This window comes from Centropristis striata, chromosome 17 (genome assembly GCF_030273125.1).
Source record: "Centropristis striata isolate RG_2023a ecotype Rhode Island chromosome 17, C.striata_1.0, whole genome shotgun sequence".
Taxonomy (NCBI): Eukaryota; Metazoa; Chordata; class Actinopteri; order Perciformes; family Serranidae; genus Centropristis; species Centropristis striata.
The window spans coordinates 1,363,277-1,500,517 of record NC_081533.1 but is presented as its reverse complement, the minus strand read 5'-3'; the positions used below and the strand labels follow the sequence as shown (position 1 = coordinate 1,500,517).

Here is a 137,241-nt window from a genome sequence, read left to right as displayed (position 1 = left end):
ATCTATTGTATTATTAGCATTATTTGCCTCACATCAAGAGGGTTGCAGGTTCGACTCCCTCCTGCAGCTCTTCTGTGTGGAGTTTGCATGTTCTCCCCGTGTCAGCGTGGGTTCTCACCGTCCAAAAACATGTTTCCATAAAACACAAGAGACTACACTCACTGTATTCTTTCTGAGTCTTCACCAATATCTCCAGTTCATCAGCCTTATTGGGCAAAGAGTTGACTGAGGCTAAAATAACAATAATGCCTATATTTCAGATATGAAATGTTATATTTGTAAAGCTGGTGTGTGGGGTTCCCCTCTTGTGTCTGAAGACAGAGAAGAGGTAGAGGGAGTCAGAGAAGGAGGAGAGGAACTGTCAGGGAGAACAAAGTGGACAATCAAGTGGACAAGAGGGATTAAACATTGTTTTCTGAATGCTTCATAGATTTATTTCAATGTTGCTTTCATGTGATGACACAACAGAGAAGTCAGATTTAGAATCTCATTATTTGGTACATGCAGTAAATCACAGTGTATCCAATAAGGAGTCAGACAGCAGCTGAAGGATCCTCACAGTGTGAAGAGGAGGGAGCCACTGAAGGTGTTGTGGTTGTTTGTATCGTCATAGAGAGAAGCGCTTGTTGGGAGAACCAGGTGGATTTCATCTCCTGCCATCAGCTCCAAGACAACAGAGTTAGTCACATATTCAACACCTGCCTCTTCCTTATACTCTACATTCCACATGATCCTCTGGTTGTTCTTGTACACCTTTACACCCATGGTACCTGTTTGTTGACCACTCAGAGTGAACTGGAAGTAGTAGACCCCTCTGACTGGAGCTGTGAAGAAACCTACAGAGCAGAAAATGAAAAACTGTAACAAATGTAGATTAACATGAGTAAACATGTTGATGTGAGCTGCAGTAAATTACCTGTAGATGGACTGTAAGCATCGCCGATGTTGGTGAAGACTTTGCTGTATTTCAGTGTGATGTCTGTGTTGAACGGTCCAACAGTTCCTGAATCAGTCAGAGCTGTGTAAAAGGCCACCTTCCTCTCTGAGAACAGAACAAAGTCAGTGTCAGTCATTAAACTTCACCTGGACTATATATATATATATATATATATATATATATATATATATATATATATATATATATATATATATATATAGTGTGTGTGTGTATGTGTGTGTGTGTGTGTGTGTGTGAGTGTGTACAACCATCACCTGTATTTTCTCTCTCCAGCGTGTCGATCCTGGACTTGCTGATGAGAATTTCATCCTCGCTGCTGCTCAGTCTGGTCTGCAGCTCTGGAGTTGATGCAATGACAGTGAATTACAGAGCAGCACGCTGTTAACATGCACAACACATTATTTACAGCAGTTTGACCCTCATTTTACCTCAGAAACACACTGAAAACTGCTGTAAATATCCATGACACAACAAAAGTTGTGGCATTGTCTAAAATAAAACAGAGCGATCATTTACTGATCCTTTGTGAAATATATTCAATAAAGAAAAAAAGACAGAAAATGTTCAAACTGATAAACTTTTGTTTCTCTAAATTTCTTTCTGTTTTTTTTCTTTTCTACAGCGTCCCAACTTTAATGTATATGAAACCTTTAACAGCTTTAAATATTGTAGTTAAAACAACAACAAAAAAACATGATGTTTGTCAGTGAAATACCTGCGTTCTCTGTTTCTAGGTGACTTGTTTTACTCTCGGTGGCAGTCAGTCGAGTTTCCAGAGACTTCAGGTCTGCAGCTTGGACTGAAAAAGAGAAGTTTGATTTTGTTTGTGAATTATTACATGACAACAGTGTAACATAGATATATCCATGTCCATCTTCATATAGATTTCAGTGCACTGACACACTTCATCACCTGTATTTTCTCTCTCCAGAGTCTCGATCCTGGACTCACTGCTGCTCAGTCTGGTCTGCAGCTCTGGAGTTGATGCAATGACAGTGAATTACAGAGCAGCACGCTGTTAACATGCACAATACATTATTTACACTAGTTTGACCCTCATTTTATCTAAACTAAACAAATAATTACACTGAAAACGGTTGTAAATATCCATGACAACTTAACCCTTTGATGCACATATTGACCCCCCTTCTAATACACAACGTGCGTTGTGTAACGTGCAAAAATGACCCACATTCATTCATTATAATACTTAGCCAGGAAGTTAGCTAAGTAGTTAGCTTAGCAAGCTACTTTTCTAACCACTCAGCCAAGAAGTTAGCTAAATAGTTAGCTTAGCAAGCTACTTTGCTAACTACTCAGCCAAGAAGTTAGCTAAGTAGTTAGCTTAGCAAGCTACTTTTCTAACTACTCAGCCAAGAAGTTAGCCTATTAGTTAGCTTAGCAAGCTACTTTGCTAACTCCTCAGCCAAGAAGTTAGCTAAATAGTTAGCTTAGCAAGCTACTTTGCTAACTACTCAGCCAAGAAGTTAGCTAAGTAGTTAGCTTAGCAAGCTACTTGGCTAAAAGAATGGATATGGGTAATTTTGACCCATGTTGTGCATTAGAAGAGTAGTGACACAAAAAGGGATTTTATTAAAAAATGAAGAAAGGAAAACATAAAATTAGGATGTATGACGATCAAAACAAACTAATTGAGGAAAACCTGGAATAGTGAATGATGAAAATAATTTATTGCAAAGATATGGAACATAAAAACTCTGTGGGTCACTGTAGACCATGTTGTGCCTCAGAGGGTTAAAGACAACATGGAGAGTAATCAGTGTGTACCTGAGTTCTCTCTCTGCAGCAGCTCCACGTACACGTTGGTGACCATCAGCTCAGCTTTCAGTTCCTCCACCTGGCTCTCACTGTCCGTCACTGCGGCCTGAACGTTCCTCAGCTCCACCTTGAGCTCCACCACCATGTCTCTCAGAGCCCTCACCTCCGCCCAGATGTCAGGTGTGGTTGTCTTTGTGGTCTCCGTCTCCTTAAGCTCTCCCTGAGCTCCTGACCCACACAGAGCCAGCAGCAGCAGCAGCAAACCAACAGCCCTCATTGTTCAGTTCACACGTCTTCACAAAGGTGCAGAGGTCCAGTCAGCCCGCCTTATATCCTCTCCAGACTCCAAGGATCCTGTTTGGGATGACGTGTTCTAGTTTGGCCTCAGATGAGCCGATATGATCTGTGTGCAGGTGAGAAGATACCAGCTGCTGCAGGCTGCTGGAACACTTTGACCATGAACGCCTCTCATGCAGTCCCAGCTGAGCATACAGCGTGTTGATTAACACACACACAGACACACACTTGTCCTCATTATGTCCAGAAATGACAGAAAGTTGTCTCATGGTATTGAAATAATTCATATATATCTCTGTTTTGTTTTTGGTCCTCATTTAACAATAAAAACACAATAGTTGACACATGTACTACATGTAAACACACACAGTGGTTTATTATGATACACATCAATATATGACAGTAATAATAATATAATAATAATAATAATAATAATCAAATATTTTCAGTTTGAGTCACTGTCATTAATTTATCATTTATAACTTCTGAAAATAAAAGATTGTTCTCATATTGCAGTTTTTATTTTTGATAGAAACCAAATAATGTCTGAGGACTAAAAACAAACCAGAGATTAATATTAATTTTTTTAATACGGACCATGAGACGACTTTCTGTCATTCATGGACACATTATGATCTAATATGTATCATGAACCGGCTCATCGATCACAACAAAACAAGGGAGACCACACATGTATTTAAGTTATGAGGAAATAATGTTTATTAGATTAATTTAAACAACACAAAGAAACTTAATGATGTGAGTCAGTAAATCAGTGGTGAGGTGTGAGCAGGCATGCAATTCAATTATACTGGAAAAAAATAAAAATAAAAGTTTAAAACTGCCATTTTCTGTTAATATTTGTCATTAAATGTAATTTACTTTTTTTTAAATAATGGCATATGCACAAAAACACGAAAACCCTGTAAAATAATACAGTAAATTTCTGGAAAGACTTTTTTTCCCCCTTTTTTAAGTATAATAGAGATATTATTACTTTTACTTTATTCTATGACTTAATGTGAATTATGTTCCTTTCTTCTCCCACAGGCTGCACTGTTTGAAGCTGTAAAATATCCTGCCATATTTGAGGGTTCATTGCCAAAAAGGTCAAATTTTAAATATATCGATATGGGAATTCTTTCTCTCCTTAATATCGTCATCGGACCCAAAAATCCAGAATCGTATTTCTAAAGATATACAATCACTTTTGCATTATTAATTTGCAAGTTTTTTAAAAACACAAATGACAAATACACATTGGAAATAAAATCAGAGGCAGCAAACTACATCAGTAACTTGCTTTTACATTCTAATGGTCAAGTATTTACACATAAAAGCTGATCAATACAAAAAACACTCTGCTCACACACTGTAAACATGTTAAAATGTTCAAAGATGATGACCAGATTTCAGTAAATTGGACAAGTGTGATCCTATAACTAATCTGAATATGTAATCTACAAAAATACAGACTGTATGATAACCTGTGTTGTGTTTTTTCTTTCCACAACAAAAGATTTTTTATCATAATTATGGGGAAAATGCTTTGGAAAGCTGTTTTAGCAGGAAAACAACAGCCATGGTGAATAAATGTTCACGTTGAATCAACAGGGGGCGCTGTGGTTGTTACTCCCAGTTGCAAACTACTCACGAGGCTTATAATGGTGTCTGGAGGCAGCCCTCGTCTCACCAGTTCTTCTTTAAACTGGTGAAGAAAAAACAAGAGTAGTGGTGAGACTTTCAGATAGCAAACCTGCAGCAGGTGCAGTTGTCTGATGCTTTGATATGTGATTAGAAAAGAAGAGGCTTACCTGTGCTACGACCGTACTCCTGATGTAGTCGTCAGACAGTCGAGTGGAAGAGGAAAGCTTCATTCTCACAGCTAAAACAACTAGAAGCAGAGAGTCAACATGTCAATTCAGGCCACAATCAGGATCAAACTGACTCACTACAACATTTCCTCTGGGGAAATAGTGAAAGGGCCACTACTGCCGGTGTGTGTACACTATGATGAGATTCTTCAGAGATTTATAACAATTAATACTAGTAATGTTATGATACTATATAATATACAAGGAGCACACCTACAACAGGTATTCCTTTACAAGTATTTATTTATACAGCAACCTATGACCTTTAACCTCAAAATGTGTGTGTGAAACATGTGTATCTGGAGGAGTGTGTGGAATCTTCCACCACAGTGACAGCAGCCAGAGGTGGACAGACTGGAATTTCTGGCCTCGAACAGAAATCATTTTTGGCAAAACCATAATACCTATCATTGATCCGACTTCACTGTGAGCGTCCTGAGGTCTTCCTGAACGTCTACATATGTTTTTTGTGAAGAAAAATGAAGAAATAGCTTTGTAAGAGTGATCTGAAAAACTGTTAAATATGATTTTCTACAGAAATCTTCTTGTGTTTTTAATATGGGAGCCAATGAGGCCGTTGGTGCGTGTTAGTGGATCATCTGTGTGTCCTACGCCCAAACTATAACTCTGACAGCTTTACCAGAGGATTGTGAGGGAGAAGACTAATTTTCCTACATTGCTATGTATAAATTATTTCTGTAGAGTGGAATTTGCGGCCTGGAGCGCAGTTTTCAAATGTATTTTTTGACAATTTTTTCTCTCCCTCTACACTCTGGCGATGATGTCACACACTCTGACACGAACATTCCGTGCAATACACACCCATTATAATCTCAGAATTTCTCCAAAAATGATCATGGTCATTGAACAGGGATTGATAAAAAACTATATGACCTATCCAAACGTGGATTAATACACCGATACACAAGACTTGTGTCTACTGTTTAAAGTTTAAATGGAGTCTCTAGGTGAAATTATGCCGGAGAAGTAGACGTTTAAAAATCTCCAATTATTTGCTTTGAATGTTTGTTGTGGTTGGTATAACGATGGTTGTAGAAGCTATGGGTGCAGTTGTTGGTGTAGTTGTGGTCTCTGTTGCAACTAAAAACAGAAATTAATATTAAAGATAGATTTAAAGTCAGCTTTATCCCTGAAAGAAAATTAAAAATTTAAGAACAGGGAAGCGAAAGGTTCCACTCACCGTTTCCAACAGTCACAATGACACACCGTAGCTCAGAGTGATACTTGACTGAACTGTAGAGATAAATCAATATGGTAGCTTATTCACAACGTATTGTCACAAGTTATTTTTAGATATTTCAAGTGAGAAATTCTTTCTTTCCATGCACACACTCACAAACACACACACATACAGGCACACAGAGCCATAGACACACACACACACACACACACACACACACACACACATACAGGTTTAGGTTTATAGTGATTGACCTTACCTGTAAATGTTTGATATATTGAGAATATGTTTTTCTGTATATTCTGTGTTGTTCCTGTGGACCCCAGGAAGACTAGCTGGTTACTAAGGTACCAGCTAATGGGGATCCTTAATAAATAAACAAATACACAGGTACACAATGATCAGCACCCTCTCCATCACACAGTAGAAAGAGGGACAGATACAAAAAATCTTTCCTTCCACATGCCATCACACTGTGCAAAAATAAATAATAGTCTGGTTCATTACATACTGTCACTATGCACTTTGTTTTTTATGCACACTGTCCATTGCACCTTATTTGTTTCATAGCACCAACATTTTTATACTGTATATTCATATTTATTCTGCACTGGAATTCTATTCTACTCCTTAATACATACTCCTTCTTTAGACACTTTATTTTTTATTGTATTTTTATATTTTATTGCTTGAAGTATGCCTAGGTTGTTCTTTTTATTGAATTGTGTTGTCATTGTCTCTGTGTGTAATGCTGCTGCTACACTGTAATTTCCCAGCTTGGGATAAATAAAGTCTATCTATCTATCTATCTATCTATCTATCTATCTATCTATCTATCTATCTATCTATCTAAACACACACTCACAGGTACATATATTCTCACAAGGACGCACAAGCACACACATACAGGCACACAAAGTCATAGACACAGACACACACACACACACTCACAGGTACATATCTTCTCACAAGGACGCACAAACACACACTCCATCCATCCATTCTTGTCCGCTTATCCGGGGCCGGGTCGCGGGGGCAGCAGGCTAAGCAGGGCATTCCAGACGTCCCTCTCCCCAGCCACAACGTCCAGCTCCTCCTGGACCCCGAGGCGTTCCCAGGCCAGGAGAGAGATATAATCCCTCCACCGTGTTCTGGGTCTTCCCCGGGGCCTCCTACCAGTTGGACCTGGAACTCCTCTAACAGGAGGCGCCCGGGAGGATCCTTACCAGATGCCCAAACCTCCTCAGCTGGCTCCTTTAGAGGAGAAGGAGCAGCGGCTCTACTCTGAGCTCCCTCCGGATGTCTGAGCTCCTCCCCCTATCTCTAAGGCTGAGCCCAGCCACCCTACAGAGGAAGCTCATTTCAGCCGCTTGTATCCACGATGTTGTTCTTTCGGTCACTACCCAAAGTTCATGACCATAGGTGAGGGTTGGAACGTAGATGGAGCGGTAAATCGAGAGCTTTGCCTTCAGGCTCAGCTCCTTCTTCACCACGACGGTCCGGTACAACGCCCGCATCACTGCTGACGCCGCACCAAACCGCCTGTCCATCTCACGCTCCGTTCTACCCTCACTGCTGAACAAGACCCCCAGATACTGGAACTCCTTCTCTTGAGGCAGTACCTCTCTCCACCCAGAGGGGGCAGTACCTGTCTCCACCCAGAGGGGGCAGTACCTGTCTCCACCCAGAGGGGGCAGTACCTGTCTCCACCCAGAGGGGGCAGTACCTCTCTCCACCCAGAGGGGGCAGTACCTCTCTCCACCCAGAGGAGGAAGTACCTCTCTCCACCCAGAGGGGCAGTACCTCTCTCCACCCAGAGGGGACAGTACCTGTCTCCACCCAGAGGGGGCAGTCCACCGTTTTCACCCAGAGAACCATGGCCTCAGACTTGGAGGTGCTGCCTCAAAGGTGGTTCCCCTTCCAGGACACCACTCAGAGACTCCAAGAAGGCCGTGTACTCAGAACTGCATAAGAACAGACAACAGTCAGAGACCTTCTCCTCGCGACTTGCAGCCGCAAGGAGGCGACCCTCTCGTTTCTCGGGGAGAACTCCAACACAGCGGCGCTGTCGGCAGGTCAACGTGAATTCTTCGGGCTGAGCCCAGCCAAGCCCCGTGGACGAAGGCCCGGCCACCAGACGCTCGCCTGCGTGGTCCCCTCCCGGGTCTTGATCCAGGAGGGGGCCTCGGTTGACCCGTGCCGGGCGAGGTACTCTGATGTTCGTGGTCCCGCTTCATAAGGGTCTTTGAATGTCTCTTAGTGTGGCCCCTCCCCTGGGACCACTTTTCCTTGGGAGACCAGGAGCTGCTGCTCCCGACAACACAGCTCCCAGGGTCACTGGAGCACACAAACCCTCCACCATGATAAGGTGGAGATTCTTGGAGGAGGATTGTTTTCTATATATACTAAATATATTATTAAATGATTTGTATTGATTCATTGTTTATCTACTCAATATACCGTTATGAGGTTTAATTTGAATTGATCATGATTTTTATGTTAAATCTTGACCTGAAAAGTAACTAAAAATGAATGTAGTGGAGTAAAATGTGCAATATTTGCCTCAAAATGTAGTGAAGTAGAAGTATAAAGTTACATAAAATGGAAACTCTCAAAAAATTCATCAAAATTGTACTTAAGTACAGTACTTGAGCAAATGTACTTTACATTACTTTATTTTTGTATGAATTGAATAAAAGACTCTTCATTAGTGTGACTAAAACTCTCATGAACAATTTTTTTTGATTTTACTGTGAATTTTGGATTCCGATATTAATCATTTTTCTTCTCATGAGTTGAATAGATTTTCTCAGATGTTGATGTCATCTTTCTTTTCAAAGTCACACAACAATATAAATATTGATTGACTGACACATTTGGTCTCACAAAATAACGGGCCCTTTGAGAAACAAAATACAAAAGATTATAAAGATAACAAACTTAATGACAACTTGTGGGGAAGTATAGTATTAGATACATACACATACATACATACTTCGTTGAGACAGTAAAATATATGAGAACCATTAATTTGATTTCTCTGCAAGAATGAATTACCATATTTTCCAAATGTGAAACAACCTATTAAAGGTTCTTTATCTGAGACCACAAAGAATAAATGTCAAGAGTGAGTATTTAAAAAAGGAAAAACTGAAGTAAATGTTTTAGGACTATGTTTTATAGTATACTACACCATTGCCATATGAGAGTTCTCCATATATATGTTGCTTTGCCATAATCTTCACAAGAAAAGTGACTGAACGACAGGATGGATTGGGTGGCTCTCTCCATCTTCGTCCACAGATGGCGTCCATGTCAGGGTGTCATTTCCTGCACTGTCTGTCTGGTTTATGACAGCAGCTCAGAATCCCTTGAACAAACAGCAACAGAACATGTTTGGCAACCCGACCACAAATGAAGGAAAGTTTGTTTTGATTATTGTTTTGAGTCACATTCGTGGTCTAACCAGTTTGGCCTTTCAAGCTGTAATTCAGGAAAACCAATGGGGCGTACACATTATGTACTTGAACACTTTCTTTTGACCTTAAATGCATTTCAGCACATCACTACACAGTTGGTTGGTTACTTGTTGCCAAACCTGTCTTGTGTGTCAGTGTTGGAGTCAGACACAACAGATCAGAAACCTTATGCAACCATTTGTATATGTGACTAATGTCTTAAGGTGGATGAGTATCTCACCAGAGAACTTTCTGCACATGCACATTGTTTAAATTTGTTTGACTTTCTTGGAGATATTTGCTCTCTGTTTAGGTTCTAAATAGAGGCTGTAAAAATGCAAATCGTTCAAATTGTATACCATATGGAGACCCAATTTATTATATTATATTAATGACACTTGTGGGCACTTGGAAAACTGTTATACTGTTAAACTATATTTAAATTCCATTGAAATACATTCATCCAACTTGTGTTTTTTATTTATTTTTTAATGATGTTTAACATTATAACTGTGTTATTATGCTCAAAAGACATTTTTTAGTTGTTACCACTTCCTACCATGCTTGTGATGATTCCATAGCAGGATTATATAGATTTTATATATATTATATATTGTATTATTAGCACTCTTGCCTCACAGCAAGAGGGTTGCCGGTTTGACTCCCACCTGCGGTTCTTCTGTGTGGAGTTTGCATGTTCTCCCCATGTCAGCGTGGGTTCTCATTGTCCAAAAACAAGAGACTACACTCACGGTATTCTTTCTGAGTCTTCAATATCTCCAGTTCATCAGCCTTGTTGGGCAAAGAGTTGACTGAGGCTAAAATAACAATAATGCCTATATTTCAGATATGAGATGTGATATTTCTAAAGCTGGTGTGTAGAGTTCCCCTCTGGTGTCTGAACACAGAGAAGAGGTAGAGGGAGTCAGAGAAGGAGGAGAGGAACCGTCAGGGAGAACAAAGTGGATCATCTTCATAGATTTATTTCAATGTTGCTTTCATGTGATGACACAGCAGGGAAGTCAGATGCAGAATCTCATTATTTGGTACATGCAGTAAATCACAGTGTAGCCAATAAGGAGTCAGACAGCAGCTGAAGGATCCTCACAGTGTGAAGAGGAGGGAGCCACTGAAGGTGTTCTGCTTGTTTGTATCGTCATAGAGAGAATAGCCTGATGGGAGAACCAGGTGGATTTCATCTCCTGCCATCAGCTCCAAGACAACAGAGTTAGTCACATATTCAAGACCTGCCTCTTCCTTATACTCCCCGTTCCACATGATCATCAGGTTGTTCTTGTACACCTGTACACCCATGGTACCTGTTTGGTGGCCACTCAGAGTGAACTGGAAGTAGTAGACCCCTCTGACTGGAGCTGTGAAGAAACCTACAGAGCAGAAAATGAAAAACTGTAACAAATGTAGATTAACATGAGTAAACATGTTGATGTGAGCTGCAGTAAATTACCTGTAGATGGATTGTAAGCATCGCCGATGTTGGTGAAGACTCTGCTGTATTTCAGTGTGATGGCTGTGTTGAACGGTCCAACATGTCCTGAATCAGTCAGAGCTGTGTAAAAGGCCACCTTCCTCTCTGAGAACAGAACAAAGTCAGTGTAAGTCATTAAACTTCACCTGGACTATATATATATGTATATATATATATATATATATATATATATAGATAGTGTGTGTGTGTGTGTGTGTGTGTACAACCATCACCTGTATTTTCTCTCTCCAGCGTCTCGATCCTGGACTCGCTGCTGCTCAGTCTGGTCTGCAGCTCTGGAGTTGATGCAAAGACAGTGAATTACAGAGCAGCACACTGTTAACATGGACAACACATTATTTACACTAGTTTGACCCTCATTTTACTTTAGAAATACACTGAAAACTGTTGTAAATATCCATGACGCCACAAAAGTTGTCTAAAATAAAACAGAGCGATCATTTACTGACAAAGACAGAAAATGTTCAAATTTCTTTCTGTTTTTTTTCCTTTTCTACACCATCCCAACTTTATTGTATATGAAACCTTTAACAGCGTTAAATATTGTGGTTAAAACAACAACAAAAAAGCTTGATGACTCGATGTCATTACATTACATTACAATACATATCATTTAGCAGACGCTTTTGTCCAAAGCGACTTACAATAAGTGCATTCAACCTGATGGTACTAGACATAGACCATAGGAATTGAGTAAGTACAGAACTTTAAGAGCTAACTGTCATTGCTAAGGAGTGCTATATGTTAAAGAAGGAAAGAAGAGAAAAGAATATGAAGTTTTTTTTTTTTTTTTTTTTTTTTTATATATCTGTTAGGTGACCATGATTTAACCGAGGTATTGTTGGAAGAGATAGGTCTTCAGCCTGTGGCGGAAGATGTCCAGGCTGTCTGAGGTCCTGATGTCGGTGGGGAGCTCGTTCCACCATTTGGGAGCCAAGACAGAGAAAAGTCTGGAAGTGGTTTTGAGGCGAGTTGACCCACGCAGGGTGGGAGTCGCCAGCTGTTTGGCTGATGCAGAGCGGAGAGGGCGGGCAGGGGTGTAGAGTTTGACAAGGTCCTGGATGTAAGTAGGACCTGAACCGTTAGCAGCAGAGTACGCCAGAGCTAGAGTCTAGAAGCGTATCCGCGCAGCCACCGGTAGCCAGTGGAGGGAGCGGAGGATGTCAGTGAAATACCTGCGTTCTCTGTTTCTAGGTGACTTGTTTTGCTCTCGGTGGCAGTCAGTCGAGTTTCCAAAGACATCAGGTCTGCAGCTTGGACTGAAAAACAGAAGAAGTTTGATTTATTGTTCATAATTATTGTAAGTTCATCAGAGCACTGAAACACTTCATCACCTGCATTTTCTCTCTCCAGCGTCTTGATCCTGGACTCACTGCTGCTCAGTTTGGTCTGCAGCTCTGGAGTTGATGCAAAGACAGTGAATTACACAGCAGCACACTGTTAACATGGACAACACATTATTTACACTAGTTTGACCCTCATTTTACTTTAGAAATACACTGAAAACTGTTGTAAATATCCATGACGTCACAAAAGTTGTCTAAAATAAAACAGAGCGATCATTTACTGACAAAGACAGAAAATGTTCAAATTTCTTTCTGTTTTTTTTTCTTTTCTACACCATCCCAACTTTATTGTATATGAAACCTTTAACAGCGTTAAATATTGTGGTTAAAACAACAACAAAAAAGCTTGATGACTCGATGTCAGTGAAATACCTGCGTTCTCTGTTTCTAGGTGACTTGTTTTGCTCTCGGTGGCAGTCAGTCGAGTTTCCAAAGACATCAGGTCTGCACTTTGGACTGAAAAACAGAAGAAGTTTGATTTATTGTTCATAATTATTGTAAGTTCATCAGAGCACTGAAACACTTCATCACCTGCATTTTCTCTCTCCAGCGTGTCGATCCTGGACTCACTGCTGCTCAGTCTGGTCTGCAGCTCTGGAGTTGATGCAATGACAGTGAATTAAAGAGCAGCATGCTGTTAACATGCACAACACATTATTTACACTAGTTTGACCCTCATTTTACCTCAGAAACACACTGACGACTGCTGTAAATATCCATGACACCACAAAAGTTGTGGCATTGTCTAAAATAAAACAGAGCGATCATTTACTTATCCTTTGTGAAATATATTCAAAAAGGAAAACTTTACAAAGACAGAAAATGTTCAAACTGATAAACTTTTATTTCTCTAAATTTCTTTCTGTTTTTTTTCTTTTCTACAGCGTCCCAACTTTAATGTATATGAAACCTTTAACAGCTTTAAATATTTTAGTTAAAACAACAACAAAAAAACATGATGTTTGTCAGTGAAAAACCTGCGTTCTCTGTTTCTAGGTGACTTGTTTTGCTCTCAGTGGCAGTCAGTCGTGTTTCCAGAGACTTCAGGTCTGCAGCTTGGACTGAAAAACAGAAGAAGTTTGATTTTGTTTGTGAATTATTACATGACAACAGTGTAACATAGATATATCCATGTCCATCTTTATATAGATTTCAGTGCACTGACACACTTCATCACCTGTATTTTCTCTCTCCAGAGTCTCGATCCTGGACTTGCTGATGAGAATTTCATCCTCGCTGCTGCTCAGTCTGGTCTGCAGCTCTGGAGTTGATGCAATGACAGTGAATTACATAGCAGCACGCTCTTAACATGCACAACACATTATTTACAGCAGGTTGACCTGCTCATTTTATCCAAAAAAAAAAAAAAAAATACACTAAAAACTGTTGTAAATATCCATGACAACTTAACCCTTTGATGCACAACATATTGACCCCCCCTTCTAATACACAACATGCATTGTGTAATGTGCAAAAATTACCCACATTCATTCATTAACTAAGTATTTAGCTAAGTAGCTAACTTAGCAAGCTACTTTGCAAAATACTTAGCCAAGAAGTTAGCTAAGTAGTTAGCTTAGCAAGCTACTTTGCTAACTACTTAGCCAAGAAGTTAGCTGAGTAGTTAGCTTAGCAAGCTACTTTGCTAACTACTCAGCCAAGAAGTTAGCTAAGTAGTTAGCTTAGCAAGCTACTTAGCTAACTACTTAGCCAAGAAGTTAGCTAAGTAGTTAGCTTAGCAAGCTACTAAGCTAAAAAATGGATATGGGTCATTTTTGACCCATGTTGTGCATTAGAAGAGTAGTGACACAAAAAGGGATTTTATTAAAAGCTGAATAAAGAAAAACATAAAATTAGGATGTATGATGATCAAAACAAACTAATTGAGGAAAACCTGGAATACTGAATGATGAAAATAATTTATTGCAAAGATATAGAACATAAAAACTCTGTGGGTCACTGTAGACCATGTTGTGCCTCAGAGGGTTAAAGACAACATGGAGAGTAATCAGTGTGTACCTGAGTTCTCTCTCTGCAGCAGCTCCACGTACACGTTGGTGACCATCAGCTCAGCTTTCAGTTCCTCCACCTGGCTCTCACTGTCCGTCACTGCGGCCTGAACGTTCCTCAGCTCCACCTTGAGCTCCACCACCATGTCTCTCAGAGCCCTCACCTCCGCCCAGATGTCAGGTGTGGTTGTCTTTGTGGTCTCCGTCTCCTGAAGCTCCCCCTGAGCTCCTGACCCACACAGAGCCAGCAGCAGCAGCAGCAAACCAACAGCCCTCATTGTTCAGTTCACACGTCTTCACAAAGGTGCAGAGGTCCAGTCGGCCCGCCTTATATCCTCTCCAGACTCCAAGGATCCTGTTTGGGATGACGTGTTCTAGTTTGGCCTCAGATGAGCCGATATGATCTGTGTGCAGGTGAGAAGATACCAGCTGCTGCAGGCTGCTGGAACACTTTGACCATGAACGCCTCTCATGCAGTCCCAGCTGAGCATACAGCGTGTTGATTAACACACACACAGACACACACTTGTCCTCATTACGTCCAGAAATGACAGAAAGTTGTCTCATGGTATTGAAATAATTCATATAAATCTGTTTTGTTTTTGGTCCTCATTTAACAATAAAAACACAATAGTTGACACATGTACTACATGTAAACACACACACAGTGGTTTATTATGATACACATCAATATATGACAGTAATAATAATATAATAATAATAAAATATTTTCAGTTTGAGTCACTGTCATTAATTTATCATTTATAACTTCTGATAATAAAAGATTGTTCTCATATTGCAGTTTTTATTTTTGATAGAAACCAAATAATGTCTGAGGACTAAAAACAAACCAGAGATTAATATTAATTTTTTTAATACGGACCATGAGACAACTGTCTGTCATTCATGGACACATTATGATCTAACATGTATCATGAACTGGCTCATAGATCAAAACAAAACAAGGGAGACCACACATGTATTTAAGTTATGAGGAAATAATGTTTATTAGATTAATTTAAACAACACAAAGAAACTTAATGATGTGAGTCAGTAAATCAGTGGTGAGGTGTGAGCAGGCATGCAATTCAATTATACTGGAAAAAAATAAAAATAAAAGTTTAAAACTGCCATTTTCTGTTAATATTTGTCATTAAATGTAATTTACTTTTTTTTAAATAATGGCATATGCACAAAAACACGAAAACCCTGTAAAATAATACAGTAAATTTCTGGAAAGACTTTTTTTCCCCTTTTTTAAAGTATAATAGAGATATTATTACTTTTACTTTATTCTATGACTTAATGTGAATTATTTTCCTTTCTTCTCCCACAGGCTGCACTGTTTGAAGCTGTAAAATATCCTGCCATATTTGAGGGTTCATTGCCAAAAAGGTCAAATTTTAAATATATCGATATGGGAATTATTTTTCTCTTTAATATCGTCATTGGACCCAAAAATCCAGAATCGTATTTCTAAAGATATACAATCACTTTTGCATTTTTAATTTGCAAGCTTTTTAAAAACACAAATAACAAATACACATTGGAAATAAAATCAGAGGCAGCAAACTACATCAGTAACTTGCTTTTACATTCTAATGGTCAAGTATTTACACATAAAAGCTGATCAATACAAAAAACACTCTGCTCACACACTGTAAACATGTTAAAATGTTCAAAGATGATGACCAGATTTCAGTAAGTTGGACAAGTGTGATCCTATAACTAATCTGAATATGTAATCTACAAAAATACAGACTGTATGATAACCTGTGTTGTGTTTTTTCTTTCCACAACAAAAGATTTTTTATCATAATTATGGGGAAAATGCTTTGGAAAGCTGTTTTAGCAGGAAAACAACAGCCATGGTGAATAAATGTTCACGTTGAATCAACAGGGGGCGCTGTGGTTGTTACTCCCAGTTGCAAACTACTCACGAGGCTTATAATGGTGTCTGGAGGCAGCCCTCGTCTCACCAGTTCTTCTTTAATCTGGAGAAGAAAAAACAAGAGTAGTGGTGAGACTTTCGGATAGCAAACCTGCAGCAGGTGCAGTTATCTGATGCTTTGATATGTGATTAGAAAAGAAGAGGCTTACCTGTGCTACGACCGTACTCCTGATGTAGTCGTCAGACAGTCGAGTGGAAGAGGAAAGCTTCATTCTCACAGCTAAAACAACTAGAAGCAGAGAGTCAACATGTCAATTCAGGCCACAATCAGGATCAAACTGACTCACTACAACATTTCCTCTGGGGAAATAGTGAAAGGGCCACTACTGCCGGTGTGTGGACACTATGATGAGATTCTTCAGAGATTTATAACTATTAATACTAGTAATGTTATGATACTATATAATATACAAGGAGCACACCTACAACAAGCATTCATTTACAAGTATTTATTTATACAGCAACCTATGACCTTTAACCTCAAAATGTGTGTGTGTGAAACATGTGTATTTGGAGGAGTGTGTGGAATCTTCCACCACAGTGACAGCAGCCAGAGGTGGACAGACTGGAATTTCTGGCCTCGAACAGAAAGCATTTTTGGCAAAACCATAATACCTATCATTGATCCGACTTCACTTTGAGCGTCCTGAGTTCTTCCTGAACGTCTACATATGTTTTTTGTGAAGAAAAATGAAGAAATAGCTTTGTAAGAGCGATCTGAAAAACTGTTAAATATGATTTTCTACAGAAATCTTCTTGTGTTTTTAATATGGGAGCCAATGAGGCAGTTGGTGGTGTTGGTGGATCATCTGTGCGTCCTACGCCCAAACTATAACTCTGACAGCTTTACCAGAGGATTGTGAGGGAGAAGACTAATTTTCCTACATTGCTATGTATAAATTATTTCTGTAGAGTGGAATTTGCGGCCTGGAGCGCAGTTTTCAAATGTATTTTTTGACAATTTTTTCTCTCCCTCTACACTCTGGCGATGATGTCACACACTCTGACACGAACGTTCCGTGCAATACACACCCATTATAATCTCAGAATTTCTCCAAAAATGATCATGGTCATTGAACAGGGATTGATAAAAAACTATATGACCTATCGAAACGTGGATTAATACACCGATACACAAGACTTGTGTCTACTGTTTAAAGTTTAAATGGAGTCTCTAGGTGAAATTATGCCGGAGAAGTAGACGTTTAAAAATCTCCAATTATTTGCTTTGAATGTTTGTTGTGGTTGGTATAACGATGGTTGTAGAAGCTATGGGTGCAGTTGTTGGTGGTCTCTGTTGCAACTAAAAACAGAAATTAATATTAAAGATGAATTTTTAATTTTCTTTCAGGGATAAAGCTGACTTTAAATCTAAGAACAGGGAAGCGAAAGGTTCCACTCACCGTTTCCAACAGTCACAATGACACACCGTAGCTCAGAGTGATACTTGACTGAACTGTAGAGATAAATCAATATGGTAGCTTATTCACAACGTATTGTCACAAGTTATTTTTAGATATTTCAAGTGAGAAATTCTTTCTTTCCATGCACACACTCACAAACACACACACATACAGGTTTAGGTTTATAGTGATTGACCTTACCTGTAAATGTTTGATATATTGAGAATATGTTTTTCTGTATATTCTGTGTTGTTCCTGTGGACCCCAGGAAGACTAGCTGGTTACTAAGGTACCAGCTAATGGGGATCCTTAATAAATAAACAAATACACAGGTACACAATGATCAGCACCCTCTCCATCACACAGTAGAAAGAGGGACAGATACAAAAAATCTTTCCTTCCACATGCCATCACACTGTGCAATAATAAATAATAGTCTGGTTCATTACATACTGTCACTATGCACTTTGTTTTTTATGCACACTGTCCATTGCACCTTATTTGTTTCATAGCACCAACATTTTTATACTGTATATTCATATTTATTCTGCACTGGAATTCTATTCAACTCCTTAATACATACTCCTTCTTTAGACACTTTATTTTTTATTGTATTTTTATATTTTATTGCTTGAAGTATGCCTAGGTTGTTCTTTTTATTGAATTGTGTTGTCATTGTCTCTGTGTGTAATGCTGCTGCTACACTGTAATTTCCCAGCTTGGGATAAATAAAGTCTATCTATCTATCTATCTATCTATCTATCTATCTATCTATCTATCTACACAGAGTCATAGACACACACACACGCACACACTCAGAAAAAGACACACTCACAGGTACATATATTCTCACAAGGACGCACAAGCACACACATACAGGCACACAAAGTCATAGACACACACGCACACACACACACACACACACACACACACACACACACTCACAGGTACATATCTTCTCACAAGGACGCACAAACACACACTCCATCCATCCATTTTCCTCCGCTTATCCGGGGCCGGGTCGCGGGGGCAGCAGGCTAAGCAGGGCCTTCCAGGCGTCCCTCTCCCCAGCCACAACGTCCAGCTCCTCCTGGACCCCGAGGCGTTCCCAGGCCAGGAGAGAGATATAATCCCTCCACCGTGTTCTGGGTCTTCCCCGGGGCCTCCTACCAGTTGGACCTGGAACTCCTCTAACAGGAGGTGCCTGGGAGGATCCTTACCAGATGCCCAAACCACCTCAGCTGGCTCCTTTAGAGGAGAAGGAGCAGCGGCTCTACTCCGAGCTCCCTCCGGATGTCTGAGCTCCTCCCCCTATCTCTAAGGCTGAGCCCAGCCACCCTACGGAGGAAACTCATTTCAGCCGCTTGTATCCACGATCTTGTTCTTTCGGTCACTACCCAAAGTTCGTGACCATAGGTGAGGGTTGGAAAGTAGATGGACCGGTAAATCGAGAGCTTTGCCTTCCGGCTCAGCTCCTTCTTCACCACGACGGTCCGGTACAACGACCACATCACTGCTGACGCCGCACCAAACCGCCTGTCCATCTCACGCTCCGTTCTACCCTCACTGCTGAACAAGACCCCCAGATACTGGAACTCCTTCTCTTGAGGCAGTACCTGTCTCCACCCAGAGGGGGCAGTACCTCTCTCCACCCAGAGGGGGCAATTACCTCTCTTGCCTGCGTTGTCCCCTCCCGGGTCTGGCTCCAGGAGGGGGCCCCGGTTGACCCGTGCCGGGCGAGGTACTCTGATGTTCCTGGTCCCGCTTCATAAGGGTCTCTGAATGTCTCTTAGTCTGGCCCCTCCCATGGGACCACTTTACCTTGGGAGACCAGGAGCTACTGCTCCCAACAACACAGCTCCCAGGGTCACTGGAGCACACAAGCCCTCCACCATGATAAGGTGGAGATTCTTGGAGGAGGATTGTTTTCTATATATACTAAATATATTATACAATTATTTGTATTGATTCATTGTTTAACTACTTAACATACCGTTTACCGAGGTTTAATTTAAATTGATCATGTTTTTTATGTTAAATCTTGACCTGAAAGTAACTAAAAATTAATGTAGTGGAGTAAAAAGTGCAATATTTGCCTCAAAAGTATAAAGTTACATTAAATGGAAATTTTCAAGTAAAGTACATCAAAATTGTACTTAAGTACAGTACTTGAGTAAATGTACTTTACATTAGTTTATTTTTGTATGAACTGAATAAAAGACTCTTCATTAGTGTGACTAAAACTCTCATGAACAAATTTTTTTGATTTTACTGAAAATTTTGGATTCCGATATTAATCATTTTTCTTCTCATGAGTTGAATAGATTTTCTCAGATGTTGGTGTCATCTTTCTTTTCAATGTCACACAACAATTTAAATATTGATTGACTGACACATTTGGTCTCACAAAATAGCTCTCTCTTTAAACTCTTTTAAAAACAAGATACAAAAGATTATAAAGATAACACTGCAGATGCACTGCTTGTCTGGTTTATGATGTTTTGCGGTCTGCTGAACAGCAGCTCAGAATCCCTTGAACAAACAGCAACAGAACAGGTTTGGCAACCCGACCACAAATGAAGGAAAGTTTGTTTTGATTATTGTTTTGAGTCACATTCGTGGTCTAACCAGTTTGGCCTTTCAAGCTGTAATTCAGGAAACCTAATGGGGCATACCATATGGAGACCCAATTTGTTTTATTATATTCATCCAACTTGCGTTTTTTATTTTTTTTAATGATGTTTAACATTATAACTGTGTTATTCTGCTAAAAAGAATTTTTTAGTTGTTACCACTTCCTACCATGCTTGGGATGATTCCATAGAGCTGCAGGATTATATAGATTTTATATATATTATCTATTGTATTATTAGCATTATTTGCCTCACATCAAGAGGGTTGCAGGTTCGACTCCCTCCTGCAGCTCTTCTGTGTGGAGTTTGCATGTTCTCCCCGTGTCAGCGTGGGTTCTCACCGTCCAAAAACATGTTTCCATAAAACACAAGAGACTACACTCACTGTATTATTTCTGAGTCTTCACCAATATCTCCAGTTCATCAGCCTTATTGGGCAAAGAGTTGACTGAGGCTAAAATAACAATAATGCCTATATTTCAGATATGAAATGTTATATTTGTAAAGCTGGTGTGTGGGGTTCCCCTCTTGTGTCTGAAGACAGAGAAGAGGTAGAGGGAGACAGAGAAGGAGGAGAGGAACTGTCAGGGAGAACAAAGTGGACAATCAAGTGGACAAGAGGGAGTAAACATTGTTTTCTGAATGCTTTACAGATTTATTTCAATGTTGCTTTCATGTGATGACACAACAGAGAAGTCAGATGCAGAATCTCATTATTTGGTACATGCAGTAAATCACAGTGTATCCAATAAGGAGTCAGACAGCAGCAGAAGGATCCTCACAGTGTGAAGAGGAGGGAGCCACTGAAGGTGTTGTGGTTGTTTGTATCGTCATAGAGAGAAGCGCTTGTTGGGAGAACGAGGTGGATTTCATCTCCTGCCATCAGCTCCAAGACAACAGAGTTAGTCACATATTCAACACCTGCCTCTTCCTTATACTCCCCGTTCCACATGATCCTCTGGTTGTTCTTGTACACCTTTACACCCATGGTACCTGTTTGTTGACCACTCAGAGTGAACTGGAAGTAGTAGACCCCTCTGACTGGAGCTGTGAAGAAACCTACAGAGCAGAAAATGAAAAACTGTAACAAATGTAGATTAACATGAGTAAACATGTTGATGGTAGCTGCAGTAAATTACCTGTAGATGGACTGTAAGCATCGCCGATGTTGGTGAAGACTTTGCTGTATTTCAGTGTGATGTCTGTGTTGAACGGTCCAACAGTTCCTGAATCAGTCAGAGCTGTGTAAAAGGCCACCTTCCTCTCTGAGAACAGAACAAAGTCAGTGTCAGTCATTAAACTTCACCTGGACTATATATATATATATATATATATATATATATATATATATATAGTGTGTGTGTGTATGTGTGTGTGTGTGTGTGTGTGTGTGTGAGTGTGTACAACCATCACCTGTATTTTCTCTCTCCAGCGTGTCGATCCTGGACTTGCTGATGAGAATTTCATCCTCGCTGCTGCTCAGTCTGGTCTGCAGCTCTGGAGTTGATGCAATGACAGTGAATTACAGAGCAGCACGCTGTTAACATGCACAACACATTATTTACAGCAGTTTGACCCTCATTTTACCTCAGAAACACACTGAAAACTGCTGTAAATATCCATGACACAACAAAAGTTGTGGCATTGTCTAAAATAAAACAGAGCGATCATTTACTGATCCTTTGTGAAATATATTCAATAAGGAAAACTTTTCAAAGACAGAAAATGTTCAAACTGATAAACTTTTGTTTCTCTAAATTTCTTTCTGTTTTTTTTCTTTTCTACAGCGTCCCAACTTTAATGTATATGAAACCTTTAACAGCTTTAAATATTGTAGTTAAAACAACAACAAAAAAACATGATGTTTGTCAGCAACCCGTTCTCATTCCCAAAGCGTAATATACCGACGATTTGTCACACCCCTAGACGTATCATACTGGCGCAAAGGGTACCCTTCCACGTCTGTGTGAAACGCTCTGGGTTCTCAATTGACTCCAATATAAACCCGCTCGCGGCGCTGAGAAGCGCTTAGAGCAGAGGCTTACAGCCGTCTATTCACTCCAATAATATCCCGACCACGGCCCTCCATTCCGCTGCCAGTGACAATCTGAATGGAGAACCGAGGACCCTGTGCACGGAAGTATTTTTCTCCCTATTTTAAGGATTTCTTTTAATGACATCGTCAACATTTCTCAACACAAACACATCAAAGTGTCACTGATGATTCAACAATAAAATAGCTTCATGTTGTGGCTCTCAGTATCATTTTTTTCTCCTTCGATTCTGAGAAATAAACTTTTATTCGTTTGTTTTACGGCATTCCACTGGCGGACATTTCTCTCATTTTTAGTGAAAAAAAAAAATATTTTGACTTTGTTTCTGCATAAAAATGGATTTTGATTACATTTCTAGCGAGAAATATATGTTTTATGTTCTTAATATTCACTCAGTGAATGTACATAATCACTTTGTGGCGAAGATCTTGCCAGAAAAAGACGATCCGCTGTGTTTTATTTTGAAATCTGTTTTATTTTGTAATCTACCGCGATCATAGCGGATGTGGTCCTATCCTCGCGGATGTGCTGTGCGATCTCATTGAATCGCGCTTCACTGTAAATGGCCCCGACTCTGCTCTCCTGTTTTAGTTAAAATATCTTCATTAAACAAACATTGTTGTCTTTTTTTTAGCATAGATAATATACATACAGTGTAATTATTTATTAGACAGTGTGTGATATTCGATATATTGGGTAGAAATAGGTTTTCATAGCCCTAATAGGGAAGAACTACAAAACGAGAGGTCTAGGGAGTTGTAGTTTTTTTAATAAAACAGGTTTTTACCTAAAATTGGAAGTTGGAAATACTTAATTAGTGGCTTTCCAGGGGTTTGAGGGGATGTCAATCACATTTTTGGCATCAGAATTTAAATATTGTCTTGTTCAATGGGGGATTTGTTGTTTTTTCAGCATATCCTAAAGCCCCCCTACTCCCACCCCTTAGTGACTATGCTCACATTATAGTCCATGTCAACACCTTTCTATAACAGTAGGTCTCATGTCTGTAACCCTTTTTGTCTCTTAGTTATAATCATTTAAATATGCCCCAGGGTTAAGGTTCAAAGGTCAATATCTCAAAGCAAGAATATTATAGAACCTTGAAATTGATATATGTTACTCTCCAGGCCAAGACCTTTCCGGTGATGTATTTGGTTTAGCTCTATGACAAAGTTTTATTTTTTTCAAACCTTGGAAATCTGCCCTAACAGACTTAGATTCCCACAGCCCTTTGAGTGCTCTGAGTGCGAGATGTGAAAAAATAAAACTTTGTCATATTATTTTTTTCACTAAAAATGAGAGAAATGTCCGCCAGTGGAATGCCGTAAAACAAACGAGTAAAAGTTTATTTCTCAGAATCGAAGGAGAAAAAAATGATACTGAGAGCCACAACATGAAGCTATTTTATTGTTGAATTATCAGTGAGACTTTGATGTGTTTGTGTTGAGAAATGTTGACGATGTCATTAAAAGAAATCCTTAAAATAGGGAGAAAAATACTTCCGTGCACAGGGTCCTCGGTTCTCCATTCAGATTGTCGCTGGCAGCGGAATGGAGGGCCGTGGTCGGGATATTATTGGAGTGAATAGACGGCTGTAAGCCTCTGCTCTAAGCGCTTCTCAGCGCCGCGAGCGGGTTTATATTGGAGTCAATTGAGAACCCAGAGCGTTTCACACAGACGTGGAAGGGTACCCTTTGCGCCAGTATGATACGTCTAGGGGTGTGACAAATCGTCGGTATATTACGCTTTGGGAATGAGAACGGGTTGTTGTCAGTGAAATACCTGCGTTCTCTGTTTCTAGGTGACTTGTTTTGCTCTCGGTGGCAGTCAATCGAGTTTCCAGAGACTTCAGGTCTGCAGCTTGGACTGTAAAACAGAAGAAGTTTGATTTTGTTTGTGAATTATTACATGACAACAGTGTAACATAGATATAGCCATGTCCATCTTTATATAGATTTCAGTGCACTGACACACTTCATCACCTGTATTTTCTCTCTCCAGCGTCTCGATCCTGCACTTGCTGATGAGAATTTCATCCTCGCTGCTGCTCAGTCTGGTCTGCAGCTCTGGAGTTGATGCAATGACAGTGAATTGCAGAGCAGCATGCTGTTAACATGTACAACGCATTATTTACAGCAGGTTGACCCTCATTTTATCTAAAAAAAAAAAATGACACTGAAAACTGTTGTAAATATCCATGACAACTTAACCCTTTGATGCACAACATATTGACCCCCCTTCTAATACACAACATGCGTTGTGTAACGTGCAAAAATTACCCACATTCATTCATTAACTAAATATTTAGCTAAGTAGCTAGCTTAGCAAGCTACTTAGCAAAATACTTAGCCAAGAAGTTAGCTGAGTAGTTAGCTTAGCAAGCTACTTTGCTAACTGCTCAGCCAAGAAGTTAGCTAAGTAGTTAGCTTAGCAAGCTACTTTGCTAACTACTCAGCCAAGGAGTTAGCTAAGTAGTTAGCTTAGCAAGCTACTAAGCTAAAAAATGGATATGGGTCATTTTGACCCATGTTGTGCATTAGAAGAGTAGTGACACAAAAAGGGACTTTATTAAAAAATGAATAAAGGAAAACACAAAATTAGGATGTATGATGATCAAAAACAAACTAATTGAGGAAAACCTGGAATAGTGAATGATGAAAATAATTTATTGCAAAGATATGGAACATAAAAACTCTGTGGGTCACTGTAGACCATGTTGTGCCTCAGAGGGTTAAAGACAACATGGAGAGTAATCAGTGTGTACCTGAGTTCTCTCTCTGCAGCAGCTCCACGTACACGTTGGTCACCATCAGCTCAGCTTTCAGTTCCTCCACCTGGCTCTCACTGTCCGTCACTGCGGCCTGAACGTTCCTCAGCTCCACCTTGAGCTCCACCACCATGTCTCTCAGAGCCCTCACCTCCGCCCAGATGTCAGGTGTGGTTGTCTTTGTGGTCTCCGTCTCCTGAAGCTCCCCCTGAGCTCCTGACCCACACAGAGCCAGCAGCAGCAGCAGCAAACCAACAGCCCTCATTGTTCAGTTCACACGTCTTCACAAAGGTGCAGAGGTCCAGTCGGCCCGCCTTATATCCTCTCCAGACTCCAAGGATCCTGTTTGGGATCACGTGTTCTAGTTTGGCCTCAGATGAGCCGATATGATCTGTGTGCAGGTGAGAAGATACCAGCTGCTGCAGGCTGCTGGAACACTTTGACCATGAACGCCTCTCATGCAGTCCCAGCTGAGCATACAGCGTGTTGATTAACACACACACAGACACACACTTGTCCTCATTACGTCCAGAAATGACAGAAAGTTGTCTCATGGTATTGAAATAATTCATATATATCTCTGTTTTGTTTTTGGTCCTCATTTAACAATAAAAACACAATAGTTGGCACATGTACTACATGTAAACACACACAGTGGTTTATTATGATACACATCAATATATGACAGTAATAATAATATAATAATAATAATAATAATAATCAAATATTTTCAGTTTGAGTCACTGTCATTAATTTATCATTTATAACTTCTGATAATAAAAGATTGTTCTCACATTGCAGTTTTTATTTTTGATAGAAACTAAATAATGTCTGAGGACTAAAAACAAAACCAGAGATTAATATTAATTTTTTTAATACGGACCATGAGACGACTTTCTGTCATTCATGGACACATTATGATCTAATATGTATCATGAACTGGCTCATAGATCAAAACAAAACAAGGGAGACCACACATGTATTTAAGTTATGAGGAAATAATGTTTATTAGATTAATTTAAACAACACAAAGAAACTTAATGATGTGAGTCAGTAAATCAGTGGTGAGGTGTGAGCAGGCATGCAATTCAATTATACTGGAAAAAAAATAAAAAACATTTTTTTAACAATTTACTTTTTAAAATAATGGCATATGCACAAAAACACGAAAACCCTGTAAAATAATACAGTAAATTTCTGGAAAGACTTTTTTTTTCTTTTTTAAAGTATAATAGAGATATTATTACTTTTACTTTATTCTATGACTTAATGTGAATTATGTTCCTTTCTTCTCCCACAGGCTGCACTGTTTGAAGCTGTAAAATATCCTGCCATATTTGAGGGTTCATTGCCAAAAAGGTCAAATTTTAAATATATTGATATGGGAATTATTTTTCTCCTTATTTTTCATCATCGGACCCAAAAATCCAGAATCGTATTTCTAAAGATATACAATCACTTTTGCATTTTTAATTTGCAAGTTTTTTAAAAACACAAATAACAAATACACATTGGAAATAAAATCAGAGGCAGCAAACTACATCAGTAACTTGCTTTTACATTCTAATGGTCAAGTAATTACACATAAAAGCTGATCAATACAAAAAGCACTCACACACTGTAAACATGTTAAAATGTTCAAAGATGATGACCAGATTTCAATCAGTTAGACAAGTGTGATCCTAAAACTAATCCGTAATATGTAATCTACAAAAATACAGACTGTATGATAACCTGTGTTGTGGTTTTTCTTTCCACAACAAAAGATTTTTTATCATAATTATGGGGAAAATGCTTTGGAAAGCTGTTTTATCAGTAAAACAACAGCCATGGTGAATAAATGTTCACGTTGAACCAACAGGGGGCGCTGTGGTTGTTACTCCCAGTTGCAAACTACTCACGAGGCTTATAATGGTGTCTGGAGGCAGCCCTCGTCTCACCAGTTCTTCTTTAATCTAGTGAAGAAAAAACAACAGTAGTGGTGGTTATCTGATGCTTTGGTATGTGATTAGAAAAGAAGAGGCTTACCTGTGCTACGACCGTACTCCTGATGTAGTCGTCAGACAGTCGAGTGGAAGAGGAAAGCTTCATTCTCACAGCTAAAACAACTAGAAGCACAGAGAGTCAACATGTCAATTCAGGCCACAATCAGGATCAAACTGACTAACTAGAACATTTCCTATGGGGAAATAGTGAAAGGGCCACTACTGCCGTTGTGTGTACACTATGATGAGATTCTTCAGAGATTTATAACAATTAATACTAGTAATGTTATGATACTATATAATATACAAGGAGCACACCTACAACAGGTATTCCTTTACAAGTATTTATTTATACAGCAACCTATGACCTTTAACCTCAAAATGTGTGTGTGAAACATGTGTATCTGGAGGAGTGTGTGGAATCTTCCACCACAGTGACAGCAGCCAGAGGTGGACAGACTGGAATTTCTGGCCTCGAACAGAAAGCATTTTTGGCAAAACCATAATACCTATCATTGATCCGACTTCACTTTGAGCGTCCTGAGTTCTTCCTGAACGTCTACATGTGTTTTTTGTGAAGAAAAATGAAGAAATAGCTTTGTAAGAGCGATCTGAAAAACTGTTAAATATGATTTTTTACAGAAATCTTCTTGTGTTTTTAATATGGGAGCCAATGAGGCTGTTGGTGCGTGTTAGTGGATCATCTGTGCGTCCTACGCCCAAACTATAACTCTGACAGCTTTACCAGAGGATTGTGAGGGAGAAGACTAATTTTCACACTCTGACATGAACATTTCGTGCAATACACACCCATTATAATCTCAGAATTTCTCCAAAAATGATCATGGTCATTGAACAGGGATTGATAAAAAACTATATGACCTATCTTATATATGACCTAAACTTAATATACCGATACACAAGACTTGTGTCTACTGTTTAAAGTTTAAATGGAGTCTCTAGGTGAAATTATGCCGGAGAAGTAGACGTTTAAAAATCTCCAATTATTTGCTTTGAATGTTTGTTGTGGTTGGTATAACGATGGTTGTAGAAGCTATGGGTGTAGTTGTTGGTATAGTCGTGGTCTCTGTTGCAACTAAAAACAGAAATTAATATTAAAGATAGATTTAAAGTCAGATTTGTGCCTGAAAGAAAATTAAAAATTGAAGAACAGGAAAGCGAAAGGTTCCACTCACCGCTCAGAGTGATACTTGACTGAACTGTAGAGATAAATCAATATGGTAGCTTATTCACAACGTATTGTCACAAGTTATTTTTAGATATTTCAAGTGAGAAATTCTTTCTTTCCATGCACACACTCACAAACACACACACATACAGGTTTAGGTTTATAGTGATTGACCTTACCTGTAAATGTTTGATATATTGAGAATATGTTTTTCTGTATATTCTGTGTTGTTCCTGTGGACCCCAGGAAGACTAGCTGGTTACTAAGGTACCAGCTAATGGGGATCCTTAATAAATAAACACATACACAGGTACACAATGATCAGCACCCTCTCCATCACACAGTAGAAAGAGGGACAGATACAAAAAATCTTTCCTTCCACATGCCATCACACTGTGCAATAATAAATAATAGTCTGGTTCATTACATACTGTCGCTATGCACTTTGTTTTTTATGCACACTGTCCATTGCACCTTATTTGTTTCATAGCACCAACATTTTTATACTGTATATTCATATTTATTCTGCACTGGAATTCTATTCTACTCCTTGATACATACTCCTTCTTTAGACACTTTATTTTTTATTGTATTTTTATATTTTATTGCTTGAAGTATGCCTAGGTTGTTCTTTTTATTTAATTTTGTTGTCATTGTCTCTGTGTGTAATGCTGCTGCTACACTGTAATTTCCCAGCTTGGGATAAATAAAGTCTATCTATCTATCTATCTATCTATCTATCTATCTATCTATCTATCTATCTATCTATCTATCTATCTACACAGAGTCATAGACACACACACACGCACACACTCAGAAAAACACACACTCACAGGTACATATATTCTCACAAGGACGCACAAGCACACACATACAGGCACACAAAGTCATAGACACACACACACACACACACACACACTCACAGGTACATATCTTCTCACAAGGATGCACAAACACACACTCCATCCATCCATTCTTGTCCGCTTATCCGGGGCCGGGGCGCGGGGGCAGCAGGCTAAGCCGGGCCTTCCAGACGTCCCTCTCCCCAGCCACAACGTCCAGCTCCTCCTGGACCCCGAGGCGTTCCCAGGCCAGGAGAGAGATATAATCCCTCCACCGTGTTCTGGGTCTTCCCCGGGGCCTCCTACCAGTTGGACCTGGAACTCCTCTAACAGGAGGCGCCCGGGAGGATCCTTACCAGATGCCCAAACCTCCTCAGCTGGCTCCTTTAGAGGAGAAGGAGCAGCGGCTCTACTCTGAGCTCCCTCCGGATGTCTGAGCTCCTTCCCCCTATCTGTAAGGCTGAGCCCAGCCATTTCCTACGGAGGAAACTCATTTCAGCCACTTGAATCCACAATCTTGTTCTTTCGGTCACTACCCAAAGTTCATGACCATAGGTGAGGGTTGGAACGTAGATGGAGCGGTAAATCGAGAGCTTTGCCTTCAGGCTCAGCTCCTTCTTCACCACGACGGTCCGGTACAACGCCCGCATCACTGCTGACGCCGCACCAAACCGCCTGTCCATCTCACGCTCCGTTCTACCCTCACTGCTGAACAAGACCCCCAGATACTGGAACTCCTTCTCTTGAGGCAGTACCTCTCTCCACCCAGAGGGGGCAGTACCTGTCTCCACCCAGAGGGGGCAGTACCTGTCTCCACCCAGAGGGGGCAGTACCTGTCTCCACCCAGAGGGGACAGTACCTGTCTCCACCCAGAGGGGGCAGTCCACCGTTTTCACCCAGAGAACCATGGCCTCAGACTTGGAGGTGCTGCCTCAAAGGTGGTCCCCCTTCCCGGACACCACCCAGAGACTCCAAGAAGGCCGGGTACTCCGAACTGCATAAGAACAGACAACAGTCAGAGACCTTCTCCTCGCGACTTGCAGCCGCAAGGAGGCGACCCTCTCGTTTCTCGGGGAGAACTCCAACACAGCGGCGCTGTCGGCAGGTCAACGTGAATTCTTCGGGCTGAGCCCAGCCGAGCCCCGTGGACGAGGGCCCGGCCACCAGACGCTCGCCCACGGGCCCCGGTTGACCCGTGCCGGGCGAGGTACTCTGATGTTCCTGGTCCCGCTTCATAAGGCTCTCTGAATGTCTCTTAGTCTGGCCCCTCCCATGGGACCACTTTACCTTGGGAGACCCTACCAGGAGCTACTGCTCCCAACAACACAGCTCCGAGGGTCACTGGAGCACACAAACCCTCCACCATGATAAGGTGGAGATTCTTGGAGGAGGATTGTTTTCTATATATACTAAATATATTGTTATATGATTTGTATTGATTCATTGTTTAACTACTCAATATACCGTTATGAGGTTTAATTTGAATTGATCATGATTTTTATGTTAAATCTTGACCTGAAAAGTAACTAAAAATGAATGTAGTGGAGTAAAAAGTGCAATATTTGCCTCAAAATGTAGTGAAGTAGAAGTATAAAGTTACATAAAATGGAAACTCTCAAAAAATTCATCAAAATTGTACTTAAGTACAGCACTTGAGTAAATGTACTTTACATTACTTTATTTTTGTATGAATTGAATAAAAGACTCTTCATTAGTGTGACTAAAACTCACATGAACAAATTTTTTTGATTTTACTGTGAATTTTGGATTCCGATATTAATAATTTTTCTTCTCATGAGTTGAATAGATTTTCTCAGATGTTGATGTCATCTTTCTTTTCAATGTCACACAACAATATAAATATTGATTGACTGACACATTTGGTCTCACAAAATAACGGGCCCTTTGAGAAACAAAATACAAAAGATTATAAAGATAACAAACTTAATGACAACTTGTGGGGAAGTATAGTATTAGATACATACACATACATACATACTTCGTTGAGACAGTAAAATATATGAGAACCATTTATTTGATTTCTCTGCAAGAATGAATTACCATATTTTCCAAATGTGAAACAACCTATTAAAGGTTCTTTATCTGAGACCACAAAGAATAAATGTCAAGTGAGTATTTAAAAAAGGAAAAACTGAAGTAAATGTTTTAGGACTATGTTTTATAGTATACTACACCATTGCCATATGAGAGTTCTCCATATATATGTTGCTTTGCCATAATCTTCACAAGAAAAGTGACTGAACGACAGGATGGACTGGGTGGCTCTCTCCATCTTCGTCCACAGATGGCGTCCATGTCAGGGTGTCATTTCCTGCACTGTCTGTCTGGTTTATGACAGCAGCTCAGAATCCCTTGAACAAACAGCAACAGAACATGTTTGGCAACCCGACCACAAATGAAGGAAAGTTTGTTTTGATTGTTGTTTTGAGTCACATTCGTGGTCTAACCAGTTTGGCCTTTCAAGCTCTAATTCAGGAAAACCAATGGGGCGTACACATTATGTACTTGAACACTTTCTTTTGACCTTAAATGCATTTCAGCACGACATCACTACACAGTTGGTTGGTCACTTGTTGCCAAACCTGTCTTGTGTGTCAGTGTTGGAGTCAGACACAACAGATCAGAAACCTTATGCAACCATTTGTATATGTGACTAATGTCTTAAGGTGGATGAGTATCTCACCAGAGAACTTTCTGCACATGCACATTGTTTAAATTTGTTTGACTTTCTAGGAGATATTTGCTCTCTGTTTAGGTTCTAAATAGAGGCTGTAAAAATGCAAATCGTTCAATTTGTATACCATATGGAGACCCAATTTGTTTTATTATATTCATCCAACTTGCGTTTTTTATTTATTTTTTAATGATGTTTAACATTATAACTGTGTTATTCTGCTCAAAAGACATTTTTTAGTTGTTACCACTTCCTACCATGCTTGTGATGATTCCATAGCAGGACTATATAGATTTTATATATATTATATATTGTATTATTAGCACTCTTGCCTCACAGCAAGAGGGTTGCCGGTTCGACTCCCGCCTGCGGCTCTTCTGTGTGGAGTTTGCATGTTCTCCCCGTGTCAGCGTGGGTTCTCATTGTCCAAAAACAAGAGACTACACTCACGGTATTCTTTCTGAGTCTTCAATATCTCCAGTTCATCAGCCTTGTTGGGCAAAGAGTTGACTGAGGCTAAAATAACAATAATGCCTATATTTCAGATTTGAGATGTGATATTTCTAAAGCTGGTGTGTAGAGTAGAGGAACCGTCAGGGAGAACAAAGTGGACAATCACAGGGATTAAACATTGTTTTCTGAATGCTTCACAGATTTATTTCAATGTTTCTTTCATGTGATGACACAGCAGAGAAGTCAGATGCAGAATCTCATTATTTGGTACATGCAGTAAATCACAGTGTAGCCAATAAGGAGTCAGACAGCAGCTGAAGGATCCTCACAGTGTGAAGAGGAGGGAGCCACTGAAGGTGTTCTGCTTGTTTGTATTATCATAGAGAGAATGGCTTGATGGGAGAACCAGGTGGATTTCATCTCCTGCCATCAGCTCCAAGACAACAGAGTTAGTCACATATTCAAGACCTGCCTCTTCCTTATACTCCCCGTTCCACATGATCATCAGGTTGTTCTTGTACACCTTTACACCCATGGAACCTGTTTGGTTACCACTCAGAGTGAACTGGAAGTAGTAGACCCCTCTGACTGGAGCTGTGAAGAAACCTACAGAGCAGAAAATGAAAAACTGTAACAAATGTAGATTAACATGAGTAAACATGTTGATGTGAGCTGCAGTAAATTACCTGTAGATGGATTGTAAGCATCGCCGATGTTGGTGAAGACTCTGCTGTATTTCAGTGTGATGTCTGTGTTGAACGGTCCAACATGTCCTGAATCAGTCAGAGCTGTGTAAAAGGCCACCTTCCTCTCTGAGAACAGAACAAAGTCAGTGTAAGTCATTAAACTTCACCTGGACTATATATATATGTATATATATATAGATAGATAGATAGTGTGTGTGTGTGTGTGTGTGTGTGTGTGTACAACCATCACCTGTATTTTCTCTCTCCAGCGTCTCGATCCTGGACTCGCTGCTGCTCAGTCTGGTCTGCAGCTCTGGAGTTGATGCAATGACAGTGAATTACAGAGCAGCACGCTGTTAACATGGACAACACATTATTTACACTAGTTTGACCCTCATTTAACTTTAGAAATACACTGAAAACTGTTGTAAATATCCATGACGCCACAAAAGTTGTCTAAAATAAAACAGAGCGATCATTTACTGACAAAGACAGAAAATGTTCAAATTTCTTTCTGTTTTTTTTTCTTTTCTACACCATCCCAACTTTATTGTATATGAAACCTTTAACAGCGTTAAATATTGTGGTTAAAACAACAACAAAAAAGCTTGATGACTCGATGTCATTACATTACATTACATTACATGTCATTTAGCAGACGCTTTTGTCCAAAGCGACTTACAATAAGTGCATTCAACCTGATGGTACTAGACATAGACCATAGGAATCGAGTAAGTACATAACTTTAAGAGCTAACTGGCATTGCTAAGGAGTGCTATATGTTAAAGAAGAAAAGAAGAGAAAAGAATAAGAGTTTTTTTTTTTTATTTTATTTTTTTTTATATATCTGTTAGGTGACCATGATTTAACCGAGGTATTGTTGGAAGAGATAGGTCTTGAGCCTGCGGCGGAAGATGTCCAGGCTGTCTGAGGTCCTGATGTCGGTGGGGAGCTCGTTCCACCATTTGGGATCCAGGACAGAGAAAAGTCTGGAAGTGGTATTGAGGCGAGTTGACCCATGCAGGGTGGGAGTCGCCAGCTGTTTGGCTGATGCAGAGCGGAGAGGGCGGGCAGGGGTGTAGAGTTTGACAAGGTCCTGGATGTAAGTAGGACCTGAACCGTTAGCAGCAGAGTACGCCAGAGCTAGAGTCTTGAAGCGTATCCGCGCAGCCACTGGTAGCCAGTGGAGGGAGCGGAGGATGTCAGTGAAATACCTGCGTTCTCTGTTTCTAGGTGACTTGTTTTGCTCTCGGTGGCAGTCAGTCGAGTTTCCAAAGACATCAGGTCTGCAGCTTGGACTGAAAAACAGAAGAAGTTTGATTTATTGTTCATAATTATTGTAAGTTCATCAGAGCACTGAAACACTTCATCACCTGCATTTTCTCTCTCCAGCGTCTCGATCCTGGACTCACTGCTGCTCAGTTTGGTCTGCAGCTCTGGAGTTGATGCAAAGACAGTGAATTACAGAGCAGCACACTGTTAAGATGGACAACACATTATTTACACTAGTTTGACCCTCATTTTACTTTAGAAATACACTGAAAACTGTTGTAAATATCCATGACGCCACAAAAGTTATCTAAAATAAAACAGAGCGATCATTTACTGACAAAGACAGAAAATGTTCAAATTTCTTTCTGTTTTTTTTTTCTTTTCTACACCATCCCAACTTTATTGTATATGAAACCTTTAACAGCGTTAAATATTGTGGTTAAAACAGCAACAAAAAAGCTTGATGACTCGATGTCAGTGAAATACCTGCGTTCTCTGTTTCTAGGTGACTTGTTTTGCTCTCGGTGGCAGTCAGTCGAGTTTCCAAAGACATCAGGTCTGCACTTTGGACTGAAAAACAGAAGAAGTTTGATTTATTGTTCATAATTATTGTAAGTTCATCAGAGCACTGAAACACTTCATCACCTGCATTTTCTCTCTCCAGCGTGTCGATCCTGAACTCACTGCTGCTCAGTCTGGTCTGCAGCTCTGGAGTTGATGCAATGACAGTGAATTACAGAGCAGCACGCTGTTAACATGCACAACACATTATTTACACTAGTTTGACCCTCATTTTACCTCAGAAACACCACAAAAGTTGTGGCGATGTCTAAAATAAAACAGAGCGATCATTTACTGATCCTTTGTGAAATATATTCAAAAAGGAAAACTTTACAAAGACAGAAAATGTTCAAACTGATAAACTTTTGTTTCTCTAAATTTCTTTCTGTTTTTTTTCTTTTCTACAGCATCCCAACTTTAATGTATATGAAACCTTTAACAGCTTTAAATATTTTAGTTAAAACAACAACAAAAAAACATGATGTTTGTCAGTGAAATACCTGCGTTCTCTGTTTCCAGGTGACTTGTTTTGCTCTCAGTGGCAGTCAGTCCTGTTTCCAGAGACTTCAGGTCTGCAGCTTGGACTGAAAAACGGAAGAAGTTTGATTTTGTTTGTGAATTATTACATGACAACAGTGTAACATAGATATATCCATGTCCATCTTCATATAGATTTCAGTGCACTGACACACTTCATCACCTGTATTTTCTCTCTCCAGCGTCTCGATCCTGGACTTGCTGATGAGAATTTCATCCTCGCTGCTGCTCAGTCTGGTCTGCAGCTCTGGAGTTGATGCAATGACAGTGAATTACAGAGCAGCACGCTGTTAACATGCACAACACATTATTTACAGCAGGTTGACCTGCTCATTTTATCTAAAAAAAAAAAAAAAAATACACTAAAAACTGTTGTAAATATCCATGACAACTTAACCCTTTGATGCACAACATATTGACCCCCCTTCTAATACACAACGTGCATTGTCTAATGTGCAAAAATTACCCACATTCATTCATTAACTAAGTATTTAGCTAAGTAGCTAACTTAGCAAGCTACTTTGCAAAATACTTAGCCAAGAAGTTAGCTGAGTAGTTAGCTTAGCAAGCTACTTTGCTAACTACTTAGCCAAGAAGTTAGCTGAGTAGTTAGCTTAGCAAGCTACTTTGCTAACTACTCAGCCAAGAAGTTAGCTAAGTAGTTAGCTTAGCAAGCTACTTAGCTAACTACTTAGTCAAGAAGTTAGCTAAGTAGTTAGCTTAGCAAGCTACTAAGCTAAAAAATGGATATGGGTAATTTTTGACCCATGTTGTGCATTAGAAGAGTAGTGACACAAAAAGGGATTTTATTAAAAGCTGAATAAAGGAAAACATAAAATTAGGATGTATGACGATCAAAAACAAACTAATTGAGGAAAACCTGGAATAGTGAATGATGAAAATAATTTATTGCAAAGATATAGAACATAAAAACTCTGTGGGTCACTGTAGACCATGTTGTGCCTCAGAGGGTTAAAGACAACATGGAGAGTAATCAGTGTGTACCTGAGTTGTCTCTCTGCAGCAGCTCCACGTACACGTTGGTGACCATCAGCTCAGCTTTCAGTTCCTCCACCTGGCTCTCACTGTCCGTCACTGCGGCCTGAACGTTCCTCAGCTCCACCTTGAGCTCCACCACCATGTCTCTCAGAGCCCTCACCTCCGCCCAGATGTCAGGTGTGGTTGTCTTTGTGGTCTCCGTCTCCTGAAGCTCCCCCTGAGCTCCTGACCCACACAGAGCCAGCAGCAGCAGCAGCAAACCAACAGCCCTCATTGTTCAGTTCACACGTCTTCACAAAGGTGCAGAGGTCCAGTCGGCCCGCCTTATATCCTCTCCAGACTCCAAGGATCCTGTTTGGGATCACGTGTTCTAGTTTGGCCTCAGATGAGCCGATATGATCTGTGTGCAGGTGAGAAGATACCAGCTGCTGCAGGCTGCTGGAACACGTTGACCATTAAAGCCAAGTGTTGATTAACACACCCACAGACAGACACACACTTGTCGTCACGCTGAGGCCTTTTAGCTTGACTGATGCTTATCAGCTTCTCTTCACTCGTCACAACATTGGGACAGTCTTTGACATCAGATAGTATCATTTCTGAATCATTCATAAATAAATTAAGGTAGAAATGAGTGAAGGTTTGTTTCCACTGCTGATTCTATCAAACAATCATTGACAGTATTCTGGAGGACGTCCAGCTGTAAAACCTTCAGCAGCGTGTTTCCTGCTGACACACACTTTGTGTTTGATGAAGATAGAACAAGTCAAAGCTGAGATAAACTCAAATATATTTAGAATGAGACATAAAACTAGATCTTCTCCTCATTTCACCTCTTCATGTTAGATTTGGAGAAAACATTTATAACTCTTCACTGAAGTAAAATAGCATCATTTATCAACAGAAATGTTTCCATTATAGTCTGTTGATACATATTAGATCATAATGTGTCCATAAATGACAGAAAGTCGTCTCATGCTCCGTATTAAAATAATTACTACAAATCTCTGGTTTGTTTTTGGTCCTCAGACATTATTTAAGTTATAAATGATAAAATAATGACAGTGAGTCAAACTGAATATATTTTATTATTATATTATTATTATATTATTATTACTGTCATATATTGATGTGTATCATAATAAACCACTGTGTGTGTTTACATGTAGTACATGTGTCAACTATTGTGTTTTTATTGTTAAAAGATAGAAGAGATTAAATAAAAATGTGTGACTATAAAGAATATGTCTCTCCTCCTCCTCCTGCACCTCCTCCTCCATTCTGTCAATGATTGTTTCATAGAATCAGCAGTGGAAACAAACCTTCACTCATTTCTACCTTTAATCTCACCTGCACCTGTGTGTGTGTGTGTGTGTGTGTGTGTGCTTGTATTCCTATACTGGTGGGGACATTCATCTGTTTACACAGTCACGCCGTGGGGACCTGAGACACCATGGGGACCAAAATAGAGGTCCCCATGAGGGTTTTTATTTTAAATCAATGCTGGAGTCATTCTAAAGGTGCCTATGTGATTTTTAGCTTTGGCCCATTATTCACCATTTTCCATCTTGACACACACACACAGATTGCTCAGTATCGCCAACTACAGGTCCCGAGCTGGTACTGCACGTACTGATTCTCACACACACCACTACCATATATGGTCAGTACCGCCCCTTTTTGGTCCCCATAAAGCAGGTATTCAAAAACAAATAACTTTTATCAGTGTAAATCAATAATTAGGCTATTGGAGGCATTTATTTGCAGCAGATGTCAACTACAGTGCTAAGGACTTGTGCAGGGAAGCAAAGTCAAACAAAAATAAAAAGAATAAAGAATAAAATATAAAATATAAAAATAGAAATATAATAACAAGTAGACAACCAGTAAATATATTTCCTCTGATTAGTTGACAGGATAAATAGTAAACTTTGACTGACTACAGAGACCTAGTGGGTAAGAGAGCTAGTTAGCCCCCACTACTGAACTAGTTAGCTCCCCACTGACAAGTTCACCTTATTTAAAATGTCTAAAAATATAATGGGAAGGACTATATATTATATATATAGCATGCTTTATCACCATAGGCAGATTACTTTGGCTGAGAATTTTCTTAATGTGTGTGTGGGGATTTGTACTGCAGCCTGATTGCTGGGCCTCTACAGCATGACCACCCTACATCCCCCTGGATGTCCTCAATGTGAAACTGTTGAAAAGATTGCAAAGTCAAACCTCCAGACAGGGTGGGGCTCTGTGCTGACCTCTGAGTCTGCCTCAGGACTGCCGCTGGAGGATGGAGGAGTGAGGATGGAGGACAGAGGATGGAAGATGGGGGGGTGGATGGAGGAGGGAGGATGAGGATAGGGGAGGATGGAGAAGGGATATCGGAGGAGCTATGCACAGGATTCAGGAGAGCATCCTTTGTGGAAGTCTTTTACCGGTGACCCTGCCCCCTGACTGGATATCCGTTATTGAAGAGACGCTGCAGCTGATCGGACTGATTTTATACATCATAACATCACTGGGACCCAGCATTGAAAATGATTTTCTTAAGGAGTATGTCAAGTCAGTCGGGTGAAATCCAGCGAAAGGAAAGAACCCATAGCTTGCAGGATATCAGCACCCCTGGTGTAGAGGTAAGTCCTAGCACTGAGGAGGGTAGAGAGGCCAGCCAGCCAAAGAGAGAGAAGATTAGAGCACAGAAACCTAGAGTTAAGTGGCCACGGGTGGCCAAAACTAAGAAGTGGGAAGATATCAGCAGTGACTTGGTTAGAGTGTTAGATAAGCTTAAAGGAACTGCGGAGAGGAAGTTAGACAAGATGGGAGATGTCATCTATGATCATAGTGCAGAGAGGTTTGACGCTTTTGAGAAAAGAAAGAAGCATGAGGTTGAAGTAGTTTAAATCCAGGCGCCAACAAGAGATGGATAGACTTATTCGGGAGAGGAGACAGCTTAAGAAGCAGTGGAGGAAGGGCAGAGAGGATGAGAAGGAGGGAATAAATTGGTTTACAGGCAGATGTCAAAGATTGGTTGAGAGATTCAGGTTTGTGAAGATGTTGTTTAATAAGGAGAACGGTAGCCTTGCATCTAAGTAGGAGCTTGAAGGTTATTTGGAGGGAGTGCACAAAGATAAGGAAAGGTTTAGAGAGCTACCACTGCCCCCTGATATGCCACCTATTGGTGAGATAGACAGCCAGTGTGATGTTAGCCCACCAAGACGGAAAGACGTTCAGGAGATAGTAAGGCGTGGAAGGGCCTCTTCAGCCCCTGGGCCGAATGGAGTCCCCTACCGGTCTGTGCCAGATGTGTTGTTGTATTTGTGGAAGCTGATGAAGATAGTGTGGAAGAAGCAGGTTATACCTAAGGCATGGTGTAGAGAAGGGGGAATCTTCATTCCTAAAGAAAGGGAGTCTGAAGAGATAAGTCAATTTAGACCTATTAGCCTACTTAATGTTGAGGGGAAGATTTTCTATAGTGATGTAGCACAGAGGTTGTCTAGCTACCTAGAAAAGAATAGGCTGATTGACACTTCGGTGCAAAAGGCTGGAATCCCAGGATCCTCCAGGTGCTTAGAGCACACCAGCATGGCACCAGATCCAGTCAGCCAGGCATGAGAAGAGAGACCTGTATGTGGTTTTCCTGGACCTGGCAAATGCTTTCGGGTCAGTGCCACATAGTCTGATATGGTAGGTCTTTGATTTCTTTAAAGTACCATATAGTATAAAGAGTTTAGTTAGAGCTTACTTTGTAGATTTGCAACTCTGTTTTTACGACAGCAGAGTACACTACTGCTTGGCAACAGTTGAAGATAGGCATTATGGACAATTTCCCCACGAGCCTTTACTATGGCAATGGAGGTTATTACTAGAGCCTCAAGGTGGGTAGTGGGTGGAGAAAAGCTGCAGGGAGGGCTGCGCCTCCTACCAATTAGGGCCTATATGGATGATATGACGACTATCACAACAACAGCTCCATGTACCAGTAGATTGTTGGATAAGTTAAATAGTAATTTACAGTGGGCCAGAATGAAGGTGAAACCAAGTAAGTCTAGGAATATCTCAGTTGTTAAAGGGAAGATTGTTGACAAGAAGTTTGTCATAAACGGGGAGGTAATACCAACAGTGACAGAAAAAACGATTAAAAGTTTAGGAAGGTGGTATTATGCAAGACTCAGCGATAAGGGCCAATATGAGGAGTTGAGACAGGAAATGATTCAAGGCATTTCAGGCATAGATAAGTCAGGGCTCCCAGGAAAGTTAAAGTTGTGGTGTTTGCAGTTTGGGTTGTTGCCAAGGCTGATGTGGCCACTGACAGTGTGTGAGGTTCCTATTTCAAAGAAAAGTTGGAGAGGATCATCAACTAATTTATTAGAAATGGCTCAGAGTCCCACGCTGTCTAAGCAGTGTAGCCTTGTATGGGGAAGGTATATTGGAGTTGCCAATATCTAGCCTGTCAGAGGAGTACAAGTGTGCTAATGTTTGCCTGGAAATGATCCAGTGGTTAGAGGTGTAGGGCCTACGGTTAAAACGGGGAAGAAATGGAACCCAAAAGATGCAGTGCAGCAGGGTCAGGCAGCCCTTAGGCACAGAGACATTGTGGGTCAGGTGCAGCATGGCCGTGGGGGCCTAGGACTGTGTGCTGGGAAAACTGGGTGGGCTAAGGCAAGAGCAAAAGAAAAGAGAGGTATGGTGGTAGAAGACATACATCATCAGGAGGTAGTAAGATGTACTAAGGCAGTGTCTCAGGCAAAGCAGGGACAGTGGGTGAACTGGGAAAGCGTAGAAAAGAGAATTTTGAAGTGGAGAGAGTTGTGTAGCATGGAGGCAAGCAGAATTTGATTTATTTTCGGGGCCACTTATGATGTTCTGCCATCTCTGCAAAACCTAAATCAGTGGTTGGGTGAGGATCCTGCCTGCCCACTGTGTTCCAGTGTGTCTACACTCAGGCATATACTGTCAGGGTGTAAGGTTAGTCTCTCTCAAGGGTGTTATACCTGGCGTCACAACCAGGCATTGAAACGTTTGGCAGCTGCACTCGAGGAAAAATAGATAGAAGTAAATTCTTCAGTTGCTGGTAAGGAGGTTAGACAAATTGAATTTGTACGTGAGGGAGGGAAAATTAACTCAATTAAGTAGCAGATAGGACAGCTAAGAGGACTGGAATTTGAAGGCTGACTCAACCGAGCAGCTAACCATTCCGTATCATATTGCTAGCTCCCAGCTACAACCAGATTCATTATTGTGGTCTGATACACAGAAGGTTGTGTACTTTATTGAGCTCACTGTACCCTTGGAAGACAGAGTTGAGGAAGCCAACGAGTGCAAGAAAAATAGGTATTCTGAGCTAGCGGCAGATTCAGAGCAGAGGGCTTGGAGGGCTTGTGTACCACCGGTAGAAGTCGGCTTTCGTGGTTTTGTTGCAAAGTCTGTGTTTGCTCTGCTAAGCGACTTGGGTATTCGTGGACGGAGCTTGAAACTGGCAGCTAAAAACATGTCGCAGGCAGCAGAGCAAGGAAGTGAGTGGATGTGGATGAGAAGGAAGCATGTTAGCTGGGGAGTTCATTGAGGGACTTGTTATGTTTTAGCTAGGAATGCCATGCGGAACCAACAGCACTGAGTGCGCAAGTGATTGTAATATCACTTGGTTGGTTACTGGTTGTTAATCTGAATTGGACTACTAAATGTGTTTCTACCTAGGATTATGGCACAAGAGATAGTAATATCTTGTCCTGTGTATTAATGTATGCTGTAGTTTCATAACAGAGTGAAGACAAAGAACAGATTATTCATGTTGAGTGTGTCACTCACAAGTTTTATATTTATCTTATGATATGCCTTGTAGTTATAATTTGTTTTATTGTGGGTCTCAACAACAAAAAGACCACAAACATCTTTCTACATTTATAATAACTGTAAATAAAGATCATTCTAGAATTTTTTTTCCCTTTCACTATCTGTTATTTCCCCCATTTAGATTTATTATGGATACTTTTCAAGTTTAAAAAAAGAAAATAAAGAGTATGGGAGTCTGTCAGCAAGAAACACTTTTCATTCACATTCCTGAGTGCAGGTTTGATCTGAGTTTACATTTATATTTTCCCTTAATCATCTCACCTAATAAAACACAACACAATCACGTTCTGGGATATTATATTATGAATTTATCACCACGGTAGTCTATACAGATGCAAATAACAACGAATAAATCATATAAAGGCATTCCTGTGTCCCTGAGCAGGACACAGTTCACAGTATAAATACAGAATGCAGGTTATTATTCATGTGCAGGTGATTGTTAAACAGAGAAAACACTTATTATTATTATTATTATTATGACTATGATTATTATTATTATTATTATTATTATTATTAGTGCATGTCTACAGCTGTTAAAGCCAACTGACAGCTGATCCAGCTGTGACCCGCTGCCGCCATCATTAAAACTTTTCCTCTCCTCGCCTGGTTTCCTTGCGCCCCATGCGTCCCCGGTGGGCGAGGCAAGGCAAGAGCCTCCCACACCCGGTTCACATCAGGGGGAGTCAGACACCTGACACTGCGCTGAGATGTAAGTTTTAAAAAAAACCTTTTGGGAAGTAAGAGCTGTTAGTTTTACTTATTGTATTGCTTGATCTCATTAGTAAAATCAATAAAACGTGGCTTCTAATTAGTGAATTTGTATTTATGGATATAGTATTTTGCCATTAAAATAAGAAGATTAATCATATATTCCAGATTGGTTTTCTGTATATTATTTTCTAATAATGCTAGTAAGGGACTTGTGACTTCCGGCCGTACGCTTTTATTGTGAAATCAGAGAGGAAGTCAACTGCACGTTCACGTTCAATCTCAAATTAGTAAAAGTACTGCAGCTTTCAACTCCATGACACGTCGAAGAGATGATTCAATGTTAAGGAATACCTGGAGCAAGTGGCGTGTTCAGTAAGTATTCAGAGGATTTCTTGAAATACCGTGTAATACATGACAGTGTTATGTATCATGTAGCCATTTATTAATGTTTTAAAACTGTCTACTTGTTGACGGATGCTAGCCAAAGCACATGTAGCATTAGCTAGTTAGCATTAGTGTTTATTACAGACTGTTTCTTTATCATTTTGAGGGGAATCTATTATGCATCAGGTCTGCCAAACAGTTTTCTGTAATGCATGTAGGTGGCTAATGATTAAGGGATATTTAGGACACATCTGAACCTTGATGATTAATTTTCCTGGGGCAAAATGTCACTGTAGTCTGGGGAATTTACGACGTCCCCACAATGCACCTTTTATGGTTTTGTTTCAGTTAAACACAGTTAAGTATCTGATTAGAGAATATGCACAGGTGTGTGAAATGTCCCCATGAATCACGGTCGATTCAAGATGTGTGAAATGTCCCCACAAAGCACAGTGTATTCAAGATGTGTAAAGGCAGACAGAGGTTGACAAAGCAGGAGAAAATAGTAGAATTCTTACTCATTAGTCTGTTGTGTTGGCATGTATTTGACCCAAGAGACATGTCCTTTAGAAAATGTATTAAAATCATAAAATATTATGCAATGTTTACATGAAATTAACTGATTGGTTTACATATTTCAATTCCTTTTTGTATCAAATCATTGCAGATGACTACATGTGAAACTGGTATGCCTGTGCTGGTGTCAGAGCCCCAGATGGATAAAACTGCCAGTTCAGAGGACGCTAGTCAACAGGTAATTAATGTCCATCTCTTAAAATTCAGCTCTAGAGTCTTCACATCACTTTTGATGTCTGCTGTTGTTTTCTTTATGCAGACATATGAAAAGAATATGATCATTAAGAGGGGAATCTATTATGCATCAGGTCTGCCAACAGTTTTCTGTAATGCTTGGAGGTGGCTAATGATTAAGGGATATTTAGGACACATCTGAACCTTGATGATTAATTTTCCTGGGGCAAAATGTCACTGTAGTCTGGGGAATTTACGACGTCCCCACAATGCACCTTTTATGGTTTTGTTTCAGTTAAACACAGTTAAGTATCTGATTCGAGAGAATGCACAGGTGTGTGAAATGTCCCCATGAATCACGGTCGATTCAAGATGTGTGAAATGTCCCCACAAAGCACAGTGTATTCAAGATGTGTAAAGGCAGACAGAGGTTGACAAAGCTGGAGAAAATAGTAGAATTCTTACTTGTTAGTCTGTTGTGTTGGCATGTATTTGACCCAAGAGACATGTCCTTTAGAAAATGTATTAAAATCATAAAATATTATGCAATGTTCACATGAAATGAACTGATTGGTTTACATATTTCAATTATTTTTTGTATCAAATCATTGCAGATGACTAAATGTGAAACTGGTATGCCTGTGCTGGTGTCAGAGCCCCAGATGGATAAAACTGCCAGTTCAGAGGACACTAGTCAACAGGTAATTAATGTCCATCACTTAAATTTACCTATAGTGTCTTCGAGTCACTTTTGATGTCTGCTGTTGTTTTCTTTATGCAGATAAATGAAAAGAATATGATCATTAAGAGGGGAATCTATTATGCATCAGGTCTGCCAAACAGTTTTCTGTAATGCTTGGAGGTGGCTAATGATTAAGGGATATTTAGGACACATCTGAACCTTGTTGAGTCATTATCCTGGGGCAAAATGTCACTGGAGTCTGGGGAATTTACGACGTCCCCACAATGCACCTTTTATGGTTTTGTTTCAGTTAAACACAGTTAAGTATCTGATAAGAGAATATGCACAGGTATGTGAAATGTCCTCATGAATCATGGTCTATTCAAGATGTGTGAAATGTCCCCACAAAGCACAGTGTATTCAAGATGTGTAAAGGCAGACAGAGGTTGACAAAGCTGGAGAAAATAGTAGAATTCTTAGTCATTAGTCTGTTGTGTTGGCATGTATTTGACCCAAGAGACATGTCCTTTAGATAATGTATTAAAATCATAAAATATTATGCAATGTTTACATGAAATTAACTGATTGGTTTACATATTTCAATTATTTTTTGTATCAAACCATTGCAGATGACTACATGTGAAACTGGTATGCCTGTGCTGGTGTCAGAGCCCCAGATGGATAAAACTGCCAGTTCAGAGGACGCTAGTCAACAGGTAATTAATGTCCATCACTTAAATTTACCTATAGTGTCTTCGAGTCACTTTTGACATCTGCTGTTGTTTTCTTTATGCACATAAATGAAAAGAATATGATCATTATGAGGGGAATCTATTATGCATCAGGTCTGCCAAAAAGTTTTTCTGTAATGCTTGTAGGTGGCTAATGATTAAGGGATATTTAGGACACATCTGAACCTTGTTGAGTCATTATCCTGGGGCAAAATGTCACTGGAGTCTGGAAATTTACGACGTCCCCACAAAGCACCTTTTATGGTTTTGTTTCAGTTAAACACAGTTAAGTATCTGATTTGAGAGAATGCACAGGTATGTGAAATGTCCCCACAAAGCACAGTGTATTCAAGATTTGTAAAGGCAGACAGAGGTTGACAAAGCAGGAGAAAATAGTAGAATTCTTACTTTTTAGTATGTTGTGTTAGCATGCATTTAACTCAAGAGACATGTCCTTTAGAAAATGTATTAAAATCATAAAATATTATGCAATGTTCACATGAAATGAACTGATTGGTTTACATATTTCAATTATTTTTTGTATCAAATCATTGCAGATGACTAAATGTGAAACTGGTATGCCTGTGCTGGTGTCAGAGCCCCAGATGGATAAAACTGCCAGTTCAGAGGACACTAGTCAACAGGTAATTAATGTCCATCACTTAAATTTACCTATAGTGTCTTCGAGTCACTTTTGACGTCTGCTGTTGTTTTCTTTATGCAGATAAATGAAAAGAATATGATCATTAAGAGGGGAATCTATTATGCATCAGGTCTGCCAACAGTTTTCTGTAATGCTTGGAGGTGGCTAATGATTAAGGGATATGTATGACACATCTGAACCTTGATGATTAATTTTCCTGGGGCAAAATGTCACTGGAGTCTGGGGAATTTACGACGTCCCCACAATGCACCTTTTATGGTTTTGTTTCAGTTAAACACAGTTAAGTATCTGATTAGAGAATATGCACAGGTATGTGAAATGTCCCCATGAATCATGGTCTATTCAAGATGTGTGAAATGTCCCCACAAAGCACAGTCTATTCAAGATGTGTAAAGGCAGACAGAGGTTGACAAAGCTGGAGAAAATAGTAGAATTCTTACTTGCTAGTCTGTTGTGTTGGCATGTATTTGACCCAAGAGACATGTCCTTTAGAAAATGTATTAAAGTCATAAAATATTATGCAATGTTCACATGAAATGAACTGATTGGTTTACATATTTCAATTATTTTTTGTATCAAATCATTGCAGATGACTAAATGTGAAACTGGTATGCCTGTGCTGGTGTCAGAGCCCCAGATGGATAAAACTGCCAGTTCAGAGGACACTAGTCAACAGGTAATTAATGTCCATCACTTAAATTTACCTATAGTGTCTTCGAGTCACTTTTGACGTCTGCTGTTGTTTTCTTTATGCAGATAAATGAAAAGAATATGATCATTAAGAGGGGAATCTATTATGCATCAGGTCTGCCAAACAGTTTTCTGTAATGCTTGGAGGTGGCTAATGATTAAGGGATATTTAGGACACATCTGAACCTTGATGATTAATTTTCCTGGGGCAAAATGTCACTGGAGTCTGGGGAATTTACGACGTCCCCACAATGCACCTTTTATGGTTTTGTTTCAGTTAAACACAGTTAAGTATCTGATAAGAGAATATGCACAGGTATGTGAAATGTCCCCATGAATCATGGTCTATTCAAGATGTGTGAAATGTCCCCACAAAGCACAGTGTATTCAAGATGTGTAAAGGCAGACAGAGGTTGACAAAGCAGGAGAAAATAGTAGAATTCTTACTTTTTAGTCTGTTGTGTCAGCATGCATTTAACTCAAGAGACATGTCCTTTAGAAAATGTATTAAAATCATAAAATATTATGCAATGTTTACACGAAATTAACTGATTGGTTTACATATTTCAATTATTTTTTGTATCAAATCATTGCAGATGACTACATGTGAAACTGGTATGCCTGTGCTAGTGTCAGAGCCCCAGATGGATAAAACTGCCAGTTCAGAGGACACTAGTCAACAGGTAATTAATGTCCATCACTTAAATTTACCTATAGTGTCTTCGAGTCACTTTTGACATCTGCTGTTGTTTTCTTTATGCAGATAAATGAAAAGAATATGATCATTTTGAGGGGAATCTATTATGCATCAGGTCTGCCAAACACTTTTCTGTAATGCTTGTAGGTGGCTAATGATTAAGGGATATTTAGGAAACATCTGAACCTCATTGAGTCATTGTACTGGGGCAAAATGTCACTGTAGTCTGGAAATTTACGACGTCCCCACAAAGCACCTTTTATGGTTTTGTTTCAGTTAAACACAGTTAAGTCTCTGATAAGAGAGAATGCACAGGTATGTGAAATGTCCCCATGAATCATGGTCTATTCAAGATGTGTGAAATGTCCCCACAAAGCACAGTGTATTCAAGATTTGTAAAGGCAGACAGAGGTTGACAAAGCAGGAGAAAATAGTAGAACTCTTACTTTTTAGTATGTTGTGTCAGCATGCATTTAACTCAAGAGACATGTCCTTTAGAAAATGTATTAAAATCATAAAATATTATGCAATGTTCACATGAAATGAACTGATTGGTTTACATATTTCAATTATTTTTTGTATCAAATCATTGCAGATGACTAAATGTGAAACTGGTATGCCTGTGCTGGTGTCAGAGCCCCAGATGGATAAAACTGCCAGTTCAGAGGACACTAGTCAACAGGTAATTAATGTCCATCACTTAAATTTACCTATAGTGTCTTCGAGTCACTTTTGACGTCTGCTGTTGTTTTCTTTATGCAGATAAATGAAAAGAATATGATCATTAAGAGGGGAATCTATTATGCATCAGGTCTGCCAACAGTTTTCTGTAATGCTTGGAGGTGGCTAATGATTAAGGGATATGTATGACACATCTGAACCTTGATGATTAATTTTCCTGGGGCAAAATGTCACTGGAGTCTGGGGAATTTACGACGTCCCCACAATGCACCTTTTATGGTTTTGTTTCAGTTAAACACAGTTAAGTATCTGATTAGAGAATATGCACAGGTATGTGAAATGTCCCCATGAATCATGGTCTATTCAAGATGTGTGAAATGTCCCCACAAAGCACAGTCTATTCAAGATGTGTAAAGGCAGACAGAGGTTGACAAAGCTGGAGAAAATAGTAGAATTCTTACTTGCTAGTCTGTTGTGTTGGCATGTATTTGACCCAAGAGACATGTCCTTTAGAAAATGTATTAAAGTCATAAAATATTATGCAATGTTCACATGAAATGAACTGATTGGTTTACATATTTCAATTATTTTTTGTATCAAATCATTGCAGATGACTAAATGTGAAACTGGTATGCCTGTGCTGGTGTCAGAGCCCCAGATGGATAAAACTGCCAGTTCAGAGGACACTAGTCAACAGGTAATTAATGTCCATCACTTAAATTTACCTATAGTGTCTTCGAGTCACTTTTGACGTCTGCTGTTGTTTTCTTTATGCAGATAAATGAAAAGAATATGATCATTAAGAGGGGAATCTATTATGCATCAGGTCTGCCAAACAGTTTTCTGTAATGCTTGGAGGTGGCTAATGATTAAGGGATATTAAGGACACATCTGAACCTTGATGATTAATTTTCCTGGGGCAAAATGTCACTGGAGTCTGGGGAATTTACGACGTCCCCACAATGCACCTTTTATGTTTTTTTTTCAGTTAAACACAGTTAAGTATCTGATTAGAGAGAATGCACAGTTATGTGAAATGTCCCCATGATGCACAATCTATTCAAGATGTGTGAAATGTCCCCACAAAGCACAGTCTATTCAAGATGTGTAAAGGCAGACAGAGGTTGACAAAGCTGGAGAAAATAGTAGAATTTTTACTTGTTAGTCTGTTGTGTTGGCATGTATTTGACCCAAGAGACATGTCCTTTAGAAAATGTATTAAAGTCATAAAATATTATGCAATGTTCACATGAAATTAACTGATTGGTTTACATATTTCAATTATTTTTTGTATCAAATCATTGCAGATGACTACATGTGAAACTGGTATGCCTGTGCTGGTGTCAGAGCCCCAGATGGATAAAACTGCCAGTTCAGAGGACACTAGTCAACAGGTAATTAATGTCCATCACTTAAATTTACCTATAGTGTCTTCGAGTCACTTTTGACGTCTGCTGTTGTTTTCTTTATGCAGATAAATGAAAAGAATATGATCATTAAGAGGGGAATCTATTATGCATCAGGTCTGCCAACAGTTTTCTGTAATGCTTGGAGGTGGCTAATGATTAAGGGATATGTATGACACATCTGAACCTTGATGATTAATTTTCCTGGGGCAAAATGTCACTGGAGTCTGGGGAATTTACGACGTCCCCACAATGCACCTTTTATGGTTTTGTTTCAGTTAAACACAGTTAAGTATCTGATTAGAGAATATGCACAGGTATGTGAAATGTCCCCATGAATCATGGTCTATTCAAGATGTGTGAAATGTCCCCACAAAGCACAGTCTATTCAAGATGTGTAAAGGCAGACAGAGGTTGACAAAGCTGGAGAAAATAGTAGAATTCTTACTTGCTAGTCTGTTGTGTTGGCATGTATTTGACCCAAGAGACATGTCCTTTAGAAAATGTATTAAAGTCATAAAATATTATGCAATGTTCACATGAAATGAACTGATTGGTTTACATATTTCAATTATTTTTTGTATCAAATCATTGCAGATGACTAAATGTGAAACTGGTATGCCTGTGCTGGTGTCAGAGCCCCAGATGGATAAAACTGCCAGTTCAGAGGACACTAGTCAACAGGTAATTAATGTCCATCACTTAAATTTACCTATAGTGTCTTCGAGTCACTTTTGACGTCTGCTGTTGTTTTCTTTATGCAGATAAATGAAAAGAATATGATCATTAAGAGGGGAATCTATTATGCATCAGGTCTGCCAAACAGTTTTCTGTAATGCTTGGAGGTGGCTAATGATTAAGGGATATTAAGGACACATCTGAACCTTGATGATTAATTTTCCTGGGGCAAAATGTCACTGGAGTCTGGGGAATTTACGACGTCCCCACAATGCACCTTTTATGTTTTTTTTTCAGTTAAACACAGTTAAGTATCTGATTAGAGAGAATGCACAGTTATGTGAAATGTCCCCATGATGCACAATCTATTCAAGATGTGTGAAATGTCCCCACAAAGCACAGTCTATTCAAGATGTGTAAAGGCAGACAGAGGTTGACAAAGCTGGAGAAAATAGTAGAATTTTTACTTGTTAGTCTGTTGTGTTGGCATGTATTTGACCCAAGAGACATGTCCTTTAGAAAATGTATTAAAGTCATAAAATATTATGCAATGTTCACATGAAATTAACTGATTGGTTTACATATTTCAATTATTTTTTGTATCAAATCATTGCAGATGACTACATGTGAAACTGGTATGCCTGTGCTGGTGTCAGAGCCCCAGATGGATAAAACTGCCAGTTCAGAGGACACTAGTCAACAGGTAATTAATGTCCATCACTTAAATTTACCTATAGTGTCTTCGAGTCACTTTTGACGTCTGCTGTTGTTTTCTTTATGCAGATAAATGAAAAGAATATGATCATTAAGAGGGGAATCTATTATGCATCAGGTCTGCCAAACAGTTTTCTGTAATGCTTGGAGGTGGCTAATGATTAAGGGATATTTAGGACACATCTGAACCTTGATGATTAATTTTCCTGGGGCAAAATGTCACTGGAGTCTGGGGAATTTACGACGTCCCCACAATGCACCTTTTATGGTTTTGTTTCAGTTAAACACAGTTAAGTATCTGATAAGAGAATATGCACAGGTATGTGAAATGTCCCCATGAATCATGGTCTATTCAAGATGTGTGAAATGTCCCCACAAAGCACAGTGTATTCAAGATGTGTAAAGGCAGACAGAGGTTGACAAAGCAGGAGAAAATAGTAGAATTCTTACTTTTTAGTCTGTTGTGTCAGCATGCATTTAACTCAAGAGACATGTCCTTTAGAAAATGTATTAAAATCATAAAATATTATGCAATGTTTACACGAAATTAACTGATTGGTTTACATATTTCAATTATTTTTTGTATCAAATCATTGCAGATGACTACATGTGAAACTGGTATGCCTGTGCTAGTGTCAGAGCCCCAGATGGATAAAACTGCCAGTTCAGAGGACACTAGTCAACAGGTAATTAATGTCCATCACTTAAATTTACCTATAGTGTCTTCGAGTCACTTTTGACATCTGCTGTTGTTTTCTTTATGCAGATAAATGAAAAGAATATGATCATTTTGAGGGGAATCTATTATGCATCAGGTCTGCCAAACACTTTTCTGTAATGCTTGTAGGTGGCTAATGATTAAGGGATATTTAGGAAACATCTGAACCTCATTGAGTCATTGTACTGGGGCAAAATGTCACTGTAGTCTGGAAATTTACGACGTCCCCACAAAGCACCTTTTATGGTTTTGTTTCAGTTAAACACAGTTAAGTCTCTGATAAGAGAGAATGCACAGGTATGTGAAATGTCCCCATGGAGAACAGTCTATTCAAGATGTGTGAAAGCAGACAGAGGTTGACAAAGCACGATAAAATAATAGAAGTCTTACTCATTAGTCTGGTGTTGGCATGTATTTGACCAAAGAGACATGTCCTTTAAAAAATGTATTAAAATCATAAAATATTATGCAGTGTTTACATAAAATTGACTGATTTGTTTACATATTTTGAATTCCTTTTTGTATCAAGTCATTGCAGATGAAAACTGGTATGCCCTGTGTGAGCTCCCAGCCTGTGCTGGTGTCAGAGCCCCAGATGGATGAAGCTCCCAGTTCAGAGGACACTGGTCAACAGGTAATTAATGTCCTCTAGTTAAATTACCTCTAGTGTCTTCAAGTCACTTTTGACGTCTGCTGTTGTTTTCTTCATGCAGATAAATTTAAATAATACGATTATTATGAGGGGAATCTTTTATGTATCAGGTCTGCCAAACAGGCTCATGATTATGGGATATTTAGGTTTTCCTGATTCAAAAGGTAGTTTGACTAAGTTGACACAAAATGTAGAACTGATTAAGGTTCCTCAAACGGATGTGTGTCTAATTGTTTGAATTTAAATGTATTAAAGCATTTTTGCAGCATTGTTTTTTTTTTTTTTTGGGGTGTTTTGCTTTGGTCTACATTGTCATACCCCATTAGATGTATCTTATTTAAACAATTCTATACACAGGAAACTTCGACAGACACTGAGGGGAATAAAATCCCACCAAAACAGAAGAGACGCAAACTGCCACCAGCAGAAGATGGAGCATCATCTGGAGTCAGTGCTGTAAAGCATTCTTCAAAAGGTGATATTTTTTATAGCGGGTCTAACAGGATGTAAATATCTCAGACAAAAAGATTATGATAAAAGAAAATTAAAATGTGAAAAAAGAAAAAGAAAGTTGCCATAATAATATGCTAATACACAGGACAAGACATTACTATCCCTTGTGTGATAATCCTAGGTAGAAACACATTAAGTAGTCCAATTCAGATTAACAACCAAGTGATGTTACAATCATCAGATATTTCCTTATACTTTTATGAAAACATCTGTTTTTCTACTCTTTACAGGTAAGGCCTCACATTAAAGCACACCATGGCAGCCAGCAGAGGTAAAGGCGGTCGAGAGGCACATGAGTGCATTACTCTGCACTTGCACTGTGCCATCAAAAAGAGATTTCGAGAAGTGTTTAAGAGCAGAGCCTGAAGTTTTTTGTTATCAACCGTACTACTGCTTACAAATGGAAAGTTTTGTTAAAGTTAAAGTTGTTTCTTTCTGGTGTTATTAACAATGTAATTGGCTGACTGATGTTTAGTTCTAATGTATGCTGCCAAGTCTTTTATTTTATTTTTTTAATTTAATGAGCAGTTTGTTTTGTTCCTTATTAGTGGAACAATAACTTAATTTGTTGCAGCAATTTATTTAAACTTCATTTTTACTTTGCTAGAATTAAAAACTTCAGCTATACAATTCAAGTGGGTTTGACTTCTTATTTGATCTATTGAAATTTATATTAAGGAGAAACTAAATCTTACTCATTTTGTCAGCTAAGCCTCGCTCTCACTGAGCAACTGGGTTGTGTGTGCAGACCATAAATGGCATCAGAGTTATAGCAATATTGTTTTGAAGTGCATATTATCTGAGTTTTAGTTGAAGTGGCTTCATGGGCGTCTTCTGGTTGAGTGTGCAGCATGTATGGACTAATACGTATTTTGTGTAACTTTTTATGTTGGGTCCTGTTGGAGGGCGTGGCCGCCACTGGTACCAGGTGCTCTTGAGCTTAAAAGGTTGAATGTAAAACTGCTTTTTCCCTCAGGTTCTACTTTGAATTTGCATAATACCACCATTTTCATGGTTAATAGAAGTACATCTCCAACCAAATCTGTTGGAACTGCATTCCCCCCATTAATGTAACTTGGCTGAGAGGTTTCCTGGTTCCTCAGTGAGAGCATGCAATTGGCTTTTGGGAGAAAAGGCCAGAATATGTTATTAAAATGCCATGTGGCACTACACCTTTTATATTCAAAATTAAAATGTGTGTCTCTCTACAATGTCTCAGGTAGTTGTCAAAATATACAGTGGTCCCTTTGTAATTGACTGTAGGGATTCACTATTGCATTATTTCCTTTTTGATACCAATTTCAATATCTGAACTTGTGCATCTGCAGCGTGCTGTTCCACTATTAGGGCTTGAAAATAATATACATGTATTAACAGTTGTCTGCTACTAACCCTGTACGTATGTGATATCATATGCCTTCATTGTTGTGTGGACTGACTTACCTTGGTTGACAGTCAGAACTGAGAAGGAAGCTAATATTAACAAATTTACATTTTCTGACATGTTCTTGAAGTTACACAAGTTGCTTGTTATTTATAGACATTAGCTAATTGTGAACTGAAAAATCTGTTGTGTTGCAACAGATGCACAGATTTTTCATTTCCAGGCTAATAAATTTGTTGTATTGTCTTAGAGCATAGGTTTACATACTTACAATACTGGATCCACTATTTCATGTAGCATTAAATGTAGTAGAACAACACTAGTTGACTGAGGTTAGAAACAAGAAAAGACAAGCAGTGTGAAGAACAACTCTTATTGTGGAAAGACTTTTCTGAACAATAATTCACTTCACAGTTCTTCACATTCAAGTTGGGCCGACAATATTTTCAAACAATATGCATTTAGTATAATGGTCAAAAATGCAGTGTAATATATGAACATTAAAGTTCAACATAATTTGAACTGTCTCTATCTACTCAAAATGATTTTAGTCCTTGCAAATGCCATAATTGTAGAATAAGCTTCTTAGAAAAGGATCTAAATTTAATTGTTTTTTGCAAAAGTAGGTCCCCATTAGTCACCATATAATCTGTGTGAAATATGCAAATTCATGTAAATGATGTACCCTGATAGCATGTTTACTGGTTTTTCCGGATGTCCCCGTAAAGCCTTATTTAAACATGTCTAGAACCTTACTTCATCATTTCAGAGGTTTGAAGGCGTGTATAGGTTAACTAAGCTATGGCAAGCTAACTCAATTTTTTTCAGCTCTCTACAACCTCTAGAAAGGGTGGTCCCCACCGGTGAGGAATAAAACTGGAGTCCTTATGATCTATGAAAACCAGACTGTGTGTGTGTGTGTGTGTGTGTGTGTGTACAGGGTCCTGAACTAGGCCAACCTGCAGCCCCGCCCGACCTGAGCCGATAGCAGACCACACACACAGAGATAGAGGAGTTTTTCCCTGTTAAAAGGGTTTTTGAGGAGTTTTCCCTTTGAGGCAAATCTGTGATTTGTGATTTTGGGCATTATAAATTAAATTGACTTGACTTAAATCTACAGTTTATTTTTCCATATGTGAAAATGTTTTTTGGGGGACGCTGAACAAGACGAACTGCATGGTGCGGCACAGCTCCACGTCATGTGACTCACTAGTTTTAGTGTGGTTGGTACCTGATCAAACAGATTTCATGGCAGTCCCTTTAATACTTGAGATATTTCAGTGTGGTCTCACAGGAAGGAGGACTGGCTGAAAATGAACAGAGAGTGAGAAGAGAGTCCAAGAAAACCTGATGGTTGCTTTTAACAAGCAGGAAATAAAGTCATTTAGATGTTCACACTGCTCTCACACACAAACATTCAAATCATCTGTGTTTGCATAAACATGAAGCCAAAACCTGCTACTTCCTCTTTTTACACTCATACAGAGAACAATGTCTCTCTGTGCCCCTTTAACCCTTTCTCTGTCCAATAAAGCAGAAAAAGGCCTCATAAAAAATAAATCACAAATACTACACAGGTCTGTGGAGATGGTTTACTTCATACAGAAACATGAGTAACATATAGAAACAGGAATCAAGGTATAAAGGAAAATATTACAGAAATAAGAATTATAATAATGCTACTATTATAATAATGGACTAAAGTAAAAGGGGTGAGTGGAACGCTGCCTGTATTCATGGTGCCTGTCTGTTCTCATCTGTAATCCATCCATCCATCCAACTATCCATCGATCCATCGACCCATCCATCCATCCATCCATCCAACCAACTATCCATCCATCCATCTATCAACCAACTATCCATCCATCCATCCATTCAACTATCCATCCATCCATCCATCCATCCAATTATCCATCCATCTATCCAACCAACTATCCATCCATCCATCTATCCATCCAACCAACTATCCATCCATCCAACTATCCATCCATCCATCTATCCAACTATCCATCCATCCATCTATCCAACTATCCATCCATCCATCTATCCAACTAACTATCCATCCAACTATCTATCCATCCATCCAACTATCCATCCATCCATCTATCCAACTATCCATCCATCCATCTATCCAACTAACTATCCAACCAACTATCCATCCATCCATCTATCCATCCATCCAACTAACTATCCATCCAACTATCTATCCATCCATCCATCCAACTAACTATCCATCCAACTATCTATCCATCCATCCAACCAACTATCCATCCATCCAACTATCTATCCATCCATCCAACTATCCATCTATCCATCCATTATCCTCCACTTATCTGGGGCCGGGTCGTGGGGGCAGACTGATAAATGCCGAGCCTTGTAGAAATGATCGCTCCCCCACTTTACTCTCATTTGTATATTTAAAACAAAAACAGACATCTGTCAGGATTTACTAGATAAACATTTTAATGAGCTATAAAAGTGGCATTGTACAACAAAAACATAACGGAACTTTATGATTTGAATTGAACTTGATAGTAAATTCACACGAAAAAATCTCATCAAAAGTAGAAACAATATGAAACTGTTACCTTATTATAGTCATAGAGGAGCTCTTGTACGGGTCAGAATTTTAAACGTGGATCATACTTTTATACATCATGTGCAAATTAAATTTGAGGCTCCTATTATAAACCGTTAAAAAGATAATCTCTAAGCTTACAGCACATCCAACATGTTGCATTAAAAAATGTGAAAATGTTATTAAATTTAGATTTATTATCAGATTTTGTCTTCATGACCTAAATAAAACTAGGGTGGTAATGATTTATTTTACTTCTACGTGCAACAGGAAACAAATTTAGTGCAACATTTTATAACAAATCAGTAACAGAAAAGGCAAATCAATACTGTATATACAATAAATACTGTAGTAATTATTTATTGATGAGAAAAAAGAGGTGATGTAGCCTCTTTTTAAGCTCCAAAACATCAAATATGTAACCGTTTTCCACAACAGAAAACTAAAAGCAGAGCAAGGCACCAGAACTGGAGAGTTGGGGGGGATTATGGATCCCAATGAGGCAAAACATGCTTCAGTATTTATTCAGTATTATGGTAAATATATTTAATTCACACATTTATATATATACACATATAAAAGGCCAGACAGCAGTTTGTTTTGTCCAGCGAGGGTCATTATACACACTGACCTGTCAGCCAAACCAAACTGGAAACATTGCATTGGTCTAGTTTTAGCTTCTCTTTTTAAACATGATTGACAAAAAGATAAAAATGTGGTTAACAGAAGATCAATCAGTCTGAAGAACTCTGTGACGGTTTCTGTTGGAGATCCTGGTAATGTTTCTAAAAGCAGAAAAACAAGAAGACAAACAATGTGAAGCCAAGTGTGTTTTTAGAGTGTTTATTTTAGTGTGTGTGTGTGTGTTCTTGTACTTCCTACATAGTGAGGACCAGAACACGTTTTTAACCAACAGAGTGAGGACATTTTTGCAAAGTGAGGACATTTCGGCCGGTCCTCACTTCTTTAAAGGCTTTTTTTTAGATTTCAGACTTTGTTTTAAGGGTTAAAGGTTACATGATAATGATAATTAACTGAAACTATATTGTGTGGTTACAAAACTAACTAAAATTATAGTGAAAATGTCCTTCGTTTTCATCTTTGTCAACATTTTTCATACATAATGAAGATGGATCAGACAAAGGAAATAAAGGCAAAATTTACTGTGACCTCTTTTAATCTCCCACCCAACAAATACCCCATTACAAAAAACTACAACTAATAAAAACTAAACTAAAACCACCAAACTCACTCTAAAAACTCATTAAAACTAACTGAATTTGAAAACAAAAAATCACAACAAAATTCAAACTAAAACTGATGAAAAATCCAAAACTATTATAACCTTGCAAGGGAATTCACTGTTACAATGAGGGTCCTCACAAAGATAGAAGTACAGGAATGTGTGTGTGTGTGTGTGTTTAAGTGTGTGTGTGTTTTAGTGTGCGTGTGTGTACCTGCAGGTTGTGGTAGTGTCTCTGGCTGCAGCAGTGCAGCTCTCTGGCGCTGCTCTCGTTCAGGTAGAAAACACAGCAGAGTTTGCAGAAATAACCTGATGTGGGGACGACAAACTCCTGACCTGAAGACACAAACACTGAGGGTTAGAAACATCTGGAGGTGTGTGTGTGTGTGTGTGTGTGTGTGTGTGTGTGTGTGTGTGTGTGTGTGTGTCTCACCGAGGGGGTTGTTGGGTCTGAATGGTGTCAGTCTGACGTCAGAACGAGATCTCTTGGCTTCAGGTCCAACAGGGTCCCTCCTCTGCTTACTCACAGCTGAAGGAAAGTAAACAATCTATAAATCATTTAAGCCTCGACAATAATCACTTCACTGTTTCAAGTCATATCTTAGGCAAACATGCCCAAATTGTACACATTTGTCCGGGTCAAATGTGAGAACTTGTTCCTTTTCTTAGTTTTCCATGACAGGGAAGTCCACTAGTGGGCAGTACAGGATCACCTGAATCCATCAGAATATGATGGGAAAGTCCATTTCAGTAGTTCAAGTCAAACAGCCCCCACCAAGTACTATATATATATATATATATATATATATATATAGTCCTATAGATGACAGACTTTAACCAACATTTACATATTAAACACACTTTTTAAAATCTGTCTTTTGTTATCTTCAAAATCGATTTTGGCGTCTCATACGACTTCTGTCCTTACTGAGAAAATCTGATAACTGACGGGAATGTGAGCTCCTCCTCACCACTGGGTGGAGATATGAGTCGTTTCAGCGGGTTAATATGGCGCCTTTCTGTTGACCTCAGTTAGACACTTTGTCGGCTCATGTGACCGGCTAATGTGACCGGCTAATGTGCAACCGGCTAATGTGCAACCGTGTAATGTGCGACCGTCTAATGTGACCGGCTAATACGACCGTCTAATGTGCGACCGGCTAATGTGCGATCGTCTAATGTGCGATCGTCTAATGTGCGACCAGCTAATGTGCAACCGGCTAATGTGCAACCGGCTAATGTGACCGGCTAATGTGCAACCAGCTAATGTGACCGTCTACTGTGTGACAGGCTAATGTGACCGTCTAATGTGACCGGCTAATGTGCAACCGGCTAATGTGACCGGCTAATGTGACCGTCTAATGTGTGACCGGCTAATGTGACCGTCTAATGTGCAACTGGCTATTGTGCAACTGGCTATTGTGCAACCGGCTAATGTGACCGTCTAATGCGATCGGCAAATGTGACCAGCTAATGTGCGACCGGCTAATTTGACCGTCTAATGCGACCGTGTAATGTGCAACCGGCTAATGTGCGACCGGCTAATGTGACCGGCTAATGTGTGACTGGCTAATGTGACCGGCTAATGTGTGACCAGCTAATGTGCGACCGGCAAATGTGACCGGCTAATGTGCGACCGGCTAATGTGCAACCGTCTAATGTGACCGTCTAATGTGCAACCGTCTAATGTGGAGCATGTGTTGTCTTGTCATACATGCCGGTTTAAATCCTTTTCCAATCTCATTATCTGGTCGTCTTAATCAGAGTTGGAGAACACTGACATCAGTCGGACTAACACGTTTAGATGCTCTTCCAGTTCTAGTCAGATTAAGGCAATAATTCGTTTTTTTCTAAGTGTCATGTAAACGTAGTGAGTGTGTGAAAGGCCTTAGTCCATCATTCCTTCATCTCTCTACCTTTACTGTTGGCTCTGCTCCATCCTTCCTTCTCCTCCTCTCCTTCCTCCACACACTCCTCCAGCTCCTGGTTCTCTCCTGGTTCTGGCTGTGGTTCAGCATCCAGGTCAGCCTGGTTCTCTGTTTCCTCCTCCCTCTCTGTCTTCTGGATCTCCGGTTGGCTAACAGACAGATCTTTGTCCAGTGGAGCGGGAGGCAGCACATCAGAGCACGCTGGTTCCTTTTCTTCTTCTTCTTTCTCGTCTTTTGTGGTCACGTTTTTCCCTCTGGTAGATCTTCTCACTGTGGTAAAAGACAATGAATTGGTTGATAAAACTTTTAATCAACTGAGAGTTGAGGGTTACACTGGACTAGTGTGTTACCAGGAGTCTGTCTGGTTCTCTTCCTGGCTTGTCCTCTTGTCCTGGTTTCTACTGGTTCCTTTTCCTCCTCCTCCCCCACCTCGTCTACCGTCACAAAGTTCATACTTTCCTCTGGATTTAAGAACAAAAACAGAGTATTATTAGAGTAAATCATTGTCTTACAACATTGACTTCACTAAGATTTGATAACTTTTTCTATAAACTGCCCAACACGTCAAAGTGAAAACAGATCTCTACAAAGCAAAAAATATATTAACAAATAAAGCTCACACCTACAGGATCATCTCAATACATTAGAATATGATGGAAAAGTCGATATTAAACAGACTTTTAAAAATTGGTCTTTTGTAATATTCCAATTTTTTGAGACACTGAATTTTAGGTCTGTAAGCCATAATCATTATAATTAGAATAAATAAAATAAATTAAGACATAAAATGTTTCATTCTGTGTGTAATGGACCTATATAATGTGTTATTTACACTTTTTGAATTGAATTACTGACATAAATAAACATTTCTAAGATATTCTAATTCATTGAGATGCACCTGTAGATCAACAATTGTGCAAAATTAGATCCTTTTCTGTCATGTCTCAATTTTTATTTTTTATTTTTGTTAAAATTATTTCTCTTCCAATGATATACCTACTACTATGCCCTCACCAAAGCACTGTTTTTGTTTTGTTTTATCAAAGTTCATCAGTGCAATAAACATTTTGTGAAAAGAATCGTGATCTCAATTCTAAGCAATAAAATTGTGAGTCACATTTTTTCCAGAATGGTGCAGCCCTCCTCTAGAGAAACAACAACACATACCTGTGTCTTCATCATGTTTACGTTTGGCAGATCCTGTTTGCTCTTCCTCCTCCGGTTGCTCTTCCTCATCATCACCAGCTTCATCCAAAGTCACCAAAGTCTAAAAAGAGACACAGGAAGTCTTCTATATGTGCATTTTACACTAAACATACCAAGGTTATAATAGTTTTGGATTTTTCATTAGTTTTAGTTTTAATTTCGTTGTGATTTTTTGTTTTCAAATTCAGTTAGTTTGAATGAGTTTGAAATGTGAGTTTGCTAGTTTTAGTTAGTTGGGTTTTTTTTTTTTAAATGCTCAGTTTTAGTTTAGTTTTTATTATTTGTAGTTTAGTTTTTATTATTTGTAGTTTAGTTTTTATTAGTTGTAGTTTAGTTTTTATTAGTTGTAGTTGTGTTGTAATGGGGTATTTGTTGGGTCCAGATTCAATAAGGTCACAATAAATGTTTCCTTTATTTCCTTTGTCTGATCCATCTCAGCCCCAATAAGTTTATTAAGTCATAAAACCAGATAGATGAAATAGATTTCATATCAACCAAAAAGGTTTACGGATGAAAAAAGTTGACAAAGACGAAAACTAAGGACATTTTCACTATAATTTTAGTTAGTTTTATAACCACAAAATACAGTTTCAGTTAGTTATCGTTTTTTTTTTTAAAAACTCTCGTTTTTATTTTTATTTCAGTTAACGAAAATGTTTTTTCAATTCTAGTTTTCGTAATTTCGTTAGTTTTCGTTAACTATAATAACCTTGCTGTTTAGCCCCTAATTTTTCCATGCGAGAAATAGTGTTGCAGAAATTGCCCTTTACCTCTGGGTTTAGGAGGTCCACAAGTTCGTCCTCCTGCCCTGGCTGGGGGGTCTCTGGTCTGCTCTGCTTGGCCTCCTCCTCCTCCTCCTCCTCTTCCTCTTCTATGAACTCATCCAGTGTGACGAGTGCCAACAGCTCTCCCTCAGCGATCTCGCCGTCCCATCCTCTGCTGTCCAGCGCTGTTTCCTCTCCAGCCTCATCTGCTCCCACCTCATCCAGAGTCACCAGCTCCTTGGCGTCTACCTCCCTTTCCCTCCCCCTGTCTTTTGCCCTCCTCGTCCCGACCCCAGGGCCGCCTCCTCCTCTTCCTCCTCCTCTGCTGCGGCTCCTTCGCTCCCTCTCCTCCCTCTCCTTAGTCCTTGTCTCCTCCCTCTCTCTGGACCTTGTCTCCTCCCTCTCCTTAGTCCTTGTCTCCTCCCTCTCCCTGGACCTCGTCTCCTCCCTCTCCCTGGTCCTCCTCGCTTCCCGTTCCTTGGCTATCTGCTTCTCTTTTGTGGCTGCCTGTCTCCTCCTCTGCTCTTCCTCCTCTTCCTCGTCGTCAGGGTAGTCCTCCTCCTCCTCGCTCACCTCGTCCAGACTCACCAGAACGCTTGTCGTGTCACAAGGCGATTTCTGATCGTTCTCCTTTTCAAGTACGGCTTTATCACTCTGAGATTGAGTTGCTGATTTATCTTCCTTCTGAGTTTTCGTTTCTGGTATACTATCCCTTCTTCCTATAGCAGATCCTTCTGCCGCAGATGGATCATCCTTTGCCTCCTTTAAGTCTTTAACTCCCTGACACCGAGTGTCCTCTTTGACAAGCAGCTTTTCAGCAGCTTCCAGAGGGGCGGTGTCCAATGCTGGCATGTCTTCTTTTTTAGGACTTTCATCTTTTGTCTTGTCCGACATGGCGGTCGGTTCTTCTTGAGCTTGATCATCTTCTACAGAGTCTACGATCTGATACATGGGCTCTTCCTCTTCATCCTCATCCTTTTTGGGTAGTCCTGATAGAGATGAACTTTTCTCAGTTTGCTGGTCATTGTTTTTAGAGTTTTCGTCCTCCACAGAATCAATGATCTGATATGTCTCCGCTTCTTCATGAGCCAGTTTTTTGGCTGCATCTATTTTCAATGTTGCGCTGTCTTTTCTGGTTGTTTTAACGTCTTTCTTTGGTCTTCCTCTTTGTCCTTTTCTTCTTGTAGCTGGACGATCATTCTTTATATCTTCATCCCCCACAGAGTCAACAACATCATATGTCGCATCCTCCTCAATTGACTCCCTGACAACATTGACATTCTTCCTTGATGGTGTTCCCTCTCTTGGATGGGTTTTCTCCTCCATGTTTGGCACGAGAGTCAGAGGGACATAACAGGGTAAAAACACCAGAGTGTTTTTTCTTCTTGTTGGCGTGTCTTCTTTTCTTGTTTTCTCATGTGAAGCATCCTTCTCAGTTCTTTCGCTTTTTCCTCTGGTGGATCTTGTTGTGACGGTCGGTTCATCATTGGCAGTTTCATCCTCCACAGAGTCTAAAATCTTATATGAAGCCTCCTCTGGCTTACCAGACGTTTCTGTCACATTTAATGTTATTTTATCCTCCTTCTTTCCTCTTGCACTCCTTCTTCTACCAGGCGTTTCTGTGGTGGCGACATCTTGTACCTGTTCTTCTTCAACAGAATCTAGTATCTCGTATTCCATATCCTCTGTGACGTCTTTGTCCTTTTTAGAAACCCGTACAGTGGTGTCCATCTTTTTTTGTGTCTCATATTTTTTAGCTGTCCTGTCCTGTTTCTTGGGCGATTGGTCCTTCTCTTCACTTTTGGATGTTCTGGTTGTGGGGCCACTCCTCCTTGGTGGTCTTTCATCTTTTCCTTTTAGGTTTCTTTTCCCCGTCTTGTCAGTCGCTGGCTGATCTTCCACAGAATCAATTACCTGAAACGTGTCTTCCTCTTCCTCCATGGGCTGAATGTCTTCTTTAGACTTCGGATCACTTGGAGCTTCAAGGTTTTGCCCGTCATCCTCTATTGCACTTTGATCATCAATTGAATCTAATATCTCAAAGGTTTCTTGTTCAGGAACTTCACTGTCAGGAGCTTTCAAAGTATCTTTGTTGTCATGGTCTTGAAGAAGCTGGTCTTCATTTGGGATTTGGCGATCAGGATTTTCCTCATCTTTGGAGATATTGCTGTACTCTGCTGGAAGCATTTTGACTTCCACCTCTATTCTCTCCTTCCCATCCCCCATGTCTCTTGGAGCTTGTGTAACTACATCTTTTGCTTCTTGATCTTTACCCACTGTACCTGCAGAATCTGCATCTTTCTCAGACAGTTGCTTTTCTGTGGAACTGTTATCTTGTACCAGAAGACTGTCTTCTGGACCTGTAGGCTCTTGCTCTTCGGTAACACTGTCTAAGACTTGGAAAGAACCGCCGCTCTGTGGGCTACCAATGATTTTATCATCAACACTGTCCAAGACCCTAAACATCTCCTCGTGCAAATTCTCGCCTATTTCTGTTCCGGTTAGCTGGGCTTCAGATCTGATGTCTCGGTCCACATTTATCTGTTCATCTATTTGATCTAATGAATCAACAATCTGGTATTTTTCATCCTTTTCCAACTCTGTATGTTTGTCAGCGTCCTCCTCTTTGCTATTCTTCTCTTGAGGCTGCCCTTGGCTCAACTCTAACTCATTTCCCTGTTGAGGTGGATGCACCTCTGATGATATTTCTATTTTTGTCTCTGGCTCAACAGTTTTTACAGTAAGGCCCTCTGCTGACACTTTGTGGTCAGACTTTGCCACTGCGCTCCCCTTGGCTTTTGTTTCTTCTTTCAGCAGCTCTGAATGATTCTCCATTGAAGCCTCAACAGTAGCTGCTGATGCCATCTTTTGGGTTTCATGTGCAGTGGAGGAGGAGCGGGTACTATGACCGGAGGAAGAGCGGGTACTACGACTGGAGGATGCGGTATTTGATGCTTTGGCGGGAGAGTTTGTCTTGCTCTGTTGCGTTTTTTGACCGGGGGAAGAAGACGTTTCAGTGGACTTTAGAGACGAAGAGGAGGAGGTTTTCCTCTCACTGGTAGAGGTCAAGGGTTTGGTAGAGGATTTGGTGGGCTCAGATGAGTACTTGGACTTTTTTGGTGACTCAGAGCTGGACTTATAAGAGCTTGAGCCGTGGGTCGACCTAGACGAGGAGGCTGAGCTCTTAGAGTCTTTCAAAGACCTTGTTGAGCTTCCTTTGCCAGTGGACGACAGACTTGAGCTATACCTCTTATTTTTTTTTTCTCTTTCTCTTTTTTCTCTTCTTGCCTTTGAGCATCTTTTAGATGAGGAGGAGCCATGACGCCTGGGAATTCTGTCTCCCGTTTCATCACCAACTTCGTCAACAGTGACAAAGTCACCCATGTCCATGTCATTTGGTTCATCAAAGAGCCAACCTCCGTCTAAAAGACTAACGTCCTCTGTAAAATCAGTCTGACCCTGGATGGAGGACAAAGAAGTAATCAGTCATTAAAACAAGTAATCAGTTGGCCTTTTAATCAGAATAAAATAGGTGATTAGATACATTGTTGACCAATTCATATAGGATTGTTTAAGAATGTAGAACTGGTGAAAAGGACTCGTTATATTGACATAATTAAATTTTGACATCAGGTTTTAAAGATCTCATCCCTTGAATAGACTAAATGTATCCATAAACCACAAAGAAGCTTGTGGCAGTTCTTGAGATGAAGTTGCTTTTGCAGGGACTCTATTTCAAATATTGCTAATCTGGCAAAACTGGCTTAAAAAATATTTTTTCTTCAAACAGGGAGATATTTATTGGGTTCAGAAGATTAACATGCAGAACTACAACCAAAATATCTCTGATATCAAAGTAAACATTTCAATAAAAATCATTGTTTAGGATCTTTTATAAAAAAGTCTCAAGACCCGAGCTTCTGTTTTATTATTTCGTCTCACTTTGCATCACTGATTGTCCAAATCAGCTCAGATTTATTTGGCAATTTCAATGCCTCAAAAAAACATTTTGACACTAACAACATATTGCATTTCCAAATGACAATGCTGAGGAAGATTTCAAGATTTCCTTACCGTTTTTTCCTCACTTTGGAACGTGCCCTCTCGGGCTATCCTGTGTTTGCGAACTGCTGCAATAAGAGCCTGGAAAGAGTCCGTGTTAATCTGAGGAAGTTCAACAGGTTTTCCTTCTGCTTTCTCTACATTTTGATTTGCCTCAGGAGCATCAGTGGAAACCATGGCGGTCTCAGTTTCCAGTATCTCACCATCCTCCATCATTGCTTCATCACTAGTGGCAGAAACACTTGGTCCTGTTGTGATGGGCTCAGAGATGGTGGATTCACCTGGTCCACTGGTTAGCAGAGAAGGTTCTGATCCACTCTCCAATAGTTCAGAAGGAGGAGGCTGGGTTTGACTTTTCACAGCTGGAGGCTCGGCTTTGACACTGATGGTGTTCGGTTCAAGGTTTATTGTGATCTCACTAGAATCTTGTAGACGCTGTTTTAGGCTCTTCAAACTAAAATCACAAACAAAAGCATTGTCAGTCCCAATTGACATCAGCATTGTCCTGCTGAATAGAGTTTTGTTATGGCTCTGTTAAAGAAATAACAAAAAAAGTTCCAAGTTCTCATGCAGTGTCCCTGAGATAATCCTTCAGTTGTGTCTGGCCTCTCACTCAGCAATCATTTTAATCTCAACAATAAACACACACACAGACTTTTAAAATGAAAACAACACCAGTGTAGCTTTTGTCTGGTTATAACTACTTTTTTTTTTCAATATCATTAATCTGCAGACCAAATCAAAGTGAAACAGCTATCCATATCCTTAGATCCTTGGACCCTTGTTGGCTGAGTCTATTTTTTTTTTGTTTAACCAACAATCAAAAATAATCAAGGTTATTTGGTTTATAATGATTGGGCCACTAAAACATGGTTTATCTCTCTCTCTTAACCTGACAAGAATCAGTTACAAAGTGATATACTCACGACTTAACTGTAGTTTTCCTGTGAGAAAAAGAAGAAGAGTTGGTCAGTTTAGGTGTGAGGATGATGAATGAAAATGTTAAAATACATCAAAACATTTCAGAAGAAACACACTTTGAGTAATTATCAGGGTTCGTACACTTTAGCAGTGGTCAAATTCAAGCATTTTTCACGGACTTTCAAGGTCCATTTTCAAGCTTTTCCAGAATCTTACACCTGTTGTAAGTTGCATGTTTTAGTTGAGTGCTTACATACTAAAAGGGAGATTTCAGCGGGCCAATTGTGGCCCTCGTGATGATATTTTGTGGCCCCCACCTTGATATGAAAGTTTAATGTGAGTTTTATATGAATGGCACTTTACCGTGTTGTGTGTCGAAGGTCCCTTTAATTACTTTTATTGGTAATTTTGTGTCTTTTTTAAAATAATTGTCTTTTTTTAAATAATTGTCTTTTTTCAATAATTTTGTGTCTTTTTTGGTAATTCTGTGTCTTTTTTTGGTAATTTTCTGTCTTTTAAAAACATTTGTATCCTTTTTGGTCATTTTGTGTCTTTATTAAATTATTTTGTGTCTTTTTTGGTAATTCTGTGTATTTTTTTGTAATTTTGTGTCTTTTTGTCATTTTGTGTCTTGTTTTAGTAATTTTGTGCCTTTTTTTGGTCATTTTGATACTGCCTATAGTCAGATTGCAAGAGAAATACAGTAATTTACAAACACTTTATCCAAAATCCTTGAAGCACTTTTTAAACCTTGAAAATACAACATTTAAATTCAAGCATTTTCAAGGATTCCATGCACCCGTACGAACCCTGACAGATGAAACTCATTTAACCCCATTCCATACCCCTAGTTTTCTTTTTTTATATAAAAAGGACACATGCATACCAAGCATCCAGCCTGTATTTCTCCAAGACCTTGGTCACATCGCTGGCGTCAGCCATCTCAAAGCAGATCTGATAAAGAGAAACAAACAATAAGAACACACTGTATGTGAAAAACAGTTAAAAGGTCAAACAAACTGAAACAATTGTATTTAATAACTACACGACCAGTCAAAAGTTTAGACACCTTCTCATTCAATGGCATTATTTATTTAATTATTATTTTCAACATTGTTGGAACACATAAGGAATTATATAGTAAAAAAAATGTGAAAAACAAACCAGAATGTTTTATATTTTAGATTCTTCAAAGTTACCTTTAACCTTTTGCTTTGATGCTCTCAAAAACATTAATAAGGCAACTAATTAACTCTAACTAACTGAAAACCATCCATGTGATCACCTCTTGAATCTGACTGAGAGAATAAGAGAAGTATACAACGCTGTTATCAAATATAAAATAGAAAACTTTCTGGTTTTTAAACTACTACATAACTACATATATTATAATACTAACAATAATACATTTTATTTGTAAAGCACTTTTCATAAAGAAATCTCAAAGTGCTACACAAACCAGAAACAAAATAAACAAAAGACTAAGAGAAAACTCAGACACATTAAAATCAGCAGCAGATAAAAAGACAAAGTTATAAAGGTAATAAAGTAGATTGAAGAAAACAGCTAAAGGAGATTAATAATAAAAAACATCTAGTGACAACCTGAAAGTACCTGCCTGAACAAAAAAGTGTTAAGCCCTTTTTTAAAAGTGTCCACAGACTGGGGTTGTGGTAACTGTTCAGGGATGTTCCAGGTGTGTGTGTGTGTGTTAACTCTCTTCAGAATTAATCCACAATGACTGAGCCCGCAAGTCCGTTGTATTCCCCGAGTATTTTATTTTCATGCGGCACTCCTTGCAAACTCCATGTGTCATTTCTATCTCATTCGTCCCTTCCCTGTTAAAAAAAAATCCAAAATAAATCCACACGCTTGACATTAACGCGGACGGGGCTCTCCTTATTTATTATCTCCGGTGCCGCCATCTTTGTTGTACCAACTTCTTCTGTCACGCTGACCGTCACCTCTACTGACCTCACCAGAATAATACTCAACAGCACCATCTAGTGGATCAAAAAAGCAACTGATTTCATTTTAAGTACCAAAGAATTCACTTCATTTTTTCCATTAATTATGACAAAAAAGTATCGATACTTGGCGGCCATGAATCGATATTATATCGCCACGCAAAATATCGCGATACTATGCTGTATCGATTTTCCCCCCCACCTCTAATGGGGACCCAGTTTATATCCGCTGAAGTTACCAAATATAGTTCTTCGCCCCATAAAGGAGTTTATATCACTGCGCCCACACAACAGGAGAACCACTAGACCACCAGTAGAGAACACTGTGCAGTACAGAACAGATCTGAGTTTGGCAGATCATCTTTTTCTATAAGAGCCACTAATTACTGGAAGTCAGAACCAAATGAGATCAGAGACATCAGCACATTCGTTGGTTTTAAATCTAAAATAAAATCAAGTCTTAAATCCACTCAATCATGCACCCACCAACTATAAACTCAAACATTAGCTCATTATTCTGCAATCTCTTTACTGTTGTATTTTAACATTGTGTTGTGTTGCTGTTGTCTTGTGTTGTGTTGTGTTTTAAGAGTGTGAAACATTGTTGTTGTTGTTTGAAAGGCTTGTTTGTTTGTGTTATATTGATGTTATTTGTTCCTGTCCAGGGACTACAGATGACATCTAGCTAGCAGCTAACTCTGGTACGGCTGAGAGCCATGCACTGTCCCTGGTAAATAAACCAATAAATAAATACATGAATAAAATAAATGCTGTACCCTGTTGGCGAGCGGCAGGAAGCTGACAAACGGTGCGATGGACGCCACCGCCTTAGTGACGGCCTTGATGACGTCCAGAGACGTGACGGAGATCTCCACACACAGCAAGCGGTCCTGCAGAGACTCTGGGTCCAGAACTCCCTGCAGATCAAGGAATCATTGGTGTTCAGCACCACAGACACGAGGAGGAAGTGCTGCTTTTACTTGACAGGAGTAAAGGATGAAGGACTTACAGCATTGCTCAGCTTCATCAGAGACGTGTACATCAGCTCCTGCAGAAAGATTACACGTCACAGCTAGTTATGGATGATGTAATGAGCCTTTTAAACATTTTGTATTGTTCGCAAACGAGTTTCTACGTTTCTGTGCACCTAGAGCCCTCCAAGAACAAATACACACTACAGGCCAAAAGTTTGGAAGCAAGATCAAATTTGTACAAAAACATCATAGTTTCATTGCTTAATGCTACAAAATAAAGGTGATTATTACATAAAGAGTCCCTTATTAGAACACATTTTGACTCTAATTATCAGCTCTTTGGGTTTTTATTGACTTTGTGTTTCCTTCTTTCCTTAATGTATAAATCTGAACTGTTGTTTCTTTACTCAGCTGCTTCAGTTTGATCCATTGAATCTGGTCTCACAGGAATCCGTGAAATAGCCACGGATTCGCTTAACTCAAAATCCGTGGAATAGCCACGGAATCACTCAAATTTCCGTGAAACTGACACGGATTTGGCTACAATGCAAGTTAATGACAGTCATATCCCGTGGCTATTCCATGGGTATTTGTTCCTATTGGTTTGTTCCAAGTCACGTGACTTTCAAGGTCCCGGCGGTCAGAACAAAAAACATGGCGGACAGTTCTCTCATTTTTAGTGAAAAAAATCAATATTTTGACTTAGTTTCTGCATAAAAATGGATTTTGATCAAATTTCTAGCGAGAAATATATGTTTTATTTTCTAAATATTCACTCAGTGAATGTACATAATCACTTTATATGTTGGAATAGCCACGGGATATGACTGTCATTAACTTGCATTGTAGCCAAATCCGTGTCAGTTTCACGGAAATTTGGGTGATTCCTTGGCTATTTCAAGGATTCTTGTGAGACCAGGTTGATCCATTTCTGTGGTAGTTTGTCAGAGATATGAACACAGTTGAGATTTATTGGGATTTTTGCACAAAAAAAAAGCCAAAGAGCTAAAGTGAATAATGCAAACTGTGATTTGTTTTTGACTGTTGAACTGAAGTTGTGACTCTTCCAAATCTCCTCCACCTTAAAACTAAGGCCTTCTTTTCTTTTGGTAAGATTTATTCACCAATGGTCTGATAACATCAATGTTTACCTAAAGGTCAATGGAGGAAAATGGTTAAATTCAATAAAAACACATCAAACAATCCAAAGAATCCAGACTGGTTCTTAAGAAAGATATTGTGAACACAACGTTTAAGTTGCTTCCAAGCTTTTGGCCTGTAGTCTTTACATCAGTTATTATTCCTTCTGAACATTTCTGTGTTCTTCTGTGTACAAGACATATCTTGTATACAGACTTGTATGTACCCATGACAGTAGACAATACATCACATACAGTATAAATATTCAACCCTGCAGCACAGAAAATCTGTACAACTCCCAAGATCACTGTCATCAATTCAGCATTTCATCAAATGTGAAATATATAAATCACAATATCCCCTTGTGTTCCTGAGTTATGGTGTTGGATAAGGATCAAAAAAATGTTTTTGCCAAACATTATGACAATGAAGCAGACAAACTTTGACCCTTTGTAAAAAAAATCTTAAACCTTAGTCTACTTAACCCTTTGATGCACAATAAACACCTTCTAATGCACAACATGGTCAAAAATGACCCTCATTCATTCCCTTCATGTTATTTAATGCTGCTGTGTGTTTCTGTGCTCTATCTTTTGATATCAACCTATTTTATGATTGAATATTCCAAGTATTCTTTAAATATCTTGATTTTGATAACAACAGATCATTATTTCCATTTTGCTTCTCATACATAGAAAAAAAGTTTTGGTATTTTTACATAGCTAACTACTTGGCTAAGTAGCTTGCTAAGCTGATTACTTAACCAAGAAGTTAGCTAAGTAGTTAGCTTAGCAAGCTACTTAGCTAAATACTTAGCCAAGAAGTTAGCTTAGCAAGCTGCTTAGCTAAATATTTAGCCAAGAAGTTAGCTAAGTATTTAGTTTAGCAAGCTACTTAGCTACATACGTAGCCAAGAAGTTAGCTAAGTAGTTAGCTTAACAAGCTACTAAAATGGATATGGGTGATTTTTGACCAATGTTGTGCATTGGAAGAGAAGTGACACAAAAAGGGATTTTATTCAAAAATGAATATAGGAAAACATAAATATTAGGATGTATGATGATCAAAAACAAACTAATTGAGGAAAACCTGGAATACTGAATGAAGTCCCATCCTGTCTTTTTTTGATTATTTTGTTTCTTTAAGTAATTTAGTTTTTTTTTCTGTCATTTTGTGTTTTTTTAAAGTAATTTAGTTTTTTTAGTTCTGTCAGGTATTCTTGGAGTTTAAAGGGAACACAGAACATACTTTACTGAATAAGTTAACATGGTAAATTTGGCACAATCAAAATTTTTGATCTCAATGACAATGTTAGAAAAACCAGTGTGTCCTACCTGGGACACACAAATATTTTTTGGGGGTATTTTTGTGTCTTTTCTTAATAATTTTGTGTCTTTTTTGGTGACACTTCCTGACACTGAAGTGTTACAGTTCTTTTTTCAGTATTTGACCCCCGGTCCATACCTCACTGGATTCAGGATTCATGTGATCCAAGACGAAGTGAACACTGAGCTTGGAGCCTTTAACAGAAACTGATCTTTTGATGTGATCTCGGACAAAATTGCAGCACGAAGTCCAATCAGAGAAAAACACAAAGGCCTGGAGGTGAAGAGAGGGAAGATAGGAGAACATTTATATTTTAAACAACACATCACAAGTACAATAATGTTTATTCCCCCTGTAGCAGTGATGAGTTGCTCCTCCTTACCCTCCTCTGCAGGGTGAGGACCACCACCTTGTAGTACAGGGAGTGAAGGTTCTGTTGGGGGAAATACTGCCACACCAGCTTGGCCACGTCCTCGTGGTGGTAGCTGCCAAATAATGGCAGACCGGTCAACATGACTGTTGGGACCATGGAGCCGCCAGCACTGGCCTTCTAGGAAACACAAGATTACAATAAGTCAGATTCATGTGACTGTGGTTGAGCTAGATGTTGTATCACACTGGAATTAGGGCTGGGCGATATGGCTCTAAAAGATTATCACCATATTTCAGGGTATTTTTGCGATAACGATATACTTGACGATATTAAAAAATACTGAAAAATATATAGAAAAATATTTTTTAGTCTGTATAAATAAATAAAAAAAAAATCAATCATAAATCTAAATGTAGTGTAAATTGCAAATCTCAACAGTTGTCAAATACAAAAAAATTACTCTTGACTCTGGGAGAAAATTTTGTACATTTTACAGTACAATGTCACCAATCTCGTCCATTCTGAGAGCTAAATGTAAGCAAACACCTCACATAACATTTTTCACAGTCAACATGTTTCCACTAGGACATGGAGCAGCCAGACTGTCTGGACTAGAGACATTTTTTTCATAAAAGCCTAAATTTGGTGCCTCTCACACATTCTAATGCCACTATTCCATCACTGATCTTAATCATTGTCTATTTTAATTAATTATTGTAAAAGAGAATAAGGGTTCTTCTATGAATTATTTACGGCATCTTATTTTGATAGTCTTCTTGTAAATTGTGTGGTGGATTCTGTGCTTTTATTTTGAAAGCTGCATTGTTTAGCGACAGGAAGTAATAGTAGCTTTTTGTGATTAAAACAACTTTAACTGTTAGCTAATGTTAGCTCGCGGCTAACGAACGGCATAATGCAGCAGTGTGTTTGGGCCGTTTGGACCTCTGACAGCTCGGACAGGTTGACAGTGTTTAGATTGATTAGACGGAACGTATTTCAACAGTCAAGGAATTTGACTTTTCTACCCAATTCTGATACTTGGTTTAAACTTTTCCTGATCATGTCTGCATGCCTAGATGCATTGAGTTGCTGTAACATGATTAGATCAAGCAGCTGGTGAGGGTTTATTACAGGATATGACAGGAAAGTTTCACTGAAATGTGCTTACCTCAATGTCGTCCTTTCCTCTGACCGTCAGGTATTCTTGGAGTTTAAAGGGAAAACAGAACATGCTTTACTGAATAAGTTAACATTGAAATTTGGCACAATTAAAATATTACATTTTAGATCCCAATGACAATGTTAGAAAAACCAGTGTGTCCTACCTGGGATGACGAATAAAGGGTATCCGGTGGGGAACACGAAGGGGTGAGCGTTCATGGTGACCCAAAATGGTGCAGTGCTGCCCTGCGGAACGCCAAATTCCCCTGATGGGATATTTGTTACCTCAACAGCGTCCTCGCTGTCCGGCAGAGCATTCCCACTGAGTCTTGGTGCTGCACAAACATAAAGAGGAACGGATTCGAAGCTTGAGAAAACAGTGATTGTATTTTAAATGAACGTTACTATTGTTTTTTTTATTTATTCTGTTGTAATCAATTCCTCAATAGCCACTGATCTCCTGGGCTCAGTGTCTCGCTCGAGGCTGTAATGAACCAATCACAAGTCTTGTTGGTCACAAACATCTGTCAAGGAATGAATCAATCATTCAATGTGTGAAATGAAAGTAGGTGGTTATTGTTGACGTTTTATTTTTTAAATGTATCACTATTTTTCTTTTTTGTGTGTTGTTTTTTTGTTCGTTTGTTGTCTCATTGTGACTACATGGGTGTATGTGTACTTATGTGTTTGTAAGTTAATAACAAGTTATGTATGTTAATAATGGTAATAATGAGTTTATAAACTACATTACTAACACAAATAAGTGTCGAGTCTTGTCGTTGTTTCATTTTGTGTTGTTGTCTTGTATTTATTGTTGTTTGTTTGTTTTTAAATGTTCATCTTTTATTTTGTGTTCAAATTAATTCTCAATCAATCAATCAATCAATCAATCCGACTCCAGTTGACGTATCTTACTCCAACGCGGTATCTTTCATATCTATTGTTCCCAAAAACAGGGACTTACGTAGTGCTGTAGGACTGGTGTTTGGACTTACGTAGTGCTGTAGGACTGGTGTTGGGACTTACGTAGTGCTGTAGGACTGGTGTTGGGACTTACGTAGTGCTGTAGGACTGGTGTTTGGACCTACGTAGTGCTGTAGGACTGGTGTTTGGACCTACGTAGTGCTGTAGGACTGGTGTTTGGACTTACGTAGTGCTGTAGGACTGGTGTTTGGACTTACGTAGTGCTGTAGGACTGGTGTTTGGACTTACGTAGTGCTGTAGGACTGGTGTTGGGACTTACGTAGTGCTGTAGGACTGGTGTTGGGACTTACATAGTGCTGTAGGACTGGTGTTTGGACTTACGTAGTGCTGTAGGACTGGTGTTTGGACTTACGTAGTGTAGGACTGGTGTTGGGACCTACGTAGTGCTGTAGGACTGGTGTTTGGACTTACGTAGTGCTGTAGGACTGGTGTTTGGACTTACGTAGTGTAGGACTGGTGTTGGGACTTACGTAGTGCTGTAGGACTGGTGTTGGGACTTACATAGTGCTGTAGGACTGGTGTTTGGACTTACATAGTGCTGTAGGACTGGTGTTTGGACTTACGTAGTGCTGTAGGACTGGTGTTTGGACCTACGTAGTGCTGTAGAACTGGTGTTTGGACTTACGTAGTGCTGTAGGACTGGTGTTTGGACTTACGTAGTGCTGTAGGACTGGTGTTTGGACTTACGTAGTGTAGGACTGGTGTTGGGACTTACGTAGTGCTGTAGGACTGGTGTTGGGACTTACATAGTGCTGTAGGACTGGTGTTTGGACTTACGTAGTGCTGTAGGACTGGTGTTTGGACTTACGTAGTGTAGGACTGGTGTTGGGACTTACGTAGTGCTGTAGGACTGGTGTTGGGACTTACGTAGTGCTGTAGGACTGGTGTTTGGACTTACGTAGTGCTGTAGGACTGGTGTTTGGACTTACGTAGTGTAGGACTGGTGTTGGGACTTACGTAGTGCTGTAGGACTGGTGTTGGGACTTACATAGTGCTGTAGGACTGGTGTTTGGACTTACATAGTGCTGTAGGACTGGTGTTTGGACTTACGTAGTGCTGTAGGACTGGTGTTTGGACCTACGTAGTGCTGTAGGACTGGTGTTTGGACTTACGTAGTGCTGTAGGACTGGTGTTTGGACTTACGTAGTGCTGTAGGACTGGTGTTTGGACTTACGTAGTGCTGTAGGACTGGTGTTTGGACTTACGTAGTGCTGTAGGACTGGTGTTTGGACTTACGTAGTGCTGTAGGACTGGTGTTTGGACTTACGTAGTGATGTAGGACTAGTGTTTGGACTTACGTAGTGCTGTAGGACTGGTGTTTGGCCTCTTCAGCCGGTGAACTTCATATCCAGGGGGTTCCCTCAGGAGACTGTGCCAAAATCCAAGCTGATCAGCGTCGCAAACGGACTCAAATTCTACAAAAACCTGGAACACATCAGCACACACATAACCGAAAAGGTGAGACAGGAGAGGGAACACGTGCACGGTTTGTTTATACTATAGACCAGGGGTCTCAAACTGGCGGCCCGCGGACCAATTGTGGCCCTCGTGACAATATTTTGTGGCCCCCACCTTGATATGAAAGTTTAATGTGAGTTTTATATGAATGCCACTTTACCGTGTTGTGTGTGGAAGGTCCCTTTAATTACTTTAATAATTCTGTGTCCTTTTTGGTCATTTGGTCTCTTTAAGTAATTTAGTTTCTTTTTCTGTCATTTTGTGTCTTTTTTAGGTAATTTTGTATTTAAAAAAAATAATTTTGTGTCTTTTTTGGCAATTCTGTGTATTTTTTTTGTCATTTTGTGTCATTTTAAAGTAATTTAGTGTTTTTTCAATCATTTTGTGTCTTTTTTTTGTCATTTTGTGTCTTTGTTTAGTAATTTTGTGGTTTTTCAGTCATTTTGTGTCTTTTTTTAGTAATTTTGTGTGGTTTTTTTTAGTAATTTAATGTTTTTTCAGTCATTTTGTGTCTTTTTTGTAATTTTGGGTCTTTTTAGGTCATTTTGGGTCTTTTTTGGTCATTTTGTGTCATTTTTTTGTAATTTAGTCTTTTTCTGTAATTTTGTGTCTTTTTAAAGTAATTTTGTGTCTTTTTTTGATACTGCCTCCAACGGCCCCCAGGTAATTTGAGTTTGAGACCCCTGCTATAGACTGTACAAAATAGACAATGAGACGCCACTGTATAAAAATCAAGCCAAAAAAAATCCCAGATAAGGGCCGCTCATGCCCCTTGGAACCGGAGTATAAGAAGTAGAGATCCAGGAGCCGCAGTATCGAATCCTACTCAAACGCATCAGTAAATCAAGACGTTACCTTCTCTTTTTACAGGATAACATAACTTATTAAAACCAAACTTATCAGGAAAATGAACACAGCTTGATTAGAACTACTGAAAAAATATATTTGTTGGCTTCACTTTTGGGGAGCTACAGTCTGCCAATCATCTTCATTTAAGGTTTATGGTTTATACCTTGTTGAGGAGAGGCAGGAAGTTCCTGACTGAACCGATTTTGTCCAAAGATTTTCTGAGCTTCTGGGTCTTGCTCCAAGAAATGTTCTTGATGAGGATTGTAGTCAATCCATCGTCGAGCACTTTCTGCATCAAGGAACAGGAAGAGAACATTCAAACCATAGACAAACACAACCTCTGCATTGTTGTAATATATTCATATTTCTCAAAGTTAAAGTCAATGGTGATAGTTTCCAGCTTTTATCACAATAAATATTATTATCAACTCAAAGCAGTTTATGAGTGTGAAGAATCTCAGTGTGTGTTTTACTTACATGGTCCACCATCTTCATCAGCTTCCTATAAAACTCCAACTAAAACAGAAACATCAGAGCAAAGATACTTATATCTAATTTGTATGCACGCTGTCCTCTATTTTCTGGGTTCTTACATATAAAAACCCATGCACATACTTACCGGTGACATCATAAAGGCTTTGCTGATAACATTGACGGAGACCATGGACCTCTTGAAAACAAATTCCTTGCTCAGTTCACCTTTTGTCATGTGGAGCACATGGTTCACTTTTGGCATCGCGATGATGGCCTGAGATGAAAACAAGAGGCAGAAATGTTTTACTACTCTGATATGTTAGTTCCAAGCTTTCTCATCTCAAGAAAACAATATTTGGTTCAGATACTTGCAAACTCCTGACTCAGATCTCTGTTGGAATATCATATGATCCAGCTGCAAATATATATGATTTTTTCCCGAATGTGCAGCCATAGCTTCAACCACCAGTAGGTAACCAAGCAAAACAATTAAATGGTTTATTTTTGGTACGTTGTTGTGTTGTAGCCACCGAAAGTTAACACTGTTAACAGTCCATTTATGAAAAGGCCTTGGTGTAAAAAACAACAACAATAAAAAAGTCAGTCGGAACACTGGTAACATCAAGCACTAATAAACTACACTAATCTTTGGTCTCAGGATCTGATCAGATGCTAAAAAAACCTACAAAATAAACATCCAATTATCCTCTCTCCGTGGAGGATATTGAAGATCTCTATCTATTCGGAACCATGATCACAGGTCTTTTGCTGACTGGATTAACCCTTTTAGGCCTAAAACCGCAGGAAAAAATGCCTGTAAAACCTCTGGCCGATTTTAAAATAACCCTCTAAAACCTGAAGTTTTTCTGTAAATTCATCAGAAGTTTCAACTCTTCCTACTAAATAACAGATTTTTCAGCCTCTGTAGCAGATAGAAATGAAATTCAACAAGTATCTGAGAGCTTGTAGCTGTTATATCTGAGCTCCCTCCGCTATAGTCGTCTTCACCATGATTTATAAGCATTGACACTCCCACATGTATTCTCATTGTGTGTCTATTTTTAGTCATTTTGTGTCTTTTTTTAGATATTCTGTCTTTTTTGGTCATTTTTTAGTCATTTTGTGTCTTTTTTTGGTCATTTTGTGTCTTTATTTAATAATTTTTTGGTCATTTTGTGTCTTTTTTAATAGAAATCGTGTGTCTTTTTGTGTCATTTTTTGTAATTTTGTGTCTTTTTTGTCATTGTGTCTTTTTTTGTCTTTTTTTACTCATTTTGTGTCTTTTTTAGATATTCTATGTCTTTTTTGGTAATTTTTTAGTCATTTTGTGTCTTTTTTGGTCATTTTGTGTCTTTTGTTGGTCATTTTGTGTCTTTTTTGGTCATTTTGTGTCTTTTTTTAAATAAAACTTTTGTGTCTTTTTGTGTCATTTTTTGTAATTTTGTGTCTTTTTTTTGTAATTTTGTGTCTTTTTTTAGTCATTTTGTGTCATGATGCATTGCGAAACTCCCACATGTATTCTGATGCATCTCATTGGCCAAGAGACCGAAAAATAGGTGGAAAAAACTACAAATACTACAAAACGACGTATCCTCTTTCCCGGCTTTAATGGTAGAATAACGCAACAGTGCCCCCCCGGTTTTAATGGTAGAAATGAGGTAATGCTTTCCCGCCTTAAATGGGTTAAGCATTGCCCTGGTTTATCAAGGAGTACAGATAACGGTGACAGCTGTCCAAAGCCCCATAAGGCTGCCTGACTTGATAGAAGCAGTGGGCGGACCTGTCGGTACTCAGACTGGGACTATAAACCACAACATGGATAACATCTTGGAGAAGCTGACGGCTTTGCAGAGGCAAATGGATCGAATCCGAGACCAGAATGGATAAGAAGGGTAGCCGTGTAAATTAAATGCGGCCACTCGCCCTAAACCCAACAATTCCAATCTTATCTGTCTTCCTGTCCTGTCCACCCCTTTGTCATATTGTATGTTTATGTATATGTTTGGACGGGTTGATGGTCATTTTGTTGTCCTAGTACTTGTAACTCTGTTCAATGACAATAAAGTTGAATCTCATCTCGTCTTATAAGCTGCCACCTACCATGCGTGCGTGAGGGATCACATAGATACTGTCTTCTGTGTGTTTAAACCCGAATAGACCCAGCAGTTCTGCGAGCTCCTCCTCTGTGTAGGAGCCTCCATTGTACTCCGGCAGGTTGTAAAGGAACAACCTCTGAATGTCTAGAACAGCCTTCAAGAAAGAGAAAGGGGTAAATAATGAGGATCAGTTAAGGTTTAGGTTAGTTTATAATTAATGATCTTCTTTCTGCAGTGTGGTTGTTTGTTCTGATTAAACACAGACTGCAAAAACAATCTTGCAGTCAAAATCATCTTGGGAAAGCTACATGTGTAAAATATTGCTTCAAATATGTGATTGAACCCTTTTGGGCCCACTCTAATTTACTACCCTTTCAGATCCTTTGGGCTGAAAATGTTCACTTCTAAAAAAACGCGATAAAAACGTTACAGATTTATATTTTTTTCTACTTTTTTACCTCTTAAACAACTTCTGCCCTGCTCAAAACTACCAAAATTTTTAAACATTTTTGGCATTTTAACCCTTTAAATGCCAGTCTGATTGATGTTTTTATAGGGGAAAAAAAAAACACAAAAATGTAGTTATTTTCCATATAATCAATGATTTTTGGCTGGTGGTTTTGATATGGACTGAAGTTGATTGAAAGATTTAACCCCCAAAAAGTTGCAAAAAATATATATCAGAGATATTTTTATAGCGTTTTTTGGAAGTGGACATGTCTGTCATCAAGTGGCCATAAAGGGGTTTTTACTTCTTAAATTTGACACAAAAACTAAAAATGCATCAAAATCAATTTTGTCCTTAATCTTTTACATATCCAAGGCTGTGATAAAAAACCAATGGCCCAGCCAAAAATTATTTATTATATGGAAAATAACTACATTTTTGTGTTTTTTCTTTGAAAAACAGTGACATCATTTAGTCAAACTGGTATTTAAAGGGTTAAAATCATCAAAATCTTTGAATGTTTGGTAGTTTTGAGCAAGACGGAAGTTGTTATGCAGAAAAAAAATAGAAAATAATATTAATCTGTTCAGTTTTTATAGCATTGTTCTTGGAAGTGGACATTTTCAGCCCGAAGGGTCTGAAAGGGTAGTAAATTTGTACACAGTGTATTATTATTATTATTATAGACCCATTAGAAAAAATGAAATTTGAATTTCAAAATACATCAAGAAAAAAAACCTTATTCTAAAAATCATGCCATTTGCAGCATCACAGCCAAAATAATTGCCAAAACAAAAGTGAAAAATTACAAATATGGCTGAAAATGTGCGGAGTGGTCCCAGAGGGTTAAGGACACCTACCCCCGGCTTCACTACCTTCGGCATGAAGCTCTCTGTGAAAGAGACACAAAGAAAATGTTAAACAAAACAGATGGTAAAGAGACAGTCAAATTATTATCACATGCAGCCATTTTCTGGGATTTCTTACTTATTTTGGACAGAAGCATGTCCCTTTTCAACATCTCGCCTTTCGTCCGATGAGGAACAGCAATGCATTTGGAGGCAGCATTCACAGGATCTTTAAGAGTTAAAATGTAATTAGGATAAATATCAGTGTTTTGGAGGACTTCTCTTTGATCTTCACATATCATCTGATATCAAAAAGTAAGCAATTAATCCATGACCCACAGACTTGTTTAGTTTTGTGCAATTTTTTTCTGCTAAATTCGTGGCTCTCACGACCGCCTGCTGGCCAAACGGTTGAGGACTGGTGGGTTAAAAGCAGTTTCACACCAGATTTAATGGAGAACCCGAAGCACAACTTTGCACGGAAATGTACAATATGTATTCGATTTGATTTCAGGAGATTACTTTTGGCGTCATTTCAGTGCCAAAATCTGCATAAAAACCATAATCAGCGCCAGGCGGCAACCTCCTGGTCTGAGCTGGGAGGCAAAACTAGGAAGTGCCTTAAGCTGCATTCTAAAAAAATTCCAGCAGGGGGCGCTAAGTTTGGCTGCAGAAAGATTTCTGTTCATTAATTTCAATGCAAAATGTATGGAAGTAAATCTGTGTCATCGGAGTTTGAAATAAAAAAAAGACGTTGAATTTCTAGCACTGAATATTTATGCATTGAAATTATGTATCTGAATGTTTTTCAACGTTAAAAATTCATGAGAAAACTTCTCACTTGATGTATTACCTCAGAAATGTTTTTTAGGACAACACTATGGTCTCAATCACTAGTAAAACATATTCTTCAAGACAATCTAATGTTAATAGTGTAAATAATGGCCCCATTTAGAAGAAAATAGAAGATAAAGAATCGTATGATTTGGGGCGGGGCTACCTTTGATTGACAGGTCACTAACAAGGCGAGCCGTCATCAGGAGAGAAGCAGAACAATGCGTATCCACGGCAACGTGTCAATAAAGTTATATATAACGTTATATAGATATAAAAAAGGACGTTTAGCGGTTTGGTCTCATAACTTTGACCCTTTCACTGTATTTTGACTTGATGACAGTTTATTTGAAGGTTTTGTTCAGTAAAATGTCTTGTTCAGTGTTTGGTTGGACTAACAGACGCTCCAAGGAGTCGCTGCTCAGTTTTCTGAGGTCAGTAACGTAGATACGTATGACGCCATGATTACTGCCTATGGAAATGTCTGTTTGACCAATGAAATTGTTTGTTCCAATTGATTTTCTACCTCTGGGTCAAAGGTTCATACCTCGCTTGCTGCCACAATGGGGTGATGTATAATCAATATGGTTTCACTCTACACAATACTAGAGTTTGGTCAACCTCCAAATTTACAGATCTCTACCAGCTTAAACCGGTTTGATTTTATCTGTCAACGTGTGTTAACCCTTTGAAAGTCAAAGTCAACCCTGGTTCAATCCCTGATGAGGCTGATCCAGGCTGGGCTAGTCAGAAAGCATGGACGAACAGGCTGAACAGAAGGAATTGGTCATTTTTGGCATTTTAACCCTTTAAATGCCAGTCTGATTGCATGGTGTCACTGATGTTTTTTATGAAAAAATAAACAACACAAAAATGTAGTTATTTTCCATATAATCAATGATTTTTGGCTGATGGTTTTGATCAGGACTGAAGTTGATTGAAAGATTTAACCCAAAAAAGTTGAAAAAAATATATATCAGTAATATTTTTGCAGCATTTTTTGGAAGTGGACATGTCTGCCATAAAGGGGCCATAAAGGGGTTTTTACATCTTAAATCTGACACGACACAAAAACTAAAAATGCACAAACAAATACCCCAGCCAAAAAATATTTATTATCTGGAAAATAACTATATTTTTGTGTTTTTTCTTTGAAAAACAGTGACATCATTTAATCAAACTGGTGTTTTAAGGGTTAAAATCATCAAAATCTTTGAATGTTTGGTAGTTTTGAGCAGGACGGAAGTTGTTATGCAGAAAAAAAATAGAAAATAATATTAATCTGTTCAGTTTTTATAGCATTGTTCTTGGAAGTGGACATTTTCAGCCCGAAGGGTCTGAAAGGGTAGTAAAATCTTTGAATGTTTGGTAGAAGGGACAAAGAGCTGGTTTTGGTCATTTTTAAGGGATTTGTTTACAATTACAAACATATAGAATATTGGCAGCATGTTCTTTAGGAACTATTTTACACTACTTTAGAAAGCATCCATTTAAAAGATCTCCAACTTACCTTTTTGGATTGTTCCTGTCTCCAACTCTCCACCCGACTGCTTTACCTCCAGAACATCTTCAGCCTCTGTCTTGGTCTCTGCTGCTTGTGCAGTGGACTCTGGTTCAGACAAAGTGCTCTGCTGGATGTGCGGTAAATCTTTGGCGGAGGTTTCTATTGGTTGGGTCTCAACTTTACTGTTTGTTGGTTGACTCTCACTGGATTTGTCTGCTGAATTTTCTGGTTCGGTCTCCGTCGTTGTCGGTTTTTGTTCTTGGTCCTCAGCACAACCTCCAAGTTCCACAGTCAGATTGGTACCATTGGCTGATGCTGCATCCGTTTCTGTCTCCATTGAACTCACAGGATCTTTAAAAGTCAAATCAAATAAATATGAAGATCACTATTTTGCAGAGTCATTGTAATCTCCTCTTTGATCTCTAAATATCTTTCTTAGGTCTATCGTGACATCACAGAGTAAGCTGTGGTTTCATGACCCACAGCCTAGTTTTGCTTTATGCCATTTTTTTCTGCTAAGGTTATGGCTCTCATGACTGGACAGCACTCACAATGGAGAGATAAGTGATGTTACATGCCACTATATTATTAACGACTGGTGGGTTAAAAGCACATTCAAATCAGGTACAGATTTAATGGATAACCAAAACCATAACTTCTTACAGAAAGTTTACAAAATATGTGTTGTGGTTTCTAACTACCGCCTGCGTGTATTAACCCTTTCAGATGCAAAGCCAACCCTGGTTTAATCCTGGTTGAACTCTCAGTTTGAAAGGAGTATAATAAACAGGCTGGGCTAGTCAGAAAAGCATGTAGGGGCAGACTAACACAGAGCTGGTTTTGGTCTTTTTATAGCATTTGTTTACAAGAACAATATTGCCAGTCCTGTCTGCAACAATTCACCATACGTCACCATCCACCCATTAAAAAGGTCTCCAACTTACCTTTTTGGATTGTTCCTGTCTCCACCTCTCCACCCGACAGCTTTGCCTCCAGAACATCATCAGCCTCTGTCTTGGTCTCTGCTGCTTGTGCAGTGGACTCTGGTTCAGACAAAGTGCTCTGCTGGATGTGCGCTAAATCTTTGACGGAGGTTTCTGTTGGCGGGGTCCCAACTGTACTGTTTGGTGGTTGACTCTCACTGGATTTCTCTGCTGAATTGTCTGGTTTAGTCTCTGTCGTTGTCGGTTTTTGTTCTTGGTCCTCAGCACAACCTCCAAGTTCCACAGTCAGATTGGTAACTGCATTGCATTTAGAGTCATCATTGGCTGATGCTGCATCCTTTTCTGTCTCCATTGCATTCACAGGATCTGTTAAAGTCAAATTAAATAAAGATGAATTTCATTTTTTTGAAGGATCATAGTTATCTCCCTTTGATCTTTAAATATCTTTCCTAGACCCATAGTGACAGAGAGTAAGCTGTGGTTTCATGACCCACAGCCTAGTTTTGCTTCATGTGATTTGTTTCTGCTGAGTTTGTGGCTTTTATGACTGGACAGCACTCACAATGGAGATAAGTGACGTTACATGCCACTATATTGTTAACGACTGGTGGGTTAAAAGCATTTTCAAATCAAGCACAGATTTAATGGATAACAGGGCCCATAAATTCTTACGGAAAATTCACAAAACATATTTTGTGGTTTCTAACAGTGCTGCTGAACATTTGTGTTGGGGAAAAATATTCAGATGGACGCCAATTTCAGGATATTACCACCTGCGGAAATCGCTGTTTGACCAATGAAATCTTCATTCAGATTAATGTCATGCCTCCAGGTCAAAGGTTCGTACCTAGCTTCCTGCCATAATGGGCTAACGTCTAATTAATATGGCTTCACAACACCCAATACTAAAGTTGGGCCGAGATCCAAATTTATGGGAGCTATTCAGTCTACCAGCTTTCTAGTCAGAAAAGCATGTTAGGGCATGTAGAACCTGATAATGTAATAAATTCCAGATAATGTAATAACCCTGATAATGTAATAAAAATCTGCACTTGAGTCCATTGAAAATGTAATAAAACCTGATAATGTAATAACTTCCAGATAATGTAATAAAGTGCATTTCCCAATAATTTAATACACTTTTTCCCAATAATGTAATAAAGTATAACACCAAGCACCTTTAGATTTCAAGAAGCTGTTGAATCATTCGTGTGTCATGGATACCTCGTTGGTGAAAAACGGATGAACGGGTCAAAAGTTACTAAACATTCAACTTTGACCTGTTGGTGGCGCTAGAGCTCTTGAGCTAGAGTTGATACACAGTATCACCACTTGAACCCAAGTAATGGGTGGTCTGCTGTTAAATTATTACAATATTGGGGAATTATTACATTATCAGGACTTGGGAAATAAAGGCTAACCTGATAATGTAATAACCTCCCATTAATGTAATACTTTATTACATTATTGGTAAAAAGTGTATTACATTATTGGGAAATGCACTTTATTACATTATCGGGATGTTATTACATTATCAGGTTCTACAGGGCAGACTAACACAGAGCTGGTTTTGGTATTTTTATAGGTTGTGTTTACAAGAAAAATATTGCCAGTCCTGTCCTTTCTGCACCAATTCACCATACGTCACCATCCACCCATTAAAAAGGTCTCCAACTTACCTTTTTGGATTGTTCCTGTCTCCACCTCTCCACCCGACAGCTTTGCCTCCAGAACATCTTCAGCCTCTGTCTTGGTCTCTGCTGCTTGTGCAGTGGACTCTGGTTCAGACAAAGTGCTCTGCTGGATGTGCAGTAAATCTTTGGCGGAGGTTTCTGTTGGTTGGGTCTCAACTGTACTGTTTGTTGGTTGACTCTCACTGGATTTCTCTGCTGAGTTTTCAGTCTCCGTCGTTGTCGGTTTTTGTTCTTGGTCCTCAGCACAACCTCCAAGTCCCATGGGTTCTGAGACTTCAACTCCCATTTCCCCAATCTCCATTGGTTCAGCATCGGCGGGTTTGTCAAGGATTGCCTTAGTTTCAACAACTGTCACATGTGTTTTTTCAACAACCTTGGCTGCGTCTTTTGGCACAACTTTTTTCACCTTGGTTTCAGATTCTTTAGGCTTGGCCTTTTTTACATCAGGCTGCTTTTCTGGAGCCTTGGACTTGGATACCGAGGATGTCTTTTGCTTGACCTTATCTTTTCTCACAGCTTCCTTTGCATACAACCTTCCTCTTTTTGCCATCTTATTTGTCTCCTTAGTTGATACATGTTTCGCTTTCGAAACCAAGACTTTTGCTTTAGTGGCAGTTGTTGGGCGTTTAACTGAGCCTTTAGCTGCAGCACTTTTCTGATTGGTAAGTTTGCTTGTTGCAGATACTGCGACTCCAAATGGTTGCCACGAAGAAAATTGAGGTGTGTAAGGCCATTGGGGTGTTGGGAGAAGAGCCTTCCGTGGGGTTTCAGTTTCATGTGTGGAGAAACTAGGCGTGACAGGTATTCTGTGAACAAAAGTAAGATGAGTAAAATGAGTTACAAAAAGTCAGTTATTGACTTTCCTTTGCACATACAAATGTATGCTCATTCTGTCACTAGGTAATCTATTAAAAGAGTCACATTTTTTCCCCCACTAGGGACATAAATCTAGGCAGCAGCTGAATTTTTATAATAAAATATTGACAAAAACAAGAAGTCTCCCAAAAGCATCTCTTACTTCATTAGAGGCTTAATTTTCTCCGTGGAAACAGTCTCCTGTACACAAACAATTCAACATTTGTGTTATTTTAAGGCAATGTAATCATTTTCAGTGTGGCAGTAGAAACATGGGTACATTTTCAAGGGAGAGAATAAAAAAAAGACAAAAACTGTAATACCTGTTCAACGGCAATGATTGTGCTTTTCAATCTGTCTTTCATTATGTTTGCATCTTGCCCTTCCTCCTCCCCCTCAGAAATAACAATTACCTACATAAGCACACACACAAACACACAACAGTAAATCTACGCGTTGCTCCAGCAGTCAGGACCATCTATCCACTACACCTGTTTCCAAGACTGTCATTTATTAGAATTGTAGGATTTATTCCCTTTTAAGTTGTATTTCTAAGGTGAAGACCTGACAATAGATATGCTATATTTTGCATGTCATGAAAAAGCAAAAATTGGCAAATAAAGGCCTGGGTAACAAAAAAACACCTCTCTATACATTCCTCCAGTTTGGACGGAAAGACTACGACTGTTACATGTATTTTGATCCTCAGGTAAATTACAAATACACAACAACATTAGCCTTCGTGGAAGAACTTACGTCGTTCTCCTGCAGGCTGGGCTTTGCTTTAAGTGGCTTTTTAGTAGACTTCTTCTTTGCTGCAGAGGAGGAGGAAGAAGCAGCAGAAGACGAGGACGATGATTTCATCTTTACTAGCTGGGCCAGTACAGGAGTCAGAGTTTTAATTACAGCCTCCAGGTCCGGCTGGTCTGACAGAGACTGGATCGCTAGATGGACGGAGAGAAAGAGAGCGTTGGACAAAAATGCAGCATTTTGGTGTCTTTCTTTTGTTTTTCTCTGTGAAATGTTTTCAACTTGGCTTTGATTATCATACATAAAACCACAAGAAACCACAGTTTGACTTGTTGCATAAACTTGTACAACTTTAAGGGTAGAGTTCATCAACAAGCCAAGTCTTAAGTTCTGAAAATGTTTGCAATTTCTCAAACCTGGAGTTTCCAGTAGTCTCTTAGCCAAGCTCTCGGCAGTGTTTGACTTCTTCCAAGCAGCCGTTTTTGGCGGGCATCGTCTCTTATCAGTTTTCCTTGGTGGGGATCTTCTCTGATCACTCCTCCTTGGTGGGGATCTTCTCTGATCACTCCTCCTAGGTGGTGATTGTCTCAGATCACTCCACCTTGGTGGCGATCGTCCCTCACGGCTCCTCCTTGGAGATGATCTTCTATCGTCTCTCCTTCGGGGTGAAGACCGTTTGTCATCACTCCACCCTGGCGGCGATCGTCTCTCTGGGCTCCATGAACGTGAGGGATGGTGAGAGGAGCTAGGGCGGTCGTACCATGGGGAGTGAGAACGAGACCGGGACCTGATGAAAGATGAAATCTAATGAGAATCTAAAAACATTGGTAAACATTTCACAGCAAGTACAGATTTCTCAAGGCAAGACTGACAAATCCAAAATGGGTCAAATTTAGGGCCGGGACTTTAACGCGTTAATTAAGATTAATTAATTACACAAAACTCGCACTTATTTTTGAAGCGTGGAACGTTTCTCACTGGATGAGTTTCAGGCGGACCGATTATACTGGAGCACCAACTAGCGTTCATGAGTTCAACAAACCAGTTGTTGAGAGAGTTGGACTGAAAATTCATTTGATTTTTTTAAAGCAGCTGTTGGTAAATCAACAAAGTCTGTTATGGCCTCTGAAGCAACAGAGAGATGTTTTCTAATAGTCAGGGTTTCTAATGTTCTGAATGTACTTGAAAGTATTGTGTTTTACTTCAAAAACCAAAGTATTCTAGTTTACAGAAGGTCTACCTACCTATAGGCTACCTGGATTTATGAAATGTACTATATTTCTAAAAATGCTATTGCTACACTTAATGGCAAAAATTGCACAGGTCTGTTCGACTTGAACTTAAGCTTATGTATTCAGTCATTATTTAATGGTATACTAAAAATCCATGTGAAAAAAATTACTTGTCACTGTTCTCAGGTCAAATATTTATATGCGATTAAAATGTGATTAATTTCGATTAATTAATTACAAAGCCTCTAAATAATTCGATTTTTTTTTCTAATCGAGTCCCGGCCCTCGTAAAATTCTGATAGTGATGCAGTTATTTTAATGTAACATATTTGTAAATTTAACATTCTGGTCATGACAAACACAATTGATGTCTCACAGACCTGCGAGTGTATCTGGAGCCGTACGGCGAACGTGATCGGCTACTGCGTTTGTCCCTTCGACCCCCGGAGCCATGGCGGTGATGGGGGCTTGGCGAGCGGGAACTGGAGGAGCTTTCATGCCTGGATTTCTGGTGACGATGCTGGGAAGTCAGTAAGGAGGTTGAGGCCGAGGACTTGGGATCTTTACCTGGAGCTCTGAAGAGAGCCACGCAGGAGAGAAATGACGAACGTTAGAAAAGGACATTCTGAACTGGACACATTTTAACCCTGAATTAGCCGAATTGGATCAGATTTCTGGCAGATTAGTTGCCATTTGACATGAAGTCTCAGGGGGGCTACAACACCTGACTAAAAATATAAGAGATGTGTGATTTCTGGCATGTCAGATATTTTGGCTGCAAATCAGTTGTCTTGCCGTTTGAGCAGTTCCAAGGTCTGATTTCCCAATTGAATGCTGTAATATGATGTTATAAACTGTAGTGAGCTTGATTTAATATTTTGGGAATAATATATAAGTCTTCACACTGTAATATATATGTGCTGTAATTTAAAATCAATCTTTGCTGGAGAAGACACAGACCATATTGTCTGCATTCTCCAGACATTCTTTCCTTCTTCTAGCACAAAGTAGCAGTCTTTTTTGTGTGTTTGCATTGAGGATGCAGCTGGCTAAATGAATGTACCTGGGCCTGTGTGTTATCTCGCCTTCCCACTCTGGGTATCTGTGAAAAAAACAAAAACTATTTAAACACACCAATTCCAATTTAAAAAGCAAAGAGGCCACAGCATGACAAATGGTGATGCTTCTGAAATCAAAGGGCGTCGAAAAACTGTACAGGTTCTGTGGACTACAACTGTAGCCATCATGAACCCTGACAGAAGTTCCACAAGCCTCCAAATATTAGGGATTCTAGAAAGAGCCTTCATGTTTAACTACTGCAGGACATTAAGATGCTTCTTAGCAATGACCCATGTAGGCTGTGCCATCATGCTGCATAGGTTACACCAAAAGTACAAGTTCATCCTGTGGTAGAGGTTATAGTATTACAAATTCTTATATATCCAGTGTTTCTGACAAAGTATGCTGGTGGACAGTCCCCAAGAATGTTTAGAAAAAGACATTATCTGTGTAGGAAAAAGTTAATAGAAAAAGTCTTACTGTTTACGAAGGAGTTTGCAGCTCTCAAGGTGGAGGTTGGTGTTCTGGTGGGAGAGCCAATCCTAGTAGTCAGAACAACAAACAGAGCATTTAGATAGGCCTCATCATCATCATCATCATCATCACAACTGCTACCAGGATCAACATCTCAATTGTCACTTTTGTGATTGTCTGACAACAGCTATCTTTTATTCAACATTAAATGCAGCCTATAGGAAAAAGTTCCTTAGATCTCCAAAGTTTGTTCCTCATAGTTGGTCTGTTGAGTTGTGTTCAGTGTCAAGTCCAAGTGTCCAATATATATTTCTCAGTTCATGTGCATAGGCCAGTTTGTGTTGATATGAAAAATGCAAGTCCAAAAAAGCAAAATCTGGTTTCTTCAAATCTTCAGCCGAGGAGCAGACTTAAAAACAACAATAACAGGAACAACCTTGAGAAATACGCCAACATTAATATACATACACCAATAAAGTAGTGAGAAATACATGGGAAAACAAGTATCATATGGACATTAAATTAAATGTTGGCATCTACTAATTACTTTATAATTACAGCTGACTTGTCAACCTGAGTTTAAGGGCAATAATCATTTAACATGAAACATAACAAATACAGTAACAACCAGTCAAATAAAGATTTCTTCTTGGGTCCTTGATTGTCCAATGTCTGGTTCTTCAGTCTTGTGTGGCATTCGAGCAGAAGTTACTATCAGTTCAAAAAAAAATTCAGCTGAGATATCTGAGACATCGGTGGAGGCAGCGAGATGCAAAAACCAGTAAAAAGGAGGAGGCTGCTGTGTCTAATGTGTCACATAGAGCAAATACAAATGGTAAAAAAAAAATCCTGATGTTGATTGTGTGGTTCATGAGGAATGATGATGGCTTCTGGTTTATGGTATTTGCAGCAGAAAATATAACTCATTTTTGGGACATAAAACATTTTAAAAAGAAAGCTTAACTCTATAATAATAAACAGTATTGCAATAACCTGATACCTACTGTTAGACAGGAAATTCATTTAATCAAACAAAATGCTGACACTCCAAATAGTGAGAAGTGTTAAAACTATTATTTGTTTTAAAAAAAACTTCAGTGACTGTTCAACGAACATTTAAGGCTCACCTCCTCTATTGAGCTGCAGGTCAAGGGGCACATCCTGCCCTCATACTGACCAAGACTCACTTCCTCTATTTGCTCTATGTTCCTCATACAAGACACCACAGGCTTCAAAAAAGTGAACTCAGAAAGGGAAGGTGTCTGAATGTACACTGTGGGGCAATAGCCAAAAAATTGAAGAGACCAAAAGGAAACAGTCGTCTTCCACCATCCTCTGATGTAGTAGTTCTTTAGATTTGCAGATTCTTGCTGGTCATGTCCTTTAAGCCCTTGGTTCCATTTTCTATAATAGTCTCAGATGTTGGTCACATTTTACCATTTTATACCCAACAATGCAACAGTCATTACTCACTGTAAATCTGACAGTAGCAGTTACAAACTAACGAGGTGGATCTCATGTGTCGAGACTAGACAATGATGTTCTAAAAACAGTTTTTAAGTCAATCAGATTAAATGAAAATCAGAAATTGTCGCTTTCAAATAAAAAAATAAATAGCTATATGTAACCTGAAACATTCTAGTCCAAACTATTTAATTTGGACATCAAAGTCAACATTTACCAATCTCGCCCTCTGTACATCCTTGTTTTTACAAAATGGTATACAGTTAATATGCAGTGGTGGTTTACTTATTAGTCTTCCATTGTAGTTAACGAGCAATTGGAATATAAAGAACGGATAACATCATTTCATTCAAAAAAGTATCAACCTTTGACTCTTTCAAAAATCAAACTCTTCAGGACATTTCCACAAAATGAACAATTAAAGTGACACCCAAAAAGTACAAACACTTTAGATGTGGAAATCAACAACCCACAAATTCCTAATGGGAGAGAACAGAGTGCAGGCTTCCACTCACCTTCATATGAGCACATTTTCTGTTACACAGAGTACAGGTATGCGGAAAGATTCTCGGTGTGGCGGCCGCATAGTCCTGCATCATGGTCGCTGTTGGCAAACCCTTGGAGGCCGCCGTCTTTGCCAGAGGGTGCCTGTCTGAAGGCGGTGGCGTCAGATGCATAAGGTTTGGGATTGGCTGAGGCTGAGCTGGAGGATTTAGCATGGGGCTGGGACCACCAGGGATAAACACCGAATGTTGCATGACACGACACATGATGGTGGGGATGTGAGAAGCAGGGGGATCTGGTTTTTCAGCAGAAAAAACTGGAGGCCACATTGCTTTCCCTGTTGGCGTCACTGGTGGCTTCTTTGTCTGCTGCTTTTGTTGCTGTTGCATCGGCTGCCGTTGTTGCTGTTGCATTGGCTGCTTTTGTTGCTGTTGCATCGGCTGCTTCTGTAGCTGTTGCATCGGCTGCTTCTGTTGCTTTGTCTGCTCTTGTGTGTGCTGCTTTTTCACCTGCACAGCACCTGTTGACCCTTGTTCTTGAGTTTTATTCTGATCTTTTGCTCCACTAGTGTCATTACTACCAATGACCACAAGGCCAGGACGGCTGGGATGCGCACCACGGTACAGATTGGAGGGTGGTTGCGTTTTCGGAGACGACTGAAAATCTGCTGCCGTTTTTTTTAAAGGAATGTGTTTGGGGGCTTCAGTCTTGAGAACTCTCATGTCTGTGTCTTTCTTTGGCAGAGAGAAAGAGCTGACAGTTGCTGGGGCAGTCCAGGTTGGTCGTGTCTGCAGTCGATTGGTCTGATCACTGCTGGAGGGAGCCACCGAGCTCAGTATTGAACTGTACGAAGAGCTGACACTGGAAACAGACGTTGCCTGTTCACATGAAGAACCCAAGGCACTGCTTTTCATCTCCGTTTTACTTTGTTGTAGTGGTTCTCGATTGTGTCTGCTGCTATCATAAGTGTCCATCTGCAACATACTTCCACTCCCACTAACTCTACTGCTTCCTGTTCTTCCAATCTCCTCCCCAACCCCTCCGGTATATTTGCCAGTATGTCCATAGTCAATCACTTTACTTGGACGGAGAACAGATGTAGCCAACTCCTCCTGGTGCATCGCTGTCCCTCCAGAACTGCTTAAGCTGCAACTGTCCATTCCACTCACATTTCTGGTTGTTTGTGGTTCTGGACCGGATTTTGAATGAACTGCGGTAGTCTCTCTCTTCGTCTTGTCAGTACGGATTTGCCGCAAGATGAATGGCAGGTTAGCAGGGGTGATCTGATCTTCAGGGTAGGAAATAAGATGTTCCAAGTCCTCTTTTTCAAGTCCAAAATGCTGAAGGATGTCAGAAGCTAATTCTGAGGTGTACAGGGGTTGACTGGGCTTTGTAGGGGCCGCTGGTCTGTCAAAATCACCCAACCCTGGAATGGACTGCATATCACGTACTCTTTCTCTGGAAGCATCATACCGACTGTCACCACCACTTGCATAGTTAGAAGAAGCAGGTGATGAATAAAATTTAGAGGGCTCATCAGCAGTGGGTCTTTTGTAGTTTGACGGCCAGTCCAAGGAAGCACTGCTACTTGCAATGCTTGAGTGTCTATATCCAAGAGAGTCAGAGGTTGAGGACATTGGGTAGGGGGGCATCCTGGTGCCTGAGGAGAGGAACTCATCCCTCTGAGTGCTGGTAAAGTGAGAGCCCTGGCCTACAGGCTGATGCATCGGTTTTCCAAGTAGCCTCGCCTCCTCTCTGGCTCTGTTAATATTCATTTCTGTAGACCTCTCGATGTTCTCCTCTACTGTGGCCCTACTTTGTTCAGGCCTGTAGTTCATCGACTGAGGAAGCAGTGATGGGAACATTCCCCCGGAGTTGGCAGGAGTCGCAGAAGAATTTCCAGAAGAGCTGAAGCTGGCTCCAGGTCCATGGTGAGAAGATTGCATCTGACGGTCCCTCTCTGCCTGGATATTTGAAAGTCCATACTGCCCCTGGGTAGAACTTTGGTTCCCAGAGGTGTAAGGGTTATAGAGGGGGTGGGACATGGTGTTTGCAATCTTCAAAAGGTTAAGAAGATTAATAGCCGCAGCAGTTGGGGAGGGAGGTTTTGTGGGTATGTAGGGCGCAGGTGTGTTGGAGTTGGCTGTCAAGGTTGCGGCTCGGCTGCCAACAGCGAAAGCATTGTTTATCTGTGTCAGTGCTATCTGGGCTTTCAACTGAGTCAACCGCAAGGAGACAGCCTGCTGGCCAATCAGGAGAGGACTCCCTGTGAGCCCTCCAAAGAGGGGGCTCGTTAGGGGCCCTGGAGCAGGAGATGGGGCACAATGCTCCGATAGCAGTGCGAAGCTGAAAAGTTAAAAAAACAAAAACAAAGGAAGGGGTTATTGAGTGGGACTCGAAGTCAGCTTTTTGGATGGGTAACATCCATCATCTGGAAGGTCTTGACTTGAGTCGTCCACTCTGGTGCTGTCAGACAAAAAAATGTAATCTACTTCAGTTGCAGGTCTTCACTAGCAAGAAAGAACAGAGGAGGCAAAGGCAACAAAGCATAGACAAAGAAAAAACAAGGTCATTGCTGTTCACAGGAAACATCCAGAACAGATACAGAACTCTTTTTTCCCCCTTTTCCATGCTAAACTACAGTGGAAACATTGAAGACATGCATGAGCAGACAAAAACAGGAAGCACATTGCCAATCTAATGTTTCACAACTGCAATTACCATTTCAGAACCTCACATTAGACCATGCTGAAAGACAGAAAACACTGTGCTGAAAACTGGTAGTCAATAACTAAATAAGATTGAACTTCCAGAAAAACTTTAAATCACAATTTTTGGATAAGGCTAGAGGTTAGGCAGTGTAACAGGTTGGAGTTTAACAGATTGAATCACCACAGGATATGAAAAAAATGTATGTGAAATTTAAAAACAATCAGCAATGTTGTAATAATCGTAATAATCGTTTTGCAATATCATCATTCAACTGTAGAAGTATATGTCTAAAACCGCAAAAACTTAAAAAAAAAAAAGATCCAAGAATCATGGGAAGGACCCTATGTGTTTAACAAAGATTAATATTGACACTGTACGTTCGTGAACATTTCAGGGCTTTTACAACTGCCACACCACCTTTCTTGCAAAGTTCTTCATTAAGAAAGATGAGTACAGATAATGTTCAGCTGACAAATCCAAGACCAGTGTGTGGCACAACTGGTACAAAGCAGCAACTCTTAGATAGCAGTAGAATCACACAAACTATGATGAACACTCTGTGTTGACTCATTTACAACTAATTTAGTCAAAACTAAACTCACAACAACCATAGCAACACCAAAAGCTAGGCGTTAACAGGAAAGTGGTTGTAAACTGACAATAAATTGCCAAAACCTGAAAGGCATATCTGACATCTCATAATAAAAAAAATTGCCATCCAGAATAAGGCCTAATTCGGAATATCCCAACTGATTATAATATTAACATGACCCGTACGTTTTTTTGTGCAGACAAACCTAATAACCCCCCCCCCCCAAAAAAAAAACAAAACAAAACAAAACAACGCTCTCTGAAAAGAGTCATAAGATCAGTTTCCCTTCAAAGGGCCATAATTCCCAGTACTACTACAGTTTAGAGTTAGTGCAAGTTAAATACAGTGGACACTGACAAGCAAAATTCCCAAGTGTTCTGAACGCAGCACGGTTGGCGCTCTGGATATGGGTGGGACTCAATATGGTAACTTCAATGAGTACACTTCCATGTAGTGCACTGTTTCCAGTATGAACGTAGTCCCAGTGCGTGTCTAAAATCGTGCATGGCAATACACTTACCGCAGATAAGCTGGTGATGGTCAGGACATCACGGCTGGTAAATCAACCCAATAATACATTTTATTTGACTACAGTAAAGAGGTACTTAAGGAAAAAATAACAAATAACTGAAATCCAGACAAATCCCTGACAAATCCAGCAACTTTTTCTGGCGTTATTGGAGACTTTTGGAGACTCGTTCTTACTCTTAAGAGCGAGTCGAAGCTGCTCGGGGATGCTAAACCCTTAGCTTCCAGTCTGCAAAATGCTAATAGGCAAACAGTTAGCTCTGTAGCAGTACAGTGTGTATGTGCTAACAGGCTAACAGTTAGCTCTGTAGCAGTACAGTGTGTATGTGCTGCTGCTACAGGAGGTGTTCACTTAGCGATCTCTGTTTGTTTACAACAAGCACCAGACACTAAAAACTGTTCCTGTTGTTTGTTTAAAAGTAGTGCAATAAAAATACAGATGTTTTCCCTAACATGATGAATAATCGTGATTAATAATCGTGATTACAATATTGATCAAAATAATCGTGATTATCATTTTGGCCATAATCGTGCAACAGCATTCTTACATCCTGTCAGTGTAAACACACAATAGGGTTGTCAAAAGTATCGATACTCAAAAAAGTATCGATACTAGTTATCATAGTTGCAGTTTCTTTTTGCACAACTGTTTTTCATTATTAATATTTAACCTGTGGTTCTGTTAATTTTTACATGTTGCATTTTTCTTGTGAATAACAATATTTCTGTTAAAATTTGGGGTCTTTGTTTTTATCCTTGTGGTATCGAAAATGGTATCGAGTATCGAATATTTTCCTGGGTATCGGTATCGAGTTGAAAATTTTTGTATTGTGAAAACCCTATCACACACACACACACATAAAAGTCCACCTCAATGCTGTACAGAAACACTGAGACTAAACTGAAGGACGACATGGTGGCATGCACACAGATGGCACTAGGGACGGGGGGGATATGTCCCCCAGATTCATAGTGATCCCAATCTTTCCCGCCCACTTTCAGCGACAAACATCGTCGGTAAAACAGAGGATTAATGTTCCGTTAGTTAGATTATTTACATTACAGCACATAGAGAGTCCGACTGCAAATGGTGCGTTCAAGGTCTACACGAATGTCAGAATTTTCAACGTTGTTCCGAACTCCAAGTTCCGACTTTAAGTGTAAATTAAACACAGCATACGGTTTTACGGTAAGAACATGTAAGAGGCGCCATCAAAATAAAAGCAAACACATGTTGCTTTCAAAATAAGAGCACATGGATGTGTTAGCAGAGTCCACCAAAGAATTTGCAAAAAGACTGTCAAAATAAGATGCCTTAAATAAAACATATAAGAACCCTTATTACAATACAATACAATACAATAATTCATAAAAATATGCAATTATAAAGATGGAATATCATGTATTAACTTCTTTTATGTAAATATGTTGGTTGTTTTTTACACTACAGTTCATTTAAAAATGCTTTAAAAAAACATATGTTGGTTAAGGCAACCTGGTTTTACCCCTTGGCCATGTTTGCACTTTTTTATTTATGTTAATTTATTTTACTTTTAAATGTGACCAGCAATGGCTTGTTTTAATAATAATTTTAATATAATATTCACTAGGATTTAACTTAAGTGAAAACAATTGATATTATTTATTTTATTGTGGGGTTTTTTGTTTGTTAAAACCGCATTTCAAGATCTGCCAAGATTGTGCCTTTTTGTAAGACTCTACATTGAAGTATTTTTAATAAATGGCTTATAATAACACATAATAGTCATAATTTCAAAATGCCTGTCAACTTTTAACATTTTTATTTACCTCTACCACCAGGCTTAGACAGTTTTCTGGGGGAAACCCTGCTGTTTACATTACATTTCGGCTTTTAGGGCAAAAATGTTCTCCGGGGGAGCATGGCTCCCGGACACCCGGACTTTGTTTGGGTCCCCATCATAGTCTCAGAAAATCCTGACAGACAAGAAATTGTCCAGCAGAATGTTCAGGGTGATGAAAGGAGGAGAGATGTTTTTGGGTCCTAGTATTATTATTATTTATTATTTGAGTCAGTAAATTTGTTTGGCTGCAATGAGAATTTCATGTACAAACTTATTTTATGTAAATATGTTGGTTGTTGTTTACACTACAGTTCATTTAAAAATGCTTAAATAAAACATATGTTGGTTAAGGCAGGGATGGGCAACTGGAGACCCGGGGGCCACATACAGCCCTCACCGTCACTTGAAGTGGCCCTCAGTACAACTACATGCATTTGAACATGAAATCTTAAAAGTGCAGTGTAAAAATGCACAAAATTGCTTCTTGTAATTAGTGTTAGTCTGCTGTTCTTGCACTGAAAAAAAAAAGAAATCACAGCAAGTGGTTATTTTTTATTTGCTTCAAACCTTTTGCATTCCTATTTATACTGTTAAACATGCATTAGAGCATGAAATATGTTAAGTTACTGCACTGTAAACATATTTAAAATTGCAGTTTCATCATATCTGGTTAAGTGCACGCTCCTACATGTGGCCCCGTGGTAGTGAACATTAAAAACTGTGGCCCCTCCAGCATTTAAATTGCCCATTCCTGCACTGTAAAAAAAAAAATCTGTTGTTTTTATGGTAAAAACCAGCAGCTGTGGTTGCCAGAACTTTACTGTAATAAATACTGTGCAACTTTTTCTAATATTACGGTAAAAATATATTAGCACGTTTAAGATTGCCATTTTATTCCATATTTTACTGTATCAATAAAAAGTTTTTCCATTAAAAGAAACGCTGTTCTGCCCTATAATTGAGAAGAAAATACTTTATAAATGCAGCATAAATTAAAGATTTTACCATTAAATATTACAGTACATTTCTGTTAGAGATAGGCCTATGGTGTTTAGTAAATTTAACAGTGAGAAAAAGTATTTTTTTTTACAAAAACTGATGGCTTGTATATATATTACAGTATATTTTTTGCTCCAAACACGGTGCCAGAGTATTTTAGAGTGTATTTAAAATAAATAAAACTGTAAAAAAAAAAAATACTGTTTTGACTGAAACATTTACGGTGTTTCATTGTTACTGAAACTGAATTAACACATTTATCATTTTACGGTCTTTTACTGTCATGGTTTAGCAGTTTTTGACCGTAAAATCTACAGACATGTTTTACAGTGTAGTCTAGAGCAGTAGTTCTCAACCTTTTTGAGTCGCGACCCCCAATTTAACATGCATGTTGTCCGCGACCCCCGCTCACTGAACAGAATCTCACACGCACAGTTCAGATCACCCAAAAAAGAAACAAAATAACCCAAAAAGACACAAAATGACCAAAAAAAGACACAATATAACCCAAAAAAGAAAAAAATTACCAAAAAAAAGACACAAAATGACTAAAAAAGACACAAAATGACTAAAAAAGGAAACAAAATGACCAAAAAGACAAATATTGACCACAAAATGACCAAAAAAAAGACACATTTGATCAGAAAAGACACAAAATGATTTAAAAAAGACACAAAATGACAAAAAAAAAAGACATTAAATGACCAAAAAGACATTAACACATGAACACATGAACACTTTAACACAGTGGAGACAGAGCTGACTTCCAAAATGATTTGGCGACCCCCAGAAATCATCTCGCGACCCCAAATGGGGTCCCGACCCCAAGGTTGAGAACAGCTGGTCTAGAGACTGAGAGAGGAAAATACGTGATTGAGTTGAAACCACGTGCTGACAGCTGGGGCCCCCAGATCATAAACCCTCTCTGCGGCCCTGGCTGAGACCAACCCGGAGGACTGGAGGAGCTCCAGGGGCCTCAACCAGAACCAGAACCAGAACCTTAGTAACGGTACGGAGCTGATCCAGGTTTTACAACGACACCTGAGGGTTTAACGCTCCAGAGGCTCGTGTTTAGTTCCGTGTTAGTGCTGCTGGGAGGCTTCAGTCGTCAGGGGGTAAACACGGTAAAAACGCGGTAAACACGGAAGATTTTAGTGGACAAACACTGACCGTGTTTCTATAGCAACCGGTCTGTGGTTTCATACCTTCCTTTATGTCCTAATATGTCGCATCTTTAGGGAACTCTTCTTCTGGCTGTTCGCAGGAACCTCAGAGCAACTTTACTAAAAAAAAAAATAGTTAGCGTTTCCGGTGTTGGTGGGGCGCCTTCAAAATAAAAGCGCGGACATCTTGGGTTGGGTCAAATAACATTTAAGATTGCCATTTTATTCCATATTTTACTGTGAAAAAAAGTTTTTTCCGCCAAAAGAAACACTGTTCTGCCACATAATTGACAAGAAAATACTTTTACAAATATTTTATTAGTTACTCCCTTAATATTCATGTGAATGTGGATCAATAATAAATTATGTATTCAGTTATTGAAATTAAATAACATGGCAATTTTTGTAACTTACAACGTAATCTCTATTTTTATATAATTATTTGCAGTTTTTTTTATCATCAAGGATTCAATATGAGTTAAGATTGCCATTTTATTCCATATTTTAATGTAAAAAAAAATTTTCCATAAAAAAAAACGCTGTTCTGCCACATAATTTACAAGAAAATACTTTATAAATGCTGCATGAATTAACTTTAAAATCATTTTATTAGTTACCCCCTTAATATTTATGTGAATGTAGATCAATAATAAATTATGTATTCAGTTATTGAAATTAAATAACATGGCAATTTTTGTAACTTACAACGTAATCTCTATTTTTATATAATTATTTGCAGTTTTTTTTTATTATCAAGGATTCAATTTGAGTTAAGATTGCCATTTTATTCCATATTTTAATGTAAAAAAAATGTTTCCATCAAAAAAAAAAAACGCTGTTCTGCCACATAATTTACAAAAAAATACTTTATAAATGCTGCATGAATTAACTTTAAAATCATTTTATTAGTTACCCCCTTAATATTTATGTGAATGTAGATCAATAATAAATTATGTATTCAGTTATTGAAATTAAATAACATGGCAATTTTTGTAACTTACAACGTAATCTCTATTTTTATATATTTATTTGCAGTTTTTTTTATTATCAAGGATTCAATTTGAATTAAGATTGCCATTTTATTCCATATTTTACTGTAAAAAATAAAAAGTTTTTCTATCAAAAGAACTGTTCTGCCATATTATTGACAAGAAAATACTTTATAAATGTAGCATGAATTAACTTCAAAATTATTTTATTAGTTACCCCCTTAATATTTATGTGAATGTAGATATACATAGGTATGTATTTACGATTTAAGTTTATACATACTAATTATTCCATTTCTCCTTTCTTTTATTCTTATTTATTTAGTTTCTCTTCTTAATCCTCTCTTTCTTCCCTTTTCAACTTTATTATAATTATTTTATTTACTTGTTCACCTTATTTTTCCTTTTTAAGTGTACAGTGATAAGTTTTCCAATATAAAACATATGCTTTACATTTAGTAAGAATGCAATGTTTTGCTTTTTTTACTCCTGCAATAAAGTTAAAAAAAAAATTCAGTTATTGAAATTAAATAACATGGCAATTTGTGTAACTTACAACGTAATCTCTATTTTTATATATTTATTTTGCAGTTTTTTTTTTAATCAAGGATTCAATTTGAGTTAAAAGCTGAAATTATTTGTGAGTTCTTAAAATTGTTGATACCAAAAAATTAATCGACAATTATTCTAATGATTTAACAGAAATTGTGGCAGGAACTTTTTTATTGAATTTAACATATAATCATATTTTATAAATGTTTGACATAGAACTATTGTTTGCAATGTGGCATATATATATATATATATATATATATATATATATATATACACACACATATAAGCGCTTTTATTTTGAAGAAACGGACCGGAATTGTTGTGCCTGTTAATGATTTGTGACGTCGAATCAGAGTAAGTGATGTAGTTTGTATTTATAAGGTTAATTCGCTAAAAAATGATAATATTTGGAAACCAAAGCTACAAAATGAAGTAACATTTTAAAATGTTTTCATTCATACACGCTGAGACTATAAAGAGTGATTAATATTTCATGTTTTCATCATCCAGAGGAGGAGCAGGAGTGTTAATCTGCCACACGGTGGTGCTGTTCTCACAAAGATCTCTTCTCATGTTTCATTTAGATTTCTTCATAATCTTTGTAATTCTCTTCCACAAACACAAAAAGGTCTGTTAAAAGCAGAAAAATAGCTGTTTCACAGGCTATTATTATTATTATTATTATTATTATTATTATTATTATTATTGTTATTGTTATTATTATTATTATTATTATTATTATTATTATTATTATTATTATTGTTATTAATATTTTTTACTATTATTATCATTATTATTATGGCTGTCATTATTATTATCATTATTATTATTAGTTTCATTATTAATATTATTATTATCATCATCATTATTATTATTATCATTGTTATTATTATTATCCTGTTAATATTGTTATTATTATTATCATTATTATTATTGCTATCATTATTATTATTATTATCATTATTATTATGACTGTTATTATTGTTAGTTTCATTATTAATATTATTATTATCATCATTATTATTATTATCATTATTATTATTATTACTGTTAATATTGTTATTATTATTATTATCATTATTATTATTGCTATCATTATTATTATTATTACTATTATTATTATTATTATTATTATTATTATTATTATTATTATTACTATTATTATTATTATTATTATTATTATTAGTATTATTATCATTATTATTATTATTATTATTACTATTATTATTATTATTATTATCATTATTATTACCATTATTATTACAATAATAATTAGTATTATTATCATTATCATTATCATTATTATTACTTGTTAAAGATCAGATTGGAAGCCTTCTGAAGAACTTTCCAGGCGTTCAAGGACCAAACAGAACCACATCAATGATTCTTTCTGATCCAACAGTTTCTATCAGAGGAACTCTATGAGAACATGAGCCTGGTTCATCTGCACTCCAATGTCTTTTCTTTTTGTGCTTTTATTTTGTTGTTGTCAGTTAATTGCATTTGATATGTTTTATTTCTGTTCTACAGCACCGTGTAACTCATTTTGGAAAGGTGCTATATAAACAAACATATTGTTATTATTATGAATTAATATCAAACAAAGTTAATCAGCCCTTTTCCTTCAATTAAAACCATGAATCAGAAGGATTTGGCTCTCTGAAACACGTCCGGATCTCCCAGTTGGACCCAGTTTGGACCCACCAGTCTGAGATCAGCAGTGATTGGTTGAATCAACCGTTTATCAGAAGGTGATGATGAATATTTTCATTAAAGGATCATTCTCTGTTGGGGCTTGCAGCAAATTAATAATATATCCTCTTTATCCCGTCCCCCGGACCACAGGGCTTAACACCACACGACAGCTGACCCACCGCATGTGTGTGTGTGTCTGTCTGTGTGTGTGTGTGTGTGTGTGTGTGTGTGTGCCAAAAGACGTGTATTTCCGTCTGTCATCGCTGTGCTGACAGAGGAACGGTCCCATGAGCTCATAATATCTGAGGCAACTTTCAAAGAGTTCACTCATGTAACTAAGTACATTTACTCAACTACTGTACTTGAGTACAACTAGTGTAGTGCCCGTACACTGTAAAAAAAACAAAACAACTGTTGTTTTTAGGGTAAAAACCAGCAGCTGTGGTCGCCAGAACTTTACTGTAATAAATACGGTGCAACTTTTTCTAATATTACGGTAAAATGATATTAGCACTGTTGATTTCACCTTTAAGATTGTCATTTTATTCCATTTTTTACTGTAAAAAATAAAAAGTTTCCCATTAAAAGAAATGTTGTTCTGCCATATAACTGACAAGAAAATACTTTATAAATGCAGCATAAATTAAAGATTTTACCATTAAATATTACAGTATATTTCTGTTAGAGATATGGTGTTTAGTACATTTAACAGTGAGATTTTTTATAAAAAATAAATGCTAAAATGACGGCTTATATATTACAGCAGGGGTCTCAAACTCAAATTACCTGGTGGCCGCTGGAGGCAGTATCAAAATTACTAAAAAAAGACACAAAATTACTAAAAGAAAAAGGCACAAAATGAGTGAAAAAACAATAAATTACTTGAAAAAGACACAAAATTACTTTAAAAAAAATTACACAAAATGTCCAAAAAGACACAAAATTACTAAAAAGACAAAAAAAAACCCAATAAATTACTTAAAAAAGACACAAAATGACCAAAAAATACACAGAATCACCAAAAAAGACACAAAATTATTTAAAAAAGACACAAAATTACCAAAAAAAGAAACAGGATCACCAAAAAAGACACAAATTTATTTTAAAAAGACACAAAATGACCCAAAAAAGACACAAAATTACCAAAAAAAGACACAAAATTACAAAAAAGGTAATTAAAGGGACCTTCCACACACAACACGGTAAAGTGCCATTCATATAAAACTCACATTAAACTTTCATATCAAGGTGGGGGCCACAAAATATTGTCACGAGGGCCACAATTGGCCCGCGGGCCGCCAGTTTGAGATCTATGTATAACAGTATATTTTCGCTCCAAACACGGTGCCAGAGTATTTTACAGTGGAATAATGTATTTAAATATACATTTACAGTGTTTCATTGTGACTGAAACTGAATTAACCCATTCATCATTTTACGTCTTTTTCACCCTAAAATCTACAGACATTTTTTACAGTGTAGGAAGTATGTATTGTACATTAAATGCAGACCACGACAACGTCTGCAACTCCATAAAACACTTTTCATAAGGTACCACACCATCCAGCACACACACACTGAACACTGATATTCACTGGAAACTATTATAGTAAAATTGAACCTTGTAGCCACTTTAAAACTCCTAAAGATAGAATAAACTTCCAGATGAGGTGAGTCGGGGTAGAAATCCAGAGAGAACTGTGTTACTGACCAGGTTATTATAGTGAGCAAAAACTAATGACATAACGAAAACTAGAATTGAAAAAACATTTTCGTTAACTGAAATAAAAATAAAAACAAGAGTTTAAAAAAAAAAACCATAACTAACTGAAACTGTATTTTGTGGTTCCAAAACTAACTAAAACTAACTGAAATTATAGTGAAAATGTCCTTCGTTTCCGTTTTCGTCAACTTTTTTCATCCGTAAACCTTTTTGGTTGATATGAAATCTATTTCATCTATCTGGTTTTATGACTTAATAAACTTATTGGGGCTGAGATGGATCAGACAAAGGAAATAAAGGAAACATTTATTGTGACCTTATTGTCATGGCCGAGCCGGTCCATTTGATACCTTTATAGTGTTTGTGACCAAAACTACTGGGAGGAGGAGGAGTCGACTGGAAAAACACGGGAGAAACGGAGAATAAAATCTAAGTTTAAGCCGGTTAATAATATATAGTGGCTCTATCAAGCCAACTCAACGACCAGCTGCCCAGTCCCCTGACCGGCCCACAGACAGACGCAGGAGTTTGAAGCGTCCTGAGTTCTCGGGGGAACCGACACCGAGCCGACCAGCTGCTGCACATGTTGCCTCATAAATCTCTCCACAGAGTTTTAATACGTTTGAGACCAGAGATTTGTTACTTCAGTTTAATGGTTTTATGTTTCTAACAAAACAAGAATACTGCAGCACAAGTTTACATGCTGCTTCTGTGTGTGTGTGTGTGTGTGTGTGTGTGTGTGTGTGTGTGTGTGTGGAGCAGTTATCAGAGGATCTAATAAGCGCTGATGAAAATAAATCACAGCCGGCTCAAACAGAGTTACAAACACTCAGCACTAAAAGACACATGTGTGTGTGTGTGTGTGTCTGTGTGTATGTTACTTAGTGTGTGTGTGTGTGTGTGTGTTACTTAGTGTGTGTGTGTGTCTGTGTGTGTGTCTGTGTATGTGTGTGTGTGTGTGTGTGTGTGTTATTTAGTGTGTGTGTGTGTGTCTGTGTGTGTTACTTAGTGTGTGTGTGTGTGTGTGTGTGTGTGTGTGTCTGTGAGTGTGTGTGTTACTTAGTGTGTGTGTGTGTGTGTGTCTGAGTGTGTGTCTGAGTGTGTGTATCTTAGTGTGTGTGTGTGTGTGTGTGTGTGTGTGTGTGTGTGTGAGTGTGTGTGTGTGTGTCTGTGAGTGTGTGTGTTACTTAGTGTGTGTGTGTGTGTGTGTGTGTGTGTGTGTCTGAGTGTGTGTGTGTGAGTGGGTGTGTGTGTGTGTGTGTCTGAGTGTGTGTGTGTGTGTGTGTGTGTGTGTGTGTATGTTACTTAGTGTGTGTGTGTGTGTGTTACTTAGTGTGTGTGTGTGTCTGTGTGTGTGTCTGTGTATGTGTGTGTGTGTGTGTTATTTAGTGTGTGTGTGTGTGTCTGTGTGTGTTACTTAGTGTGTGTGTGTGTGTGTGTGTGTGTGTCTGTGAGTGTGTGTGTTACTTAGTGTGTGTGTGTGTGTGTGTCTGAGTGTGTGTCTGAGTGTGTGTATCTGAGTGTGTGTATGTGTGTGTCTTAGTGTGTGTGTGTGTGTGTGTGTGTGAGTGTGTGTGTCTGTGAGTGTGTGTGTTACTTAGTGTGTGTGTGTGTGTGTGTGTGTGTGTGTGTGTGTCTGAGTGTGTGTGTGTGAGTGGGTGTGTGTGTGTGTGTGTGTGTGTGTGTGTGTGTGTCTGTGAGTGTGTGTTTCTGAGTGTGTGTATCTGAGTGTGTTTATGTGTGTGTCTTAGTGTTTGTGTGTGTGTGTGTGTGTGTCTGTATGTGTGTGTCTTAATGTGTGTGTGTCTGTATGTGTGTGCCTGAGGTGTAATGAGATATTAATAGTAACAACGTGTCATTAATGTCTCTGAGTCTGAACATGATGCTGCTGGTGATAATCACTGAACACTGATTAATATTTATAGACATGTTAACTTAAATTCCAAGGCTGAGTTCCTGTAAAAAGCTGGAGGAGATCTGCCTCCAGTCAGACCTCCACAGGTGTTGTTTTAGGTCCAGACCTCCAGACTCCACTGGCAGAAACACTGATTTTACCTCTCAGGTGTTTCCAGTCTACCTGCCTTTAACTGTTTCATTCAAAAATCTACATCAGACCACATGTGAAACCGTTTTCAGAACTAAGACTGTTATTACATTTACTGGCCTTCTGATGAAGCAGAACAGAAGGTTTCTATGTTCCTTTAGGGGGAAGTCTCAGGCCACGCCCCCTCTAATGTCTCAGGCCACACCCTCTCAAATGTCTCAGGCCACGCCCTCTCTAATGTCTCAGGCCAGGCCCTCTCTAATGTCTCAGGCCACGCCCTCTCTAAAGTCTCAGGCCACGCCCTCTCTAATGTCTCAGGCCACGCCCTCTCTAAAGTCTCAGGCCACGCCCTCTCTAATGTCTCAGGCCACGCCCTCTCTAATGTCTCAGGCCACGCCCTCTCTAATGTCTCAGGCCACGCCCTCTCTAATGTCTCAGGCCACGCCCTCTCTAAAGTCTCAGGCCACGCCCTCTCTAATGTCTCAGGCCACGCCCTCTCTAAAGTCTCAGGCTACGCCCTCTCTAAAGTCTCAGGCCACGCCCTCTCTAATGTCTCAGGTCACGCCCTCTCTAATGTCTCAGGCCACGCCCTCTCTAATGTCTCAGGCCACGCCCTCTCTACATTCTCAGGCCACGCCCTCTCTAATGTCTCAGGCCACGCCCTCTCTAAAGTCTCAGGCCACGCCCTCTCTAAAGTCTCAGGCCACGCCCTCTCAAATGTCTCAGGCCACGCCCTCTCTAAAGTCTCAGGCCACGCCCTCTCTAATGTCTCAGGCCATGCCCTCTCTAAAGTCTCAGGCCACGCCCTCTCTAAAGTCTCAGGCCACGCCCTCTCTAAAGTCTCAGGCCACGCCCTCTCTAAAGTCTCAGGCCACGCCCTCTCTAAAGTCTCAGGCCATGCCCAGTTTCGACCATGATCACATAATCAACGGATTAAACACGGAGACTCAACTGTGGTCGCTGTCACTAACTGTGCACAACGTCAGCAGCTGGTCATAAACAAACCAGCATGGCTAATTATGCACAGAGTCTCTGCTGATCAAAAACATCGTGATCATGAATTAACAGCATCACTAAAAACGTTCTTTTTCACTTGTGCACCGTTATGGTACAATGTTGCTACGGGCAACAAACCCCAAAAACTTTCACAAAAAAAAGAATTATAAAATTTCTTCAGATTATGTTTATTTAGTCTATTTTAGTCATGTCAACATTCAGACAAGAAATCGGTTAAAAAAGTTCAGTTTTTTGGGGTCATTTTGTGACTTTTTTGGGTAATTCAGTGTCTTTTTTGGTAATTTTACATGTTTTTTAGGGTCATTTTGTAATTTTTTAGGGTAATTAAGCGTCTTTTTTTTGTCATTTTACATGTTTTTTGGGGTCATTTTGTGGCTTTTTTGGTCTTTTTTGGGTAATTTAGTGTATTATTTGGTAATTTTTGGGTAATTTAGTGTATTATTTGGTAATTTTTCATGTTTTTTAGGGTCATTTTGTAACTTTTGGGGGTAATTTAGTGTCTTTTTTTGGTAGTTTTACATGTTTTTTGGGGTCCTTTTGTGACGTTTTTGGTCTTTTTTTGGGTAATATAGCTTCTTTTTTGGTAATTTTACAGGTTTTTTAGGGTCATTTTGTGACAAAGTTATGTATGGTTCCCTGTTGAAGCTACTGAATCTTTTACACGTTTATTAAAAAAATTATGTTAAAATTAATTTTAAAAACTCTCTTTTTTACTTGTGCCCCGTTATGGTACAATGTTGCCTACGGCCAACAAACCCCAAAAACTTAAAAAAAAAAGAAAAGAAAAAAAGATGATGTTTATTTAGTCTATTTTAATAGAAAAACCACTCCAGACATGTTTTCCTAACTGGCATCATAACGTGTACCATCGAGGGTTAAAAGCCACCTGGTCAATAACTGTAAACTCCGCCCGTCTCACCAGTTTTGTGTCCGACCATGTGAGTCCTCTCTGTGAAATCTCTGAGATATTTTGCGTGTGACCTCACGGCGAGCCGGGACGAGACGGACAGCTGAAGACGACATGATACGGCGTCGTGTCGCGCGGCGTGAATATGTGTGTGTGTCCAGTTCGAGTTACATCATCACACCTCGGTTTCATTTACAGCTGAGGAGAGTTTTCATCAGCGCCGAGGCATGTGTCCCTCCGCCCAAACACTCGACACCATCAGCTGATACTCAGACTTTTACTATTTTAGGACACTCAAAATACATTCGCTGCCTTCAAAAGTGTGGATTCTCCTGCCAGAGGAGCATGTAGAGGATTACTGGACATGTTTCAATGAGTTTTAATGCTTTCAGATTTCCTGTTCAATAACAGTCACCTAAACCGTCAGGACCTCCCCTGGACGTCACTCGAAGAGAAAAAGAGACAAAAAATTATCACAATGAACTATGAAAAGTGTCAAAGCAAACACAGAGACATATGATTACCAAAGAGACACAAAATGACCACAAAGAGACACAAAATGTCCCAAACATCTAGAAAGAGACAGAAGAGGTTCAGGATGACTATGACAAGGGTCAAAAAACCACAAAGACACACAGAATTACTACAGAGACACAAAGCAACTGGAAAGAAACTAAAAATGACTACAAAAGAGATTTATGACCAGAAAAATACTCAAAATGAACACAGACAAAAAAATGACCACAAAAGACACAGAAAGACCCAAAGCAGCTGAAAGAGATACTCAGAACAACAACAAGGAGATAAAATGACTAGAAAAATACTGGAAATGAACAAAACGACACAAAAGAGACACAAAGCAACTACAAAGATATTCAAATTGAACAACATAAGAGACACATAATGACAACAAAAACTAAATGACCACAAATTAAAAATAATCACAAAAAGACACAAAATGACCACAAGCAAAGAGACAATACAGAGACAATTTTTAAAAAAAAGATCCAAAACAACTACAAAAAGATTCAAAAATGACAACAAAGAGATTTAAAACTGCAACAAAGAAACACATAAAGACAACAAAAGACTCAAAACTGCAACAAAGAGATTCAATATAACTTCAAAGAGACTCAAACTGCAACAAAGAAACACATAAAGACAACAAAATACTCAAAACTGCAACAAAGACATTCAAAATGACAACAAAGAGACACAAATTCACAACAAAGATACTCTAAACTGCAACAAACAGACACAATAACGACAACAAAAACTAAATGACCACAAAAATATTAACAATAATCACAGAAAGACACAAGGTACTTATCACAAAATGACACAAAATGACCAAAAAAAGACCCAAAGCAACTACAAAGAGACAATATTCATGACACTTTGTAAACATAAATTCCATTTTATTCCAATTTTGAAAAAATAATTAATCAGAGAAATATAACTCCCTTTTTTTTTTTTTTTTTTTTTTTACGGTGTACGTCATTCTACTGTGTTATTCTGCAGAAAGACGTGTTTGAGTTGGAGTTCAAAGGGTTAATCTGCACAAAAACATGGAAAATAACATCCAGGTTGTTCCCGTTTATAGGAAAAAAAACCGTACAAAACATTTTATTGTGTTTACATCTTGAGTCTGTAACCTCCAGAGGAAACAGCAGAAACTGAAACAGCATCAGCATCAGCTGACTCAGCTGCTGTTGACTGAATGAAGTCTCTTCTACAGATTTGAGATCTTCTTCTCTGACTGTTGGACTCCGTTAGCTCATCCAGCTGTGACAAGAGTTTCTGGGTCAGAGTCGCTTTATTCAGAGTGACGGGACGTCATCGCACAGAGTCAGTGACATGAATGTTAAATTGCGTGTGAGCGAGAGTAAAGAGACGGAAGAAGAATAAAGAGACGGAAGAAGAGTAAAGAGAGAAGGTGGAGAGGAGAAGACCCAGCATCTATTGCTTCTATCGTTGTTTTGTGTCTCTTTGTTGTCGTCACTTTGGAATCGTTTTGGTCTTTTGTTGTCGTCTTTTGGGAAAAATAACTGTTTCTCCACATATTGAAGTATTGTCATGTTTTCAGCCTCTCCTGTCCTCTCCTCTCTGCTCTGTGTAAACAGATTTTCAGTAAATATTTGTCACGTGACAGACAAAATTACCAATAAAGACACTAAATGACCAAAAAATACCCCCAAAAATACACAAAATTACCAAAAATTACAAAAAAGACACAAAATTACCAAAAAGACACAAAATTATCAAAAAAGACACAACATTATAAACAAACACTAAATTAGCAAAAATTATCAAAAAAAGACACTAAACTAGCAAGAAAGACACAAAATTACAAAAAAAGGTTTAAAATGACAAAATTCACAAAAAACACAAAATTTTATACAAAAACTTATTGTACATGATGAGGTATTGTCATGTTTCCAGCCTCTCCTGTCCTCTCCTCTCCGCTCTGTGTAAACAGATTTTCAGTGAATATTTGTCACATGATGGACAAAATTACCAATAAAGACACTAAATAAGCAAAAATAAAGACATTAAATTAGCAAAAAAAGACACAAAATTACAAAAAGACGCAAAATTACAAAATTCACAAAATTCAAACGTATTATATTGTCATGTCTCCAGCCTCTCCTGTCCTCTCCTCTCTGCTCTGTGTAAACAGATTTTCAGTGAATATTTGTCACGTGATCGACAAAATTACCCAATAAAGACAATAAATTACCAAAAATTACCAAAAAAAAAATAAAATTAGCAAAAAAAGACACAAAATTAGCAAAAAGGCACTTAATTACCAAAAATTAGCAAAAAAGACACAAAATAACCAAAAAATACACAAAATTACTAAAAAATACACAAAATTACCAAAAATTAGCAAAAAAAGACACTAAATAAGCAAAAATAAAGACATTAAATTAGCAAAAAAAGACACTAAATTACAAAAAGACGCAAAATTACAAAATTCACAAAATTCAAACGTATTGTATTGTCATGTCTCCAGCCTCTCCTGTCCTCTCCTCTCTGCTCTGTGTAAACAGATTTTCAGTGAATATTTGTCACGTGATCAACAAAATTACCAATAAAGACACTAAATTACCAAAAATTACAAAAAAGAAATAAAATTTGCAAAAAAAGACACAGAATTACCAAAAAAATACACTAAATTAGCAAAAGGGCACTAAATTACCAAAAATGAGCAAAAAAGACACAAAATCAGCAAAAAAGACACAAAATTACCAAAAAAGACACAAAAATACCAAAAAAGACACTAAATTAGCAAAAAAGACATCAAATTCACAAAAAAACACAAAATTACTAAAAACATATCGTACATGATGAGGTATTGTTATGTTTCCAGCCTCTCCTGTCCTCTCCTCTCTGCTCTGTGTAAACAGCCTCTCCTGTCCTCTCCTCTCTGCTCTGTGTAAACAGATTCCCGTTGCTCTCAGCAGAATCAATCATGTCTTCAGTGTCTCTGAGGAGAATTTAATGTTTTTAACAGGATCTGGTTAATGTAAACAACTTTATTTTTGGACACGTTTTAACCCATTGACGCCGGGAAAGCATTACCGCATTTCTACCATTAAAGCCGGGAGCGCTGTTGCGTCACTCTACCATTAAGGCCGGGACAGCGGATATGTCATTTTGTAGTATTTGTATTTTTTTCCACCTATTTTCGGTCTCTTGGCCAATGAAATGCATCAGAATCATGATCAGAATACATGCGGGAGTGTCACAATGCAAAATCGGACTTTTCCAGAACTTTGAAATCACGGAGGAAGACGACTATAGCAGAGAAAACAGCGCCGATGATTTAATTGCTGATCCGGACTTTGAACCCTCGGAACCAATCGACCGGCATTTATGGATGAGGAATACGTTTTTAGACGACATATTTTCACCGAAGAACAGACAGATTTGTGGCCATCTGGAGATAATAATAATATTATTAATAATATATTAATATTAATAATAATAATAATAATAATAATAGGCTAATTGATTGTGATGATGATATATAAGAAATCATGACTGTTTATGTCTTATATTACTTTATGCGTCGTTGAGTACCCTGAAAAGTGCAATATATAAAATGTTTTATTATTATTTATTATTATTATTATTATTATGATATTTTTTTTAATTATTACAGTAGGCTAATGAGAACTATGTCTTGTTCTTCCAGTGGTCATATCATGTTAGCATCTTGCTAATGGGCATGTATTAGTATATTGCATAGGATTTTTTATTCAGACAAATGTAACATTTGCTGAGTTTGTTGATTTTTAAAAATACTTTATTGAAGGTTTGGACAAATAAACTCAACTTCGTATGAAAGCCACGGGTATAAGCTCTCAAATACTTTTTGAATTTCATTTTTATCTGCTCCAGAGGCTGAAAAATCTATTATTTAGTAGGTGTTGAATTTCCAGAAAAACTTCAGGTTTTAGGGGGTCATTTGAAAATCGCCCAGAGGTTTTCCAGGCATTTTTTTCCAGGCGCTTTAGGCCTTAATGGGTTAAATGAGACTTGTAGAATAAAGTGATTCTGACAGAAATATCACAATTTTAAGCTTCATTTCGGTGACTTAGGAACTAAAGTTTACTAACAATCTGTTCATGGACTGTCAGCAAAGTTCAAATTCAGATGATAATGCCTGTTTTTACAGTTTACTTCTATGATAAACTGTGTATTTTTGGTGTTTACAAAAAAAAAAAAAAAGAAAACCTCCTTTTTTAATGGTGGGGTTCAAAAATATGCGTTTATCCAAAAGGAAAACTGGTGGAAAGACAAAGAGTGAAGAAGAAATGATTAAAGCAATAATGTTAGAAAGAAGAGAAAAGAACAGTGTAACAACATGGAGATAAAAGCAGTAGCTGCTGGGTTAAATCCACCTGTTCCCTCTTTCTAAAACACACCTGTCACCCTGTAAAAATCAGAACCCTCTCAAACATTTACGAGCTGTTCGCTCATATGGCGAGTGTGTCCTGGAGGCTAAATGTGTGTGTGACGCGCTGCAGAGGTCTCAGTTCAAGGTCTGTTTGTTCCTGACTTCAACCTGAGATAAACTCCCAGACCTTCAACTGGACAGGAGACGCAAAATGACCACAAAGAGACTCAAAACTGCAACAAAGAAACAAAAACTGTATACAAAAATTCAAAACGGCAACAAAGAGACCCATAAAGCAACAAAGAAACACAACATAACAACAAAGAGACTCAAAACAGCAACAAAGAGACAAAGCATCCATAGAAAAATTCCGAACGGCAACAAAAAGACTCAAAACAGCAACAAGGAAACAAAAATGAATGCAAAAATTCCAAACGGCAACAAAGAGACAAAACATCTAGAGAAAAATTGAAAACAGCAACAAAAAATCCTAACGGCAACAAAGAGGCTCGAAATACCAACAAGGAGACTCAAAATGACAACAAGAAGACTCAAAACGGCAACAAAGACTCAAAATGACAACAAAGAGACTCAAAACAGCAACAAGGAAACAAAAAATGTATACAAAGACTCAAAATGGCAACAAAGAGAATCAAAAAGCAACAAATAAACACAAAATAACAACACAGAGACTCAAAACGGCAACAAAGAGACATGAAACAACTACAAAGAGACTCAAAAGGAAAATCTCAGTCAATTTCTGTCTTCAAGAGTTATTAATGAAATTACAAGACAGAACGGCTCGAAATCGTCTGGTCAACATGCAAATTTCATAAAATATGTCTGCAACACACTCAAACATCTCCGACTTTGATTTAACCCACATATCCCCATATTTCAAAATAAAAGCCTGGACAAATCTCCGACAGGGGACCTTTAACCTTCTGTTTTGTAGCTAAACCTAAAGTTTAAGAACAGTGGAGTCGGATCAGAAGGAACTCATGTTGTCATTATAGAGGGAAGTTAAAAACAGAGAATTCTTTAAAAAAACAAAAAAAACCTTTAGATTTAGATTTTACATAATTTATCTGGTTTTAAGAGTTAATTTCTTATTTTAAGTGTTCAACATGCTTATTTCTAGATTTAATAATCTTACTTTAAGAAATCTTGTCAAGGTAAATTATCTGTCCATGCAGCAAGATCATTTCCCTCAGATTTACTGTTTGATCTGGTTTTTAGACTAAACACCTTTATTACAGTGAGTGTTTTGTCTTTTAATTTGAAGGAGTTGTCACTAAATGTCACTTCAATAATGTGAATCTGCTGAAACGACCTGATTAGTTCAACCTTTACCACCAATGTGTTCCAAAAGAGAAGCTCCACTATAAACAACACATGGATATAAATGTCAACGCAGCAATAACGACGTGTGTGTGTGTGTGTGTGTGAGATTCATGCTTTATGTGAATTGTGCTACAAGCATCAGATGACAGAGATGTGATAAAACCTGAAAATAGAGACAAGGAGGACATGAAGGTAAATCTGATTTACTCTCACCATCTCACACACACACACACACACACGCACACTAGTATAAACACTCCTAAATCCAGCCGTCTAAATCCACAGTAACAGAGCTCAGAGCAAAGCCTTGCTTCAGACCCAAGCTATTTCACACCTGACATAAAAAAACATCTCCAGCACACACACACACACACACACACACACACACGCGCACGCACACACACACACGCACGCACACACACACACACACACACACACACACACTCGACTCTTTCCTTCTATTCTTTAACTTCTCAGTTTATTCCTTCTACGCTTCTACAAAACCCAGCAAAGGTCTATAATGGCCTCAACACACACACACACACACACACACACACACACACACACACACACACACGGTAATAAACTCTCTCCGGGGTGTCGTCTGTCCAAGGAAAACTATTAAAAGCTTCTTTTTTTTATGAACAGTTTATGACTTATTTCACTTATTTAGTAGGTTTTAAGCTACAAGGAGACAATTTTTTTTTTTTTTGAAAGACCCAAAACAACTACAAAAAGATTCAAAATGACAACAAAGATACTCCAAACTGCAACTAAGGAGGAGTTTTAACTGGTTCTGACACACTGCTAGTTGACCACTGATGCCTTTATAAGACCTGGAGCAGCAAACAAGACCATCAGAGAGAAGATGAGCTATTTCTAGCTATAAAGCTATAAAGCTAGATGAGGTGATTCACGGAGCGGAAGAGTCTACGTTTACATTTTCCCAGCAGGCAAAGTTTATCAGTTTAAAGATGAAGCTGTTAAAACTCACCTGCTCTGGAAAAAAAAGGGGTTTAGTCTAAAACCAGATCAAACAGTAAGTCTGAGGGAAATGATCTTGCTGCATGGACAGATAATTTACCTTGATAAGATTATTAAATCTAGAAATAAGCATGTTGAACACTTAAAATAAGAAATTAACTCTTAAAACAAGATCAATTATGTAAAATCTAAATCTAAATTTTTTTTTTTTTTTTTGGTAAGAACCAAATAATCATCAGGTCACTCTGCTCGGGCCAGTTCATCACTGCTGGCAGCTTTCATTTAATTTCTTATTTTAAGTGTTCAACATGCTTATTTCTAGATTTAATAATCTTAATTTAATAAATCTTGTCAAGGTAAATTATCTGTCCATGCAGCAAGATCATTTCCCTCAGATTTACTGTTTGATCTGGTTTTAAAACAGCTTTATTTGCAGAGCAGGTGAGTTTTAACAGCTTCATCTTCAGACACCTTTTCTGCAGTGAACCAGGTTAGAGGTTCGAGGTCAACAACTCTATTCGACTGCATATAAACAAAAGGACTGATAACATTTTCAACTGAGGAGGAGGAAATATAACAACAAATCACTGAAATCAGTTGAGAAACATGGATGTTAGAGTCCTTTTCATCCAGAGGAGAAGCTGCTCCTGTTTTCTTGCACTGGTTTACATTTCAGTCTCGCCCTGACCAGCAAAATCACTTTAGATCTTGTTTTTTTCTAGAAAATCTCATCTAATTAAAAGACTAACTGACCAAGAGGGAGCAGCTCTAGTCTATGACTCTCTGGGCCAAATGGATGAAGCAGAACCAGGTCATTTTAGACACGGGAGTCACGTTTTTTTTAGCTTCATGCACCACTGAGCAGCCTTCATAGGAATGAATGGCCTCCCGACTCCTCTTTATACATCCATATTATGAACAAACCAAAGTCGGAAGAACTAATTTCTGACATAAACTTCACGTAGATGTTAAATCCTTGAATATAAAAACAAATTATTAGAATCGAGTGAGAAATGTAGATGTTAAACTGGTTTTACAGTCTTGCCCAGTTCAATCTGGTGACAAAGTTGAATTATGAGCCAACGGCTGATGCGACATCTCTGTATAAATCTCTATGAAAGGGCTGGAAGAAACTCTCACACTCGACTAATTGATAAGTTGAACTTAAATGTCAGATCAGTGCACACTTTAAATCTTGTGTTCACCAAAAGTGGCTCATAAATTTCCCACAAATACGTCATTCAGCATGAAAAAATTACCAAAAAAAGACTAATGGACTAAAAAAAAAATCTAAACAACCATCAGAAACAGCTGATTAATAGACTAGTTGACTAAGAGTGGGCAGCAGAACCAGGTCATTTTATACACGGTAGTCAAACCTTTTTGGCTTCATGCACCACTGAGCAGCTTTCATAGGAATGAATGGCCTCCCACCTCCTCTTTATACATCCATATCATGAACACACTGAGGTCGGAAGAATTACTTTCTGACATAAACTTCACGTAGATGTTAAATCCTTGAATATAAAAACAAATTATTGAAATCGAGTGAGAAATGTAGATGTTATACTGGTTTTTTACTGCTGCCACCCTTGTTCACTCCTACTTCAATATGGCGGCAAAGTTGACTTATGAGCCAAAGGCCGATGCTGCGTCTCTGTATAAATCTCTATGAAAGGGCTAAAAGAAACTAAAGAAACTCTTATATTCATGTGATTTTACGGACTTATCAACTAGTTGACTTAATCAACAGATCAGTAAAGCTGAGAGCAAACTTTAAATCTTGTGTTCACCAAAAGTGGCTCATAAATTTCCTACAAATACGTCATTCAGCAGGAAAAAATACCAAAAGAAGATGGGACACCATAGAGTGGACAGAACCAGGTCATTTTAGACACGGAAGTCAAACCTTTTTGGCTTCATGCACCACTGAGCAGCCTTCATAGGAATGAATGGCCTCCCGCCTCCTCTTTATACATCCATATTATGAACAAACCAAAGTCAGAAGAACTAATTTCTGACATAAACTTCACGTAGATGTTAAATCCTTGAATATAAAAACAAATTATTAGAATCGAGTGAGAAATGTAGATGTTATACTGGTTTTACAGTCTTGCCCAGTTCAATCTGGTGACAAAGTTGAATTATGAGCCAAAGGCCGATGCGACATCTCTTTAAAAATCTCTATGAAAGGGCTGAAAGAAACTAAAGAAACTCTTATATTCAAATGATTTTACGGAGCAATCAATCACGGAAGTCAAACCTTTTTGGCTTCATGCACCACCAGTGGGCAACTTTCATAGGAATGAATGGCCTCCCGCCTCCTCTTTACACATCCATATCATGAACACACTGACATCAGAAGAATTACTTCCAACTCTGTAAATCTCTCTGAGGTTCATGTGAGTGAACCAGTGGACTTGAAGGAGCTCTGTGCCGTTTCTTTCTGGTATAAAACTGATTTAACTCTCTCTCTCTCTCTTAGATCAATCAATTAAAGCTCAATCTGAAACCACTTGAATAAATCTTTAGTAACCCGTTACGCTTCATGCTACTCCTGTGTGTGGCGGGACAGAATGTGTGACATCAGAAGAAGACCTTTAACCCTCTAGAGTCCATGAAAACAACCTGCACATGAAGGAAAGACAGAAAATGAAGCAACATTGAGTCTCTCCATCAGCTTCCAAATAAACTTCTGGCTTCAAACTCCATAACAGATTTATTTTGATGATATTCGGCCAAGTAAAACTGGAGATAATGTCAAATATATTTAGTATCAAAAATAGAACTAGATATTATCCTCATTTTACCTGTTATATGTTATATATGTATTTCATGTTTGCAGTATTTAAAATTCTGTGTTTTGAAACATCATTTTCAAGATCAGATTTGATGTTTTTTTTGTTTCTTTTGGGTTCAACATTTTGATCAAGTAAGTCAAAGTTAAAAGTTAATTATCAGGACATAAAGGAGAGGTAACGGTGATAAAACTGACACCAACATGAAGATTTTGAACAGATTTTTTAACGGACATAACAGCCAAAGGTTTCAGACGGTTAAAGCTTGGAGGTTTTCACAGTCGAGGCTCCTTCACAGACGTCCACAGACACAGTTGTCTTCTAGTTTTAGCTTGAGGCTCGCCGGGGTTAATCCCACGGGACTATTTCACACGTGCTAATTGCTCCGTATGCACACATGGCCGTAGGAGAATGTGCTCGCTTTAAACTCACTGTGGATGGAACGACAACATTAGCAACATTTAGCAACATGGCGGGAAAAGATGTTTCCTCTTAGTCCGGTTGTTGGGCAAATAAAGACAGAAAATACTAATTAACTTCATGCATTTCTAAGTGTGTTGCAGGCAGAAGTTTGTAAACGAGCTGCAGGTTAATAAAGTGTTTGTGCTCACCGGCGTGCAGCGTCGACGCCGTTGTTGCTGTTTGAGATGTTGCTGGTTTTTCCCGCGGTCCAGTTAAAGGAGCCACTGCTGATCTTTGGTGTTGTTGGGTCCGCTGAGCCTCGCTGCCGAGAACCCCGGGCCGCCTTTTCCTCCAGCATGGCCCAAAACACACACAGGACTACAAGCAAACACACACACAGTTAAACAACACACTCTTTCTTCATGCCTCTCATCGCACACATCACACTTTGGCTTCCTTTGGCTGGAAAGCATGAAAAAGAGGACTTTTCTCTTGCTGATTTGTTAAAAAAAAGAGGTAAAATCCAAAAGTAATTCCAGAGGAAAGTATTCCTGATGTAAGAAATCCTTCTGGAGAATTAAGGGTCCACCTTCACAGGCTGGAGATAGATAGATAGATCATTATGGTCCAAGTTTTGGATTTAAAGGTTAAAAAGAAAAAGAAAAAATGAAAATAAACGTGTGAAAGAAAAAAAGACGAGTCAGTGAATTTTCCAGCCAGGAATCCGGAATTTTAACCGAGGTGTTCCGGAAAACCAGTGTGTCACATTTCCGAAGGGCTTTAGAGCGTCGAGAGGCTCAGAGACACACACACACACACACACACACACACACACACACTGAGCCAGCAGCTGGAGGAGAGAGAGAGAGAGAGAGAGAGTCTATATAATATATAAAAGGAGGGTCACTTATATAAATAAATATCACTTATGACAACTTCTATACCAAAATATTGTTTTTTTGCTCTCACTGTGTCTTTGTATTTCACTGCAATATATAAAATCTCTATAAATCTAAAAGTCCTGCAGATCTTTGGAATCAACAAAGACTTTTTAAATAATTTTGTGTATTTTTTTTTGTAATTTTGTGTCTTTTTAAAATAATTTTGTATCTCTTTTAGTAATTTTGTGTCTTTTTTGGGTCATTTTGTGTCTTTTTAAAAAAAAAAATAATGTGTCTTTTTAAAAAATAATTTTGTGTTATTTTTTGGTAATTCTGTGTCTTTCTTTGGTCATTTTGTGTCTTTTTTAAAATCATTTAGTTTTTTTTTTGTAATTTTGTGTCTTTTTTGGGTAATATTGTGTCTTTTTTAAATAGTTTTATGCTCTTTTTTGGTTATTTTGTGTCTTTTTCATATAATTTTATGTTCTTTTTTTAGTAATTAAGTGTTTTTTTTAAATACTTATAAAATATAAAATCTCTATAAATCTATAAGTTCTGCAGCTCTGTGGAATCAACACAATCATGACTAGAAGTGGAAACAACTCAAACAGTCTGTGCAGAAAAACACAGTTAGAATGACAGAAATCATCACCTGGAAGAAATGATCTAAAACCACCAATTTAGCATAAATGAACAACAGACAATCAACTGAACTCTGCAAATACAAACTAAACCACAAGGGGGCAGAATTCACTCTGTTATTTCTCTCTGAGAAGCATCAACAGTTTGTGTCTGCAGAGCCGGAGACTGCAGATCTGGACCTCTGGTCAGTCACTGCAGGGGCCTCAAACTCTAATTACCTGGGGGCCGCTGGAGCCACTATCACAATGACCAAAAGAAGACACACAGTTACTAAAAACAGACACACAGTTACTAAAAACAGACACAAAGTTACTAAAAACAGACACAAAGTTACTAAAGACAGACACACAGTTACTAAAACAGACACACAGTTACTAAAAACAGACACACAGTTACTAAAAACAGACACAAAGTTACTAAATTACTAAAAAAAAGACACAATCTATTTAAAAAAGAAACAAAATGACAAAAAAGACACAGAATGATAAAAAAAAGACACAAAGTTACAAAAAAAAGACAGATTATTTTAAAAAAGACACAAAATGACCAAAAAAAAGACACAAACTGACTGAAAAAACACTAATTTACTTAAAAAATACACAAAATTACAAAAGAAGACACAAAATGATCAAAAAAGAAACAAAATTGTTTTGAAAAGACTCAAAATTACAAAAAAAAGGAGAAATGTCTGCATGGAGCACAGCTGCTGACAGATGTGCAGGTGACAGGTGTGCAGCTGACAGATGTGCAGCTGACAGGTGTGCAGCTGACAGATGTGCAGCTGACAGATGTGCAGCTGACAGGTGTGCAGCTGACAGGTGTGCAGGTGACAGATGTGCAGCTGACAGATGTGCAGCTGACAGGTGTGCAGCTGACAGATGTGCAGCTGACAGATGTGCAGCTGACAGATGTGCAGCTGACAGTTCCTCCTGGCTCCCTGAGCCTCCATCTGATCCTCCCTCACTCACGTCCTGAGTGTCCTGGACACATCCACAGTGATCTAAACTTTAGATTTCCTCATTAATACATGTTGGTCACTATTCAGATGTGGTAAAATGAGGTACTTTCATTGCATGCATCCCAGGTATCGGCATAGAAACACACTTCAGCCCTGCTGAAAGAACCTCTGTCGCTTCAGCACAACTTGTCTGCTCTTTGGTTATTTGTCTTAAAATGTTTTCCATGTGAGGCCAGAGTGGAACAACTTCACCTCCAGCCACGGAGAGGGGAAAAGTGTGAAGGGGAACATTAATTAATTAATAATTTTGTGTCTTTTTTTAATAAGTCTGTCTTTTTTGGTAATTTTGTGTCTTTTTGTAATAATTTTGTGTCTTTTTTAGTAATTCTGTGTCTTTTTTGGTAATTTTGTGTCTTTTTGTAATAATTTTGTGTCTTTTTAAGTAATTTTGTGTCTTTTTTAAAATAATTTTGTGTCTTTTTCAGTCATTTTGTGTCTTTTTTAAAGTGATTTAGGTTTTTTTCTGTCATTTTGTGTCTTTTTTTCTTTGTAATTTTGTGTCTTTTTTTGGTCATTTTGATACTGCCTCCAGTGGCCCCCAGGTAAATTGAGTTTGAGACCCCTGATTTAGACCAACGTCTTTCCACTTGTTGCCTCTGTCACGCTAACACAAACCACAGTCCTGTTATCTGTCGTCTGCCAGCTTCTGATCAAGTGATCAGTTTCACAGAAATGCACTTCAGAGAAGTCTAAATGTCATCTTCAGTGTATTTAAAGGCCGACTTCATCTGTGTCCCTTGTTGTGTTTTTAAACTGGAAATGCCCACTCATCGAATCACATCTATGATTATTTTAATTTAACATACTTTGTATTTGCAGCCTGAGGGTCAGAGTTCAAACTCCCCCTGCAGACGATCAGGACAAACCACAGTCCTGTTATCAGTCATCTGTCTTCAGCTTCTTTTCACGTCAGTGTTTGGACGGGAACTCAATACCACAACTCCCCTCTGTGTCACTTCTATGCAGACTCTAGCCTGGATCTCAAACTGGCGGCCTGCGGGCCAATTGTGGCCCTCCGGATGATATTTTATGGCCCCCACCTTGATATGAAAGTTTAATGTGAGTTTTATATGAATGGCACTTTACCGTGTTGTGTGTGGAAGGTCCCTTTAAGTACTTTTTTGGGGTAATTTTGTGTTTTTTTCAATAATTTTGTGTCTTTTTAAATAATTTTGTGTCTTTTTGAATAATTGTGTCTTTATGAATAATTTTGTGTCTTTTTTGGTAATTTTGTGTTTTTTAAAATACGTTTGTGTCTTTTAATAATTTTGTGTCTTTTTCAATAATTATGTGTCTTTTTTAACAATTGTGTGTCTTTTTTGGTAATTTTGTGTGTTGTTTTAATAATTGTGTGTCTTTTATAATCATTTTGTGTCTTTTTTAGTAATTGTGTGTCTTTTTCAATAAGTTTGTGTCTTTTTTGGTAATTTTGTCTCTCTTTTAAATAATTTTGTGTCTTTTTAAATAATTGTGTCTTTTTTAATATTTGTGTGTCTTTTTTAATAATTGTGTCTTTTTCAATATTTGTGTGTCTTTTTAAATAATTTTGTGTCTTTTTTAATAATTTTGTGTCTTTTTCAATATTTGTGTGTCTTTTTAGTAAGTTTGTGTCTTTTTTGGTAATTTTGTGGGGTTTTTTTGGTATTTTTTTTCTTTTTAAGTAATTTGTTTTTTTTTCTGTTATTCTGTGTATTTTTCTGTCATTTTGTGTATATTTTTGGGTCATTTTGTGCCCTTTTTGTCGTTTTGTGTCTTTTTAAAGTAATTTAGTGTTTTTTCAGTCATTTTTCTGTCTTTTTTTGTAATTTTGTGTCTCTTTTTGGTCATTTTGATACCTCCTCCAGTGGCCCCCAGGTAATTCGAGTTTGAGACCCCTGATTTAGACCAATGTATTTGGACTTGTTGCCTCCGTCAGGGTCACCATGCACCAGATTACAGACAACATTTAGTTGGAGCTCTACTGATATGATCACAGGAAATGATCAGCTGACACTGACAGCTTTAATCTGATAGGAGCGTCTCAGCCTGCCCTGGTTGTAATGCTAACACAAACCACAGTCCTGTTATCTGTCATCTGTCTTCAGCTTCTTTTCACGTCAGTGTTTGGACGGGAACTCAATACCACAACTCCCCTCTGTGTCACTTCTACACAGACTCTAGCCTGGATCTCAAACTGGCGGCCTGCGGGCCAATTGTGGCCCTCGGGACGATATTTTGTGGTCCCCACCTTGATATGAAAGTTTAATGTGAGTTTAATATGAATGGTACTTTACCGTGTTGTGTGTGGAAGGTCCCTTTAATTACTTTTTTGGGGTAATTTTGTGTCTTTTTAAATAATTTTGTGTCTTTTTTAATAATTGTGTCTTTTTCAATAATTTTGTGTCTTTTTTGGTAATTTTGTGTTTTTTAATAATTTTGTCTTTTTTAATAATTGTGTGTCTTTTATAATCATTTTGTGTCTTTTTCAATAAGTTTGTGTCTTCTTTTGGTAATTTTGTGTCTTTTTTTGGTAATTTTGTGTCTTTTTAAAATAATTTTGTGTCTTTTTTAATAATTGTGTGTCTTTTTTAATATTTTGTGTCTTTTTTAACAATTGTGTCTTTTTTAATAATTGTGTGTCTTTTTCAATAAGTTTGTGTCTTTTTTGGTAATTTTGTGTCTTTTTTAAATAATTTTGTCTTTTTTAATATATGTGTGTCTTTTTTAATATTTGTGTGTCTTTTTTAATAATTGTGTCTTTTTCAATATTTGTGTGTCTTTTTAAATAATTTTGTGTCTTTTTTAATAATTTTGTGTCTTTCAATATTTGTGTGTCTTTTTCAATATTTGTGTGTCTTTTTAGTAAGTTTGTGTCTTTTTTTGTAATTTTGTTGTTTTTTTGGGGTATTTTTTTTCTTTTTTTTGGTAATTTTGTGGGGTTTTTTTTGTATTTTTTTCTTTTTAAGTAATTTGTTGTTTTTTTTCTGTTATTCTGTGTATTTTTCTGTCATTTTGTGTTTATTTTTGGGTCATTTTGTGCCCTTTTTGTCATTTTGTGTCTTTTTAAAGTAATTTAGTGTTTTGTCAGTCATTTTTTTTTTTTTTTTTTTGTAATTTTGTGTCTTTTTTGGGTCATTTTGATACTGCCTCCAGTGGCCACTGGGTAATTCGAGTTTGAGACCCCTGATTTAGACCAACGTATTTGGACTTGTTGCCTCCGTCAGGGTCATCATGCACCAGATTACAGACAACATTTAGTTGGAGCTCTACTGATATGATCACAGGAAATGATCAGCTGACACTGACAGCTTTAATCTGATAGGAGCGTCTCAGCCTGCCCTGGTTGTCATGCTAGCACAAACCACAGTCCTGTTATCTGTCATCTGTCTTCAGCTTCTTTTCATGTCAATGTTTGGGCGGGAACTCAATACCACAACTCCCCTCTGTGTCACTTCTACGCAGACTCTAGCTCAGCGTGACGTCACCAGAACAAGATACAGATACGGACAGAAGGCTCGGTCCGTATAACTGAGCCCTGAAGACACCTGGTGGACAGATAGGACACAGCAGCAGAAGGACCTGGAGAGGTGGAGCTGATAGGAGGGACAGAGAGGCAGGATGTGACGGAGTGAAGCTCCTCCTCCCTCTGTACGCAGATATACAGTGAGAACAGCAGTGGGACAGTCAGAGCAGAGAGACGCCTACCTGAAGATGGATCACCTGGTGCTGCTGCTGCTGCTGCTGCTGTGGAGCTCAGGTAGGACCACTCTTTAACATGATGTGTTATTATTCTAATGATCTGTAGTGAATCTTTACATCAGAGAACAAACTGCTCACACACACCAACATCAAGCTTTGATTCTCTTCTTCTGGTTATTTCATTATTATTAAAATTAATCATATTTATATTCAGTAATCATCTCAGATGGACTAATCAGTTAAAAGCTTAAATAGACTAAAATCTTTAATGCATCTGAAAACAAAACATTCACAGCTTCAGATCAATTTCAAAATAAAAGACATTAAGTATGAGTTGATATGAATAAAGGAAAACATCCTGAAGCTTTATGAAGAACTACTGAAAGATCAAATCATGTGATAGTCAGTGACAGTGATACTTTTAATGTCCATATTGATAATGTGTTGAAAAGGATGAGAACAAAATAGTTTTTTGTTTGAGGCCAGAGTGGAACAACTTCACCTTCAGCCACAGAGAGGGAAAAAGTGAAGAGATCAAAACTCCAGCAACACTTTGTAGTAATCAGAACAACATTTGTTGTATATAAAAACATTATTTCAGATCAGGGGTCTCAAACTTGCGCCCATTGTGGCCCTCCTGACGATATTTTGTGGCCCCCAACTTGATATGTAAGTTTAATGTGAGTTTTATATGAATGGCACTTTCCCGTGTTGTGTGTGGAAGGTCCCTTTAATTACTTTTTTTGGTAATTTTGTGTCTTATTTTTTGGTAATTTTGTGTCTTTTTTAATAATTTTGTATTTTTTTTTTAATACCTTTGTGTCTTTTTTAATAATTTTGTGTCTTTTTTAATAATTCTGTGTCTTTTTTAATAATTTTGTGTCTTTTTCAATACGTTTGTGTCTTTTTAATAATTTTGTGTCTTTTTTAGTAATTGTGTGTCTTTTTTGGTAATTCTGTGTATTTTTTTGGTCATTTTGTGTCTTTTAAAAATAATTTTGTGTCTTTTTCAGTCATTTTGTGTCTTTTTTTGGTCATTTTCTGTCTTTTTAAAATAATTTTGTAACTTTTTTTTTTTTTTTTTAGTAATTTTTTGTCTTTTTGTGGTCATTTTGATACTGCCTCCAGCGGCCCCCAGGTAGTTTGAGTTTGAGACCCCTGATTTAGACCAACGTGTTTCCACTTGTTGCCTCCGTCAGGGTCATCATGAACCAGATTACAGACAACATTTAGTTGGAACTCGACTGATATGAAGACCGGAAATGATCAGCTGTCAGTGACAGCTTTAATCTGATAGGAGTGTCTCAGCCTGCCCTGGTTGTCACACTAACACAGACCACAGTCCTGTTATCAGTCATCTGTCTTCAGTTTCTTTTCACGTCAGTGTTTGGACGGGAACTCAATACCACAACTCCCCTCTGTGTCACTTGTACGCAGACTCTAGCCTGGATCTCAAACTCTCGGCCCGCGGGCCAATTGTGGCCCTCGTGATGATATTTTGTGGCCCCCACCTTGATATGGAAGTTTAATGTGAGTTTTATATGAATGGCACTTTACAGTGTTGTGTGTGGAAGGTCCCTTTAATTACTTTTTTTGGGTAATTTTGTGTCTTTTTTTGTGTGGTAATTTTTTTAAATAATTGTTGTTGTTTTTAATAATTTTCTCTTTTTTATTACTTGTGTGTATTTTTCAATAAGTTTGTGTCTTTTTTAATAATTGTGTGTCTTTTTTAATATTTGTGTGTCTTTTTTAATAATTTTGTGTCTTTTTTAATAATTGTGTGTCTTTTTTGATAATTTTTTGACTTTTTTAATAATTGTGTCTTTTTCAATAAGTTTGTGTATTTTTTTGGTAATTTTGTGTCTTTTTTAATAATTATGTCGTTTTTAATATTTGTGTGTCTTTTTGAATCATTTTGTGTCTTTTCAAATAATTTTGTGACTTTTTTAATAATTGTGCCTCTTTTTCAATTAGTTTGTGTCTTTTTTAAATACTTTTGTGTATTTTTTAATAATTGTGTGTTTTTTTTAATAATTTTGTGTCTCTTTTAATAGTTGTGTCTTTTTCAATAAGTTTGTGTCTTTTTTTAATAATTTTGTGTCTTCTTCAATAAGTTTGTGTCTTTTTTAAATAATTTTGTGTCTTTTTTAATATTTGTGTGTCTTTTTTAAATAATTTTGTGTCTTATTTAATAATTGTGTGTCTTTTTCTATCATTTTGTGTCTTTTTTAATAATTGTGTCTTTTTTAATATTTGTGTCTTTTTTTAATAATTTTGTGTTTATTTTAATAATTTTGTGTGTTTTTTAATAATTGTGTCTTTTTCAATAAGTTTGTGTCTTTCTTTGGTAATTTTGTGTCTTTTTTAATAATTGTGTCTTTTTTAATATTTGCGTGTCTTTTTTAATAATTGTTTGTCTTTTTTAATAATTGTGTCTTTTTTAATATTTGTGTGTCTTTTTTTAATAATTTTGTGTCTTTTTAAATAATTTGGTGACTTTTTTAATAATTGTGCCTCTTTTTCAATTAGTTTGTGTCTTTTTTTGGTAATTTTGTGTCTTTTTTAAATAATTTTGTGTATTTTTTAATAATTGTGTGTTTTTTTTTATAATTTTGTGTGTCTTTTTTAAATAATTTTGTGTCTTATTTAATAATTGTGTGTCTTTTTCTATCATTTTGTGTATTTTTTTAATAATTGTGTCTTTTTTAATATTTGTGTCTTTTTTTAAATAATTTTGTGTCTTTTTTAATCATTTTGTGTGTTTTTTTATATTTGTGTGTGTTTTTTAATAATTGTGTCTTTTTCAATAAGTTTGTCTTTTTTTGTAATTTTCGGTCTTTTTTAATAATTTTGTGTCTTTTTTAATATTTGTGTCTTTTTTAATAATTGTGTCTTTTTTAATATTTGCGTGTCTTTTTAAATAATTTTGTGTCTTTTTTTAATAATTTTGAGTCTTTAATATTTGTGAGTCTTTTTTAATAATTTTGTGTCTTATTAAATAATTTTGTGTCTTATTAAATAATTTTGTGTCTTTTTTAATAATTGTGTCTTTTTAAATAATTTTGTGTCTTTTTTAATAATTTTGTGTGTTTTTTAATATTTGTGTGTTTTTTAATAATTGTGTCTTTTTCAATAAGTTTGTGTCTTTTTCTATCATTTTGTGTCTTTTTTAATAATTGTGTCTTTTTTAATATTTGTGTCTTTTTGAAAAATTGTGTGTTTTTTTAATAATTGTGTGGTTTTTTTTATAATTTTGTGTCTCTTTTAATAGTTGTGACTTTTTCAATAAGTTTGTGTCTTTTTTTAAATAATTTTGTGTCTTTTAATATTTGTGTGTCTTTTTCTATCATTTTGTGTCTTATTTAATAATTGTGTGTCTTTTTCTATCATTTTGTGTATTTTTTAAATAATTGTGTCTTTTTTAATATTTGTGTCTTTTTTTAAATAATTTTGTGTCTTTTAATATTTGTGTGTCTTTTTCTATCATTTTGTGTCTTATTTAATAATTGTGTGTCTTTTTCTATCATTTTGTGTATTTTTTTAATAATTGTGTCTTTTTTAATATTTGTGTCTTTTTTTAAATAATTTTGTGTCTTTTTTAATCATTTTGTGTGTTTTTTTATATTTGTGTGTGTTTTTTAATAATTGTGTCTTTTTCAATAAGTTTGTCTTTTTTTGTAATTTTCGGTCTTTTTTAATAATTTTGTGTCTTTTTTAATATTTGTGTCTTTTTTAATAATTGTGTCTTTTTTAATATTTGCGTGTCTTTTTAAATAATTTTGTGTCTTTTTTAATAATTTTGAGTCTTTAATATTTGTGAGTCTTTTTTAATAATTTTGTGTCTTATTGAATAATTTTGTGTCTTTTTTAATAATTGTGTCTTTTGAAATAATTTTGTGTCTTTTTTAATGATTTTGTGTGTTTTTTAATATTTGTGTGTGTTTTTTAATAATTGTGTCTTTTTCAATAAGTTTGTCTCTTTTTCTATCATTTTGTGTCTTTTTTAATAATTGTGTCTTTTTTAATATTTGTGTCTTTTTGAAAAATTGTGTGTTTTTTTAATAATAGTGTGTCTGTTTTAATAATTTTGTGTATTTTTTAATAATTTTGAGTCATTTTTAATAACTGTGTGTCTTTTTTAATAATTTTATGTTTTTTGGTAATTTTGTGTTTTTTTTAAATAATTTTGTGTCTTTTTCAATAATTTTGTGTCTTTTTTAATAATTGTGTGTCTTTTTTTAATAATTGTGTCTTTTTAAATAATTTTGTGTCTTTTTAAATAATTTTGTGTCTTTTTTAATATTTGTGTGTCTTTTTTAATAATTGTGTCTTTTTCAATAAGTTTGTGTCTTTCTTTGGTAATTTTGTGTCTTTTTTAATAATTGTGTCTTTTTTAATATTTGCGTGTCTTTTTTAATAATTGTTTGTCTTTTTTAATAATTGTGTCTTTTTTAATATTTGTGTGTCTTTTTTAATAATTTTGTGTCTTTTTAAATAACTTTGTGACTTTTTAATAATTGTGCCTCTTTTTCAATTAGTTTGTGTCTTTTTTTGGTAATTTTGTGTCTTTTTTAAATAATTTTGTGTCTTTTTTAATAATTGTATGCTTTTTTATAATTTTGTGTCTCTTTTAATAATTGAGTATTTTTCAATAAGTTTGTGTCTTTTTAAAATAATTTTGTGTCTTTTTTAAATAATTTTGTGTCTTATTTAATAATTGTGTGTCTTTTTCTATCATTTTGTGTCTTTTTTAATAATTGTGTCTTTTTTAATATTAGTCATTTTTTAATAATTTTGTGTCTTTTTCAATAATTGTGTGTTTTTTTTAATAATAGTGTGTCAGTTTTAATAATTTTGTGTCTTTTTTTAAATAATTCTGAGTCATTTTTAATAATTGTGTGTCTTTTTTAATAATTTTGTGTTTTTTGGTAATTTTGTGTTTTTTTTAAATAATTTTGTGTCTTTTTCACTAATTTTGTGTCTTTTTTAATAATTTTGAGTCTTTTTTAATAATTGTGTCTTTTTTAATAATTTTGTGTCTTATTTAATAATTTTGTGACTTTTTTAATAATTGTGTGTCTTTTTCAATAATTTTGTGTCTTTTTTAATATTTGTGTCTTTACAGAAGTGCCACCAAAGACCATGACTTCAGTCTTTTTTTTCATTAAAACTCAAGACATTTGAGGACATCCAGGCTTTAATGTCATGTAAGCACCTTAGGAGTGGGTCAATAGAGTAGGAGTCATCTTTTTTGAGGGGGACATAGATCTGGCTGTCATCCGCATAACAGTGAAACGAAATACCAAGTTTCCTGAGAATGGACCCAAGTGGGAGTAGATAGAGGGAGAATAGAAGAGGGCCAGCACGTTTTAATCTGATTCAGCTTTAATGACCAAGTACATGTTCTTCTTCTGTTATAAGCATTCTTTCATTTCTGTCTCAAAAATTCAAAAATCATATCAACATATTTCATGAAGATTTTTCTGCAGTTATTAATAACATCTAAAAAAACATAAACGTTTCTGTGAATTCCTTCATAGCGTCGTCATTATTACTATGACCACTAGAGGCTGCTGCCTAACAACAAATGTAAATATGGCTGTAAATATGTAAATGTTAATATGTAAATATGTTTCACAACAGGCTGCTGACAGCTGACATATATGAATGTTTTTGAGAGGTTCCACAGTAACGTGGAAGTTCTAAGACAAGAGTGAATTAACAGTCACTTTCTGGAGGTTTCTTTTTTCTCTTTATTCACTAGCAGATTTCTGTTTGACAACTAGTTCCCTTACTTCTTTAACTGTTGCTGTTCAAACATTTTAAACTGTGGTGGTAATAATAATAATATAATTATAATTATAATCATTAATAGTAATAATGCTAATTATTATTACTATTAATACTAGTAATAATAATAATAATAACAATTATTATTATTACAATCTGTCCACAGCTCCAATCATGCTGCTTTATTCTGATGTTTATCTTCTGATTTTGTTGTCAGGACTCCAGGCTGAAGGAAAACTCAACTCAAAAGGTAGAGAAGACAAATATAAAATAGAGAACAGAGAAATAATGAATCATTAAAGCAGAATAAGCAGCCAGCTGTAGCTGTTTAATTCAAATTAAATTCACTTCTTTTACTGATGACTCTCTTGTTTGTGTTCAGAGCCTGTCATGTTGGTGGGAGGAGACAGTCGCTGTGTAGGAACACTGGAGCTGAAACATGAAGGAGAATGGAGACCAGTGGATGAATCTTACCCTGACTGGACCCTGAAGTCAGCAGCAGCTGCCTGCAGAGACTTAGAGTGTGGTTCTGCTGTTTCTGTAGAACAGAGAGAGGAGTCCTCAGACAGATCTGTGTGGAGGATCAGCTCCGACTGTGTCCTGTCTGGATCTGCTCTGAGGGAGTGTAAAGCATCATCAGGTTCCTCTTCCTTCTTGCTGGATCTCACCTGTTCAGGTAATGGACGTAGTCACCTTGACGTCACCCATTGGTTTGTGGTCTGCCCGTTTGAATATGTGTAAAGTGAATGTTACTAACCTTAATAACATGAAAATATCATTATCTTAAAATAACAAGATAGTGTCATGTAATAACATGATAAATATATTATGCAAACCTGAAAATATATTGTTATAACAATAAAGTTATAACTTAATGAACTCAAGATCAAGTAAAATACGAGTCTTGCCATATAATGCATGTCCCCCTAACTTTGTCTCTGGATATCCAGGAGTGGAATGCTTTTACCAGCTCATATTTTAGACTGTTTTGAGAGGACAGTTCATTTATTAATACTTACCTGGTCTGAGAAAGGAATGATGCAGATCTCTGCAGGTAATAAAATATAGTCCCACCTCTGCATATTGCATCCATAACTTTATCTCAGCACATATATTGGGCCATTAGATAGTGTGAGTTACATTCATTTAATAACAAGGTGAGATGATTTAGGGATGATGCATCTAAAATAAATAAAACTGCTACAGGAATCAAATGGTTTCATTATCAGCACATATTTGACCGACTTTGGCAAAAAAACCCAGCTGAGTCTAATAAAACATTGATGAGTCTAAACTTTGATAAACTAAAGACAGCAGGTTATATATCACCATTGATGAAGCACACAAAGAGCGTTATATGGTTTTTAATTCAGACTTTACAGGAGAAATCATTGCAATGTAGTTTTTGCTGTGCATGCTCCTGCGAGGGGCAGCAGATCTCTGCAGGCATAACTCAGCAAACACCGGTAGCCAGTGTCTGACAGCAGTGTAAGGTCGTCACCAATCAGCCATAAAAAGGTGAGTAAAATGAAGATGGCCTTGTAGTTCCGGCTCATGTTTGGTCAGCCAAGTGTGGAACTTAACATAGAACATTTAACAGAACACGAAGACACAAGTTGGATGTAACACGACGCATAAATAACCAGTCAGACGGAGTACAGTGTGTTCTGTCACAGCAGAGCGTGCCCCATCTAGACCTGAGTACTGCAAGTACACAATTGACCTACAGGTGTGATCAGCTTTTAGCGTAGTTTAGGAGTTACAGATCATACAACTGTACTTTCATGTCACTATGTGTTCCTGCTACACAAAATGTGTACAAGTCAGCAGGTCTGTGATGTTGTGTGGTTTGAAAACATTCACACTTGTTATCGTTCCAATGTTGGAATTCTGCTCCATCCAGTTTGAATCACTGATTTGTTTTTTCATGACATCTTTTTATTTAGTGTCTGGTGTCTGTTACCTCTCTGTTTCTCTTCCCTCTCCTCTCCAGACTCTGTCAGGCTGGTGAATGGGACCAGTCTGTGCTCAGGCAGACTGGAGCTGAAGTCTGACCAGTCTAACCAGGGCTGGTCCTCAGTGTGTGAAGCTGACTTTGACCAGCAGGATGCAGAGGTGGTCTGCAGGGAGCTTGGCTGTGGGGCTCCTTCAGTCCTCCAGGGGGCGCTCTATGGAGAAGGGGAGGCTCCAATGTGGACCAAAGAGTTCCAGTGTGGAGGAGATGAGTCTGCTCTCCTGGACTGTAGAAGCTCAGGCTCAGATAGAAACACCTGCTCACCTGGCAGAGCTGTTGGACTCACCTGCTCAGGTAGAAGAAGAGCTGCAGCTTTCATTTGGTTCATTTCTGTTCTCATCAAACTCACTTTATTCTTTTACTGATGACTCTTTTGTTTGTGTTCAGAGCCTGTCAGGTTGGTGGGAGGAGACAGTCGCTGTGCAGGAACACTGGAGCTGAAACATGAAGGAGAATGGAGACCAGTGTTTGGATATTACTCTGACTGGACCCTGAAGACAGCAGCAGCTGCCTGCAGAGACTTAGACTGTGGTTCTGCTGTTTCTCCAAAACGGAGAAGACAGTCCTCAGACAGATCTGTGTGGTGGATCAAACCTGACTGTGTCCAGTCTGGATCTGCTCTGAGGGAGTGTGCATCTTCATTTTCCTCTCGGTCTATCCTGGGTCTCGTCTGTTCAGGTAAGCCTGTCAGTGACATCATCTATGACATCATGAATGAGAGAAATGTTTCCAGTGAGTTCCTTCCCCTGTCACAGTGACAGTCAGTGGTTTATAATCTATATATGTTATATCTTCATATTTGTCTTTGTTTATCCTGGATCTCACCTGTTCAGGTAAGCCAAGAGTTTCCGTCAGGGTATTGTAAACCCGGCTGCTAGCAGAGCTTTAGTGGACTGACATCCTCGTATCAGGGAGGATGAAAACTTTTTGTGCAGATATTTGAAAGAAAAGAAACTGTCTAACATTACAATACAGTGAAACTGACTGCAGCTTGTTTGTGCAACACACACACACACACACACACACACACACACACAATTCTTATTAAAGCTCCTTAAACACATGAATACACGCAGACACACACACACACACACACACACACACACACACACACACACAGAGTTCTTATTAAAGCTCCTTAAACACATGAATACACACAAACACACACACACACACACACACATCCAGGACGTGAACCATCCTCTCACCTCACGACAGATGCAGCTGTAACAGAATTCAACCCAAATCAGTGAGGTAACGTTGAGCTCGCTAGTATTAATGTGAACATTAACAGTTAGTTCACACTCGACTGATGAGAACGATAACGGTTCAAGTTAAAGCTAGCTAACAGTCAGCAGCAGACATTTGGATTCATGGCTACAGCTCAACGTTTTCCTCTACCTTACTAACTTTACTCCTCTTTATTTCCTTTAAACATAACAAGGCTGCAGTCAGATCTCTCCATCTCATTCTGTCATTGGCAACATGCTGCAGCTTTTCTCAGTACAGGTGCATCGTCTCCAGCAGCTCGTCCAACTCAGATGCAGCAGCTAACAGGCTGTTTCTAACTCTTGGTGGCTCTGACCCCGCCCCTTATTTCAAGCAGTCATGCACACACACTGAATCTGCATCATGTTCCATATGCATAGAAATGAGACCAAATGCTAGTTTTTACACACGAAAAAATGATTTTAATTTCATGTCGCTGCATTTAACATCAAAATTAAAAAGAACACATACACCTGTTGTTTCATAATCATGTGCAAGTTCAGTTTGCATTGTTACATTGTGGTCTCGTTATATTTGTTCAAAGACAGGCAGGTACGGGGTAATAAGTGATTATTATATGGAACCAAAAATGATAACATTCTCCACTACAAATGGTTACAGGTAGACATTCAAAGCACAGAGTATTTATTTCATCTTCCTCCTCTCTCTCTCCTTTTTATATGTATGTATGTATGTATGTATGTATGTATGTATGTATGTATGTATGTATATTTATATTTTTTTAAATTTTTTTAAATTTCCTATTGATATTATCATTATTATTATTTATCTTTAATCGAGAAGGGAAAGAATGACATGACTAGTAGACCAGTTAAGTTTATTTCTTGGAACATAAATGGATGCAGTAGTCCTATTAAAAGGAGTAAGATACTATCATTTTTGAAAAATAATCAGGCAGACATTGTTCTAATACAGGAAACCCACATGCAAGGTTTGGAAGCAGAGAAATTTAAAGCGGGATGGGTGGGACATATATTCCATAGCTCATTCTCAAACAAACGTAATGGGGTTCTGATTTTGGTTCACAAAAACATAAGTTTAATTTTGCCAAAACCAACTAAAGATGCAGAGGGAAGGATTATCTGTGTTGAAGCAGTGGTCGAGGGAGTGCCTCTTGCATTATGTTACATATATGCTCCTAATAAGGGACATCCCAATTTTTTCAACAACGTAAACAAAATACTAGGAGACACTGAGGGTGGAATTGTTCTAGCTTGGGATTTTAATGAAGTTATGGACCCAGTACTGGATAGGAGTTTATTCAGACCTCCTCCCATGACTAAGGAGAGAGAGGCCTTACATATGTTGAAAAGTGATGTGGGACTAATGGATATATGGAGGTTGACAAACCCAAATGTAAAGGATTTTACTTTCTTTTCCCACTGCCATAAAACTTATTTCAGAAGAGATTTTTTTTTATAAGTACTTCCCTAGCAGACAATGTGGCTAACTGTGACATAAAGACAATCTCTCTGTCAGATCATGCACCAGTCGAGCTATTCATTAAGGCCAGTCTAAAGACTGAAAGGAGGGGGAGATGGAGACTAAACACTGGATTAATGTCAGAATCAACTTTTAGAAAGACAAAAGAGGAAGATTTAAAAACCTTTTTTGAAATGAACATTGGTAGCACTGAAGAAATAACTACTGTGTGGGAAGCCTCAAAGGCATATATAAGAGGGAAATTCATAGCACAAGCTGCTAAAAAGACAAAAGAGAATCTTACCAGAATTAAAGATTTAGAAAAAGAGATAAAAGATAAAGAATTAGATCTTTCAAAACACTTTTCCAATGGGAAATTTCAAGAACTATGTAAGCTTAAATACTCTTTGCAAGAGATTTATAACAAAGAAGCAGAATATGCACTTCATAGATTGAAAACAAACTTTTATGAAGGTGGAGAAAAAATGGGGAAATTATTAGCAAGACAGTTAAAGGAAAAATTCTCTGCTAATACCATACCAGTTATAAGGCAGACGGATGCACAATTTTTTGCCGCTACAGACATAAATAGAATATTCCAACAGTATTATGAGAAGTTATACACACCTTTTATACCTCCAAATGCCTCACAAGAAGATATAGAACAGTTTCTCCTTAGTATAGAGGTACCCAAGCTCTCACCTCAGGGGGCAGCTGGATTGGAATTACCCATAACGGAGGGCGAAATAAGGGAGGAAATTTCTTCAATGAAAAACGGGAAGTCGCCGGGTTATGACGGGCTCCCAGTGGAATATTATAAAGCCTTTGTAGATACTGTTGTGCC

General features: G+C 38.0%; 4 protein-coding genes across 5 annotated transcripts; all 4 read right to left on the bottom strand.

The window, feature by feature from the left end:
* Positions 1-555: 555 nt before the first annotated feature.
* Positions 556-3,014, bottom strand: LOC131990110 (complement C1q-like protein 2). The gene is made up of 4 exons (XM_059355513.1): positions 2,775-3,014; positions 1,871-1,925; positions 917-1,042; positions 556-836 (listed from the first exon to the last, which is right to left on the bottom strand). Exons 1-4 carry the CDS (start codon positions 3,012-3,014, stop codon positions 556-558), a joined length of 702 nt encoding a protein of 233 aa, XP_059211496.1.
* An 18,180-nt stretch (positions 3,015-21,194) lies between these two features.
* Positions 21,195-25,668, bottom strand: LOC131989554 (complement C1q-like protein 2). The gene is made up of 4 exons (XM_059354807.1): positions 25,235-25,668; positions 21,830-21,913; positions 21,556-21,681; positions 21,195-21,475 (listed from the first exon to the last, which is right to left on the bottom strand). The coding sequence occupies exons 1-4, from the start codon at positions 25,500-25,502 to the stop codon at positions 21,195-21,197; spliced, it is 759 nt and encodes a 252-aa protein (XP_059210790.1). The 5' UTR covers positions 25,503-25,668.
* Positions 25,669-32,712: 7,044 nt separating this feature from the next.
* On the bottom strand, positions 32,713-36,598 carry LOC131990109 (complement C1q-like protein 2). The gene is made up of 6 exons (XM_059355512.1): positions 36,463-36,598; positions 35,421-35,504; positions 34,553-34,563; positions 33,332-33,398; positions 33,088-33,213; positions 32,713-33,007 (listed from the first exon to the last, which is right to left on the bottom strand). The coding sequence occupies exons 1-6, from the start codon at positions 36,596-36,598 to the stop codon at positions 32,727-32,729; spliced, it is 705 nt and encodes a 234-aa protein (XP_059211495.1). The 3' UTR covers positions 32,713-32,726.
* Positions 36,599-56,812: 20,214 nt separating this feature from the next.
* On the bottom strand, positions 56,813-100,426 carry LOC131989550 (uncharacterized). 2 transcript variants are annotated; one of them, XM_059354799.1, is made up of 35 exons: positions 100,341-100,426; positions 92,493-94,827; positions 90,520-90,581; positions 90,044-90,082; positions 89,361-89,555; positions 88,165-88,535; positions 87,755-87,942; positions 87,322-87,411; positions 87,162-87,199; positions 86,129-86,949; positions 84,450-84,815; positions 83,512-83,856; positions 81,307-81,396; positions 81,180-81,211; positions 79,876-80,025; positions 77,921-78,049; positions 77,779-77,817; positions 77,465-77,590; positions 76,293-76,419; positions 74,175-74,345; positions 74,018-74,052; positions 72,859-73,026; positions 72,615-72,749; positions 70,046-70,084; positions 69,813-69,953; positions 67,956-68,023; positions 67,075-67,092; positions 66,161-66,602; positions 62,093-65,545; positions 61,284-61,383; positions 60,467-60,577; positions 60,105-60,386; positions 58,622-58,717; positions 58,403-58,524; positions 57,539-57,730 (listed from the first exon to the last, which is right to left on the bottom strand). In XM_059354799.1, the coding sequence occupies exons 2-35, from the start codon at positions 94,524-94,526 to the stop codon at positions 57,680-57,682; spliced, it is 10,674 nt and encodes a 3,557-aa protein (XP_059210782.1). In that variant the 5' UTR covers positions 94,527-94,827; positions 100,341-100,426; the 3' UTR covers positions 57,539-57,679. The 2 variants fall into 2 exon arrangements, with proteins under 2 accessions (XP_059210781.1, XP_059210782.1); XM_059354798.1 differs by lacking the exon at positions 100,341-100,426 and having other exon boundaries at positions 56,813-57,730; positions 58,403-58,586; positions 58,617-58,717; positions 92,493-95,969.
* Between the last annotated feature and the right edge of the window lie 36,815 nt (positions 100,427-137,241).

Coding starts and splice junctions, on each gene's coding strand:
- LOC131990110 (XM_059355513.1), bottom strand. CDS start 3,014: ATGAGGGCTGTTGGTTTGCTGCTGCTGCTGCTGGCTCTGTGTGGGTCA. Junction 1,043..1,870: donor TCTGGAGAGAGAAAATACAG/GTGATGAAGTGT, acceptor TTCTGTTCTCAG/AGAGGAAGGTGGCCTTTTAC. Junction 837..916: donor TGCTTACAGTCCATCTACAG/GTAATTTACTGC, acceptor TCTGCTCTGTAG/GTTTCTTCACAGCTCCAGTC.
- LOC131989554 (XM_059354807.1), bottom strand. CDS start 25,502: ATGAGGGCTGTTGGTTTGCTGCTGCTGCTGCTGGCTCTGTGTGGGTCA. Junction 21,914..25,234: donor GCTGCAGAGAGAGAACTCAG/GTACACACTGAT, acceptor CATCAACTCCAG/AGCTGCAGACCAGACTGAGC. Junction 21,476..21,555: donor TGCTTACAGTCCATCTACAG/GTAATTTACTGC, acceptor TCTGCTCTGTAG/GTTTCTTCACAGCTCCAGTC.
- LOC131990109 (XM_059355512.1), bottom strand. CDS start 36,598: ATGGTGGTGGAGCTCAAGGTGGAGCTGAGGAACGTTCAGGCCGCAGTG. Junction 35,505..36,462: donor GCTGCAGAGAGACAACTCAG/GTACACACTGAT, acceptor TCCGTTTTTCAG/TCCAAGCTGCAGACCTGAAG. Junction 33,008..33,087: donor TGCTTACAATCCATCTACAG/GTAATTTACTGC, acceptor TCTGCTCTGTAG/GTTTCTTCACAGCTCCAGTC.
- LOC131989550 (XM_059354798.1), bottom strand. CDS start 94,526: ATGTCCCACCCCCTCTATAACCCTTACACCTCTGGGAACCAAAGTTCT. Junction 72,750..72,858: donor TCCTCACCCTGCAGAGGAGG/GTAAGGAGGAGC, acceptor CTTCACCTCCAG/GCCTTTGTGTTTTTCTCTGA. Junction 65,546..66,160: donor TCCAAAGTGAGGAAAAAACG/GTAAGGAAATCT, acceptor TCCTCCATCCAG/GGTCAGACTGATTTTACAGA.